The 144,179-nt window shown below is 38.6% G+C and overlaps 6 protein-coding genes, 1 long non-coding RNA gene and 1 pseudogene across 12 annotated transcripts; 3 read left to right on the plus strand and 5 right to left on the minus strand.

Moving 5' to 3' along the window:
- Positions 1 to 3,688: 3,688 nt before the first annotated feature.
- On the plus strand, positions 3,689 to 4,899 carry LOC148997409 (uncharacterized). The gene is made up of 5 exons (XM_089119029.1): positions 3,689 to 3,917; positions 4,018 to 4,079; positions 4,165 to 4,241; positions 4,344 to 4,462; positions 4,577 to 4,899. The coding sequence occupies exons 1-5, from the start codon at positions 3,720 to 3,722 to the stop codon at positions 4,664 to 4,666; spliced, it is 546 nt and encodes a 181-aa protein (XP_088975155.1). The 5' UTR covers positions 3,689 to 3,719; the 3' UTR covers positions 4,667 to 4,899.
- Positions 4,900 to 10,127: 5,228 nt separating this feature from the next.
- On the plus strand, positions 10,128 to 14,354 carry LOC148997410 (G2/M phase-specific E3 ubiquitin-protein ligase-like). The gene is made up of 2 exons (XM_089119967.1): positions 10,128 to 10,365; positions 13,372 to 14,354. The coding sequence occupies exons 1-2, from the start codon at positions 10,128 to 10,130 to the stop codon at positions 13,656 to 13,658; spliced, it is 525 nt and encodes a 174-aa protein (XP_088976093.1). The 3' UTR covers positions 13,659 to 14,354.
- A 3,683-nt stretch (positions 14,355 to 18,037) lies between these two features.
- LOC148997411 (uncharacterized) lies at positions 18,038 to 28,956 on the plus strand (annotated as a pseudogene).
- A 651-nt stretch (positions 28,957 to 29,607) lies between these two features.
- Positions 29,608 to 31,537, minus strand: LOC120488639 (G2/M phase-specific E3 ubiquitin-protein ligase-like). The gene is made up of 4 exons (XM_089119975.1): positions 31,247 to 31,537; positions 30,980 to 31,134; positions 29,912 to 30,185; positions 29,608 to 29,805 (listed from the first exon to the last, which is right to left on the minus strand). Exons 1-4 carry the CDS (start codon positions 31,505 to 31,507, stop codon positions 29,608 to 29,610), a joined length of 888 nt encoding a protein of 295 aa, XP_088976101.1. The 5' UTR covers positions 31,508 to 31,537.
- Positions 31,538 to 34,544: 3,007 nt separating this feature from the next.
- On the minus strand, positions 34,545 to 84,337 carry LOC120479934 (NACHT, LRR and PYD domains-containing protein 3-like). Of its 6 annotated transcripts, none has more exons than XM_089122496.1 (16): positions 84,168 to 84,337; positions 83,266 to 83,349; positions 78,345 to 78,449; positions 75,185 to 75,289; positions 64,174 to 64,258; positions 63,790 to 63,985; positions 61,799 to 63,695; positions 57,828 to 57,998; positions 51,463 to 51,636; positions 46,376 to 46,549; positions 40,180 to 40,353; positions 39,544 to 39,717; positions 38,421 to 38,594; positions 36,408 to 36,581; positions 36,008 to 36,169; positions 34,545 to 35,222 (listed from the first exon to the last, which is right to left on the minus strand). In XM_089122496.1, the coding sequence occupies exons 2-16, from the start codon at positions 83,322 to 83,324 to the stop codon at positions 35,213 to 35,215; spliced, it is 3,834 nt and encodes a 1,277-aa protein (XP_088978622.1). In that variant the 5' UTR covers positions 83,325 to 83,349; positions 84,168 to 84,337; the 3' UTR covers positions 34,545 to 35,212. The 6 variants fall into 6 exon arrangements, with proteins under 6 accessions (XP_088978622.1, XP_088978620.1, XP_088978621.1 ...); XM_089122494.1 differs by having other exon boundaries at positions 83,266 to 83,382; XM_089122495.1 differs by having other exon boundaries at positions 84,038 to 84,337.
- Positions 84,338 to 91,284: 6,947 nt separating this feature from the next.
- LOC120479935 (ribonuclease inhibitor) lies at positions 91,285 to 98,813 on the minus strand. The gene is made up of 4 exons (XM_089122712.1): positions 98,495 to 98,813; positions 92,824 to 92,997; positions 92,426 to 92,587; positions 91,285 to 91,641 (listed from the first exon to the last, which is right to left on the minus strand). Exons 2-4 carry the CDS (start codon positions 92,979 to 92,981, stop codon positions 91,626 to 91,628), a joined length of 336 nt encoding a protein of 111 aa, XP_088978838.1. The 5' UTR covers positions 92,982 to 92,997; positions 98,495 to 98,813; the 3' UTR covers positions 91,285 to 91,625.
- A 13,809-nt stretch (positions 98,814 to 112,622) lies between these two features.
- On the minus strand, positions 112,623 to 114,470 carry LOC120479932 (uncharacterized). The gene is made up of 3 exons (XR_005622995.2): positions 114,175 to 114,470; positions 113,002 to 113,114; positions 112,623 to 112,834 (listed from the first exon to the last, which is right to left on the minus strand). It is a non-coding gene; the product is annotated as an uncharacterized LOC120479932 (long non-coding RNA).
- Positions 114,471 to 124,124: 9,654 nt separating this feature from the next.
- Positions 124,125 to 139,566, minus strand: LOC120480112 (protein NLRC3). The gene is made up of 8 exons (XM_089122532.1): positions 139,303 to 139,566; positions 138,403 to 138,519; positions 135,234 to 135,338; positions 133,766 to 133,870; positions 133,515 to 133,599; positions 133,066 to 133,261; positions 131,078 to 132,971; positions 124,125 to 124,299 (listed from the first exon to the last, which is right to left on the minus strand). The coding sequence occupies exons 2-8, from the start codon at positions 138,459 to 138,461 to the stop codon at positions 124,125 to 124,127; spliced, it is 2,619 nt and encodes an 872-aa protein (XP_088978658.1). The 5' UTR covers positions 138,462 to 138,519; positions 139,303 to 139,566.
- Between the last annotated feature and the right edge of the window lie 4,613 nt (positions 139,567 to 144,179).

Genomic DNA, 144,179 nt, shown 5'->3' on the forward strand with positions numbered 1-144,179 from the left:
CAATCCTTCCAACCACTATAGATAAGATTCTCAAATAGCTTACCTGATCTATCTAAGCTGCTAAGTGAACCCAAACAAACAGATGAATTAGAGGAAATGAATAGCAGTTTAAGCACCATTCTTACTAGTACATTAGATATTGTTGCGCCAATTAGATTAAAAAAGGTTAGAGAGAAAATTAAAGCACCATGGTACAACAGTGCTACGCATGCTATCAAGAGAGAAACTCGCAACTTAGAGCGTAAATGGAAACAAACTAATTTAGAGGTCTTTAGAATCGCGTGGAAAGACAGTATGTCACGTTATAAAAAGACACTAAAAACAGCCAGGGCTGAGCATCTCCGCAAACTAATCGAAAATAACCAAAATAATCCAAGGTTTTTATTTAACACTGTGGCTAGACTAACAAATAAACAGACATCACCAGAGCAAAATAAACCGTTACAGTTTAGTAGTAATGATTTTATGAATTATTTCAATGAGAAAATAAAAAGCATCCGAAACACAATTATAAATGTACAATCCTCTATGGTGTCTTATGATTCAGCTTCAATTATGGCCCCTCTAGAACAACTAAACCGCTTTACAACGATAGGACAGGAGCTAAATAAACTTATCATTGCATCTAAACCAACAACTTGTTTATTAGATCCAATACCCACTAAACTACTGAAAGAACTATTACCTGTAGTGGAAGAGCCTCTCCTCAATATTATTAACTCGTCTTTATCTTTAGGTCATGTTCCAAAAATATTCAAGCTGGCAGTAATAAAACCTATCATTAAGAAACCGCAATTAGATACAAATAACTTGGCAAATTACAGACCCATTTCAAATCTTCCATTTATGTCCAAAATACTAGAAAAAGTTGTGTCCGCTCAATTGTGCTCTTTTCTGCAAGAAAATGATATCTATGAAAAATTCCAGTCAGGATTCAGACCGCATCATAGTACAGAAACTGCGCTAGTTAAAATTACAAATGATTTACTTTTAGCTTCTGACCAAGGCTGTCTCTCAATACTAGTCCTACTTGATCTTAGCGCTGCGTTAGACACTATAGATCATAAAATACTCTTGGATCGACTACAAAACTTCACTGGTGTCCAGGGACAGGCATTAAAGGAACACTCCGACTTTTTGGGACTTTAGCCTATTCACCTTACCCCCCAGAGTTAGATAAGTCCATACATACCTTTTTCATCTCCGTGCGTGCTATAAGTCTGTTTGACGCACCCACCGCTAGCCTAGCTTAGCACAAAGACTGGATGTGAATGGTTGCAGCTTTCATACTAATCCAAATGAGTGACAAAATAACGCAAACGTTTTCCTATTTACATGTTGTGATTTGTATAGTCACAGAGTGTGCAAATATCAAGGCCATATGAGACACAGACATCTTTTGACCGTATAAATACTATATTTTCTGAAGGCGAAGCACTGCTACTTGGGCAGAGTGATAACAATCACCTGAGACGCACCGTGACGAGGAGCAGAGAGTTCGCTTCGCTCAGCGTTGGAATAAAGAGTCAGCAATTACTAACGTTAGATAGAAAAGCATAGTTTATCATGGGTGTTTGCTTTATTGTATGAGCTGTGACAATAAACAGGGGAGACCAGGTAATACAGTACCATGTTTCATTGATTTCCAACCAAAAACGCACCCAGATTTATAAATATCACATGAATAAATAATTATTATTACAGGAATCAATATATTTTAAATGCAATTTATTAGCTGAACCAAATGTAGGCTATTTAGCCTATATAATATACAGTATTGCATTACTATAGGATAGAATAAGGGGAAAGTAATAGCACAAATTGTTTTTGCACAATGAACTCACAGCCTATCGTACCCTTTTGCACGCTCAAGTTCGTTATTTCCATGGTTATTTCAAATTTAGGCTACTAGGCGCGCCGCGCGCAGGGTGCAAGTTCAACGCGGTGAACGCGCTCGTTTATTTTCCCCAAGTGCGTCCGCACCGCATCAAGATAAAAACATATTCATACCCTAATCATATAATAGCAGGCACGTGCAGAGGGGGGGGCGTTGGGTGCTCGAGCACCTGCCCTTTTGCCCCTTGGTGCCCAAAGTGCCCTTTTGTCAAGACAAAATTTCCTCTCCTTTTTTTTGTATTTAAAGGCACTTTTGTGGATGCCTGCCCCATCTAACTAGTAGTAAAATTAATGAATAATAATTTAGCTGTAAATAAAATGACCCACATGATGACCTTTCACCTGATTCCTCACGCTGCACGCGCATTTTTTAATTTCGCGCGGCTACGCGCAATCGCGCATTCCCAGAGGATATCTTCAACTCTTGCGGCTGCTGGTAAGTTGTGTTCTATTCTCAGCGAAGTGATTTTGATGTTTGTTTACTTATTATAATTATTTTACTAGAACGACGTGAAGAGAGCATGCAGAGAGATGTTGTTTGTATTGCTGTGTGTAACGTTAGGCTGTAGAAGTAACGTTAGCTTGCTGTTTGAGGGAGAAAAGTTTCATGGGCGTGGAGTGGTGTTATTTGACTAAAAACTATTATTTGTACTTTAAACTATTATTATTATTACAGTATTTATTTAAAAAAATATTTTCACATAAAAATTATTATCACAACTCTGGTAAGTTATCACATAGGCTTACCAGTTAGTATCTTATGTTTTGTGTGCAGAAGCCTGTGTGAACATCTGCCCTGTTACGTTACTATTCTATTATTGTATTATTATACTATAGCAGCCTGGGTAGAATCTGTAGCTTTAGCAGGTCAGTGAACTAGTGAGCCAGTTCCAAACACTGTCAGCAATCTTTACATCTTGTCATGGTCACATAAAAATGGTTTAATCAGCTAATAACCTATATTTCTGTTTATTTTAATGTCTACAGTCTTAGATCAACTCCAGCAGTATCAGCAGCAGCAGTAACAACATCAACAGCAAAGGCAGCAAACTCACTTAAGGACTTAAGTAAGAATTAACCATAACAGGCATCACATTAATGTTAAAAATCTTGTAAAGTATTAATTGATGTTTCTGTTTGCTTTGTTTTTATTTTCATTGTATAAAATGTAACTCTTGTATTTTTGTAAATCCGTTTTTGCCATGAAAATAGCCACAGATGCTGATATGCCATTAAATAAAACTATACTGTACTGCACGAAACATGGGCCAGGTTGATTTTGTCCTATACAGTTCACTATAACAGCTGTTCTTTATTATTCTGTATAACAGAGAAGAAAAAGCCATCAGGTTGGGACAACTTAAGATACTTCAGTTTCTAATCCCAGAGTTATATATAAATATATAAATTATATATATATATATATATATATATATATATATATATATATATATAAATTATTTTTTTACATTTTAAACTTTAAAATTGTCTTTTCTGTTCTGTTTCTTTTTCAAAACTGCATCAATGCATTTGCTGCTGTATCGATGCAGAATCATCTGTATTGATATATTACTGTATTGATATTTTGAGCACAGCCCTATAAAGCCTTGTTTCCATGTGCCCCATTTTATACTTTGAGCACCTGCCCTTCCAGAGGTCTCTGCACGGCCCTGTATAATAGTGTCACTAACGTTACATTAGATCTGGCTAAAGGCACTGTTACAGTAGGTCATCTAAAAACATAACGGAACACTTACCTCAGCCGCAGGTGATCCACTTGCCCTGAGCAGAGTGGAGATGTTACTCCTTTACATAGGGACAATATGGCTCTTAAATCTCTGAGTCCAAACGAAAACAGACTGGTGTATATGGCAAATGAAAGTTTGAAGAGGATATTTGAAAAGCTGGAGATGATGGACATGAGGTTGGATAAGATGGAGGCTGACATCAATGAGCTCAAAGAGGCAAAAGAGGAGCCTGCTTCAAAGAAATTAAAGAGAGCTGGGAATAATTCTGTTGCGGTAAGTTATTTTCTGACCATCACAGTGTCTGCTTAACTTTGTGTGCTTTATTTATAAATCTATTCGAATTGAGCCCTCATACTATGTTGGATTTTTACAGGAAGCTGTATGGAGATTGCACAATGTGGAAAACAACATACACAAATATGACGCACAGACAAGGTATATCTTTAAAACTATGCTTTCATAACAGTCTTTTCTTCTAAATTATATTTTTAATCAACCTTCTTTAATTACTGCTTCACAGTCTATCCTCCCCCCACAACCTCGAGGTCATAATCTTTTTAATGGCTGTACCGGACATAGATCCTGCTGTTGTTAAAGGTAAGTCACAAGAGAATGTACCAAGGCTACAACTTTTTAACTGTATAGATTAGTTAGTTACAAATAAACATATTCTCCCCCTCTCTATCTCCATCTCTCTAGCATCCTGCAAGCCATATTTTGAAACTGTTAGAAGGGGTTACAGGATGGCCCAAGATGAGAACAAAGACAAGATGGAGGACAGCAGGATCATTATGCTCATGAGACAAAGAAAAAGAAGAGTAAGTATAAATACATATAAATCTGAGTAAAAGCCTCAGCCTGGGAGAGGCTCCCATCCCAACACATTTGATATTTTCATTGGTTTAATTACTTTTTTCCCTCCCATTTTGCAGCTACTGAGCTGCAGGACTGGGGTTCCCCAGACAGAGGAAGATGCAGCTATCTGGAAGACTGCAACAGTTGACCACATGTCTGAAGAGTAGGATGCCATATTGGATGGAAAGTCGGTGTGGGTTGTTCGGGTTATTATATTGTTTTACATATATTATACACAGGCCTTATACATTATATGGGGTTATTTATTGTATGACTAATAGTAAAATGTATTCTGTGCTAATGTTTTTTTTTATTATTTATAGAGTTTTGACTGTGTGTATATAAATATATATGTCATGTGCCCAGTGTCATTTACAAATAATAAAAATAACAAACTCAACTTTGTCTATCTGATTGTCTTGACATTATAACCATGAACACCAATGACAATGAATATTAATAATGAGTAATAATAAACCCAAATGAGGCCATAAACTGGACCAATAGTGTGGGGGTTTAGAGGAGGGACAAAGCATTGAGCACCCAATCCTATGTAAGATCTCTGACCAATTGAAGGAGGCCACTGCCTTGTGTCCCAAAGGTGTGAAATGCTAATGTTCCCTTGCATTGACCCCGACCTGGGGATTATTCACCATGGTAACTGATGGCCCTAGTGGCTCCCTGCTGTGCCCCAAACTTGGTACATATCCAGGAGTTTTCGGGATTGTGTGACGGGACAGCAAACTCCCGTATACACACGTTTATTTGTGGAGTACACAGGAGTACTCAGGAGTTTTACATGCCCGATTACAGCTCTTTTCACGCAGTGATCCAGTCTTTGTGCTAAGCTAGGCTAGCGGTGGGTGTGTCAAACAGACTTATAGCACGCACGGAGATGAAAAAGGTATGTATGGACTTATCTAACTCTGGGGGGTAAGGTGAATAGGCTAAAGTCCCAAAAAGTCGGAGTGTTCCTTTAGGCTGGTTTAGATCGTACTTATCGGACCGTTCTCATTTTGTCTGTTTAAATGGGAAAAAATCAAAGATAACGTCAGTAGACTATGGAGTACCGCAAGGATCGGTTTTAGGCCCTCTGCTATTCTCAATATATATGCTGCCACTTGGTAATATTATAAGAAAACATGGAATTAATTTCCACTGACGACACTCAATTATATATTTCATCACGACCAGATGAAAACACTAACTCATCTAAAATGACAGAGTGTCTCAAAGATATAAAATGCTGGATGACGCGTAATTTCCTACTATTAAATTCAGATAAAACGGAGGTATTACTTATTGGTCCAAAAAACTACTCACAAAACCTCTTACACTACAACTTTAATATAGACGGATGTCCTGTTACTTTATCCACTACAGTAAAAGACCTGGGTGTTATACTAGACCGCAACTTGTCTTTCGAAAATCATATTTCATATATTACAAGAACAGCCTTTTTCCACCTTAGAAACATTACTAAGCTACGTAACATGCTATCTGTTTCTGATGCAGAAAAATTAGTTCATGCATTCATGACCTCGAGACTAGATTACTGTAATGCTTTATTAGCCGGTTGTCCTGCATCCTCAATAAACAAGCTACAGTTAGTACAAAATGCAGCTGCTAGAGTTCTTACTAGGTCAAGAAAATATGATCATATAACACCGATTTTATCATCTCTACACTGGTTACCTATTAAGTTCCGCATCAACTACAAAATACTACTACTGACCTATAAAGCCCTAAATGGTTTAGCACCTATGTACTTAACGGACCTTCTTTCGCCCTACAATCCACCGCGTTCCTTAAGATCACTAAATTCAAGGCTTCTGGTCATTCCTAGGATATCGAAGTCCAGTAAAGGAGGGAGGGCGTTCTCGCATTTAGCTCCAAAACTCTGGAATGGCCTTCCCGATACGGTCCGAGGCTCTGACTCGCTGACACAGTTTAAAACTAGATTAAAGACGCATCTCTTTAGTCAAGCATTCACATAATGCTTACCTTCTAGTCGTCTGTTATGCCATACGGAACCGTTTGCCACTGAAACTGCTTAACGCACCAGTGGGGCTCGACAGCCTTTTAGACAAACGGGTCGGCGCGTATGGTTGGGTTGCGGAGAGTTCAGGTTACGGAGAGTTTGTGAGTTATAACGGAAATCATTATGAACATCAGCTATGCTAATTATTTCCCATCTGCCTTTCTGCTGTTATCTCGGGACGCTTGTCCCGAGAAAAATGGCGTTCGTCAGGTCCAGTTTTGTGTCCAGCCTCTCACGGGGATTTCGGATGCCCCAACGCCTGTGATGAGACGACTCAACGCCTGTGAAGAGACGACTCAACGCCTGCGATATGTTATGGCGCCGTTTGATTCATAAACAATAATTATATTTAATATTTATATTTAAACAATATGAATGTAAGCCAGAGGAGAACTGGCCCCCGACTGAGCCTGGGTTCTCCCAAGGTTTTTTCTCCATCCAATCTGATGGAGTTTGGTTCCTTGCCACTGTCGCCTTGCTTTTGGCTTGCTTTGAGCTTGCTCAGTTGGGGTTATTTAGTGTTTAGCAATGTTGTTGATCTGTGTTGTGTTACTTTCATGTTATCACTGTGAAGCTGCTTTGATACAATCTGTATTGTGAAAGCGCTATATAAATAAATGTGACTTGACTTAATGTATATTTTTCAAATAACAAACCTCTTTTAATTGGACCAGTTGCATTGCCTTTTTCTTCCAACAACAAGCCGTAATTGATAACATTAAATATGGTTAATTAGTTAGCCATACAATCGCATATTTATGCCAGCTTGGATTACATTGCTGTGATTACTTTGTTTTCCAGCCATGACTTGAAGGGATTGTTGCTTAATCTACAATCAGCAGCTGAACTTGCTGAGCCCAGCCCCATGTCCAATTGTGTTAATGTAGTGAGGTCCAGTGTTCTGGAGAGTGCCATGAGGACCTTCAGGAGGCGGGCCTTTAATCCATCAAAACGGTTGGATGTCGTTTTTGTTGATGCATGTGGATCTGGGGAGGGCTCAGTCGATAATGGTGGACCTAACAGGGAGTTCATAAGGCTTCTCATGAAAGCGGTTGTGGATTCACAGTACTTTGTGGGGCCCCAAAAATGCAAAAGCCTTGCTCTTGATTCTCTTGGTAGGTTCATCTGTTGTGTAATAAATAAGTATAATTTTTTGGACAGGCAATTGCCAGCATACTGAAAGTCCATATATATAGAGAGATTTCAAAGCTTTAGTTAGTTTCCACAAACCTTAAAACCACTTATTGCAAGACAGAGAAAAAATTCATGCCAATTGTTTTAGGCTTGTCCAGGGGAACTTACAAGGTGTTGGGCATGATGTTCTCTGTCTGCCTTGTCCATGGTGGGGTGGGACCCCGTGTGCTGTCCAGACGGCTATTTGCACAACTGTCAGGGCTCCCTGCTCCCCCAGTGGACATTACAGAGGTTGATGACCCAGAGCTGCAAGATCAACTGGACAAGGTAAGTTTCAAATCTGTCTTTGGTCTTGTTGAGGCAGAATGTAGAATCTGTAATGTCATCAAATGTCATAAATTTTGTGTTATGGTCTGATGAGTGGGTATTGATGAGGGGTTGCTAGTTTTGGCCACATATTGGAAAAAACACAAGTATAACAGCTTGACAATATTCAAACTCGCACAATGATAAAAAAAAATAGTCATTTTTATTGTTATTGTAATTATATTTATAGAATTATAATGTCTAAATATAAATCAAAATAAAAAACTTGAAAAGATGTATACCCATGAGAAAATGGCAAATGTGCTATTGAGTATTGTTTGGAAGCCATTAAGCCATTTTGGCTATAGTTGAAATGTCTTATTATTAAGTTGGTTTGAGAAAGGCAACTTACTGAAATCCTGTTAGTCTAGTAATTTTAAGCCAAAATGGGGGTCGACCTTGAACAAATTGCAAGAAAAGCAAACTCAACTGATTTTGTATCCTCAATATGTACAGAGTAAGGAAAAAAAGCCCTGAAGAATCCCATTAGGGGAAAGTTTCGAAAAAGACCCAAATATATCCTATTCATTCGCAGATTCATTCTTTTTCTCACATGAATTGGGTACAAATTTTAACCTTTAGATATCAACATGAAAATTACTGATTTTATTACTTACATAAAGACAAACAAAAAATGTATTAAAAGTTTTTTTAATTGTTTGTTAACATGGACAAACGGTGCATAATCAAATTACGTATGTGCTAATTTGTATAAAGTGCTTAAAATAGCATGAATAGACTATATGTGTTTGTTTTTTCTCTCCAAATTCAAATGGAGGTATGGCAGATGCCCCAGAATCAAACACAAGCACAACTATTCTTAATTTCTTTCTAACTAATCTTTCTTTTACTTTCTAACTAAGCTCTTTCTTTCTTTCCTTCATTCTTTCTTTCTTTATTTCTATCCATCTATCCAACTAAAACTATTTCAAACTAAAAACCTTTAAAAGCTCTTAAAACTACTTCAAGCCAACTTAATGTTTGCCAACAAACTTTTTTATCTAGTTTTAATTTTAGTGTTTGTTTCTCCAGTTGATGGCAGCAATCTTCCATTAAACCATGGCACATTTTCCATGTTATCTTAATGAATGAAAATGAGAAATGTGGATCTTTTATTATGTAAAGTGAATTTTACATTAAAAAGATGTTTTAAAAAAAACTTAAATCCCTCTAACACTGCATAAATATAAAGTTAAAACAAAGTGTTTAATATTAAATTTGTTTAAAAAATAATACAATTTCACAATTTTAAACACAATTTCTAGAAATAAGTCGATTTTTAAAAAGAAATAAATTGTTTTTATGTATTATTCAATTAAAATGGAATCCAGAAAACTTAAAACAGAAAACTGAATTTTAAAAAAATAAAATAAAGAGTATTATTTTTTATTGCCATATACTGTTCAAATTGACAGAAACAAAAGGGCTATAATCCTAATAAAACCTCTTATCTTACCAACTTCAACTTTTAGATCCAAAGGGCAGAGACCGTCGAAGAGGCCCGCACAGCCATGGTAGAGGCATCAAACAGCCTCCACATGCTTGGTTCATTGTGTAGGGTTTCGAACCTACAGGAAAGAGATGACCTGGTCCAGGCAGCTCTAACCTATTATGTGGAGGGATGGATAGAGATGCCCCTAAAACAGTAAGATTAACTGCTTGATCACTCATTCAGGATGAATACATATATTGACGTTAAAATTAAAGATAAAAAAAATTAACTCACTTTAGGGGTTGTCTATAAATTTGTTTTGCATGCCAAATATTGATATAACCCTACTGTTGATATTACACACATACAGTACATATATATATATATATATATATATATATATATGTGTGTGTGTGTGTGTGTGTGTGTGTGTGTGTGTGAAGAGTTCAGATGCAAAAGCCTCTAAGTGCCATTTGAAATTTTCTTCGAGAATGATAATTTTTATCAAGCTTGTATATTTTAGTTCAGTAAAATGGCAATGAAGATTACCTATTAATTGTCATTTAAGTGAAATTACTGAACTCTTCATATATATATATATATATATATATTACACATGTTATATATAAAACCCTACATGTTTGCATCTGAGAACATGTGTACTTATCTTACTGAAAGATTGAAAGAAGGACTGAAGACGCTAGGGGTCCTGAATGCTCTAGAGGTGCACTCTTCATCTATGGAGGAACTGTTTTGTGGTGGAGCACCCCCCTTGTTGGCTGCCTCCTTGCTTGACCTCTTCACAATTGAGTATTCTCAAAGAGGAAGCAGTAGGAGGGCTCTGGAGGAGGTCACAATTGGCTACTGGCGGGACTGGATAATTCAAGTTGAAGGTGAGTTCATATAATTATAAATTTGCTATATTATTTTGTTATTGAATATATTTACAAGTTATGCTATTCCTATGCTATAGGAATGTGCTGAAGCCCAAATATGAATATAACACATTCTACGAAGCAAATTATTTACAATATAATTACCCAAATGTATAATTGCAGAGAACGGGAAAGACATTGAAATATATTTTTTCCTCCCATCTCAATTTTTTTTCCATCATGTAGGCGCTCTGTAGAATGTTTAAAGGTATAGCGGAGGATTTTCTTTTTCCGGGTGGGTAGTCTATACTATTGGTCGATCTAAGTGTCAATCATTCTGGTGATATGTTTACGTAAGGCCGTCGTACGTGCTCGTCCCTATGTAGTTTTCACTTTCATGTGTATTATGTCGGAGTTACGGTTTCAGCCATTCCTTTAAAAATGGCTGAGGGTCGAAAGAGAAAAAAAATGTATACGAAGTGTATGATAAGAAGAGAAAGGCCGCAGAATATAGAAACAAGACCAGAGTGATTTTGGGTGAATATCACACGCTGGCGTGCGCTAAAAGCACAGGTTGGGCTTCTCACTGATGCCGCAGTCGCGAAGATTCTACCAGACAGGTAAAGTTTGTCACGCTATTTGGAGAAATCCATTTAAAATCACTAGTAAAAGTTAATGCAAGCTACTTAGCAATGCTAGCCCTGGCACAAGTCATGCACCGCATAGACACGGTAAACATCTCAATTTGTCTAAAGTAGCCTTTTGACCAAAATGGTAAATGGTATCACGCTGAAATATTCTAAAACCTTGCGTGTTCATGTGTTCATATTCTAAAACCTTGTGTGTTTATTATTACACAAATGCAACAAGCTACTTCTCCATACGCAACTATTAGGGGTGTAACGGTACACAAAAATCACGGTTCGGTACGTTTTCGATACAGCAAAAAGAAAGAAATGCCAGAGAAATTTCCTATTTGTTTAAAGAAAAAATATTTTTAAATAAGTGTGAGTTTTCCTAGATCTTGAAACTTTTAGGTTTATAAATGGGGGTCATCTTTGAAGGATGAACAAATAATGTTTTGGTCATCACATTAAAAATAACATTTAAATATATATTTATTTATATAATATTTGAATTTTGAAGAGCTGGAAAAAGATGTGTGAAGTACTTGAAAGCATTTCACCATTCCAGCCAAACTGGTTCCAGTTAGTGTTACTATATTAAATCCATGGTGAATGTTGCTGGTCTGTGGACGAAAGTATTACTAGTTCATTCACGGCACAATGTTTCTCCTGGTTTCCATGACAGCGCTGTTTGATCTAATAGAGATCTACGGTTAATAACGGAGAAATGTGAACGCTTCTCACTAGATCTCGCAGCGATGTTATTACCTCAGTGGCGAATTCAAATGTGTTCTTTACCGGATCTCTTAGCGCTGTGTAACAGTGTTGCTTGATCGAGATCGGCTCGCGCTGCACAGATGTTGCTGGTCCGAACTGATAAACGATCCGTGAAGCACATAACGAGTAGCGCAGTTTCGTTCTGCTTTCTTTACACTTGCCATTTGATGTTGCGCAACGTTGTGTTGGCCGCGTCAGCACGAATTTTGCCGGCAGGAAAAATGGTCCAAGCAATCGTTCGGTTTGTATGCGTACCGAACCGGAAGCCTCGAACCGAAACGGTTCAATACGAATACATGTACCGTTACACCCCTAGCAACTATGTATAAAAATAACTTATTAATACGTATTAACAATGAGAGATATTAGGTTAAGGACCAACGTAATAGCACTGCTTATATGTTGCTATGTAACGTAATTGCGATTTGCAAAATAGTTTCCTCAGAATGTATTTCGTGTGATACAGGGTTGGACATATCATGTCTTGAGTCCTCGGTCACTCAATCGATCAGTATAATAAGTAAATAAAACACGGAGGGACATTTGACATGTTGTCTTTTTTATGAATATTTTTGAGTTAGTTTACAATTTGCAACATAATTGTGCAAGGCGTAATAGTAGGCGTTCCCTCTCGGGAGTGTTGTGTTTGTGCATGTGCATTTTTTTTTTTTTTTATATTGGAGAGGCGGGTCTTCTCTAAAATTCGGAAAGATCCTCCGCTATACCTTTAGTTTTCTTTTCTGAACATGGTATTTGGGCTTCAGGTACATCCCAACTATTAAGTCAGTAACCTGGTATTGAGGTTTTAATTGTAAGTATCTAATGATACAAATCCAACTGTAACGGGAAACCGGACTCGGAGACAGAGAGATTTGTGAAGCAGACAGGTAATTTATTGCATAGAGTGAAGATGACAGCATGCAGGCATGTAATGCAATATTGGTAGTGAAATGTAATTATTTGGTGGAGCTATATGTAATGATGACATTTTATTTGTACCCTCACTCAATTTGGAAGAACTACAATGGTTGGGTTGTAGTTTCAATAAACACCATCATCTAATAACTGCACACCTGGGGTGCGTTTCCCGAAAGCATCGTTGGTAACTATGGTCGCAAGTTGGTCGCAATTTCCATTGAAGTCTATTGGTAACGACGGAACTTGCGACCATAGTTGGCTAACGATGCTTTCGGGAAAATCACCCCCCTGGTTGATTAACAAAAAATGTTTTGTTCATGTCAATTGATAAAAAAAAAACTTATGTTTTTTATTGTTCAGTCTCTTAGTTTTCAAACATTTGTTTTAAATAATTAAAGTGTATATCTATTAGACATGTCTGTCATTTGTTATTAAATTGCAATATTGTATAATATGCAAAAACAACCACAATAAAAAAGAATTGGCTCTTAAACATATTGACCAGTTCTCAAAATATTAATATATAGAATAAATGCTCATATTGTACAATAAGACATTACTGTTGTATCACAAATGTTGTCAAATAAAAATATGTGATAATGTGTTAAATGTCAGGTTGTAACTGTAGGTGTTAATGATTAGAATGTTTGTGTGTCAATCTGTTTTTTTTTTAAAGATTGTTTGTTTGCTTTGTATGTTACAGATGGAGATGCAGCAGTGGAGCTAGAAGGTGGAGAAAAAATTGAAATCACCCTAGAAGATGTGCTTGTGTTTATTGCTTCTGGGGCATCTGCCATACCTCCATTTGGATTTGTAGAGAATCCTACCATTACATTCCTTCACGAGGACCTGAATGGCAACCGGCGGATGTTCCCAGAAGCAAACACTTGTGCTATTACCCTGAAGTTGCCCATTGGGCATGAGTATGAAGACTTTTGTCATTTTATGACGTCTGGAATAATACAGTCTCCTGTGTTTGGGGTAGCCTAAAAAACCCACTCTGGCATGGCTGATCGTTCCCCAGCTGGCCCGATGTTGCTGTTGTTTTTATTATTATTTTTTTCTCTCCATTGTTTATACTTCTTTATATTGTGTATTGTTTGCTTATGCTAAAATTGTGTTCAAGTGTTCATTATTTGTAGATTAGATACTATAAATATTACATTGTATGCCCTAAACCTTGACTGGTTGTTTTTCTTTATACCTTATTTATTTAAGTATGATATGATAAATATAAATAATAATAATTAGTTATATAGCGCTTTTCTCTGCTCTCAAAGCGCTTTACTTTGAAGGGGGGAAGCCATAGTGCACCAGAACGCCCACCACACACCAGCTTACTGGTGATGAAGCCAATTGGTATATATGGGGATGATTAGGAGGCCATGATGGACAGAGGCCACTGGGCAAATTTGGCCAGGATGCCCGGGTTACACCCCTACTCTTTCAAAAGACGTCTTGGGATTTTTAATGACCACAGAGAGTCAGGACCTCAGTTTAACGTCTTATCCGAAGGATTGTGGTCTTTGACAGTATAGTATCCCCATTACTATACTGGGGCATTAGGACCAACACAGACCACAGGGTGAGCGCCCCCTGCTGGCCTCACTTATACCTCTTCCAGCAGCAACCTGGATTTCCAAGGAGTCTCCCATCCAGGTACTAACCAGGCTCAGCCCTGCTTAGCTTCAGTGAGCGACCAGTCTTGGGCTACAGGGTGAAATGGCTGCTATTGGATGATATTGGTTAATCATAAAAGTATTGTAAACATGATTGTTATGCCATAGCTGTAGTCAGAGTAGAGTTTACAATGTAACTACAGTGGCAAAGGTTGATTTGACTTCTAATTGATGTCTATCTGTTCTTACAAGAATTCCAGTGGTGACAGAAATTTATAACAATACAGATTGTGCAAATACATGGAGCAATATGGAATGAAAAACGTGTACTTTATTAACTGCGAAATAGTTAAGTGAATGTTTGTTTTTACTGTAATTCTTATATTTATGTAACAAATTTGTTTAATTCCCAGGATTTAAAGATTTAGTGTAGCATTTATGATTATTGTGTGTTTGTGTGTGCTTTCTTAAGAGCATAGTAAAGCTATGGGTATCATGTATAAATAGGTAGACATGAATAAGACCAGCATGCAGGCTAGACCATTATTGTTATTGAGATAATACAATTGATATAACAAAGTTTTCGTTTTTACAATTTTTCCATTTTTATTTTGATTCAGACTAAGTTACTTTTTAATTGATTGCACTTGAGCAAACGTCACCAAACCTATGCACCAAACCAACCCCACGTCAATCTGATCGTACACCTCCAGTGATTTCCAGACTCGGAATTGCTCACATGTGTAAAAACTCCTCACCAATACCTGTCATTTTGTTCATACAGGACATTATACAAACTGCAATGTGTTAACTTATATTTGTTTACACTCGCAATAAAACACAACATTGTGCTTTTGTCAAACAAATTCGTGCGTGTTTTGAGTGAGTTTCTTTCCTGTTTATGCTCGCCAGCCATAATCTCCGTCGTTGTTCGGACAAAAGCTTAGTCTTCTCACATCCATACGGCGTCTAATGACGGGTATAGTGTAAAATCCCGATTTAATTGAACATCCGGCACGATTTTATCATCCATTGACCCAGCAGGAGATGAGCATTTTCACTTTATAGCACGAAACTCATTTCACTTCAGGTAAAAGCTCCAGGTTTACACAGGCTATGAATGTTTGATTGTCGGCCTAGACAATTTATTTATTATCAGAGGAGTTTTCGCAGGAGTTCCATCAGTCGCTAAATAAAAAGAGAATACTTTGTTCTCTTTCTTTATAATATATTCACACTTTAAATAAAATAGTTTTGTTTGTCATAAACGAAAAAGTGAATCCAAACTGTTCTGTGGGTCAGTAATTTCCTATTTAGAAAGTGGAGATGGTCAAATAAATGCTGCTCTGCTGCCACATACTGATTAAAGTGTTCATCTCATCTTATTCTGTTTAAAGTGTTTGTTTTTCCTGCAGGTGAAAACTATGCAGCGTTTGCTCCTCTTACTGTATTTATATGGGCTGTCAACTGTTTTGCCTGACTTGGGCGAGATTTTTCTATGCTCTCAACGGTAGCAAAAAATGTGTAGTATGACTAGACGACATTTATAGGCTTTATAAAAACTTTAGTGTAGCTCTATTAAATAGTACATTTATGTTATTAAACATTTTTAATTTAAATGATTAATTACTTGTTCAGAATAAGAATAGCAGTAGCCTGATCCAAGCAATCACAGGCTAACTAATTTTAGTTTAAAATCCAACAAACTCTAAAATGGTTTCTGGTTAATTAATGCTGGATGCAGCATGAGTGAACTCGAGGCATGCAGACTGTTGCTGCAGAGCATTAACACATCTGAAACACACTAATATATAATGATAAGACTCAGTTTTTCTGAATTTTTTTTAGCCCATTTTATTTTTTTATCTCTGAAGATCGAATAATCAAAATACATGCCATAGACTTTTATTAAAAAGTTACATCTATCATTGGGATACCAAATGTATGGTACATTACCAGACATTCAGCATAATAAAAATAAGTGTATCATAGTCCTACATAAAATGTGCCAAAATAAGTCTTGTTTGTAAACTTAGATTGTGGCAGACGGGCAGACGTGCAGACGCGCAGACGTGCAGACGGGCAGACGTTCAGAGGCGCAGACGGGCAGACGGGCAGACGTGCAGACGTTCAGACGGGCAGACGTGCAGACGTTCAGACGGGCAGACGTAATCCACACGTTAAACTTAAACTTTTAACGTGACTCCGCCGTGACGTCTGCATAGATCAACAGCTACACGTTATTGACGCGTCTACGTGACGTGATATTTGCGTGTACGTCTCCATATAAAACAAATGGAGACGTACACGCACGTATTCACGTGTGTTATCTGTCTTGCTTGTCAGTCTCGTCGCCGAATGGAACATTCCGAGCGCCATAAAAGTACACGACTGTCGACTTCGGTAGGTTATCCGTGGCAGTATCCACTCGCCATATGCAGACGGGCAGACGTAATCCACACGTTAAACTTTTAACGTGACGCCGCCGTGACGTCTGCATAGATCAACAGCTACACGTTATTGACGTGTCTACGTGACGTGATATTTGCGTGTACGTCTCCATATAAAACAAATGGTATGGAAAGCCAAATGGTTCACATTTCGCCACTTTCCAAACGCGTTTTGTTAAATAAGCGCCGTAAAAAGCGCTTTTTACGCCGTCTAAAAGTGAAACGCCGTCAAAAACGCCGTGGAATACACCAATGACGACGTATTACACGGCGTTTTACTGTACATGGGAAGCGCCGCTTTTAATGCCGTTCATCTTGCCAAATGACGGGTAAAAAACGCTGTTTTGGTTAAACAGAGCGCACGTTATTTTACGACGTTTTGCTAATAGTATAATGAGCCACGCCCACTGTTTTACACAGCCAGTGAGTTTGAACTGTTCTCTCCCAATCAATGATGAACTGAGGCAGACCCAGTGGCGCAAAAAGTGGGTATGCGCTATATGCGGCGCATAGGGGCGCAGCACAATGAGGGGCGCCAAAGCGATGGTAAAAAAAAAACAAAAATTATATATTGGCTATATTGTATTTCTATATGTAGCTGCCGTTGTGCATTTCTAAATCATTTCTGCATTCCTTCAATGTTATATAAAATTGTAGAGGACTAACAGCCAGGCTAGAGTAGGCGCCCTCATGGAGAAGGGGGGCGGGTAATATCGCGAGCGGGCGGGGGCGCCGTGAGCGCTGAGCGAGCAGGTACAAGTAGTGAGTTGTCGTCGAAAAAGATGGATAAAACAAAATGCTGTGGGGCTAAAAATAGAAAAAGAAAGAGAGAAAAGGAGATGGCATGTCAATTGATGCGACAGCAGCTAAATAACTGCATGCATTGCTGAAAGCCAACAGGTAGGATTTAAAATGTGACATAGGCATGTAGGCTATCTACAGTATTGTCACAGTCCTCCGTCTGCACCAGTCTGTCTTGTCTTCAGCACTACACTTCCCAGGATCCTCTCGTCACCCTATCCCGTGTTCACTCCCTCATCAGCCACCTGTTCCTCGTCATCGTCATCTGTTTCACCTGTTCTCACCCCATTATGTTTGATTATTCTGTGTATTTAGTTCCCTCTGTTTTACTCAATGGTTGTCGGTCGTTGTTAATGTCACCCTGTGTTCCGCCTGCCTGTATCCTGTGATTTATGATTAAAACCTTTTGTATTGGAGCTTTCTGGACTCTGCCTGTTCGTTCCTTCTGCCTGAACCCGCACCCGTGACAGAACGACCGACCAACATTTAACTGAGAATTATGGACCTTCCAGCGGTAAGCCTCCTCTATCTGGACCAGGAAGACCACTCCCTGGAGTCCCATACCAGGGACTTTCTGGAGTTGGCGTTCCACACTCACTATTCGGACCGCTCGCTGTGTGTTTTCTACATCGCCAGCCTCAGCGAGCGGTCCCGGGCACGCCTCCCAGGGAGCGGTCCAGCAGATGATTTCCTCGCCTGTGTGGAGTGGGTGCTGGTGTGCTGTGAATCCCCATTCTACGTGGAAGAAGTCACCAGCACCACTCCAAACCCTGAACCCTCATCTTCTCTGGTCACCGTCAGCCCAGCCGAGTCCGCGCTCACCGTCAGCCCTGCCGAGCCCGCGCTCACCGTCAGCCCTGCCGAGCCCGCGCTCACCGTCAGCCCTGCCGAGCCCGCGCTCACCGTCAGCCCTGCCAGGCATGCGCGCACCGTCAGCCCTCCCGAGCCGAAACTCCCCTCACCGCTGGTTCCGCCCAGATCCTCAGAGACTTCACAGCTGGTTCCGCCCAGCTCTCCAGAGACTGAATGCTCTTCACCGCTGGGTCCGTCCAGCTCTCCAGAGACTCAATGCTCTCCACTGCTGGTTCCGTCCAGCCCACCCGAGACTGTAAGCTCTTCACTGCTGGTTCCGTCCAGCTCTCTAGAGACTGTATGCTCTTCACTGCTGGTTCCGTCCAGCTCACCAGAGAATGAATGCTCTTCACTGCTGGTTCCGTCCAGCCCACCAGAGAATGAATGCTCTTCACTGCTGGTTCCGTCCAGCTCACCAGAGAATGACTGCTCTTCACTGCTGGTTCCGTCCAGCCCACCAGAGACTGAATGCTTTTCACTGCTGGTTCCGTCCAGCCCTCCAGAGACTGTATGCTCTTCACTGCTGGTTCCGTCCAGCCCTCCAGAGACTGAAGGCTCTTCACTGCTGGTTCCGTCCAGCTCTCCAGAGACTGTATGCTCTTCACTGCTGGTTCCGTCCAGCTCACCAGAGAATGAATGCTCTTCACTGCTGGTTCCGTCCAGCTCACCAGAGAATGAATGCTCTTCACTGCTGGTTCCGTCCAGCCCACCAGAGACTGAATGCTCTTCACTGCTGGTTCCGTCCAGCTCACCAGAGAATGAATGCTCTTCACTGCTGGTTCCGTCCAGCTCACCAGAGAATGAATGCTCTTCACTGCTGGTTCCGTCCAGCCCACCAGAGACTGAATGCTCTTCACTGCTGGTTCCGTCCAGCCCTCCAGAGACGGTATGCTCTTCACTGCTGGTTCCGCCCAGCTCACCAGAGAATGAATGCTCTTCACTGCTGGTTCCGTCCAGCTCTCCAGAGACTGTATGCTCTTCACTGCTGGTTCCGTCCAGCTCACCAGAGAATGAATGCTCTTCACTGCTGGTTCCGTCCAGCTCACCAGAGAATGACTGCTCTTCACTGCTGGTTCCGTCCAGCCCACCAGAGACTGAATGCTTTTCACTGCTGGTTCCGTTCAGCCCTCCAGAGACTGTATGCTCTTCACTGCTGGTTCCGTCCAGCCCTCCAGAGACTGAAGGCTCTTCACTGCTGGTTCCGTCCAGCTCTCCAGAGACTGTATGCTCTTCACTGCTGGTTCCGTCCAGCTCACCAGAGAATGAATGCTCTTCACTGCTGGTTCTGTCCAGCCCTCCAGAGACTGAAGGCTCTTCACTGCTGGTTCCGTCCAGCTCTCCAGAGACTGTATGCTCTTCACTGCTGGTTCCGTCCAGCTCACCAGAGAATGAATGCTCTTCACTGCTGGTTCCGTCCAGCCCACCAGAGACTGAATGCTCTTCACTGCTGGTTCCGTCCAGCCCTCCAGAGACGGTATTCTCTTCACTGCTGGTTCCGCCCAGCTCACCAGAGAATGAATGCTCTTCACTGCTGGTTCCGTCCAGCCCACCAGAGACTGAATGCTCTTCACTGCTGGTTCCGTCCAGCCCTCCAGAGACTGTATGCTCTTCACTGCTGGTTCCGTCCAGCTCACCAGAGAATGAATGCTCTTCACTGCTGGTTCCGTCCAGCTCACCAGAGAATGAATGCTCTTCACTGCTGGTTCCGTCCAGCCCTCCAGAGACTGAAGGCTCTTCACTGCTGGTTCCGTCCAGCTCTCCAGAGACTGTATGCTCTTCACTGCTGGTTCCGTCCAGCTCACCAGAGAATGAATGCTCTTCACTGCTGGTTCCGTCCAGCTCACCAGAGAATGAATGCTCTTCACTGCTGGTTCCGTCCAGCCCACCAGAGAATGAATGCTCTTCACTGCTGGTTCCGTCCAGCCCTCCAGAGACTGTATGCTCTTCACTGCTGGTTCCGTCCAGCCCTCCAGAGACTGAAGGCTCTTCACTGCTGGTTCCGTCCAGCTCTCCAGAGACTGTATGCTCTTCACTGCTGGTTCCGTCCAGCTCACCAGAGAATGAATGCTCTTCACTGCTGGTTCCGTCCAGCTCACCAGAGAATGAATGCTCTTCACTGCTGGTTCCGTCCAGCCCACCAGAGAATGAATGCTCTTCACTGCTGGTTCCGTCCAGCCCTCCAGAGACTGTATGCTCTTCACTGCTGGTTCCGTCCAGCCCTCCAGAGACTGAAGGCTCTTCACTGCTGGTTCCGTCCAGCTCTCCAGAGACTGTATGCTCTTCACTGCTGGTTCCGTCCAGCCCACCAGAGAATGAATGCTCTTCACTGCTGGTTCCGTCCAGCCCACCAGAGACTGAATGCTCTTCACTGCTGGTTCCGTCCAGCTCACCAGAGAATGAATGCTCTTCACTGCTGGTTCCGTCCAGCCCACCAGAGACTGAATGCTCTTCACTGCTGGTTCCGTCCAGCCCTCCAGAGACAGTATGCTCTTCACTGCTGGTTCCGCCCAGCTCACCAGAGAATGAATGCTCTTCACTGCTGGTTCCGTCCAGCTCACCAGAGAATGAATGCTCTTCACTGCTGGTTCCGTCCAGCCCACCAGAGACTGAATGCTCTTCACTGCTGGTTCCGTCCAGCCCTCCAGAGACTGTATGCTCTTCACTGCTGGTTCCGTCCAGCCCTCCAGAGACTGAAGGCTCTTCACTGCTGGTTCCGTCCAGATCTCCAGAGACTGTATGCTCTTCACTGCTGGTTCCGTCCAGCTCACCAGAGAATGAATGCTCTTCACTGCTGGTTCCGTCCAGCTCACCAGAGAATGAATGCTCTTCACTGCTGGTTCCGTCCAGCCCACCAGAGAATGAATGCTCTTCACTGCTGGTTCCGTCCAGCCCACCAGAGACTGAATGCTCTTCACTGCTGGTTCCGTCCAGCTCACCAGAGAATGAATGCTCTTCACTGCTGGTTCCGTCCAGCCCTCCAGAGACTGTATGCTCTTCACTGCTGGTTCCGTCCAGCCCTCCAGAGACTGAAGGCTCTTCACTGCTGGTTCCGTCCAGCTCTCCAGAGACTGTATGCTCTTCACTGCTGGTTCCGTCCAGCTCACCAGAGAATGAATGCTCTTCACTGCTGGTTCCGTCCAGCTCACCAGAGAATGAATGCTCTTCACTGCTGATTCCGTCCAGCCCACCAGAGACTGAATGCTCTTCACTGCTGGTTCCGTCCAGCCCACCAGAGACTGTATGCTCTTCACTGCTGGTTCCGTCCAGCCCTCCAGAGACTGAATGCTCTTCACTGCTGGTTCCGTCCAGCCCTCCAGAGACTGTATGCTCTTCACTGCTGGTTCCGTCCAGCCCACCAGAGACTGTATGCTCTTCACTGCTGGTTCCGTCCAGCCCTCCAGAGAATGAATGCTCTTCACTGCTGGTTCCGTCCAGCCCACCAGAGACTGAATGCTCTTCACTGCTGGTTCCGTCCAGCCCTCCAGAGACTGTATGCTCTTCACTGCTGGTTCCGTCCAGCCCTCCAGAGACTGTATGCTCTTCACTGCTGGTTCCGTCCAGCCCACCAGAGACTGTATGCTCTTCACTGCTGGTTCCGTCCAGCCCTCCAGAGACTGTATGCTCTTCACTGCTGGTTCCGTCCAGCCCACCAGAGACTGTATGCTCTTCACTGCTGGTTCCGTCCAGCCCACCAGAGACTGTATGCTCTTCACTGCTGGTTCCGTCCAGCCCTCCAGAGACTGTATGCTCTTCACTGCTGGTTCCGTCCAGCCCACCAGAGACTGTATGCTCTTCACTGCTGGTTCCGTCCAGCCCTCCAGAGACTGTATGCTCTTCACTGCTGGTTCCGTCCAGCCCACCAGAGACTGTATGCTCTTCACTGCTGGTTCCGTCCAGCCCACCAGAGACTGAATGCTCTTCACTGCTGGTTCCGTCCAGCCCTCCAGAGACTGTATGCTCTTCACTGCTGGTTCCGTCCAGCCCACCAGAGACTGTATGCTCTTCACTGCTGGTTCCGTCCAGCCCTCCAGAGAATGAATGCTCTTCACTGCTGGTTCCGTCCAGCCCACCAGAGACTGAATGCTCTTCACTGCTGGTTCCGTCCAGCCCTCCAGAGACTGTATGCTCTTCACTGCTGGTTCCGTCCAGCCCACCAGAGACTGTATGCTCTTCACTGCTGGTTCCGTCTAGCCCTCCAGAGACTGAATGCTCTGCACTGCTGGTTCCGTCCAGCCCTCCAGAGACTGAATGCTCTTCCCTGCTGGTTCCGTCCAGCCCTCCAGAGACAGTATGCTCTTCACTGCTGGTTCCGTCCAGCACTCCAGAGGCTGAATGCTCTTTACTGCTGGTTCCGTCCAGCCCTCTAGAGACTGTATGCTCTTCACTGCTGGTACCGTCCAGCCCTCCAGAGACTGAACGCTCTTCTCTGCTGGTTCCGGCCAGCCCTCCAGAGACTGAATGCTCGGCACTGCTGGTTCCGTCCAGTCTCTCCGAGCCCGAGCGCTCTTCTTCGCCGGGCCCGACCAGCCCAGCCCCAGAGACCGCCCAGCCTGCTCCGCCCTGGTCTCGCCCTCAGCCTGCTCCGCCCTGGCCACGCCCTCAGCCTGCTCCGCCCTGGCCACGCCCTCAGTCTGCTTTGCCCTGGTCTCGCCCTCAGCCTGCTCCGCCCTGGCCACGCCCTCAGCCTGCTCCGCCCTGGCCACGCCCTCAGCCTGCTCCGCCCTGGCCACGCCCTCAGCCTGCTCCGCCCTGGCCACGCCCTCAGCCTGCTCCGTCCTGGCCACGCCCTCAGCCTGCTCCGCCCTGGTCTCGCCCTCAGCCTGCTCCGCCCTGGCCCCGCCCTCAGCCTGCTCCGCCCTGGTCTCGCCATCAGCCTGCTCCGCCCTGGCCACGCCCTCAGTCTGCTTTGCCCTGGTCTCGCCCTCAGCCTGCTCCGCCCTGGCCACGCCCTCAGCCTGCTCCGCCCTGGCCACGCCCTCAGCCTGCTCCGTCCTGGCCACGCCCTCAGCCTGCTCCGCCCTGGTCTCGCCCTCAGCCTGCTCCGCCCTGGCCCCGCCCTCAGCCTGCTCCGCCCTGGCCACGCCCTCAGCCTGCTCCGCCCTGGCCACGCCCTCAGCCTGCTCCGCCCTGGCCACGCCCTCAGCCTGCTCCGTCCTGGCCACGCCCTCAGCCTGCTCCGCCCTGGTCTCGCCCTCAGCCTGCTCCGCCCTGGCCACGCCCTCAGCCTGCTCCGCCCTGGCCACGCCCTCAGCCTGCTCCGCCCTGGCCACGCCCTCAGCCTGCTTTGCCCTGGTCTCGCCCTCAGCCTGCTCCGTCCTGGCCACGCCCTCAGCCTGCTCCGCCCTGGTCTCGCCCTCAGCCTGCTCCGCCCTGGCCCCGCCCTCAGCCTGCTCCGCCCTGGCCACGCCCTCAACCTGCTCCGCCCTGGCCACGCCCTCAGCCTGCTTCGCCCTGGTCTCGCCATCAGCCTGCTCCGCCCTGGCCACGCCCCTCTCAGGCCCCAGTTCGTCCCCCCTCCTTCCTCTGTTCAGCGGCGTGAGGTCACGCCTCCCGGGAGGGGGGAGTTCTGTCACAGTCCTCCGTCTGCACCAGTCTGTCTTGTCTTCAGCACTACACTTCCCAGGATCCTCTCGTCACCCTATCCCGTGTTCACTCCCTCATCAGCCACCTGTTCCTCGTCATCGTCATCTGTTTCACCTGTTCTCACCCCATTATGTTTGATTATTCTGTGTATTTAGTTCCCTCTGTTTTACTCAATGGTTGTCGGTCGTTGTTAATGTCACCCTGTGTTCCGCCTGCCTGTATCCTGTGATTTATGATTAAAACCTTTTGTATTGGAGCTTTCTGGACTCTGCCTGTTCGTTCCTTCTGCCTGAACCCGCACCCGTGACAAGTATATCTCTGTGGCCATCGGGACTACCGGGAGATTCCCGCTGGGCCGACGTGCTTTTCAGCCAATACATTTCATCCTTTTTTAATTTATTTGTCTTAACGGCCCAAAAAACTCATACATCGGCGGCCCATTTGTTTGTTGTTTGTTTTTTTGCTTAATTGGCGGCGCTGTGTTGGTGTAATGCATTGGTCAAAAAAAGTCAGCTTTAGTTTTTTTTTTCTGACACACTGGCCCATGAAACATGTCATTATGCGCTTATATCTTTCAAGTACAGAAATTAGTGCAAAACTAATTATGAAAGTTTCCTTTATTTTTCTGTGTATTTGTTTTACAATAGCCTTTATGGCTATTACTATCATGGGATTAGAGCCCGTTTGGGATTAATATTATAACTATTATTATGTAGTAGTGTAATGTAGACAGACACTAACTAAAAGAGGTTCAAATTTTTCTTTGTTTAATTTGCACCCTGAATATGGGTTGGAGCTTTTAATTTTGAACTCTCAAAGTGCACCAGACTGCTGAATTTAACATTACAGAACACAAAATTTTCTTACGGGGGAGCATGCCCCCCAACCCCCCTAGAGAAATAGAGGTCCACCTACCACAGTTTTACCAAAAATCCTGTGAGAAACACTGGTATTGCTGTTCCAATGGAGCTTATAATTTTCTGCAGGGGGGTTCATCAAGGTGGAGTAGCTATAGTTTAATTGTGTTAATAAACAACAATTTTGCACTTATTTTTTCTGTTAGCTCGCATTTCTTCCTACTCACTTATTACACAGCACACTTGCATTAAATTTATTTTTCCTTTTTTTTTTATTGGGGGGGGGGCACTAAAATTGTTGCTGCATACCCCTCTGAAACTGGGTAGTTGCGCCCCTGGTCAGACCAGACCAATTCAGCACGGATCATTCATCATTAACATAGGAGCTGGACCTAATGTGATTCAGTCAACTTTAGGTAAGGATTGCTTTCAAACATAAAGCAATTATTGTGTAAAATATCTTCCGCTGCTTATCAATGCCCATACTACGAGATTGGTGTGATTGGTGTACAGGTCATCATAGGTCTTCATCTAAACCAAAATGTATAACACACATTGTATATACCTATGCTTAGCCTATAACAGTGATTAAAGTTAGCGTGTGGCTTGGTAATGAACATATTATAATTATTTTGTGTAGGACCAGGCCTATGCACTTTTTAACAAAGCTCAGTTATGTTATTTATCGCATCTGAGTAGGCTACAAGTATAAAGTTGTTGAGAGAAATAAAATAAGAAAAAATCAAGATAAAGCGCTCTGGTGTGTTAGTTCCATATTACTTTTAAAATACCAGTAAAAACTAGTTACAAACATTATCAACATGTATTTTAGACTATTTCCTCAACAATTCATATTACATTTACCAGTATTTAATGCAAAACAAGAATGAAAACTATAAGTGTAAAGCAAACATAAATTAGTGCCATTCATTAACCCACAAACAACAATGGAAACAATGCAGAGAAGTTTGAAGAGTTTGCAGAGAAGGCTGATCAATGTGCCGGCAGCGGATCTTTTACTCCGTGACATGACGTTAGCAGAATATATTGCAGAAGTAAACGCATGTAGGCAGCATGAACAAGTACAACATTAAACATCTTTGCATTATTATTTAATAGAATGTATTTCATTATAGCCTAAGCCTACAATAAATTATTATCTTCAGTTAGGCCTACTGATATAATCTTTGTTTTATTTACATTTTTTTATGGAAGCTAAGTACTACGTTAAATAGTCTTCATTTTTTTATTTTTGTAGTAAAAATCACTAATCTACATAGTGGACAGACATGGTACAGTAACTGTTCTGACGAGACTTTCTTATCACATTAAAGAGCATTTCATGCATTTTAAATACATTACATTTAAAGTTTTATGGAAAACATAAAATTCCCCTTATTTTATGTTTCTATATCAACCACTTTGTGACTTGATCAGATTAAAATGTATTTATCCTTGTTGTTAATATTGTTGCAGCCAGTTCCAGTTATCAGGCTCCACTTACTTGTAGTGGAGGCAGACAAGCGCCCCATTAGAACCTCACCAGAGAGCAACTTCCTTTTCTTTCCTCGTGTGGTTTTTCTTAGTTCAATACCTGAGATTCTGCAAGTGACTTTGGCTACAGTCAAACAATGCATAAAGTAAGTTACATCAAGATGTAGGCAAATTTCGTTTTAAACTATTTGATGCACATGAAGTGAGCATTGTATTTACATTTATTCATTTGCATTTAACTCATGCATTTCTTTTTAATTCATGCATTCCCTGGGTATCAAACTTGCATTTCTGTAGTGCCATGCTCTACTACTTGAGCTACAAGAACATCTTTAGAATTATCTTGATAATAAACAAGTTATGTTTGAATTGTTTGTTTCAGGAAGTTCAATTTGAATTGGTCTGTGACATATTCTGATGTAACTGATGCCCTCGATGACATGATCAAAGACATTGTGGCTGGGAATGACCAGCTTGGGTCTGAGGCTGTCAGGGCACAGTTACGAGCAGGTGGAGTACGGGTGCAGAGACAGAGCGAGAAAGACTTTAATACCAATCAACCCCAGTGCTGCAGCTCTAAGAGCAATGTCACAAAGAGCACATTGGTGATTGTACAGTGTAGCTGGACCAAACTCCTTTTGGCACCTTGATGGCAACCACAAATTGATAAGGTAGATATACAGGTTACATGGTTCTGCTTTTTTGTATTATACATGTTACTTTTAATAAAGTGTGTAAATTATGTAAGGGTTAATGCCCGACGAGGTGTCCATTGTCAGGTTTTAATGGACGACGGCGAGGCGTAAACCAGCCGACGCACAGCGGAGGACGGTTGCCTCCGCCGAAGTCCATTAAAACCTGACAATGGACACCTCGGAGGGCATTAACCCGCTTATACCATGGTCACTTGCCAAATAAAACATTAGTTTATATTTTAATTAGGCTAAATCTAGTTTTTACAAATAATAACTTGCCTTGCCTGCCTGACTGTTTATTTAGCAACCGGAGATATATATAGTCCGCTTAGCTCGTATCCCTTCAGGTTCACAAATGCATTTTTTTTTTTTTCATGAAACACAAAGGTAGGCATAGTTTTTTTTTAGTTTTTTTTTATTACTCATAAAACAATTAATCAAACAACAATAAAAAAAACAATTAGCTCTGATCTCCAGCGATTTGCGCTTAACGTTATAGAGGGCAATAAATTAATCAGATCAAAGAGAGGGTAATTTGCCTCAGGCTCCTTAGGCTTGAAACGCTGTAACGTTCAGCCTTCTCCTGCCTTGGTTGTCTGGACAGCAGCGTAAAACTCCCGCAGGGTCTCATTCAGGGGTGCGTTTCCCGAAAGCATCGTTATCCAACTATGGTCGCAAGTTACGTCGTTACCAATAGAGTTCAATGGAGCAGAGCAGCAGCGGTGTAATTTTCTCCGTTTTATTTACATTTTTTCTTTCTTCAGCAGCATACCAGTCGTCAAAGTTGCCATATTCTCCATAAATGTTAAAAGAAATAGCACGAAGTCGCTCATTGTTGTATTAGGCTATAATATCTAACGTTAGATGATAGAGCATGTGAGTCTGTTGCTATGGTTACTCACAGCCGTTGTAGGCAGCGCATTTATTTATTAATTTCGAATGGTAAACAGGCAGTTTCACCAGAACTACTTTACTAGGTGTCCTCTATCACTTTTTAACGGACACCCTGCAGCCAATCAGAATCGAGTATTCACCCAGACCATGGTATAAAAAAAGTATTCATGAACTTCCCATTAAGAAAATATTTGAAATAGGAAGATGTAATGTATATATATATTTTTTGTTCTTAACGTATTGTATTATAATAGTGTTTCTCTGTTATGTTTTAGATGGAGAATTGTCATTCATGGTGGTATAAATGGATACAGTCGCCTCTGTCTTCCTCCATGCCTCAAACAACAACCGGAGCAGCACTGTAATGGATTGCTTTTTGAATGCTGTGGCCAGATATGGAGTGCCTTCCAGGGTCAGAACAGATCATGGTATCACAATAATGATGTCTGTGTGATGAACATTTTCAGGGGCTCAGACAGAGGCAGTGCCATCATAGGCAGGAGCACTCATAACCAGCGTATTGAGAGGCTCTGGGGCGACATGTGGCGGGGATTGACTAATGTCTATTATAACCTCTTCCACTTCCTTGAGAGTGAAGGTATAGTGGACATTGACAATGAAATGCATCATCATTATGTCTACTTAACACAGATAACAGGGACTTGACAGCATTCATTCAACAATGGAACAACCATGGCCTGAGAACTGAAAGACATCAGTCCCCAATACAGATTTTTGTCCGAGGCTGCCTGGGACAACAAGGACATAGAACCACAGTGATGCAAGAAATCAGTGGCAGAACAGCTGGGCCAGCAGATTTAATTGTTGTTCACGGACCATCTGAACAAGGAGAAACGACATCAAGAATGCAGGGGGCAGCAAATTTTGACTGGCCAGACGGAGTGCCAGTACCACAGAATCACTACACAGTGAATAACACAACCTTGGAGCAACTTGTTGCACAATTTAATCCACTTGGTGGAGCACAAGCAGAACTTGGATTAGACATAATTCGCAATGTTTTGTCTTTTTTGACATTTTAAAATCAATCGTAAGAAAAGGACGAGTTAATCCTAATAAAGAACTTAAGACTGCATGTTATGGTTGACTTTCATTCAATGGACAAAACAGCGCTAACCTTTTAAGTTTGATTAGATTATGGTCCAATATACATGTTTTCATCCTCTTTTATATTCGTATTCATGATTTATGCATTCTTGATACGAATCCGTGTTGACACCAAAAACATTATACAAAACATCCACCTTTTTTGTGTGTATGAAATTGTCACATTTTTACATTTCTATGGACCCAAATAATTGCTGCTCACGGCTGACTTTAATAGTCATTATTTAAGGTCATGTGACTTAATGTTAGTCTTCTGAAATAAAAGTGCCCAGTTCTCACACCAAGTGTGTTTTCTAATTTACTTAATCTTTGACCAAACAAATTTAGATCTTGACCCAAAATATTTACCAGAACTTTTATCATTTTTGTTTAAAGATTTAGATGTTTGCAAAACATTAGTCAAGCTTTTGTTGAATGACCATAAGCATTTATTACTGTAATACAATTACACCAGAATAAAACCCCTCTCAACAACAGTTACAACCCCTCTCTTTCATCTGACATCAGGATGAGTAAATTATCAGCAAACATTATGAAAGTAAACCGATCCTTTAGAAAGGTGACGCTTATACCTTCCCAAATCCGAGAGATCCTTTTATTGCAAGGAACATTAATTCCTTGAATTCCTCTTCTTCTAACACACCTCTTGGTAGGTAGAGAGTCAGCACAGGTTGAAGCATAAGGAATTCTTCTGGTTGGCTCCTCTTGGTCATAAAATTCCACTTGGCACTTTTGCTGAAACCCCAGTGGAGGGACAGAATCTGCTGCAGTTACAAACACTAGGAACTCCTCAAAGGATATGCCCACATCTTCTTCTGTTTAAGTTTGCAAAACAGAAAATGTAAAAGGCAAGAAGCAAAATCTAATTACATAACAAAACAGTGTGCAGTTAAAGAAACACTTACCTTGAATCAACATTAGCCAGCATTCCCAGAGGAAGACAGTCTCCTCTTCAAGGTCTCCCCTGTTGCTCCCTGGTGAACTCCAGACAATGTTGAAGAGGTCTCTGACTTCATTTCTTGTTAGGGCACCTCTAGTGTTGGTAAACAAGGGGAGGAAAGCTTTCCAATTATTAAGCACTACCTCCCACAACCGGCCACAGGAGTTCAGCCCAGAAGTGAACTGCTGGATAATACTTGCCACTCTGAACAGAAAAAAAGTAATAATAAGACTTACAAAATCACTGTTGTAAAGTCAACTATTATTTACAATACAAAGAGTCAAAGCAGCATCTCAGTAATAAACCTGATACCTTTAAATATTAAAAAAGGTGATGATCCTGATCTTAATAGGAGACCAGAGATAAACAGTACAAGGTGATACAAAAATATCTTCTTTTGTTTTTGTTAAAAGAAGCCGAAAATCCATTAACTCGAAGGCCGCCATAGTTATTTACATCTCAATGCATTCTGGTAGTAGTGACGTATATAGGTTGTAAATGGTTGTAGCAGCTTTGTTTGTTTTTTCAACGTACAGACTAGCTAGCTAAGTTGACAGTTGCAAAATGAGCACATCTACCGTTCAGCCTTTTTAGTTTGAACCCCGAGCGTAACGTAGGCTTAAATCAGGAGAATCACATGGAAGACAATAGGCCTGTTTTGATAATATTTAGATATTCAACAGGATGAGTAATCGCAAGGTATAATCATTAGTATATTATTAAATATAATATACTAATATGAAATAAATGCTTGTTAAAATAAGTCTTTTTCATTCAATGAAAGCATGTCAAATTTACAAAAAGACTATTGTTAAATGGAAAATCTCATCCACATTCACTACTTCCTAACATTTAGGGATTTAATGACCTGACATATGCATGTATGGAACAACATGTCCACTCTAAATATAGACATTACTTTACAATGGCAGAGACCCAACATCTTTTTAGGAGACATTTGAGGCAGCTAGAAGTTACTGTAAGTGTTATTTATTTACCTGTGATAGATGAAGTGGGTCACTAACTGCCCATAAATTGTGGGCAGATTACTCAAGGAGGCTGTGAAAATGTTGGGTACCCCACAGTCGCAAATCCAGTCCCCCAGGGAGTTTTTAAGCTCCGTCAGCTCCTCTGGAGAGCTGCACCCAACAACCTAAAATCATAGGAGCACATGTGGACTTGATGAATAGTGGTTAGTGAAAACATTGTTCTCCTTAAATGAGCACATAGCTACATTATGTGGCATGTAAAATTACTTAACTTACCTTTGCCAGCTTTTCTGCAAGGTCATTTTCCAGGAAATTAGTATGATCAAATGTGGTGAGGTCTGGTTTCTGGCCACACATAATCATGAAAAGCTCCTTGTTAATGCACTTAATGCCTGGTCCATTGTGAATTATGGACCAGGCCATTAGTCTTCCTGCTGTATAAAATTTATTTTCAGCTAGAGCCTTTTGATCGTAGCTGAAGAGCAGCAGTCCAGGTTTGCCCTCAAAAATCCCAAGGTTGCTTTGGAGCTCAATCATGAGGAGTCTAAGAAAAAAAAGGTTAAGATACTGTAGCCTAAAACAATGTTACAAAAGTCTGTGAACACCTTAGGCCTGGGATTTTGAAACAATCATAAAACCTTAACATTTCATGATAAGTTTGCGTTGATATAAAACAAATTAAATGAATTATCTAATACATTTACATAATTTTGTACGTAATGTTTTTCATTCAATACAATTATGTACCCATCAAATTTATATCACTGTATTCAAGATACCGGAAAAAATAGATATTTCTAAAGCATCTGAGCTGAAAGTGTTCCTGTAGCTCGATTAGTATTGCATTATCAGCACAAAGGTTCAATTGGGATAAATTTCAAAGGTAACACTAGCCTGACTTCGTCATACTCCTATTCTAGTCAGAATGTGAGTCTGATACTGCTCTATAGGGCTTTGATTATGAGGCGTGTCTTAACCGAACCAGAAAAAAAAAAAACAACAACTCTGCACTCAGTTGGATAGACCTACAACCAATCAGAGCAACGCAGTAAGTTGAGCCACGCATAATTGTCAACAGAACTCAACTTCACCAGAGCCTGTCTAACTGCAGGCACTCTGGAAAAAGCGTAAAAAGTATTAAAAAAATAATGAGTGTTAAAGATCTTTGCAGGTGTTGCAAAAATAATTTAATTAATTTGCAGAGTACTTGCAAACACGAAAAGCTTTTTTGAAAGAAATACGTTTGATGATGTGATAATACGCAATAATCTAACGTCAAAGCTGCCAAAGGGGCATGTCTAACTGTCACATATGTTAACATTATTATGTAATCAAAAAATTATTATTAATTTATTGCTGCTCTTTAATGTTGTTTAATGCATTTCCGGCAAGAACAAGTTCGGGCTTAAACTGATATTGTCCAGAAACACACTTTGAAACCTAGACATTTTCAAACTTTTGAAGGGCACTGTAGACATTACTGTATATACGTGTAATATCTAATGTACCTGAAAAATTCTCTCCTTGGACCACACTGTGTGAGGTTTTGGATGAAGTGTGTGTCGCCTCAGAGGAGGAGGAAGATCCCTCTGTCAAGAGATTCTCTGAAGACAGCCAGAAGAAATTTACCTCAGAGAAACATTTCTACATCTCAGAGCTCAGACCATCACAGCCTGGGGATTTATTGTTCTTTAATTGAGTTATTCCCCAAATAATCTCCTCAAGAGTTATGTCCTGACAGCAGATTTGATTATATTCATTACAGTCATTATTTAGCAATGTAATGGGTCTCTGCTGCCCTGCTGAAAATGTGGAGCAGAAACGCTTAATATCAGATAACGTCCATAATAATTGTACTTTGGGTTTGATTTATTTGACCGTTGTCATATTGTCAACATGGACGGCTACTTGAAGCAGAATAGTGGGTCATATATGTCTAATGCTTTAAAAAACTTAAGGTTTTCTTCTTCATAAAACGAGTCGGACATCATCACATTTTTGTATACATTTTTTTTTATTTACATTAGTAAGCTACATGACATCGTCTTTCAAAACATGACCTGTGCGAAAGAGAAAAAAAAATGAATGTGTCTCTGTCCCAGCACATTTCAGACCACACTGACGCCCATGGGTTCACATTCAGATTCACAGTGATTACTGACCCTCATCTTTGACAAAACTGGCCCTGATTTGTTTTAAGATAACTGGGACACATTTGCTGCAACATGTGGGTTATGTTTGGTTTACACCCAGATTAGTCATTGTCGATTGTGCCACATTTTTGCCATAGGTGGCCCAAATTTGGTGTGTGATATTTGGGCCATATTCATTATTTATCATATGAGCCACTTTAGGCCCACATTCAGATTACACATTGCCATGAGTGCCACATCTTTGCCTAAAAAGGCCCACATGTGATTTAAGATATTTGGGCCATATTTGTCATTTTACACGTGGGCCACTTCAGGCTCACACACATTTTGTCGGCCCATAAGAAGGCCTGCAGTGCCGCATCATCGCCTGAAGTGGCCCACATCCGTCTGCTATCTGAGGAGCGAGTGAAACGAGTAGTATGAAGCTGCAGACTCGGAGACCTGCATCTACAGTCCCCCTGCACCCAGAGTCCCGCATTCTCAGACCCCTCGTTTTTCGAGACAGCGCCTCCTATCAAATTGTATCGGATAAACATAAACGTGAGTAGGCTATCTTCAATTTTATTTAGCGAATCTAGCCTACTCGTTTGATTCATTTTTTTAATAAAACTAATTTAGCTCATCGATACAACATATGAATCCATTGAATATTTGTAAAGTTAGTTTGTAACAAGATTTGAGCCGTTAATGTAGGCTATGTTCCCCGAAAATATTTAGATAGCTAACGTTTATAATTTAGCTTTGAAATAATGCCTATGTTGTAGGCAGCAACATCATTTTAGGATTATGCAAAGCGACTTATAAATGAGTTTTTTAATGCAATTGAAGACGAAAAGTAAAGTCACGAACACATTTTTTCCTTCCTTTTTTCTTTACAGCAAGATGATGTTTAGGTGATCATTATCTTAAATAAAGTAGGAATTGTTTATTTTACTGGTGTTTTGTCTATTCTGATTTGTTTTGCTTCGCATTCAAAATATCAAAAACAGATTTTGTAATCTTAGCATCGTAATGTTAATTAGACCATTATAGGTTGAACTGAAAGAAAAATTGGAATTTGAATAAAAAAATATTTAAAAAAAACAATATAATATCACATACTATTTTTCTGAAGATAGTTCAATCTGTAATTGTATCCCTTCCATCAGTAACAATTAGTTTTTTTCTGCACATAGGGAACGCAAATATTTATTGGATAATTTATTTGGAGACCGTAATATTGCATCCTATTGTTTTTAATTGCATTTGGATAATCGTACGCTGTACTCTGTGTGTAGGTGTTATTCGACCTTTTGAACAGCAGGAGGCGCTGTGTTCGAAAAACGAGGGGTCTGAGAATGCGGGACTCTCGGTGGGGGACTGTAGATGCAGGCTCCGAGTCTGCAGCTTCATAATATTGAGTGAAACACACACAAATGCTGTTAACTGGGGAAAATGTTTAATCGGTCTGTAGAGGAGAAGAGACTTCATCCACAGAACAAACACAATATACTGTACATCTGTGCATCAGCAACACACACACACACACACACACACACACACACACACACACACACACACACCGCCACACACAACTAACTTCATATACAATAAAACAATAACAATAAACATATTCTGTGTATAAAATGTTAGAGATAATGTATGCAAACTTTATATCTTTTGAAACATTTATGTGCTATACTTGACAATCACGTTCATGATTAGAAATATCTGAATAATTCTGGATGAGTTTAGTCTAAACATTATTATATTTGCAGGCCTGATAGTGAAGATTTCTGCTGACACTCGTCTGAGCTTCTTCCTCTGTTCCACCTTTAATTACAACTAAACCATCATTTGGCTGAATAATAAACCAACATTAATCATTCAATATCACATGTTTCTAATACGCATGCTAACACACACGCTGCTTTATTTAATAGTGAAGTCTGAGTCTCTTCCACCTGTATGAAACACATTTACACATGTATTTCTCCTCATAGACAGCAGTGAGACTCTTCTGTGGATCACCTGATGGTTTCTGCTCCTCTCATCTCCGTTTCACAGATTTAAACCCTGATGGAAATCCACTGACGTTTTATGATCGATCTTAATATACTCTGTAAAGTGGAACAGAAGAGAAAACAATCAGTGTTCAGAGGAACAAAGTGCTGTTTTTCTTCAGTAAAAGTAAGTTAAATTGAATTCCTGTAATCAGATTAATTACTGACTTTACATGATCTTGGATACAGATATTTGTGTTTTTAAATATAATAGATGTAAAGCCTGAATCATGTTCATATGTGTGTCTGTGTGTGTCGGTGTGACTCCTATTGAGTCTCTGTAAAGGAGAAACTAATGAGTGTACGGCGTATGGAATAAACCACAGCGAGCAAATACTAATGTTATTTTGAGTTAAACACAAACCTTTAGTTAAAGCCGTTTGTCCTCTAGTTTAAACATGTTTGTAGGCTCTTAGTAAATAACTGAGAGTAAAGTAAGTGTCGAGTAGTGTGACGTGTTGCTTGTCACAGTAAAAACACACTAGAGACAGAGACATTGCTCATGTGAGCTGGACGCTGTGAGCTGAAGCTGGAACTGCACTGATTTTAGCAGGAGTGCAGCGTTTCCTACAATCTGACCAAGTCTGTTTCACACTCAAATGATTCACTTCTACTGACACAGTTCATAAAGCAGGTGTTGATGTATAAAGCTGTGACAGTGAGCTTTACTTCTCTTTCCTCCTTTGTGTTCAACATTTCAATAACTTCACATTATGTTCTCACACAAACTCTTTGTTGCAACAAATCTTAATGATAATTTCCTTTCACGAATGTTTGAAAGGATTGTTCACATATCAGAGGTAAATGAAGATCTCTTTAATATCTCAGTGATGTTTCCTCACCTCAGGACACAGTTTGAGTCTCGTAGCTCGTCTCTGAGCCGCTGCTTTGAGTCTCCGATCATATTGTCTCTCAGATCAAGCTCTTTTAAAAACTGCAGAGCTTTTGAGTTCGTCAAAGACTGAGTTAAAGAAGAAACATCTGTAATGCCACAGTCATATAGACTAGAGAGACACAAACAGAGAGGAAGAGAGATTATCTTACAAACAAATCATGAATGTGAAGAATTTTACACAGATATAATGTGAACTCAGAATCACTGTCAGATATTGAGAATAAAGTGTTTTAGTTTAATAAACCCAGAAAGTGCACTGCTATAACCAATGAAACACAAGCCCTGCTGTCTTCAAATAAATAAACTTCAGTCACACTGTAATTGCTGTACAGTATAATGACACTAACTGTAGTTTCTCCAGCTTGAATTGTGGGTTCATCAGTAGATCACTGAGGTTTTTCCCTCCAGAGTCTCCTAGTTCATTCCCGCTCAGGTTCAGATCTCTCAGGTGTGACGGGTTTGATTTCAGAGCTGAAGTCAGGATGAGACTCTGTTTCTCTGTAAAACTGCATCTATACAGACTGAAGACAGAGAAATAACAATAGTTCACATCTATGATGATCATCTTATTGAAGAGCTACAGCAGCATTTAGTTTCCAATAGTCTGTTTTAAAACCCAGTCACACTAGTTCTGTGCGCTGGAAGACACTGTTTCTTCTCTTTCATTTCTAACTATTTATTTGACGTCTCTCTTCTTTATTCTCTGTTGAAAAGGCAGATTTCTGTGTGTACACAATCAGTGCATTGTATCAGATGCTGGGAATTAAACAATCACTATCTGCACTCTAAAAAGTTTTATATGATTTACTACATTTTTTTGGTGAAAAATGTTCACACTCAAAAATATTGATTCCATTTTAAAGCAGTGAAATAAATTACAATACACTGTATAAACTATCTAGAAAAAAAAGCACACAAAACCCAGAAAGTGCACTGCTATAACCAATGAAACATAAGCCCTGCTGTCTTCAAATAAATAAACTTAAGTCACACTGTAATTCAGTGGTGGGTCATCAGGGTCAGCAAGTCCTTCTCTGCTGGCCTAAACACTATCAAGAATCACTGACTTGCACTTTAATATATTTTTTGCATGAATATTAAATTATTCCCAATAGTTCATTCTCTTAATTTCATAGCTTTTCTCTTGGTTGCGCTGCTTCCAGTATTGTGTTTTTATGTTAGAGATTGTATCCAATCATATTTCAGCCATCATGCGTTTCCAGGGTCAAATAAATCTGCCTGGAGGCCTTCAGAATCGACAGTGCAGGCGCCTGTAACTTAAAATGAAAGGCAATGAAACTGTTTCTTTAACCAATCAGATAATCCGTCAGATTTAATCAGCCAATCAGATTTCGCTTTGACTGCAGCGGGGCCATCTAGCAGGCGAATAATAACATCTGTATTTTCTCGTTCTTTGATTGGATGCGCGTACTATTACTGGTAGTATCCGCATCTGTAGCGAACTGTATAAACTAAAATATATTCCTGTAGATGTAATAGATTTCAACCCACAAATTAATGTTTCTTTCCCTCCTCGACCCCCAGCAGAAAAAAATCCCTTATTCAGCCTGAGCTAAACGCAGAGTAACGGGACTCTATTCGATCTCTCCAGGTAAAAACAGAACTGACTAATGTAAGTTATGGAACGAATGATTTTGAAGGCAAAAGTCCCGCTGATCTCGTTGATTTCGGTCAAACTCTGTGTGAGAGCATGGGGCAGCTGTACACATCGTCATGTTTTGCGGTGACTGTGTGCTTCTGTCGAACAGGCACTCTCAGCCATAAAGCAAATTAAAATTTATGCTAGAAATATGACGAGACAGACACGACATTATTGGAACTGAAACACAGTTAGAACCTGTACGACAGTAATTGAAGTCTTCTTGAGGAAAGAAATAAGGATGGATTTTGTGTAAAAAAAAAATAATCTGTAGTTTTGGTGAGTATATGCTTTTCCCCCCGTGGTGAATATGATTTTCTTCTTAATTTTTTGTATAAATTTATGATCGAAACTTAATTTTTTTCAAACATTCATACTATTGTAACGTCTGAAAAGGGACTATTGTAACCTTGAACGACAAGATAAGTGAGGCTCCGTTTCTGAACTTATAATCGGATTCGGAAGGCAAGAACCACTTTACAAACGCACCAGCCGAACTCACGCGCTCGTTTCTCTCTACCGGCCTCTCCCGAACTCACCGCATAACCCAATAACTGCCGGTGCAAAATAAAAACAATTATAGAGAGTCTTTACGCTGATACACTATTAAAAGTTATTAATTCAGGTAGGACAGACGGCCTAGGTGTGAAATGCACGGCCCACCACTGCTGTAATTACTGTACAGTATAATGACACTAACTGTAGTTTCTCCAGCTTGAATTGTGGGTTCATCAGTAGATCACTGAGGTTTTTCACTCCTGTGTTTCCTAGATAATTCCCGCTCAGGTCCAGCTCTCTCAGGTGTGACGGGTTTGATTTCAGAGCTGAAGTCAGGATGAGACTCTGTTTCTCTGTAATCCTGCATCCACTCAGACTGAAGACAGAGAAATAACAATAGTTCACATCTATGATGATCATCTTATTGAAGAGCTACAGCAGCATTTAGTTTCCAATAGTCTGTTTTAAAACCCAGTCACACTAGTTCTGTGCGCTGGAAGACACTGTTTCTTCTCTTTCATTTCTAACTATTTATTTGACGTCTCTCTTCTTTATTCTCTGTTGAAAAGGCAGATTTCTGTGTGTACACAATCAGTGCATTGTATCAGATGTTGGGAATTAAACAATTACTATCTACACTCTAAAAAGTTTTATATGATTTACTCATTTATTTTGGTGAAACAATCAAAAATATTGATTACATTTTAAAGCAGTGAAATCAATTACAATACACTGTATAAACTGAGCAAATGTAAGTAAAAAATTAAGTAGATCGGAGTAACTGCATCTGTACATTAACAAATAAAATTGTTTAAATCTGCTCAATCTTTCAAGAGTTTGTTAAATATATTTATGATATTGATTTGAATTAAGTAATATTTGTGGTTCTTGAAACAAATAAGTTTAATTCTCCAATCTCAAATATTTTGATAGAAATTTCACAATTATGTTAATTGTATTATACATAAATTATTGGTTAGTCAAATAATAAATTCTAATAGTGAAAAAAATAAATAAATATAACTGTACATTTTAGATGAAATTAACTGTTGGATTTTTAGTCAATTATTTTGGTACGTTTAGCTCAAACAATCAAGCAAATGATATTCAGAGATTTTATTAAGTTAATAAAGTTAAATATTACTGTGATATTTACTAAGCCACAGAATAATTACACACAGTGTAGATTAACAAAACATAAAAATGTGAGCAATAGGGAAACCCAGAAAGTGCACTGCTATAACCAATGAAACATAAGCCCTGCTGTCTTCAAATAAATAAACTTCAGTCACACTGTAATTACTGTACAGTATAATGACACTAACTGTAGTTTCTCCAGCTTGAATTGTGGGTTCATCAGTAGATCACTGAGGTTTTTCACTCCAGAGTCTCCTAGTTTATTCTCGCTCAGGTTCAGCTCTCTCAGGTGTGACGGGTTTGATTTCAGAGCTGAAGTCAGGATGAGACTCTGTTTCTCTGTAATCCTGCATCCATACAGACTGAAGACAGAGAAATAACAATAGTTCACATCTATGATGATCATCTTATTGAAGAGCTACAGCAGCATTTAGTTTCCAATAGTCTGTTTTAAAACCCAGTCACACTAGTTCTGTGCGCTGGAAGACACTGTTTCTTCTCTTTCATTTCTAACTATTTATTTGACGTCTCTCTTCTTTATTCTCTGTTGAAAAGGCAGATTTATGTGTGTACACAATCAGTGCATTGTATCAGATGCTGGGAATTAAAAAAATTAAAAACTACTACACTCTACTAACTAGATAAAAAACTGTGAAAAGATAAAGAACTGTAAAAAAATGTGAGCAATAATAAACCCCCAAAAAGTTTTAGTTTAATAAACCCAGAAAGTGCACTGCTATAACCAATGAAACATAAGCCCTGCTGTCCTCAAATAAATAAACTTCAGTCACACTGTAATTGCTGTACAGTATAATGACACTAACTGTAGTTTCTCCAGCTTGAATTGTGGGTTCATCAGTAGATCACTGAGGTTTTTCACTCCAGAGTCTCCTAGATTATTCCAGCTCAGGTCCAGCTCTCTCAGGTGTGACGGGTTTGATTTCAGAGCTGAAGTCACATCAGAACAACCTTCATCTGTCATATAACACCAGCGTAACCTACATTAGCAGAGAGAGAGAGAGAGAGAGAGAGAGAGAATTTTGACAATCCTTTATTACACAAATACGACAATCAAAAACATTCACAAAAAAAGGTCACATATTTTTCACATCGAAAAAAAAACTCACATCAACACTTCTGAAATTATCAGTTCATTATCAACTAATGAACACAGCACATTATTACGGCACCACTCAATTTCAAAAATACTCAATGTACTCATTAATTTATAAAAATTAAACTCAATTACAAGTCGAGATTTTACCATTTTTTTGAAAGCTGGTATAAGTTTTTGTTCTCCTTTCTGTTCAATTGTATTTCTCCTAGTTATATAAATAGCTAATTTTGCAATACCAACAATAAAATTAAGCAATTGACATTTGTATTTTTTCTTAATTTCTCAAAAAGCCTGGCCTTGACCATTTAAACATGGACAATAACAGACCAATATCAAATCTAACATTCTTAAGCAAAATCCTTGAAAAAGTTGTTGCTTCACAATTACGATCTTATTTGGATATGAATGGTCTTTTTGAACCTTTTCAGTCAAGTTTTCGCCCATCTCACAGCACTGAAACTGCTCTTCTGCGTGTGGTTAACGACATTCTCTCATCGATGGATTCAGGGTTAATAAACATCTTGATGCTTCTTGATCTAAGCACTGCTTTCGACACGGTATGCCATGAACTGCTTATTTCTCGGCTTTCTGATATTGGTGTCACTGGTTCCGCTCTTTCCTGGCTTATTTCCTATATCACTGACAGAAAGTATTATACCACCATACAAGGTCATAATTCTGCCACCAATTTACTTACACGGGGCGTTCCTCAAGGTTCGGTTCTTGGTCCACTTTTGTTCATCATCTATATACACCCACTTGGTAACATCATACGCAGGCATGGACTTCAATTCCATTGCTATGCAGATGACATCCAAATTTACTTCACCACCAGCTCTGATAGACCATCCCTGCCTGACTCACTCACTGCATGCATCAGGGACATCAAGCATTGGATGTCCCTTAACTTCCTCAAATTAAATGATAATAAAACTGAGATATTAGTGATTGGCTCTCCAGCCTCAGTCAAACGGATGGACCAGTCCTTCTATATTGATGGTGTCCATATTAAGCCCTCATCACTGACTCGTAACCTTGGTGTCTTATTTGACTCAACTCTATCTTTTGGCTCTCATATTTCTTCCATTGTGAAAAACTCTTTCTTTCATCTTCGAAATATTGCTCGTCTAAGACCATCTCTCACTTCGCCTGACGCCGAACTCTTAATTCATGCACTAATCACATCACGTCTGGACTATTGCAATGCTTTATTTATTGGGCTTCCCAAAAAACTTATTGCTAGACTACAGCACGTCCAAAACTCAGCAACAAGAGTTCTCACCTCCACCAGGCGTTCTGCTCACATTACTCCGGTGCTTCATGACCTTCACTGGTTACCCGTTGCATCTCGTATCCACTTTAAGGTATTGCTTTTAACATATAAGGCATTAAACGGTCTTGCACCCCCATATTTGTCTGATCTACTTTTCACCTACCGTCCTGCACGCTCTCTCAGATCAACTGAACTTGGTTTATTGTCCATCCCCCGCTATCGATTATCTACAGTAGGTGGAAGGTCATTTAGTGTTAATGCGCCAACATTATGGAATTCACTGCCCCTTTCACTTCGAAATATTTCATCAATGACTGCTTTCAAGACACAGCTAAAAACATATCTATTCAACATGTACTTCGTTTAAATGTGACTATTTTGTATCCTCTGTGACTGTTAGCTGTGTGTCAGTGTTTAAATGTATTGTTCATGTACCATGTAAAGCGACCTTGAGCTTTGGAAAGGCGCTATATAAATAAAACTTCTTCTTCTTCTTCTTCTTCTTATTGCCTAAGAACACACCAAGATATTTTAACCCATCTTTTTGCCATAATAGGCCTCCTGGTAGAGTAGGATTACCTCCTTCCCATTTTCCAATCAATAAAGCAACACTTTTCCCCTAATTTACAGTTGCTGAAGAAATCTCCTTAAAGTCATTAACAACTTCTTTTAACATTTCAACATCATTGCTATCATTTATAAAAACAATAACGTCATCAGCATATGCAGATAAATAAAAAGCATTATTACACTGTGGCAATGTTAGACCCTTTAACTTATTCCGTAACATAAAAAGCAATGGTTCTATTATAGCCAGCACATATAATAACCCAGACATGGCACAGCCTTGTCTAACCCCTCTCTGTACAGTAAAGGGGGCACACAAACTACCATTAATTTTGATCACACTCTCAATTTCACAATACATTGTTCTGATCATATCAATAAAGCTTGAATTGAACCCAAAAGCTTGCAAAGTATTCCACAAATACAGGTGTTCAACCCGATCAAAGGCCTTCTCTTGATCCAAAGAAATAAGGCCAATATTTATACCAAACAACTTTGAAACTTCCAAAACATCTCTGATTAGAGTAATATTATCACAAATTGATCTGTTTGGTACACAATATGTTTGATCGTAGTGTATCACCTTCCCTTTAATTTTACTCAATCTTGTAGCCAAAGTTTTAGACAGGATTTTGTACTCTGAGCACAAGAGAGATACAGGCCTCCAATTTTTTATATTTTGAAGATCACCTTTTTTGGGAAATAGAGTGATGACTGCCCTTCTGCAACTGAGAGGGAGAAACCCATTAATAAAACTTTCATCAAACACTAGTAAGAGATCTTCTCTTAAAATGGGCCAGAAAGTTTTATAAAATTCAAATGGGTAACCCGTCGATCCCGGGGGATTTCCCATTCGCCATATCATTGCTGTGTAAAGTTCTTGCTCTGTCAAAGGTTTTTGCAAACTTTCATTGCTCTCTTCATCAAGCTTTGGCAGACCTTCAAAAAAACTATTAATATTCATCTTTTCATTTATCAAATCAGCTGTATATAATTTTTTATAAAACTGTACAGCAACTTCTCTTAACTCAGAAGCTTCAGTTAATTCCTGTCCTGTATCAGAGACCAAAGAATGAATTATTCTGCTTTGACTGTTTTTTTTTTTCTCCATACTGAAGAAAAATTTGGAAGGTGCATCTATTTGTGTGACTTTCTGGAAACGTGAGCGAACCAGCGCTCCCTGTGCCTTAATGTCCAACATGTTTGCAAATAAAGTTTTCTTTGATGTCAGAGCTTCCATATGTTCTTTTTTGCCTGTAGATTCAGACAAACTGTACAAATCAAGTATCTCAGTCTCTAAAATCTTCAACGATCTAGTTATTTCTTTTGTAACATTAAGAGTGTATTGCTGACAAAAGTTTTTAATTTGTATTTTACCACAATCCCACCATTGCTGTACAGAGCTATATAAGTGCTTTTGTTGTTTAAAAACATCCCAGAAAAAAGTAAAAAAATCTTTAAAATGTTTGTCATCAAGCAAAGACGTATTTAAATGCCAATAGGCACTTCTTGACTTCACATGACTAACTAGGACAGAACAAAGAACCGCACTGTGGTCTGAAAAACCTACAGGATTAATTTGACAAGATTTAAAAATATTGAGCTGGTGCTTAAAGCTATAAAACCGATCAAGACGTGCCAAAGACAAAGAATTATCTTTACAATGAACCCATGTGTATTGTCTTAATTGTTTATGCATACTTCTCCAAATATCACAAAAATCAAAAGTTTGAATGATTTGCTTGAGAACTCTTTGAGATGCAACATGTGGTTCTAAATAATTTTGATCTATTTTATCACTCTCGGTACAGTTAAAATCTCCACCTAAAACTAAAAAATCATCTGTATTTAGGCCTTTCAGAGTAGTGTTGATTAAATTTAAAAACAAAACTCTTTCCACTCCATTATTAGGAGCATAAATATTTAAAAAAAAAAAACATAACAATTTTTTCAAATTTAACAATAACTTTTAAAAAACGACCTTTTTCAATTTCAATAGATTCATAAGATACTGGAGTCATATTTTTACTAAATAAAATTGCAACACCTTCACTAATAGAGGATTTATGACTAAGAAAAAGTTGACCTCCCCACTCTCTTTTCCAATCCACCTCATTTCTTTGATCACTGTGCGTTTCTTGTATAAACATGACATCAACAGACTTCTGGTTAATAAATTCATACATCATCCTCTTACGAACTTCTCTAGCTCCATTTAAATTGAGAGTTCAGATTTTTAGCTGACTCATAGCTTTATTTAGATTCAACAAGAAACTAAGATGGGAAAAAACAGAGAGTGTGCATAAGGTCAAAAAAAACAAGCTTAGAGATTTAAACCATGGCATTCTTATCATCTCTACTATTTTTTTTTTTTTAACTTGTTTACAAACTTCCGTAAACGATACACTTCAAGATCTGAGAAAGCCCCTTCCTTTATCAGATATCTTGTGTCTTTCACAAATTGGGCACGATTAGGAAAATAATCCTCAATCTGCACACATTTTAGCCCCTTCGTTTCCTGCAGAAAAACACTAATATCTTCAGCTTTGTACAGAACATTCCCTGCTTCATTTTGGGAACAGACAGAAACCTCTGAACACACAGAAACATTAGAATCAGAATCATCATCATCATCATCCGAAGCATCTTCAGCAGCGTCACTTTTTTTGACCTGTTTACTGTTTTTATCATTTCGACTCTTTCTTCTTTTAATTGGAGTTTTGAAAGTAGATTCAACTTCCATATCCAATTCACAGTCATTCAATCTCAGATTTTCCTGTATAATCTCTCTATTTTGTTCTACAAACGCCGATAATGTACTCAACCCCACCGCGTTCAGAGACTCCGCCACAACACCTCCATCATCAACAGGAGAAAACACCCGCACCTCCGCGCTGCTCGCTCCCTCCAGCGGCTCGATCGCTGTACTCGCGGGAATCGCCGACACGCTACTCTCATCCACAGCGCTCCCCGCTTTAGCTGCATCAATCAGCTCTGTGTTTTTATTCACCTTATCAGGGCAATTACGACTGAGATGCCCGATTTTCATACAACCAAAACATTTGATCGTCGTGTCAGATGATGCGAAAACAGTATAATCAAAGCCTTCTATTTTAAATTTAAAGACCAGGTCAAGTTCATCCTCACCATCCTTCAGAATCATAAACACCTGTCTCGTAAAAGACACGAGATGTTTTACTAGAGGAGATTTACATCCGAGTGGAATTTTTTTTGATGGGGGAAACTATCTTTCCATGACAGGACAATTCTTGCACAATCATCTCATCTTTCACAAAAGGAGGAATGTTTAAAATCATTATTTTCTTGGCGGGAGTACTCAGAGGAAACACCGGCGTGAATGAACCTTTGATTACAACACCTTTTTGCACTAATTCGTTCGCCTTCTCAATAGTGCTAAAAAAAAGCACAAACGCACTATTCATTCACGAAGCGGACACGATATGTTCATGACCCACAACGTCTCCCGCAGCCAAACACACATCTTCCACGTTAACATTTGAACCAATCTTCACTCCATGACGCCGAGTTAAATTTTCAAAAGCCATCGTGTTTGGAGTCGCCATGCTTTCCAGCAAAATGCTGGAAGCAGACTATCCTCACAAAACAAAAACAAAAAAACCTCTACAACAACAAAAAACACAAACATAAACACTTACAAAGAAAAAAGAAAAAGTTTGAAAAGAGCACTCTTACCAGCCACAATCGGCTACCACTCACATCCACACACTCCGCCCACTCACTCCCAGCATGCACTCGAGAGAGAGAGAGAGAGAGAGAGAGAGAGAGAGAGAGAGAGAGAGAGAGAGAGAGAGAGAGAGAGAGAGAGAGAGAGAATGAAGAAAATAAGAGACTCTTTATTCTGTAAAGTCACATCATCTTCATCAGCAAATAAAACAGAGGAAGAGAGATCTTCATCTTTATTTCACCAGATGACAAAATAATAAGGTGAAAATGTTTCTACAAATATAATGTTAATGTGTTTTAGTTTAAACGGTTGAAGTGATTTTAAGCATTTTGATTCTTGTATGTGAATGTGACTGACCTCAATCTCTCCAGTTTACAGTGTGAATCCTTCAGTACGGCACATAACTGCTTCACTCCTGTGTTTCCTAGTTTATTCCCGCTCAGGTCCAGCTCTCTCAGGTGTGACGGGTTTGATTTCAGAGCTGAAGTCAGGATGAGACTCTGTTTCTCTGTAATCCTGCATCTATACAGACTGAAGACAGAGAAATAACAATAGTTCACATCTATGATGATCATCTTATTGAAGAGCTACAGCAGCATTTAGTTTCCAATAGTCTGTTTTAAAACCCAGTCACACTAGTTCTGTGCGCTGGAAGACACTGTTTCTTCTCTTTCATTTCTAACTATTTATTTGACGTCTCTCTTCTTTATTCTCTGTTGAAAAGGCAGATTTCTGTGAGTACACAATCAGTGCATTGTATCAGATGCTAGGAATTAAAAAAATTACAAACTACACTCTACTACAGGCATGTGATCGGCTAAGGACAAAAAAGCAGGAAATACCCCCCCCCCCCTCCGATCAATATATATCCCAATATCTTTTCCGCAAAGGGAGAGTAAATGTTCAATCAAAGTCAAATATAGTCTTCACTGTATAAATTATACATTGATTCTTATTAAAGCTACTATTAAAGTTCTCAGTCAAGAGCAGTGAGTGATTTCCTCTGTGTTTAGTTGTTTAATTAACATTAATAGTTCTCCCAAAAATTGTAATTGTCATCATTTACTCTCTCAAGTTGTTTTAAACCTGAATAAGTTTCTTTCTTCTGTTTAAGTTATTTGGAAGAATGTGGGTAACCAAACAGTTGATGTACCCCAGTGATCTCCATAGTAAATTTTTCCCTATGGAAGTCAATGGGGACCAGCAACTATCTGGTTACCCACATTCATCAAAATATATATATATATTTTTTTTTTGTTCAGCACAAGAAATAAATTAATACAGGTTTGGAACAACATTACAGTGAATAAATAATGACAGAATTTATATTTTGAAGTCAACTATCCCTTTAAGAACAAGCGGCTGCGTTTTTATTATTAGGGCTACTGTCACTTTAAGACCTGTACGCGGCACGTCTAATATACACGGAGCATTTGACAAGCAGATTTCTCTCAATTTTCTCGGTTTGCTTTGAGTTTAGACATAACCAAATGTTCTTATGTAAACCTTGTGTGTATTTGAGAGTATTAGCGAAATAATACTCGAAAGATAACTTAGTCCAGCAACCAGGCGCTGTTAGACAAGCTTTTAGTGCATGTGCGCGTCGGGTGTTCGCGCTCAGAACAGCGCATCAGCAGTGAATGACATGTTTTACCGGCAAGGCTTTAAAGCACATGCAAATTAACTTTTGTGAACTCGCTGAACTGATGTAGCCGTTCCTCTGCGTTAATATTGCGAGTATTTGTCGAGTTGTACACTAATGCTGTTGAGACGGAGGTGTCAGAACTGCAACTGACAGAATGCACGATATAGCTGCTACATATTTCTACAAAAGCAGTCAGCAGCTTGCTTGGAGCAATGGATCATAGCGCAAATTTGAAAAATATCGATATATCGCCCAGCCCTGGTGACATAACTGTGATGTTCTCGTCAACTGACAACGATACCAGCGCGAGAGCGACTGATACAAAATTGAGCAGGTGAACAAGCTGAACCAATTAGACATTCTCTGGCTGAACGCAAATACATCCTTGTTGACAGTAAGTTAGCGGTTCTAGGCACGGGCGAACCGGGCAGTCGCCCGGGGCGGCATCTCTTCATGTCACATGGGGGGCGGCACGAGCAGTTAAAAAAAAAAAAAAAAAAAAAAAATCGGTAACACTTTACAATAAGGTTCATTAGTTAACATTAGTTAATGTATTTACTAACATGCACTAACCATGAGCAATACATTTGTTACTGCATTTGTTCATCTTTGTTAATGTTAGTTCATGAAAATACAGCTGTTCATTGTTTGTTCATGTTAGTTCACGGTGCATTAACTAATGTAAACAAGATTTTAATCAAGTATTAGTAAATGTTGAAAATAACATTAACTAAGATTAACAAATGCTGTATATGTGCTATTCATTATTAGTTCATATTAACTAATGTAGTTAACTAATGTTAACTAACGAACCTTATTGTAAAGTGTTGCCAAAAAATCCTCTGTGCCGCGAAGGTTTTCTATTTTTTATCATTTCGATTCAGTTTGGCAATGACGCCCCTGCTTGCTGAGAAGGTGCCTTGCGCAGAACAGAAGCGATGTCAAGGGGGTCTCTTGATTAGTTCACGTATCGCGTCTTTTGCGCGCTCGAGGTCGTTATTTCAAATAGGCGATTAAGCGCACGGGAAGCGCGCTCATTATGCGCTCGCGGGAGGCGCGCTCATAAACTTTTCAGTATGGGAGTGCATGTGCACTCAAACACTTGGGTGGTTTTTCTCTTCTCCGTAAATAAATCTTTTAGCAGAGCTTCAGCAAGCGTTTTTCTGTGGTGGAAATACATTAGCTACTAAAACTTCTTTGTCATTGTGGAGAGCGCAGTGCATGGATGTATAGCAACGACAGCCATGGGAAAATCGGACCGAATTTTACTATTAATAATAAAAGATAAGCTACTGTGCATTATATATGTCAGGAATGTATCTTTATTGACTCATTCTTTTTATAGAGATGATTGAATGCTGAAATATGAGGTTTATATTTTTATAAAGTCTTTTTTAGGGTTAACCTTTTTTTAAGTTTAGTAGGTAAGATAAAAGACACTCCTTTAAAACAAATCTTTAATGTTATTAACTTGGTGAATTGATTTCATTGTGTATTAGGCTTTTTTGAATAAGATTCTGTGTATGTGATCATGTTGGTCACTATTCATGAAATGAAAATAATTGACATAATGATCAACTTTATGTGTTTTTACAGTAGCCTATAATATGCAAAGTACAATTTTCTATTTTCTAAATAATCTCTGATTCTGTCCTTTTCTCTGACATTTTAAGAGTGACATAGGCAGGGGCGGCTCGCCCATAGAGGGCGCTGGGGCGCCACCCTCCCTCTGACCTGTCTGTCTGTTTTTTTAATATATATTATAATTTATCATTTTGAAAAATAATCTGTGTTAATTATATGCTAATAATGGTTTTACTTTGAAAAGTGTTTTGAACTCACCAGAATGATATTTGCATTCACTTTCGTTACGTTTATCATGTTGGTGTAGTAGTATAGCCAATAGGCTGTCTTCTCAGGGCGCCAGTTCGCTCAGCCCCACAGTGCTGGAATTTAAGCCAATGGTTCCCCGGTTGCTATGCAAAAAAGTTTATATTTCGCCAATCAGAACCGTCAAATTTTATGGTTTGGGGGCGCTGAAAATATCGCCCACAGTATCAGATTAGGGGAGTGCACCGTGCACGCGCACCACGGGACATTTTTTTACCTCAGATGAGAGCAGAATGGCAGCGCCAGTGACGTCGAGTGGAAATAATGTAAAGTTAGTCGTGGGAATTGACCTGTCTGTCTCTGTCACTCACTCACTCACACACACACACATAAACACTGTTTCACACACATTTGATATTAAAATAGTTATAGGAATATTAATACCTGTGTGTTTGCTTTGTTTTTTGATGTTTTTAAGTTCTGAGCTAGATTACTGTGTTTCATACTAGTTAAAATCAACTTTCTTCTCATACTTGGGTGTTACCCTCAAGAATGTTGTCCCACCCTCTCTTTCACAGCCTTTTCTCTCTCTCTTTCTCTAGTATCAACACGTCATTGTTATCCATTATCCAATTGTCAATTTGTCAAAAATATGTAGTCTACAGCTGGGGATTGATTAAACTAGATTGTTGTATTACCTATTATTTTTTGTATTACCTATATTATAATTTATCAATATTATGCGTTTGCACTTTTTCTGTCAGCACACAGAGCATAATAAACATGCAACTTGTTCATTATCATTAACTGTCAAACTGTTATTATTATTATTGTATTATTTGACCATTGGTATTGACTGTGTTAAGTTATTTTATTGGTATAGGTAAGGGCATGGCCTAAGGCCTAAAATGCACCAGAATGCAGGAAATCACATCTACTAAATTCAAAATTTTCTGGGGGGGAAGCCCCAGACCCCACCTCTTATTTAGCCCCCCCTACAAATAATTTTCACCAGCCGCCACTGGACATAGGGCTACAAAAGCTATTTTAGGTCTATAACAGTTTGGATAGTTGTTAATATGAGAGCTGTTCAAAATGATTTACTAAATAGGCCTAAGTATCTCTCTGACCCTTTTACTTTTAAAAACTCCATTTCATGACAAAGTACACACGTCAGCCAGTTATGGGTTATGTCCTCATATTCTCTCCTTTTCACTCCGGCAGCCGACACCCGTCCCCCTCTTTTTTTTTTTTTTTTTTTACAGATGGGGGGGAGGGGGATCATTGCCGGGGATCTTTTTTGACCCTGCCTCTTAAAAGAATCGGAATTGAGAATCGTTAGGAACCGGAATCGAAACAAGGAATCGGAATCAGAATCGTTCAAATTCAAACGATACCCAACCCTATAAAGAAAACTTTAAAAATCTTGTTGATTTGGTTGAAGATAATATTTTAACAGGGCAAAAGTGGTACACGTTTCATGATCCTAATAACGAAGATGTGACGCAAAGACAAGTGGTTGTTTATGCGAAGTTCTAACTGTTTACAATGAAATAAAGGCAATTAAATATGATTGTATTGTTTAACTGTTTTTTCTTGGGTTAAAAATAAATATGTTTTTTAGCATGTTTGTTTTGTCCATATGTGCTACCATGTAGGTCAGCTGCTACAATTAATTTTTTTTTTTGCCCCCCCCTGGCTCGAATGTCAAACTCCGCTTATGGATTCACGTAGGTCACATTTTCAGGTCGGAAAATCCGGAATTCCGGAATAATCCGGAAAAATCACATCCCTGCTACTAACTAGATAAAAAACTGTGTGAAAAGATAAAGAACTATAAAAAAAATGTGAGCAATAAGTAAACCCCCAGAAAGTGCACTGCTATAACCAATGAAACATAAGCCCTGCTGTCTTCAAATAAATAAACTTCAGTCACACTGTAATTGCTGTACAGTATAATGACACTAACTGTAGTTTCTCCAGCTTGAATTGTGGGTTCATCAGTAGATCACTGAGGTTTTTCACTCCAGAGTCTCCTAGATTATTCCAGCTCAGGTCCAGCTCTCTCAGGTGTGACGGGTTTGATTTCAGAGCTGAAGTCACATCAGAACAACCTTCATCTGTCATACCACAGTATCTTAACCTACATTAGCAGAGAGAGAGAGAGAGAGAGAGAGAGAGAATGAAGAAAATTAGAGACTCTTTATTCTGTAAAGTCACATCATCTTCATCAGCAAGTAAAACAGAGGAAGAGAGATCTTCATCTTCATCAGATCACAAAATACTAAAGTGAAAATGTTTGCAGAAATTTATTGTGAAATTAGACTCTGTGAGATATTGCGTATAAATATATACTGATATATTGAGTGAATAAATGAATATTGAGTGTTTTAGTTTAAACTTTTGATTCTTGTATGCATGTATCTACATACAATATCTGAGGTAGAAGTGTGCCTTCGGAGTGTGTGATTGGCTGAATGTGTGGTAGAACCGTGCCTTCGGAGCGTGTGGAGCGTGCAAAAAAAAAAAGCATTGTGTTAACCCTGCTTGCATTTTAATCCATTGTATTTTTAAGGCTTACATTTTTATGGGCTGAAATTCAACATATTTAAGCTGTGAATATTTCAATTAAAAACATTTTTCATGATTAAAAATTCAATAATCCATATTCACCTTTCATATTTCACTTCCAAAACTGTTTAAAAATACAACCTATAATATTCAACAGGCAATTTTCGGTCCATTTTATTTCGCCTTGAAAATTCGCTTCCACAAATTCAGTGGTTCAAATTCGACAGTAAATTCAACGGTGACATCCAGAAACTGCAGGAAAAGCAGTAGATTACTGAGCATACTCTCTATCTGCTGTTAGACGGCTTTACCAGCAGGGGGTGCACGCGCATGTTGAAAAGCACCAAAGCAACAGGAGAGGCCTTCACAAAACATCATTTGCTGAAATGGACAGAGCGATGAGTATGAGTTATAATTTATATGTGTGTGGGAAAGATTGATTAAGACACAAAACACACGAGCCTTTACTCAAGTGAGACTTAATTTTGATTTGTCCACGGCAAAACTAAATTCTCTCGCCGTTGGCATTGATAGTAAAACAACTGTAATACACTGAGACAGAATTGTTTGTTATAGTCACTATGACGGAATACTAAATGTATTTATTTTTTTAAACTTTAATGATGGAATAAATTGCTTTAAGTGTCAAAAACAGTCTCTCTCTCTCTCTCTCTCTCTCACACACACACTAACACACTCTCATCTCTCTCTCACACACACACACACACTAACACACTCTCTCACACTAACACATTCTCTCTCTCTCTCACACTAACACACTCTCCTCTCTCTTTCTCTCACACACACACTAACACACTCTCTCACACTAACACACACACACTCTCTCTCTCTCTCTCTCTCTCTCTCTCTCTCTCTCTCTCTCACACACACACACACACTAACGATTATCTTTGCCTCTTATCCCGCGATTGTCATACAGTATTGTAAAAGTATGGAAGCAAATGAGAGACATAACTATTTGAAATTTAACAGCCACTGAATACTTTTACTAGTTTTGAATACTAGTTTTGTATTCAATTTTATTTTGAAAAACATTTGTCTGAATTTATTTGCTCGGAATTCACCCCTTATAAATTATTTTACTTTGGAAACCATGCGTCTGAATTTATTTGTTTCGAATTTACCTCTGAAATTTAAAGGTGCAATGTACAATGTCAAAAAGTTGAGTATCTATTAGTTTTTCTCGATTGTTTACACACATTTCCTGCAAGTATGCCTCATACTCTCAGAACTCTACACACTAATCTAAAAACACACACACAACCGGCAAAACCCCTCAATTCTAGTGCAAAATGAAACTTTATAATTGTAAAACTGTGTGACGTGTGTTTGTCCATGTGACGAGTCAGTGTGAATATTTGAGTTTGTTCCTCGTGAAAACAAGAGATTTTCTGCATGAAAATTGTGCCAAATGCAGAGAATTGTGTGTAGTGTTTTGAAAAAAGTGTGTTTTAGAGCTGCAGTTTGAGTGTAAAGCAGGAATTGTGCTTGTAGTTCATCACAATTGGTTCAGGGGGTTGGCGAATGAGTTACATGTTGTGGCCATTGTGTCTCAAGTACCAGAATTTGTGTGCAAACAATTGAGAAAAACTGTAACAGAAATGCAATATGACATCCATAACTATGTTCTCAGTGGTGTATAAAGAACTTACTTAATAAACCGTAATGTTTTTATTACCTTAGAATGAGACATTTATATCTCCATAACCGCGGGAATCCCCTTCTATGAAGGTCGCCATATCGTGACGTCATCTTTCTACCGTAGCCGAACGTGAACAAACAGTGCTACAGAACGCGTTTCGCCACTACCTTGAAAGAGAAGCAGCAGAAAGCTAGAAACTAGCCATAAACTCTGTGAGTAGTGACTTTTCCCTTGTGAGTAGTGTAAAATATGTAGTTGGGATTGTTTCATGTAACTTAGTTCTCCCTCGCTGTGTTATGGGTTTGTTATGTGGGGATAAATGTGCTGTTATGTTCATAAGACAGCTGATTAGTACTCATGTCATTGATCTAGGGCTGCAACTAACGATTATTTTGATAATCGGTTAATCGGACGATTATTTTTTCGATTAATCGATTAATCGGATAAAAAATTATATTTCATTTTTTTTGTTTATTGTAACTTAATAAAACCCTAAAACCCTAAAAACCACTCTTTTGTGTGTTAAACAATCTACTTAATACAGACAACTTCATTATAAAGAAAAACAACAAATAAAAAAAATATATATGAACATAACCTATGACAAAAATGCTATTGTAAACTAGATTAGTGGATAACTCAGCAAAACTTAGCCTAGAAATATCACAAGTGCACAATAATTTTATAAAATCTGAACATTTAGTGAAAAAAAAAACATTCCTTAGTGGGGAACAAATAAGAGACAATAAGTGTAGCACTAACTCTGGTAAAACGTACACATTGCTCTTTGTATTGTTGTTATACATTCATGAAAAACATCTTAAAAATCAGATGCACAGCTGTTTTAAATGTAAAGCACAGCTGTTTAGTGAAGAAGCAAAATATAATAGATAGGACAGAACAAGAAAGGCTATTAATAAGCTTTCATTGCACAAAAGTATTATGACATGATCATGAAAGAGCTACACAAAGTGCTTATGCGCACCGCAAGCGCTAAATGATGCGCTTGAAGCAACACGGAGTCACAGGGCGGCCGGCGCGCAGCTCTTCAGTGTCCGCCGCATTAAAGTTAAAAGCACCAAGACTGTGTATTATACAGCATCTATGCAATAGTTTATTAAGCCTTTTCTTTTAACAGTTTTAAATTTCGAGGTTAGGCTACTGTGCACATGAAGAACAATTATACTGCGCCGAGTCTACTCTAGTGTTGTGAGCTAACAGACACTCAGTAGAAAGTGATTAAATTACAATAAAAGTCTAGCAAGATAGAATTAGAAACCATCATAGACCTTTATCTACGGATCAATTATAATAATAACACTGAATCATCTTGGAAAGAGTTTCATCATGTTAACTGTTGTAACGCGACGCGAATGGAGAATGACTGACAGCCGCAGTGGAGGGAAAAGCTTAGGTTAACTTGAATTTAATGACTTAAATATACATTTGTATCTCACATTACACTATAGTATGGCTTCATAAAGTATACACGATTAACATAGGTCACCTATTTTGGTTTCAAAACGGCGAATTTGCCGAAAGGTGAATGATTTTCGTGTATGCTGCATATTGATAGCGGTTTCCTGATGCCCGCAAATTAGTTCAAACTCACGGAATCAAGAGCGCGCATGCGAGACAAAAGCTAATGTGCTCCAAACCGTCCGTGTTGCGCGCGAGGCGGGGTAGAGCGGCGAGGGAGAGAGACTGCGTGTGTGCCTCATGAAGACGCATGTAAGAAGCACATGTAGCATGTAAACAATCCCCGTGACGTTATCAGACCAACTAATCGATAATGACATTCGTTGACAACAATTTTCATAATCGATTATAATCGATTTTATCGATTAGTTGTTGCAGCCCTACATTGATCGTAAAACAGTATGTTACAGGAACACTAACCCGTCGATCTTGTAAGAGATCCAAGTCGATTGCGAAGAGTTTTCAAAATCAGAGAAAAAGCCTATTGTGTGTAGTTTATGGTGTCTATGGGATGCGGAAATGCACACGCTGTTACAATCATGTCATTTTTGCCGCGCGCACCTTTGGGCTCATGCGGACGCGTCGAGTGTAAACAAGGCTTTATGCTTTAACCAGTTCAGCCACAGTAACAGCTCATATTAGCCAGCTAAACTTTTACTACCCTGTTACAAAAAATATATAGCTGCATAGTTTCATGTGGTTCTTCTCTCTCGCTGTATTATGGGTTTGCTATGTGGGGGGAAATGTGCTGCTGGTTACGTTTGTGAGACAATCAGCTGATCACTATTATTATATTAAATTATATATTAAAACCCTTGATCCTCACCTGACTATGGCTTTGTAAACTGTATCCATGATGTGATTTATGGATTGTGGTACAGAAACAATGACAATGTTACACACTCTTGTCTTACTCTGGCTATTCTCTGCTGTCTCAGCCGACGAGATGTTTGTCCCGTTTTAGCAACCGTAGCTTCTTCGAAAGGGAGGGGTGAGCAGTGGGCTAAGCCCTTAGTGCAAACCTGGTGCAAACTCACAACCGAACCGCTAGATGTCGCTAAAAATCCCACACTGCACCTTTAAACAGGCCTATGAAAATTTCCATTTTAAAAACCTGAATTTCGATGAATATTTTTCAATGCTCACAAATTCAGATACAAAAAAAATAAAATAAATCAACGTACAGAATTTCAGATAAAATAGATTCAGGTTAAATTATGAATTATGGGCGTGCTTCTCAGAGTAGTAGCCATCAGCTTTAAAAAAACAATTTCTGGGTTATTTGGCTTGTTTGCTGTACTCCTTGTCTCACAACAGCTTTTAAACATTGTTTTGTTTTTTGTTATAAGTCATAAATGACAAGGAGGCAGCCTCTCGCAATGCAAATCAATGGAGACGGTTGGATTGTTTTTCTCCCCTGGTGGGGGCGTGAGCAGCCGGTAACAAGAAGTAGTCGAAGGAGAACGTCCTCATCTCAGTTCTCGTGCATGTGCCCATAAGGAAGTAATGGAATAGACGAATAAAGTCGTTATTTATGTTTTTTTCGCACAAAAAGTAGTCTCGTCGCTTGATAAACTTATAATTGAGCCGCTGTAGGCACATGGAATATTTAAACCTTTTCTTTAATGACTTTATGGGCCGCCAAGAGCCAGTCCCTTAGGCAGTCTATGTAGGACTGATCCAGCTCTCAGATTTAATCAAAAATATCTTCATTTGTGTTCCGAAGATGAACGGAGGTCTTACAGGGTTGGTACAGGATGGGGGTGAGTAATTAAAGACTTAATTTTCATTTTTGGGTGAACTAACCCTTTAAAGTCTTGTGCTGTTTTATAAAGGCACAAAGCCATATCATGGTTTCGATTTTAGTTTGTTGGCAAAATATAGCGCTAGAGACCTTTATGTTAGGGTATACATTTTACATCTCATATGTGTAGGGAAAAGGGAGAAGAGAGAGTTCAGAAAAAGACGGTTTCGAACTCGGGTCGAGAGCATCAAAAGCTTCAAGCCCTACGACCTGCGCCACCGTAGCTATTTCGTGACAAGCTTCTTTTGCTAAAAAGACAGACACTTAGTGCAAATATACGCTCCGTTATCTAAAAAGTAAAAAAAAAATTCTTCCCCTCGCTTGGGCCCCAAGTGCGCATGGCCAACTTGCAATAAATAAATTTGATCAGATCGGCCCTCGCGGCCTCGAAACACAACCGGCCCACAGGGGAAACTCCCGACTCTCCCGATTGCCACTCCGCCCCTGGTGCCCAGGGCCCCTTAGATGTCATGGGCCCCTGAGGCAAGAGCCCAGTTGCCCTAATGGTTAATCCAGCCCTGGTGGTCTGTGAGTGGTGTGTGCATCTGGCCCCTCCTAAACGGGCACCCTTTACTGTTCTGATCGGACAATCTTTGGTGGTTGCCACCGGGTATTAATTAGCCCTAAGAGCATAATAATCCTTTATACACAACAACAATAAAATAGCACAATGACAGGATTAATATGGTATACCCACGTTGTAACAAATAAATAAAAGATCTTTTTCACAAAAGTTATCTTGCGCTTTTGCCTCCGGCATCGTCCTGTCAGTCATCGCACCTCACTCTAGTCATGTGACTCCTGTGGCTCAACTTACCTCAGTATCTCCAATTTACACTTTATATTCTTCAGTCCAGTGCAGAGCAGCTTCACTCCTGAATCCTGCAGTTTATTATTGTTCATGTTCAGCTCTTTCAGATTGGTGTCTGATCCAAGAACTGCAGCCAGAGATGAACAGCTTTTGTCTGTTAAGTTACAATCATTTAACCTACAATAAAGTCACAACACAGAATTAGATTGTACACATACAATACATTTTCTATATACTAATATGAATGAAATTTTCCACTTATTTAATACATAAACAGCATATACAGCAAAGAGGCCGAGTTAAACTAACATTTACCTTTAAAAACTACAATTTCCTGAACAATAGTGTTTTTTATACAGAGACAAATTTCCAAGACAAAATGAAGCATGTTTGAAAAAATATTTGTGTAAAGCTGTTATATCTATAGTATATTTTCTCTATTTATGTCACCTGATAGAGTTTAGGTTCTTGCCAGTGTTGCCTCTGTCTTTCTTAATTGGGGACACTTAATATTAGGGGTGTGCACAAAAATTGATTCACATTTGTATTGCAATTCGCTTTATGCCCAGCGGCACTACTTCCTGAACTTCAGCCAGCTCCTTAGCCGTTTCTCAATATGCGTACTTGTCTGTACTTGTGTTCTTGTGGACTTGTGAAACGTCATCAGTCGCTGCCGAAGTACTGTTCCAATTCAAAGTTCACATCTAGCCAAGTCCACTTCAAATCCCCGGATGTGTTCTTGATCCGCCCCGTTTACAGAGGATGCATCGAGAGGTGACTTGTGTGGACTTGAGATAGCCAGGTAACCCAGAATGCACCTCGCACCAACCAAAAAGCGTCAATAGGAGAGGAGAAAATCCGCGAAATATCAAAATACTACTGTTATTGAGTCATGAAATGTAATTTTAAGAGTGTTTCAGGCGAGAATGTGGTTGTTTAAATCTCAAATCTGTAGTTTATTTATAAAGATAGTGCCTATCTGAAAAATGCATCAGACGTTTTCAGACTCGGAGTTCTGACATCCAAGCCTTCAGCGGACACTCAGCGAGATCAACCCCGACTGGAACAGCTTATCCTCGGCTAGTGCTTCTGATGTTTGCCGCCGGCTCTGATCTCTCTATAGTGGATAAACCTTATAATTTGTCTTGTGTATAAGTCTATCTTTGGTCTAATTAAACTATAGTTTGTTCCATAGTTTTGGAGGTTTCATAACGTTATGGCTATTTAACTTTAACAACATTTTTTTTTATATATTATCTTCATTATATGAGCAATAAAATAAAATTACATAACCCTGTCTCTGTTTGATAAATGTCAATAAAAATCAATGTTTCATATTTTTAAAATGAGAACAAAAAGATCATGTTCATTTTGTTATAAATATATGCAGTGAAGAGAATCGCGTTGCCTGAACCACATGGCCATTAGGCTAATGTTGTTTTTTTGTTAATGAAAAGAGTCAGAGTGGTGTTTTATAACATATTTCGTTTTATTGTTGACGAAAAGATGCAGAGTTGTTGCAAATTTCGTTTTATTGTTGCCTAAAATATAGGCTATATAAAGAGATGACCAGAGTAGCCAGAGCGTGCTGAGTGACGCGATCAAGTACGCTCTGTTCCATTTGCAGAAGAACCGGACTTGCGTCCTCGCATCCTCGGGAGTTCGTTCTCCTGAGTCGAACTTGGCAAGTCTGAACTACCAAGGACGCAAGTCCGAAGTCTGCGTACTTGGTATTGAGAAACGCCTACTGTGTAGGACAGTCGATTGGCAGGAGCAGGGTTGGGCACACCTGGTCTATATCAAGCAGGGTCACCTTTGAGTGCATTTTATTTTGTGATTTCATTGGAAAGAATAAAGAGTTTCCACAACGACGATAGATTGAAGACGTGCGTCCGAGTGAAGACTGTGCGCGCACCACAAGAGTATGAAGTACCAGGTTGACTGGTGGTTAAGTACTTCATTTAGCATGATTGTTTGATCTGACTACAGCACTTTAAAGCTAAATATAAAAGCTTTTTATTTCAGTTTTAATTTAAACTTAAATTAAATGTATTTGAAAGCTGGCCAAAGTTTTTATTTTTGTATGAAGATATAATGTAATAGCAAAATACATTTAATTTGTTGTGTTTCTTTTCTTTTAAATTGTATGTCTACTGCAATACTGTTTTTGCAAAAACTACAATAAAACCTGTTGGAAAGCATCTTTTGCAGTGATTTTTGTGTGAGCATATCAGTGAACACCCCAGACCCCTCGATGAGTTTCACGTCTTAGTAAACTAAAGTTTAATGCGTTTTATGAATGATTGTTCCAGTGCACATAGACAACCATTGTGTAGGTGGAGGGTGCTAACACACAAACCTAAAATTCTCGGGACAGCAGCATTTGTCCAAATTTCAATCTTAACCGTTCTATTTCATCAGAAACGATCTTAAAACAGGGCTTTAAGTGTAAAACACCGAACTAACCCTTTAAACTACAGAAGTACTCATAGAAATAAGCATTTAAATATATAATTACTGGGAGAAACTGAGGGACAACTAGTATATGATGTGGTGAGATGTAGGTATTTTATTTTAGTATCAAATTACAATATTTCCCCCCAGTTTGGGTAATTTGGGTAATGGATTTTTTTCTTCCTCAAGTATAAGTAGGTGATAGCATATATAATTATATACGAGTCATACAAGTCTGGTGTATCATATGATACAAAACAAACATCCAAACAATTTTATATGGTATTTTATATTTTGTATTAAAGGTTCTCTAAGCGATCCTGGGTGTTGACGTTCGGAATATTTTCAAACAAATCGGAGGCTAGCTAGACCCTTCCTCCTCCGCATCTCATCTCCTCCCCCTCCCTTCCGTCCTTCCTGAAATAATTGTGAACGTGCATAGTTCTAGCTAATTATATCCTTGTGTGGGTTTGGGGAACATAAGCGTCAATTTAGAAGAAAAAAAACAATTTAACGTTACCCACCTGTCCAGCAAAAACAGAGCAACCTGAATGTCGGACTGGAAGCCCTTCTGCCGCCGGAGTTCTCGCCATCGTTCAAAAGCTTTGCTACCGATGTAAATTCGGAACTTCGCACGTTCTTTATCCGACTCCTTCTTCTTTTTAATTTGTTCTTCAGAACGACGTCTCTTTGGGCGTGTTTCAGCCATTATTCAAACTTCCCTCTGATGCTTCTCTGAGTCTCTCCTTCACACACACACACACACCCTTCATGTGCACGCACACTAACCCCCCAGACCCACCCTCAAATACTTCTTGCTAGTGATTGGCTGGAACACTGTTTGTTAGGTTTCGTGGTCCGGGTAAGACATGATTGTTTTTGTTGCCGTTTGTAGAGCCTGTGGTGTCTACAGAGACCGCGTTTTTTTACAGTGTGTTTAGGGGACAGGCAGCTAGCCGATAGTGAGGAGACGTTTGATGTATGTGACAAAAAATGTTTTGGCCCCACATCGCTTAGAGAACCTTTAAGTTGTGATAAACTGTCTCCACACACACACAACGCCAGTAAAGAGACGACTCAAAGCCTGCGATATGTTATGGCGCCGTTTTATACATAAACAATATTTATATTTAAAATGTATATATAAACAATATGAATGTAAGCCAGAGGAGAACTGGCCCCCGACTGAGCCTGGGTTCTCCCAAGGTTTTTTCTCCATCCAATCTGATGGAGTTTTGGTTCCTTGCCACTGTCGTCTTGCTTTTGGCTTGCTTAGTCGGGGTTACTTAATATTTAATATTTAACAATATTATTGATCTGTGTTGTACTACTTTCATGTTATCACTGTGAAGCTGCTTCGAGACAATCTGTATTGTGAAAAGCGCTATATAAATAAATGTAACTTGACTTGACTTGACACACACACACACACAAACAGCTTTAAAGCTATAGCTTCATGTTTATAGGGATAAATGCATTTTTCAGATGAGAGCTAAACATAACAAAATATATAAAAGACTTACAGAGCTCTTCTGGATGTTTTGATGACTGCCGATAATCTGATGAGACACTCGTCTGATTTCTTGAATTTCTGAAGCTCAAACTCCTCCAGCTCTTTCTCTGATGTCAACAACACAAAGGCCAAAGCAGACCACTGGGCAGGTGAAAGGTGACCAGATGAGAGACTTCCTTTGCTAAGGTGGGTCTGAATCTCATTCACCAGAGTTTGGTCGTTCAGTTCATTCAGACAGTAGAACAGATTGATGGATCTCTCTGCAGGAAGATTATCTTCTAATTTCTGCTTGATGTACTGAACTATTTCCTTGTTGCTCTGGTCAGTGTCGTCTCTCTTTGTCAACAGACCTCGTAAGAGTCGTCGAACTGTCCCCTCGTTGCTCTGGTCAGTGCCGTCTCGCTGTGTCAACAGACCTCGTAAGAGTCGTCGATTGGACTGGAGTGACAGACCGAGGACGAAGCGAAGGAAAAGGTCCAGGTGTCCATTGTCACTCTCCAGCGCCTTGTCCACTGCAGTCTTGAGAAAATCAATCATGGTTTCATTTCTGTTTTCCTGTTCTGTAGACTCATGATCAAACACACTTGTCTTGTTGATGTCTAGAAACAGATGTGCATAAAGGGCTGCAATAAACTCTTGAATGCTCAAGTGAACAAAGCAGTACATGGTACCAAGAACGATCCCTGTTTCCTCCTTAAAGATCTGGGTACACATGCCTGAGTACACTGATGCCTTATAGACGTCAAGACCACAGGCTTCCAGGTCTGTGTCATAGAAGATCAGGTTGTTTCTTTCCAGATGATGAAATGCCAGTTTCCCCAGTGAAAGGATGGCGTCTTTATCCCAGGAAACATCTGGTGTGTATTCTCCATCATATTTCCGGCGGCTCTGCTGGATCTGAAAGCGGAGAAAGTGTGTGTACATTTGTGTCAGAGTCTTGGGAGTGTCTTCAGTGTTTGATTCCTGCAGTGTTTTAGAGATCTCATCAGCCTGAGTGTTTCTCACATCATTATTTCTCTTCTCCTCCAGAATGTTCTGGAGAACAGTGGCTGAAATCCAGCAGAAGACTGGGATGTGGCACATGATGAAGAGAGTCTTTGATTGTTTAACATGATCTATGATTGTGTTGGCTTGACCTTCATCCTTGAATCTTTTTTTGAAGTACTCTTGCTTTTGTGCGTCGCTGAATCCTCGTATCTCTGTCAGCCGGTCGATACAGTCAGGAGGAATCTTACTGGCCGCTGCTGGTCTGCTGGTGATCCAGACGAGAGCAGAAGGAAGCAGATTTCCCTTCATGAGGTTCGTTAGGAGAACATCCAGAGAGGCTGGTGACGATACATCACGCCACGTCTCATTATAATCAAACTTCAGAGGAAGACGACATTCGTCCAGTCCATCAAGGATGAACAGCACTTTGAACTGATTCCTTCTTGTAAGGTTCAGTCCTTTTGTCTCTGGGAAAAACTGAGTTATAAGGTCCATCAAACTTAGTTTTTCTTTCTCCTTTAAGTTCATCTCTCTGAATGGAAGAGGAAATATGAATCTGATATCTTGATTTTCTTTTCCTTCAGCCCAGTCCAGAACAAACTTTTGCACAGAGACTGATTTCCCGATGCCAGCGACTCCTTTTGTCAGTACAGTTCGAATCTCCTCGTCTTGTTCAGGCGCTTCAAACAAATGTGTGCATTTAACCTGTATCTCTTGTGCTTCATGACGTCTGGAAGCAACTTCAATCTGTCTGACCTCATGTTCAGTATTGACCTGTTCACTGCCACCCTGAGTGATGTAGAGATCTGTGTAGATGTTATTCAGGAGTGTGGAGTCACCTTGCTTCGCCATTCCTTCAAACACACATTGATACTTCTTCTTTAGGCCACATTTCAGCTGATGAATGAAGAACAGCTCATCTAAACACAGGAACAGAACATATATAGGTTTAGTCTTCATTTTCTCTCCTACATTTATAAGAGACAATCAGACAGATGATGATGAGTCTCTTGCCTTCTAGAGCATCAGCAGCTTCATCTTGCTTCATCTCTCTCAGGTAATGTAGTGTGAGATCAAGAGCTGCTGATTTGATACTGGATCTGTTCTCATTAAAGTCCTTCACAAAGTGTTGTGGGTTCTCATGTTGTAATATTTTCTTTAACTTCTCCAGCTCATTCTTCAGAAATGTGAATATTTTCCTCTCAAGATCCTACAAACAAAAGTTAAGAGACAAACAGTAACATGCTAACCAAGTTGTACTAAAATGTGTTTAAAAGGAAAAATAAGTGATCAAGAAAAATGTAATTAAATTTCTTTGTTCAATAACATATTTGTTTTTTAGAAATATTAAACTTATATAACTTATAATATTAAATTTCTAAAAACGTATTTTCCTACCTGGAAGATCCCAAGAAGGTTGTCTTTGAAATTCTTGTGTTTCCTGTGAGTCTGAAGGTCTGAGTCTAATGTCTCATATTGAAGCCTGTAATCACATTAGTAAATTAAAATACTAACTGATATTTTACAGAAAGAGAAATAAGCATTAGCTGTGAATACTCTGACAAATATTTGATCTAAATATTGTAAAGCCTATGGAATGCCAAAGCTGACTTAATTAAAAATAAATATATACATAAATAAATATACGAAGAAATGTAAAAAAGCAAAAATACAAAAATAAATACATAAATAAATATACGAAGAAATTTAAAAACCAAAAATAAAAAAATAAATACATAAATAAATATACAAAGAAATGTAAAAAAGTACAAATAAATGAGTATTTATACTTTTATTTCCATATTTATGTATAATTGTATTTTTTCACACATTTATTTATGTATTTCTACATTTATTCATTTCCACTTTTATTTATTTCCACATTCATTTATGTATTTATGTTTTTATGTCTACATTTATTTATTTTAACATTTATTTATTTATACATTTATTTATTCCAACATTTCTTTCTCCGTATGTTAATGAGGGGGGCGTGTTTTAACTCAGACCTCAGCAATCGAGCTCAGAATGGCAGTGCTGAAGCTTTGAGGCCACAGTGACACCTTGTGGTGTGTGACCAAACGAAACGCAAGAGCTGTGCAGGCAATATCACATTTTAAGTCATGTGTTTCACCCTAACTGTAGCCTATGTAGGGTAGGCTATATAGGGTGGTTAACACACATAGCACACATGAACAGAAACTGCACTTCAACGGGTCTGATAGGAGATACTTGGACATGAAAGCGTGTGAAAGTATCCGCTATTAATAAAATTGTAAATGCGGTGGATAGGGCTGATAGCTTGCGTTTGGCTTGCGTTTATTGTCGATGAGACTCGCACACAAAACACGACTCAAAACGCGGTTTACATTCGTTTCCTCATTTCGTATGCATAACTGCGTAAGGAAACGCAAATGTAAACCGCGCATTGAGTCGCGTTTGTGTGTGAGATGCTGCTCTTAGACACTGATAAATCACAAGGCACCAATTTTGAATTATTCTTAAATTAAAGGTGCTGTATGCGATTTTTAGCGACCTCTAACGGTGATGTTTCAGAATGCAACAAGAGCGCTCGTGCTCGTGATCAATCTCAAGAGCGAGCAATCACTACCAGCCACACGGAGACTTTCAACGTAACGGCGAAACTAATGTAAACTCCCACTGCAGGTACAATAATAGCCCAACTTACTTTTATCAGCTTGACATTGAACTAATGCTCTGTGCTCGTACCATGATAATATTACAATAAACTAGTGGTGCACGATATATCGGCCGCCGATAGAACATAGGCCGATTTGGTCAATTTTTTACACATCGGTATCGTTCCGATGTCAAAGTAGGGCCGATGTGAATAGGCCGATGATCATCCCTGTGTATTTGACGTGCGTGTAGGTGTGAGTGTGGGGGCGGGGATGTTTATTTTTGCACAAGCGTATTAAAAGCGCGAGTGCGTTTAAACATCAAGCGCACGAAGACTGGAACTGGTGAGCTGTTTTCTGCCAGCCTTCCTAATGCGTATTTTTGTCCCGCCAAAGCCATATTTGACCGGTAAGTGATGTAGATGAGTGACTGCTGCGCTTGTTTAACTGAGGGAACAAGAGAGAGTGAAAGCACCGGTCACGCGCGCCGTCTTCAAAATGTCTTGCTCTCTCTCTCTTCCTCCCGCATGTTTATGAATTGAGTTGACTGAATATCTTTGAGAATACACGATGGTAAAAGGTCGGAAGACCGAAGTTTTTTCTTCTGAACTACTGGTTGTGAATTGTGAAACCACACTTTCAATAAACCAAAAAAAATCTATCTGTTGATGAAATGTTTTGTGTCGACTGTCGAGACCATAGACTGTAAAAATAGGTAGAGAAAAATCTCGTGCGATGTTCTAAACTGCCTGGATAATCACAACGTGTGCCGTGGTTCCGTTAATGACACGTCCAATTCGCGAACTAATGACTCCTTTGAACCGATTCACTTTAATGAATGGTTAAAACAACTGATCTGTCCAACACTAAGCTCAAGAGACATAAATCAGAAACACTTTACAATAAGGTTCCATTTATTAAAGTGTACATTTATAAATAGAACCTTATTGTAAAGTGTAAGGTTAATAGATTAATAAAATGTTAACAAATTTTGTTAACATTCTATTAATATTAGTTTCTGCGGATTTACTCCATGACAAAACTACCCCAGTCATTCTAGAATGATTCATTCTTTCCAAATAGAGCAATTCAAGTAATCTGGTGAAATTGTTTTTATATCACAATATATATCGCAGAAAAATAAAATATCACAATGTCATTTTTTACCAATATCGTGCAGCCCTAATTTTCGCTATGTGTTTTCTAAACAGGGATATAGACAGGGGCGGCTTGCCGGGGCGCCGCCCTCCCTCCGACCTGTCTGTCTGTTTTTTTAATATATATTGTAATTTATCATTTTGAAAAATAATCTGTGTTAATTATATGCTAATAATGGTTTTACTTTGAAAAGTGTTTTGAACTCACCAGAATGATATTTGCATTCACTTTCGTTACGTTTATCATGTTGGTGTAGTAGTATAGCCAATAGGCTGTCTTCTCAGGGCGCCAGTTCGCTCAGCCCCACAGTGCTGGAATTTAAGCCAATGGTTCCCCGGTTGCTATGCAAAAAAGTTTATATTTCGCCAATCAGAACCGTCAAATTTTATGGTTTGGGGGCGCTGAAAATATCGCCCACAGTATCAGATTAGGGGAGTGCACCGTGCACGCGCACCACGGGACATTTTTTTACCTCAGATGAGAGCAGAATGGCAGCGCCAGTGACGTCGAGTGGAAATAATGTAAAGTTAGTCATGGGAATTGACCTGTCTGTCTCTGTCACTCACTCACTCACACATAAACACTGCACACACATTTGATATTAAAATAGTTATAGGAATATTAATACCTGTGTGTTTGCTTTGTTTTTTGATGTTTTTAAGTTCTGAGCTAGATTACTGTGTTTCATACTAGTTAAAATCAACTTTCTTCTCATACTTGGGTGTTACCCTCAAGAATGTTGTCCCACCCTCTCTTTCACAGCCTTTTCTCTCTCTCTTTCTCTAGTATCAACACGTCATTGTTATCCATTATCCAATTGTCAATTTGTCAAAAATATGTAGTCTACAGCTGGGGATTGATTAAACTAGATTGTTGTATTACCTATTATTTTTTGTATTACCTATATTATAATTTATCAATATTATGCGTTTGCACTTTTTCTGTCAGCACACAGAGCATAATAAACATGCAACTTGTTCATTATCATTAACTGTCAAACTGTTATTATTATTATTGTATTATTTGACCATTGGTATTGACTGTGTTAAGTTATTTTATTGGTATAGGTAAGGGCATGGCCTAAGGCCTAAAATGCACCAGAATGCAGGAAATCACATCTACTAAATTCAAAATTTTCTGGGGGGGAAGCCCCAGACCCCACCTCTTATTCAGCCCCCCCTACAAATAATTTTCACCAGCCGCCACTGGATATCGACATCGGTAAATATCGGTATTGGCCATAACAGCAATGTTAATATCGGTTATCGGTATCGGCCACAAATTTTCACATCGGTGCATCACTACAATAAACTACATTTAGCCGACATGTGATGTCATATGGCATAAGCCATTTCTCTAACTATTCGTGTATCTTTCACATTCAGCAATGTCAACATATGTGAATGTATAATATGATAACGAAAAAGGTTAGTGAACTAAACTGAACAGTTTCAGTGTATCAGTAAGATCGTTGGAAGTAACAATACTGTACTGAACGTGTCTGGAAATGTATAAACAATATGATAGTGGGATGAGTGACGTTAGTCAGTAGATCTAGTAAATAAAATAAGTTACATACTAAATGTTATACTAATGTTATCCTGGAACATTATTTTGTATTCATGTCATGTTTCATGTAGTTTACCTTGCTATTTCACTTGAGTTTACTATGTTGATCCGCGTTTTCAACCGGAGTCACGAGCTTGAGCAGATAAATCTTTTTTTTGTTTTTTATATTTATGTGGAGTTTGTGTTGGAGTCTGTGTTGTGCTGGAGGCAGGAAGTTTTGGGGTGTTATCAGACTCGATGTCGTCAGCTGAAGTGCCGTTGATCGCATGATAGACTGTAGGATAGAGAGGCTCGGGAGCGCGCATGCACGTCACATCTGATGGATTTCGCAGGAAATCCGACCCGGAGACCTCGCATATAAATAAGAATATTGGCCTTCAGAGGTAATGGCAAAACCCGAAAAGTGGATTGTTGCAATGTGTGATTACAACCCCTTCAAACACAGGCAATAAAAAAAGGATTCATTTTATAAAAAAATAGTTACATATAGAACCTTTAAACAATGGGGCATGTAATCGCAGTGAGCCTCGCATCCCACGCCATGCATTCTGTATTAAGATTTTGACTTTTAATGACTTATTGACTTTTGTTCATTTTATTTTACTGATAACAGCCATAGTGCCTTATTATAAAACAGAGTAGTTTATCGATTAATATTAAGAACTTGACATATGATGATGTATAGCTATAAGCCTACCTATTTAATAAGGTTTGGGGAGATATAATATCAATTAAAGCTGCAAGCAGCGATGGGCGGGCCCTCGCACCTGTAGCGCATTGGGGTGTGAGGTGGCCGCGTTGCATATTCTGCGGCTCAGCCGTTGCGGCTGTGAATTTGGTTCGCTGCTTCATTAAAGGTCACTTCCTGTTGCCAGGAGGTGGCGCTATGACTGTGGGTGAATGTCGGCATGTAGATTTGTTCAGGAAGGGACTCTTGTCAAACGTGTTAAATTTCGTGCGGATCTGGGCATTTACAGCCAAGTTACTACAACTTCCTGTTTCATGGCGAATCATCGACGCCACGGACACACCCATAGACGAAAACGCGCAGATAGCACAACTTTACATCGTCAATGCCTTTAGAAGGTACAGCAGAAATTTGAAGTTGATCCGACTAAATCCCTAGGAGGAGTTCGTTAAAGTACGGAGTGTGTAAATCTTCCCAAATGGGTGGCCAAATTCAAAATGGCGGACTTCCTGTCGAGTTTAGGGTATGGGTTCTTGAGGCTTTTTTGTGCGTCTGGTCATGGTAGATGCACCACAGAAATTTCGTACATGTCGGTCAAACAAGCGGCGGGGGCTGCTTCATTAAAGGTCACTTCCTGTTGCCAGCAGATGGCGCTATGACTGTGGGTGAATATCGGCATGTAGATTTGTTCAGGGCGGGACTCTTGTCAAATGTGTAAAATTTCGTGCAGATCTGAGCATTTACAGCCAAGTTACTACAGCTTCCTGTTTCATGGCGAATCATCGACGCCACGGTCACACCCATCGACGAAAACGCGCAGATAGCACAACTTTACATCGTCAATGCCTTTAGAAGGTACAGCAGAAATTTGAAGTTGATCCTACTAAATCCCTAGGAGGAGTTCGTTAAAGTACGGAGTGTGTAAATCGTCCCAAATCGGTCACCGAATTCAAAATGGCGGACTTCCTGTCGAGTTTAGGGTATGGGTTCTTGAGGCTTTTTTGTGCGTCTGGTCATGGTAGATGTACCACAGAAATTTCGTACATATCGGTCAAACAAGCGGCAGGGGCTGCTTCGTTAAAGTTCACTTCCTGTTGCCAGCAGGTGGCGCTATGACTGTGGGTGAATGTCGACATGTAGATTTGTTCAGGACGGGACTCTTGTCAAATGTGTAAAATTTCGTGCAGATCTGGGCATTTACAGCCAAGTTACTACAACTTCCTATTTCATTGCGAATCTTCGACGTCACGGACACGCCCATCGACGAAAAAGCGCAGATAGCACAACTTTACATCGTCAATGCCTTTAGAAGGCACAGCAGAAATTTGAAGTCGATCCGACTAAATCCCTAGGAGGAGTTCGTTAAAGTAGGTAATGAGTAAATCATCCAAAAATGGCGGTAAAATTAGAAATGGCCGACTTCCTGTTGAACTTAGGGCATCGCTCCAAGAGACTTTTCAGTGCGTCTGGACATGGTAGATATACCAGAGAAATTTCGTACATGTCGGTCAAACATCCGGCGGGGGCTGCTTCGTTAAAGTTCACTTCCTGTTGCCAGCAGGTGGCGCTATGACTTAGGGTGAATGTCGGCATGTAGATTTGTTCACGGCGGGACTCTTGTCAAATGTGTAAAATTTCGTGCAGATCTGGGCATTTACAGCCAAGTTAGTACAACTTCCTGTTTCATGGCGAATCTTCGACGCCACGGACACGCCCATCGACGAAAACGCGCAGATAGCACAACTTTACATCGTCAATGCCTTTAGAAGGCACAGCAGAAATTTTAAGTCGATCCGACTAAATCCCTAGGAGGAGTTCGTTAAAGTACGGAGTCTGTAAATCGTCAAAAAATGGCCGCCAAATTCAAAATGGCGGACCTCCTGTCGAGTTTAGGGTATGGGTTCTTGAGGCTTTTTTGTGCGTCTTGATATGATACACGTCCCCACCAAATTTCGTGCATGTAGGTTGAACGTGGACGAGGGGCTAATTTTTTCCAATTTTCTAGGTGGCGCTAGCGTGCCATTTTGCCCCGCCCATCTGCGAAACCCACAAAATACGAAATTTTTCACCAGTCCTGACATGCGTGCCAAATTTGGTGAGTTTTTGAGCATGTTGCGGCCCCGAAAATGGCACTTACTTTGCAGAAAAAAGAAAAAAAAAAAAAATAACCCTAACAGTTTCAATAGGGTCCTCGCACTGTTAGTGCTCGGGCCCTAATTATAGGGGGAAATATCACCACGACCACGGGCACGACCGGTGCTGTTTGAATGGGCATATGATTCTTCTGTGCTCCATGGCGTGAGATGTGGCTCACTGCGTTTACATGAGCCCCTTTTGTTTGATTTAAGAATAATTCAAAATTGATGACTTGTGATTAATCAGTAGCTATCTAAGAGCAGCATCCATGTTATATGGGTTGCGTTTTAAACATTTGAATTGTCACCTGTTCTGCATACAAAATGAAAAGCTATCAGCCCAAACGCAAGCTATCAGCCCTATCCACCGCATGTTATTAATAATGGATATACTTTCACACGCTTTCATGTCCAATGTCCAAGTATCTGCTATCAGACCCGTTGAAGACAGTTTCTGTTCATGTGCGCTATGTTAATTAACCCTATATAGCAGAGGTATTCAATTAAAATTCTAAGAGGTCCAGTTAGAGAAAATTCCATCAAGCAAAGGTCCACAACATCACAATGACTAACTTTATCTAATGACTAAGCGTTATCATTCAGTGCCCCAGCCTAGTAACATTAGTTGTATGAAAATATGTAAGAAGTCTAGTCAACAGACGACTGTCAAATAAAATAAAAGTCCAATTCAATAATATTTCAACAATATTTATTGTCAGTTTATATATTGAACTGTAGGGATCATAAATAATAAGTACTCTAATAATAAATTATCAATAATAAATGTTATATTATAAATGAAATAAAGGCTGCATTTAAAAATAAAGTATAAATAAATAAAACACAACAGAGATCTTTTGAAAAATGTGCATCTCAAAATAAAGTGCTTAAATTTAGAAAAATAAAATAAAAAGTACAGCTTGAGTTTCCCTTTTAGTTTTTAGTTAACTCCCTTTCACATCTTAAGTTTAAATTAATTTTAACTTAATTTGAACATTTTATAATGACCAATCTGGTCCCACTTTGTGGCTTTAAGTACTATGTACTTACATTTAAAAATAAGTACAATGTCCTTATTGTGCTCATGTTGTATTGTAAATCACTTTTGCTGCTATTGAGGTGTGATATGGGTAAGGTTAGGGACAGGTGTGGTGGTATGGGTAGTTTTAAGGGTGGGTTTAAGTGTAAGGGATGGGTCAGCTATGTAATTACAGATGTACTTACATAAATTAATTACATCTGTAATTACATGCTGGTATTTTTAAAATATTAGTACAATGTAAAAACATGTATGTACACAAAAAGTTTATTGTATCAAATTATTAATTTCAATGCAAGTACATGGTACTTAAAGCCACTTAATATAAAGTGGGACCCACAATCACATAACAATCAGCTTGTCAACAAAGTCAACAAAAGAAGACACCTCTCTCTCACCCTGAACCTGTTCCTTCACAGTTGGGAAGTGTGCACAGTCTCCCTGCAGGTCTTCCCTAAACAGCACAAGTTTCCTCTGAAAGGAGCGCACAGCTGTCATGAGCTCACAAACTGAATTGTCCTTGCCCTGTAGCTTTAAATTCAGTTCATTCAGGTGTGAAGTGATATCAACCAAAAAAGCCACAATATCCATCTTCTTGTCATCCTCCAAAAAGAGAGAAAATGTTGTTGCCTTCTGGCTCTTCAGCTGTGCCAAGAAAGCTGCGATTTCCCCTCGGATAGACCAAAAGCGCTCCAACACCCTACCTTTGCTGAGCCATCTTACATTGTTGTGTAACAGGAGATCATCAGCATTTGCATCAACTTCTCTGAGGAATTCCCTGAGCATGCGATGCTGATGGGAAGAGGAAGCTCTGAGAAAGTTTATCATTCTCATCATTGTGTTCATCACCTCAGCATACTCATCTGACAGGGTGGAGCACAGGACTGACTGATGAATTATGCAGTGATAAGAGATGAGTTGAGGATTGTCCTCTTTCAGTCTTGCCACAGCTCCTCTCTCTCTCCCTACCATGGCAGGGGCTCCATCTGTGGTTATTGAAACCACTTGTTTCATCTCTATTGCTCTCTTCTTTAACATCTCCTTTAAAGCCAGGTGGATGTCCTCTCCTCTTGTTCTGGTCTGAAGGGGTGTGACACCGAACAGGTCTTCACAGAACTTTTCCTTGTCCATGTTAAAGAACCTCACAAAAACTAACAGCTGAGCATTGTCAGACACATCGGTGGACTCATCTACAGCTAAGCCTATGCATGGTGCCTTGTGAATTGCTTCATCCAGCTGAGCTAGCACATCCTGGGTTAATATTTCTGTTTTCTTTGTGGCTGATGATGCTGACATAGGTATTTGCTTGATTTTTACACACATGTCTTCTTTTTGTTTTCCCTCAAGTACGGTTTCAGCCACCGCACTCATGCACTCCTTGACAACCCCTGCATCAGTAAATGTTTTTTTATGTTGGCCCAAAATCCAAGCAACTTTAAGGGAACATTCGTTAGCACGTTGTTGGGCAGTGAATGAATGTGTTAAGATTCTGCTGGATCGATCATATTGGGCTTTTAGATCGTTTATTTTCTGTGCCCTCAGTACGGATTTAAGCGGGTATGTTTGGTCAAACGATTTGTGCTTTGTCTCATAGTGGCGCTTCACATTGCCGCTCTTAATAATCGCGACAGTCTCTGAACATATGAGACATACCGGTTTTGAACTGCCCGTGGGAAGAATGAACATGAAAAAATCTGTCCATTCTTGATTGAAAGCTCTGCTTTCGCTGTCCACTTTCCTTTTTTTAGAGCATGCCATGTGAAACGTTGTCTCTCTTTCGTCTCGTCTCTCCCTGTGTGTGTGTGTGTGTGCCTCTCGCGCTGCCGCTGACTCGAGTAGCATCACATGACGATTCACAACGAAATGTCCACCATGAAAGAAAACAGTTAATCAACTCAACCCTTCTAAAAATGGCTTCAGGTCAAAACCTGCGATCTGAGAACCACGCACATTTACCCAAAGTAATCATTAACTTAAAACAGTGGATATGGACACACTCAAAGCTAGGTTGATTAAAGCGTTTGCTGATTCTAGTCGGAAATAGCTTGCCCCCTCATTCAAGTACGCTTAAAATGGTATCGGATATTTAGCCATCGCTAATCTGACGCGAAAGATGTGGAAATATTCGAATCCGATGATCCAGGAAAAAACAATCGTTCACTCAGAATAAAATCAAACGTTTACAATTTATTGAACAGGTAATGATGCAATAATTCAAAATCCAATTCAAAAGGATAAAATCGTCAGTTAAGCGTTTCATAACAATAATTCCGAAATCATAGAATTTGTAGAAATTATTACCTGTCAATAGAGTTACACACAGCGATTGTGCGGGCAGTCAACCTACAGACTCACCCTGAACCTTTCTGTTCCCTTTCCTTATAAACCCAGATAAATAAATTATTACCAAATGGTGATGTCTGTCTTTATTAGATTTTGGTTGTGTATTCAGGAGCTCACACTGTGAGGTCTGCCTGATTTTACATACTGGAGGTAGTTTGAATTAAGGGACACATCACTTCTCACATTTCATAACTTCTTTTAGCTTTTTATCATAGTTGGGGGAATGAGACCATTTTACCAGGCGCATCATTTTTGTTATAGATTATTTGTTTTGGTTGTTTAAAAACACACATAAACTAATTATCCGATTACTCGATTAATCGGCCGATTAAGTGCTAGATTAATCGATTACAAAAAGAATCGATAGCTGCAGCCCTACACACATGCAACTCTCGCCCGTAAAGGTAATGGGCGTAAAGTATCCGGACAACGTGAGCTACCGTTTAGCCAATCACAACACACCGGCCCAAACTAACCAATCTGAGCCAGTCTTTCAAATGACAGAGGAGAGCACGGCTTACAATAAAGGTGAAATTTATGAAAAAATAAGACTTTTTAAAAAGGAAAAACACGAATACATGTTATATTGCACCCCATAAACACATTCATGCAAAAGAAAAAAAGCATTAGCCTGAACCACCCCTTTTAAAATCCAACAATGTGATTTCCTGGATTTTTTTCTCATTTTGTCTCTCATAGTTGAAGTGTACCAATGATGAAAATTACAGACTAATTAAGTAGGAGAACTTGCACAATCAGTGGCTGACTAAATACTTTTTGGCTGTACTGTACAACTTTTAAAACTGTCAATGCATGACATTTTTTTGACACAAAATACCTTTTATTAGATGATGGTGTTTTCTCACTGAAGTTTGGTGGAGGATCTTTAGACCAATCACTCTTCAGAGACACAGAGCTGGACACATGTGAGCCTGATCTTACTCTGATGACACAAAGAACATTGGAAAAGGTATAATGTTGTAAATAGTAATTAAATGCAGTATAGCTGTGCATTTGTTCATTATAACTACGGTTGGATGGATGAACATGTTTAGTTGCATGATTTATTTTGAATTTATGCCTCCTTGTGTCTGCCTGTGTAACTCTGGTATGTGACTGGCTAAGGACAAATAGTACATTTTTCCCTATGGAAGTCAATCGGGACCAGCAACTGTCTGGTTACCCACATTCTTCAAAATATCTTCTTTTTTGTTCAGCACAAGAAATAAATTAATACAGGTTTGGAACAACATTACAGTGAATAAATAATGACAGAATTTTTATTTTAAACCCTTTAAGAACAAGCGGCTGCAGTTTTATTATTAGGGCTACTGTCACTTTAAGACCTGTACGGGACACGTCTAATATACACGGAGCACTTGACAAGCAGATTTCTCTCAATTTTCTCGGTTTGCTTTGAGTTTAGACGTAACCAAATGTTCTTATGTAAACCTTGTGTGTATTTGAGAGTATTAGCGAAATAATACTCGAAAGATAACTTAGTCCAGCAACCAGGCGCTGTTAGACAAGCTTTTAGTGCATGTGCGCGTCGGGTGTTCGCGCTCAGAACAGCGCATCAGCAGTGAATGACATGTTTAACCGGCAAGGCTTTAAAGCACATGCAAATTAACTTTTGTGAACTCGCTGAACTGATGTAGCCGTTCCTCTGCGTTAATATTGCGAGTATTTGTCTAGTTGTACACTAATGCTGTTGAGACGGAGGTGTCAGAACTGCAACTGACAGAATGCACGATATAGCTGCTACATATTTCTACAAAAGCAGTCAGCAGCTTGCTTGGAGCAAGGATCATAGCGCAAATTTGAAATATATATCGCCCAGCCCTGGTGACCTAACTGTGATGTTCTCGTCAACTGACAACGATACCAGCGCGAGAGCGAGATAAAAAAAATTGAGCAGGTGAACAAGCTGAACCAATTAGACATTCTCTGGCTGAATGCAAATGCGTCCTTGTTGATACTTTGAAAGGAACTTTCTGTACGCACGTCAGCAGGGCCGGATTGGGACTCATTTTCAGCCCTGGAGTTTCATGCCTTAGACCGGCCCACTTTAGTTAACGACTATATTAAAATAATGTAATTAAAACCTCAGTATATAGGCTAAGCAATAGTGCACTGTTCTGTACAGCATTGTAATTCTTTGTATTTTTCAAAAAATATTATTTTCTATTCAGTGCAATAGCCGGGTATGCTCCCCCGGGATTTTTTTTTTGAAAAATAAACCATTAAATGCACTTTCTGGAGAGTTTTGTGCAAAGAAATATAGAATAAAAGTAGGTCTAGCAAAGTCTTATATTTCGGTAAGTCACACAGAATAAACACAAATATGGCTGAATAGATTGCTAGCTGAGAAACACTGCTTTAATTACTGTATTTATGATGACTTTGTGAAATGTTAACTAAACAGCATGAGCCTCTTCAGCTGGCCAGTAAGGTTATTTGGCAAATTTCATTCTGTAACATACAGATCTGTATAATGCTATTGTTTTGATAGTGTTAGCCTACATTTCTTACAGAAAATCACGATGATCATTGCGTTTGTCTTACCGAATGTGGTAGCTTTATGCAATTACAGTTTGTCTATAAGCTTTTTATTTTATTTTTGATTAACGCTGACAGTAAAGTGTTGCCAGATATTGCTGCGAAAAACAAGCAAAACAAAACAAAATAATAATAATCCGAAATTAGTTAATAGTTTGTGTTTTGGAAATAAGATTAATATATCACTAACCCTAACATGCAACTTTCCACTTTAATAACTTTTTAAAGTGTCACATTAAATCAGAAAAACAGGTCCAGGAGATTCCTGCACCTTTCCATTACGTGGATCTGGCAACACGGATGCCGGACTCGCGCTCTCATTCACAACGTGCTGTTCACTGCGCTATAGCTTCTCACAGCAACATGAATTGGAAACACTCATGTGAGGTGGTTTAAACATGTTATCATTAATTAATCATCCAAAGAGCATGACATTTTATTTTCGAATGTAAAAAAATGACAGAGGTCCAAACCTCGGTGACCTCACATCTGTGTTGAATCCATTGTAATAAAGTTATTCTCATTCTGGGCACAGTAATAGGCAATTGCTCTTCCTGTTTCTCCTTCTCTCTTCTTCTCTCAGTCTCTTTATCTTTACCTAAATCTCCCCTTCCCGAAGCTGAGCTTTGATTGATAGTCTTTGCAATCTGATTATTTATGTCGGTCGTTTAAAACTTCTATCGTAAAACAGCTGTTTAGTTTAGCCTTGCATCTTATTATCTTGGGAAGCGTCGCGTTGGGATTCGTGGTGCGTGGCTCGCGCTTCTGTGGAAATAAATCCTGCTTTGTTCGGTCATCTCAAACATTTTGCCATTGCCAACGAGCAGCGTTTGAGTGCTGATGTTGAGGTTGGTTCTCGTTGCGTTAAGGTGGTGGGTACGGCCCTGACTCGTAAGCGCTACTATTGTCCATGTTTCGTATCTCTTTTTTTTTTTTTGTTCGCACATCTCTAGCAACTGACTTTTTTTGTGGGGCTGCGAGAAAATAATAATAAAAATAGTGGGGCTGCGCTGTGACTGGAGCCTATTTAACATATTCACCCAGTGCCGTGACAACGCCGGCCCTCCTAGCCAATAAAACAGACCGGCCCACCGGGAATTCTCCCGGTGCTCCCGATTAGCCAATCCGGGCCTGCACGTCAGCCAGTTATGGGTTATGTCCTCATATTCTCTCCTTTTCACTCCGGCTGCCGACACCCGTCCCCCTCTTTTTTTTTCTTTTTTTTTTTTTTTTTTTTTTACAGATCTGCATGATTCACGTAGGTCACATTTTCAGGTCGGAAAATACAGAATTCCGGATTAATCCGGAAAAATCACATCCCTGGTAACTGTGTTACTGGAGTGAGTTTCATAAATCCCCTTACACAGTCAAGTTCAATCACACACACCACTGTGGACAAATAATACAACCCTATAATGTAATGTAAACACACAAAATACCTTTTATTAGATGATGGTGTTTTCTCACTGAAGTTTGGTGGAGGATCTTTAGACCAATCACTCTTCAGAGACACAGAGCTGGACACATGTGAGCCTGATCTTACACTGATGACACAAAGAACAGAGAGAGAGAGAAAACACTTTAGTAAAGGAGGATCAACTGTGTCTGAAACACATCTGTGTCTTCATCTTATCCTCCACAGAAACACACACACTCACACAATTTACAGTTTTATACTAGGGTTGGGCGATATATCGCACGATATTGTTATGCGCATCTAATCAGTAAAGCCGGTTCCTTGATTAGCAGTAAATCACCTTCACATGCTTTCAAATGGACGATAGGAGTGTTAAAGTTAATGAGATAATTAAGTGATTAATTTAGTGATGATTGAGCATTATTGAAGACACCTGATGATCACAAGCAGAATCGCTGAAGGACAAAATCACAAATTGTAAGCCACCGTTATGGAGATCAGTGTCTGCTTTAGTTGGGCTCTTGACCCTTATACTTTCACTTTAAATTTTGTGTGTCTGCTTTATTATTGATTTATAGCAGTCAAATAAGACATATTTGATCTTATAGTGTTGGTTATGTTTTGACATAATCATGCTGTGATCTGTAAAATGAAACTTTTCAGATGATTTGGCTTAACTTGTTAGCAAGATTTTAGTGATTGTACAGCATATCTGTATTTTTTTTCTTTTAATATAAATTTATTAATAAATATTATTCTGCTTATTATACTTTCATGCTTATTTAGAAACACAGAGATCAATAATCAGTCTGTCTATCTCAACTGTGGTGGCGAAATTAATCCTTGTTGCCACCAATCACAACTCATTAATGGCTCCCATCATACATTGCGGTTTGAATATATTATGATCTGAATTGTCTATGTAATTTACTTTTCCTACTTGAATATTCTACTCGTCACCGTTGTTGAGAAGCATTGACTGAATCTTGAGGTCTGTGTGTGCCTAAAGGAAAGGTTTTTTTCTTTTAAGCAACTTTTGAGAAAACTGTCTATTATATTTAACATTCTGGACATTTATTCAGAATCTAAGTCATACACTAAGCAACAGAATAAATTATATGTTATAAATTTTATAAATAAACTTTATTATAAATGTTGTGTATATATATATATATATTATATTTATATATATAATTACATAAATTTCAAATGACAAACGTCATTATATGACCAAAATCATTTTATTATTGTTTATTTTTGTTCATCTGATAGATATAACTCAGATGCAACAGCAAATTAAAGTATAAAGTTAATAATATAAGGGTCAAGAGCCCAACTAAAGCAAACACTCACCTCCATAACGGTGGCTTAAAATTTGAGATTTTTTCCTTGTGATTCTGCTTTAGGTGTTTTCAATAATGCTCAATCATCACTCATTTAATCACTTAATTATCTCATTAACTTTAACACTCTTGAGTGTGGACTCATATACACTCCCAGGTGTGTTAGTTTAACACGGGAGATTTTGTCGTGACGAAGAGCCGTAGTTCACTGACCAGCTGAGCCATATCGCATTAAATATCGATATCGATATGTCCTCGATATTAACGCGATTTGGCTCAGCTTGTCAGTGATCTACGGCTCTTTGTAGTGAATGCCGCTCCATCTGAAAGCAGGTGAAGGTGATTTACTGCTAATCAAGGAACCGGCTTTACTGATTAGATGCGCATAACAATATCGTGCGATATATCGCCCAACCCTATTTTATACTTAACCATCACTATATTTACTGGCTCACATTAGTTTAACAATTTCTTTAATATACATGGGAGAGATTAAACATGTTAAAAAATACTTCAATTTAAAAGAACATGTCAAGTTTTTGTTTATTGACAGAAATGGAGAGCAGAAATGTCTGTGCGATAGTTTCGCTCGATAAGACCCTTATTCATCGTCTGGTGTGGTTTAAAGCCCTTTGAACAGTTTGCACTGAAACCAGGCCCGGTTCGATTCTAGAACCAAATCACTGAGGGTGCTTTTGAAAATAATGAGGGTGCTCAAAAGAGGGCCGAGTGATACTTGTCTATGACAATATTGTTGTTATGTTAAATGATATGCGATATCCATGATCGAGTAGCCATGTCCCTGTATGAGTTTTTGTCCTTTACACTTATCATATGATATAAATGTCACACACAGAGTGCTTTTTTCCCCAAATATCAATAGTATTGCAAATGTGTGAAGTAGGCCTATAGAAATTTGAAGTATATGAAGTATTTTATTCTGTAGTTGAATAAAGAAGTTAATATAACCACTTTTGGAGGCACGGATGTACCTACTACAAATAAAACATCTCCAGTTAACTAGCAGAGCATTCATTTAGTTGCTATTAAATTAGAGATCCAGGCATCTAGCGCTTAAATTTGATGTTTTTGAGATCAAGCTGAGCGCTTGATGCCACGCTGCTGTCAGTTGCATGGATACATTGTTCTCTTGTGGCTCGCGCAGTCTTCACTCAGACGTGCGCTTCAATCTATCGCCGTTGCGGGGACTCTCTATTCGTTCCGGTGAATGGACAATTACATTTTTTGGCTATCTAAAGGCAGCCCCGTCTCTAACGAATTTCCTGAGCGGGACGCACACACGCAAACAAAGTGGGCAATCAAAGAGTCAGCGTCACAGTTTGCGCATTGCGAAAGGACACAACAATCCAATGCATTAAACATGAAAGCATAATGAAATAATTTCTGATTTGAAAAATCACGTTAATGGATTTAGTTTGTGTAACATATTATATGTATGAGTGTGAAATCTGTCTGTGTTTCTTTTTTCAGCAAAATCTCGTTTACATGTGTGCTAATAAAAATTTAATCTGAGGGTGCTTTCACTTTTGTTTGAGGGTGCTTAACACCCTCAAGCACCCCCGTAGAACCGGGCCTGACTGAAACGGTCTTTTGGACCTTGAACCGTTTGGTTCCTATTGAAGTCCATTATATGGAAAAAAATCCTGGAATGTTTTCATCAAAAATCTTAATTTCTTTTCGACTGAAGAAAGAAAGACATGGACATCTTGGATGACATGGGAGTGAGAAAATTATCAGCAAACGTTTTTTTTTTAAAGTTAACTACTCCTTTAAAGGGGGGGGGGGGGGGGTTGATTGCGATTTCACTTTTTTCATTTTAAATAGTGTGTAATGTTGCTGTTGGTGCATGAACAGTATCTGCAAAGTTGCAGCGCTGAAAGTTCAGTGTAAGCAGAGATATCGTCTTTTAAAAATCAGGAAGTATAATTGCCTACAAAAACGACTCGATTGGGACTACAGCTGGGTTATGGTACGTCACTAACCCACACATTTGCATCAACCACTCCCTCAGAATATGCAGAAAATGGCTTGAGGCACGTCGACTCGTTGAGTGTGATGTTCACGCAGCTGTCAGGTCTTCTGTGTTCGGGCTTCCCACGGACGCTGTACTTCGACAACAATGGATACAATGGGCTATATGCACGCATAAGTTCCGCATTTGACGCAAGGATGCTCGTCTGTTTCCGGTTGTGTAGATTTAAGCGGAGGCGAACCGAGGAAAACGGGATGATGGCAGAGTCTTCAAAATTTACTGTCCTCCCGTCTTTGAAATGAAACGTACATACGTTTAGATGCAATTTTATATATAGTTAAGTTTATTTAATATAATTTTAAAAAGAAGCATAAACACAACGAGGGGTGTCTGTTTTATCTGTTTATGTGACTAATGTTTCTTTACTATAACCATGGGGTATAAAATTCAATATAAATTCTCGGTATTGCATTGGACTCTACGATCGGCGGAAGTTATTGAGCATCCTTACACCTTCACTGGAAATACCGCCGTGCATAGAGCCCATTTATGTTTGATTATGTCCCTGAAAATGACGATCATAATCTAGCTCTCTGTGCAGCGCATTTTACAGAAGACAGCTTCCACGAATTCAACAAGAAACTGTTAATGAAGCAGTTTCAACTTTAAAACCAGAGGCAGCAGTTGTTGGGCCACAACCTGTAAGTAGGCTAAGACTTAATCATTTTAAATGTATTTGTATGTATAATTCCAGACGTAGCCTTGTGTTTTATTTTTTTCAAATGCCAGCGCTGGCTTTATAGCCACTAGGCTACGAGTTATGCTATTTTGTGTCTACGACAAACGCTTACAAACATTATGGACCTGAATTTTGTATAAGTACTAATGTTATAAATGTATTTTTCATGTATATGTTTTATGACGTTTTTTTCGATTTGATCAAGAACGTAAACCAATGCCAACGCTGTTTGTGTTTAACATTAGTAGCCAGTCAGTTGCTATTGTTGCCAGTCAGATGCTATTGTGTTAAACAAACGTGTATAAAGTTAAAAAAATTTAGCAAATTATCATTCAGAAACGTTTATTAAGAGCCGTGTGTGGTGAGGTTATGTTTGATTCTGCCTCAAACTGATACTGCAGTTTGACACATATTTACATCTGGACCGGAGCTCATGACATAAATGTTTCACCCGTAAAGGTAATGGGGGTTAACCTTCCGAACAACGCGAGCGACAGTTTAGCCAATCACAACACACCGGGCCAAACCAATCTGAGCCCACTGCCTGTTTCTGAGGGAGTGGTTTCATAGACTCAGGAAGTCAACCGCTCGTTCGAGGACAGAGGAGAGCGCGGCTGACAATAAAGGTGAAGTTTATGAAAATTAAGACTTTTAAAAAAAGAAAAACCACGAATACATGTTATAATCCACCCCATAAACACAATCATGCAAAGAAAAAAAGCAGTCAACCCCCCTTTTGGAAAGTTAAAATTGAAGTTGTTCAAAGCATTTGCAAATATAGAGCAATGCTTAAAGTTGTGTTATAGACAGAGAAACACAAAGTCCAGTGGAGTTTAAAGTGAGAGTGTGAAAACAGACGCAGTCTCACCTGTGTTTCTCTGAGAGACTCATCTGAGAGAGAGAGTCCTTTCCTCTTTCCTCTGACATACTGCAGCTAAACTGACCCTGAAAACTGATCAGAAAACACTCAATCCTTCAGCATCACCTGCAAATCACAACATTTACACACATCAACAACATCTCATTGAAGAATAAAGAGTTATCATCAACAACAGCAAAAACAATCTATCAAATAAAGTGAGTTACAAACAAATATATTGCCATGTAAAATAACCGAATGCTCTTAATCATTTCTGATTGTTTCATGAGTTTAACGGACTCTAAATATTAATTCATTGGGGAACATAAATGTACACTGTGCTGGAAAACTGAACCCAATTTGTTTATATTGTCTATTACAGTTTAACATCAATTTTATAATCATATTTACCCAATCTTTAATAATTGTTGAATCGTTTGCTATTCAATCATTACTTAAAGTTCACAATAACTGATTGAGTAAAAGCAGAAAATAGACATAATATTACTAATCATAATTGCTATATATGAACTGAAATATTGAGTTTAATAACAGCAGATTGTTGTTGATTGACGTTAGGCTTCATCTGTCTGTCTACTGTAAAAATGTCTACTTCAAAAATACTTTCGATTTCTCATCACAAAAACAACAGCCTAACACGGGAGAGGAAATGGGAGAACACTTTTTAGAAACATATTCGTGTTGAATAAACCTTTCTCAATAAAACATTTTGTACTAAATGTTTTATGTTTAAATGTATTAAACATGTATTAAAACTTACTTGCAGTCTTGTCCACTAGTGATGTTACATATATGACACTGAATCTTCAAAGCGCGAGTCGAGTAGGCCTACTTACGCAGCGAAATTTCTCATGAGCTTTAAAAAGTAGGCGGCTGAAAAAAGCCCTTACTGTCTATGGTGAAGCCGGACAGATCTCGATCTCGGTTCTTGCAGTGGATCAGACACCTGTGAGATCAAACTAGGCTTGTTTGAGATGGGCAAAATCTGCGCAGAATCGATCACTGGTGATCAGCGCGAGACAATAGGGTCTGGCTGCAGACTACGGGGCGAGTGGAGCTCCACTCAAAAGCGGAAGTACGTCACCTCCACTGCGCCGGAGCGCATATATATACGTCATCTCCACTGCGACCGAGCGCATATACGTCTCCTCTTTTTTTTTATTTTTTTATTTTTTATTTTATTTTTTTTTTTTTATTAAATGCTCGTAAAGGAAAACATCACAACAACAAACAAACAAAAAAAAAACATATACCACAATTATTGTCATAACATAAAAACCATTGAGTCCTTCAATCCAGATTAAGCTCCTTCTGTCTTTTTACTCCAGGTTAAGTGCCAAGTCCTTAAACGCAGCCACTGTTCTTATAGCTTTTAAGTTTTTAGAGAACTCTATAGATTCAAAGTACATTTTCATTTCAAGTTTAAATCTTACAAAAAGAGGACTGCAATTAGAAAATTTACATTTGTGAATGTGAAATTTAGCTAACAGAAAAATAAGATTTATAAAATAAATATCCCTTTTCTTTTCACATTCATGAAAACCAAAAATTACATTTCTATATGTAAAATCAAAGTTAGGATTCACATAATATTTTATAAAATCACAAATGTCATACCAGAAAGTCATTGTGAGAGAGCAGTTCCAAAATAAATGTAAAGAAGTCTCAGGTTTCTCTGAACAGAAAGAACAGAGGGTATTAATATCATTCTTGAGCCTTTTGAGAAAACACTTATCTGGATAAACCCTATGAATTAACTTAAAGGTAATTTCTCTTATTTTGTTAGTTATCAGGTATTTGTGAGGTAATGTCCAAACTTTTTTCCAGGGAATGTCACTTACAAAACCATTCCAGTAAGAAATTACACATGGCACAGAAACAGACTCCTCCTGAAACAAGACTCGAATTTTCTTATTATTTTTTGATTTAGAAGAAGAAAAGCACTGTTTACCTACAAATGTCTTACACAGATCCACTGAGCGGTAAAGAGATGAAGAAGGAAATCCTTTAAAAAGCATGAGAACCCCTTGTGGCACTGCATCAGCCACAATTGCAAACTCTTTAGGAGTGACAGGAATTCCATGCTTTACCAAGAACTCTGAATAATTACAGATCAAACCATTTTGATTGAAAAGTTGATATACAAAAATAATTCCGTTTTTAAACCAATTATCAAAGAAAATAGATTTATGTTTATATAGTAGGTTCTTGTTATTCCAAATTGTATAAGAGTGAGGTGTAAAATTGTGTTTAAAAATGAGGGACCAAGCTAATAACATTTGCCTGTGAAAAAGGGATAATTTGATAGGGATTTTCATTATGTTATAATTACAGGTTAATAAGAATTTTAAACCCCCTAGTTTAGAAAAAATAGCATTAGGGATCAGATTCCAGATAGAAGCGGGCTTATTAATAAAGTTCTTTATCCAGTTTATTTTAAAGGTATTGTTTAAGGTGGTAAAATCGAGAAAGTTTAAACCCCCCTTCTCAATGGTGTTCATAAGTACAGATTTTCTGATAAAATGAGTTTTATTCTTCCAGACAAAGTTGAGGAGCATTGTATCAATTTTTTTAAGAATGGCGGTGTCGACACTTAAAGAAAGAGCAGCGTATGTTAACCTTGACAAGCCCTCAGCTTTGGCTAATAAAATTCTTCCCTTTAATGACAGATCTCGCTGGAGCCACATATAAAGTCTCTTCTGTGTACTCTCAATTAGCGGATTAAAATTTACAGAGCATCTTTCTAATTCATTTTTTGTTATAATAATACCTAAATATGACACCTGATCTTTAATTTGAATATTACAAATTTGAGACAAATTACACTCTTTGATGGACATCAATTCACATTTCGAAAGGTTCAATACTAAGCCCGAGGCTTTAGAGAATTGCTGGATATGCTCTAGTCTGCTGCTGTCTAACACATTAGTTGTGTTAAACGTAACACAAAATGTGTAATCCTTATAAACACAGAGATGTGTAAAGAAACGACACAGGTTGTGTGTTAAATTTGACACAACATGTGTTGTCCTTGAGCAAACACACTACATGTGTTAAAATCTACAAAACGGGTTAAAATCTACACAACATGTGTTAAAATCTACACAAAATGTGTTGTCCCTGAGCACACACACTACATGTGTTAAAATCTACACAACATGTGTTAAAATCTACACAAAATGTGTTGTCCCTAAGCACACACACTTTATGTGTTAAAATCTACACAGCATGTGTCATTTTTAACATCTCTTTTTACAGGTTGTGTTATTTACAAAATCATTTTATAAGAGTGCACCAGTGTAAATAAAACTTATAAACACAATATTTTGTCAGTTGCTACATTTTAATCTAATTCAAAGTGCAAACTTAGTGAAATCACACTCCCTGTGTTAAGAACAATAACACACTGGTTGAGTTAAAAGTAACACAAAATGTGTTGTCCTTAACTAGACACACAGGTGTGTTAAGATATAACACAGGTTGTGTTGTTTTTAACACATCCATTTTAAGAGTGAACTTTGATAGCATCCATTTTACTCGTTCATTACTAACTTCTTGCACATCAACAAACACCTGGCTCCAAATATTTAATTTCATTGGCTGGATCGTACAAGACCGCCGAGCTTCTCATCGATGGTTGGCCAGTTTACATGTCAGTCAGAAGCACTAGCCTGAGTGGGCGGTTCTTGTCGGTTGTGAATGACAATGCGTATGTTGACGGACGCTGTGATGCGAGAGTCGAGAAATATACATTTAATTAATTAAATTCTCTCAGTGATGGTGTGTACAATGCAAGGAAATAAAAACATTCGGGGCTTTACTGAAAACAGCCCCCTTAGCCCACCCCTAGCGCCGCCCCTGTCTGCGATATTCTGTTGAAAATGGAGTTTAATCGCCCTCCTGTGGTGAACTGTGTGAATTACACTGCTGAACCGTATTCAGAGCGCCAGAGGAAAACTGCACTAAACTCTGCACTTACTTTGCATTTATTTCACATTGTTTGATACATTATTAATTTAAAGCAACATAGTAAAAAAAATCTAGAAAAGTTCGCTTTTGTTTAATGGAAATATATTCTTATATCTGTAATATCAATTTAAAGACTCTAAACGTCTAAACGCCCTCCTGTGGTGAATTGTGTGCATTACACTGCTGTTAATTATCTCATTTCTGTTAACCTTCAGGGATGGGCAGTATTTCAGATACATGTATTTAAAATATGTATTTGAAATACAAAATACTATTTTGTATTTTAAAGCCTTTGGAAAAAATCAAATGTAATTTGTATTTAAATACATTTAGGATGAGAATTTTTGTATTTTCAAAATACTCAAAATACTTTGAGCCAGAATCCTAGAAGATCAGACGAAGGATTTGGACATCTTGAACCAGTATCCACTTATTAGACAGCTGTTTGTGAGGTTCAACACAATCATTCCCTCTTCAGCTCCTGTAGAGCGCTTGTTTTCCTTTGCGGGTCTAATCGGTACATTTTATTTGAAGGGGTGTGCATAAGACTGACATGACACTGTCATAAACATGACATAACACCTGTCATGAACATGAAGGAGTCTTTATGAATGTTTATGACTTTTGTCATTAAGTGTCATTCGGTAAATTATGACAATTTTAATGCAAAGTTGACATTGTTTAAAATGTCTTTGTTATGACAACTTGACATTAACCAAGAAATCATAACCTGTCAACCTGCCATGTTTATACCTAGTCCAACGTGTTCCACTTTACTTGAGGTAAGGGGAAATATTAATGACACTGTTGTTAAAACATTTGACAGTGTAATAACCCTTAATGACATCTTTATAACTAGTACAATGTGTTCCACTTTACTTGAGGACAAGTAAAATATTCATGTCACAGTTATAATGGTGTCATGACGGCCAAAGTCAAAACCAACCACATATGACAGTAATGTAATGTTAACGCAAAGCTAAATAACTTCTTTAAGTTTGATAATTAGACCTGTTATGACATTTGTGACAGGCTATGATTTCTTGGTTAATGTCAAGTTGTCATAATCAAGACATTTTTGTCTTGGTTAATGTCAAGTTTTCATAACAAAGACATTTTAAACAATGTCAACTTTGCATTAAAAGTGTCATGTTTATGACAGTGTCATTTCAGTCTTATGCACACCCCTTCAAATAAAGTGTTACCGTTTAATCAATAGGCCACACAGACGACGTCTTAAACCCAAACTTTTTGAAAAGCTGGTGGTGCTAAAGGGAATCGAATAGATAGATGTCTGAAACACACATAGGTACACCACCTGGAGGAGCAGTAGAATATCATGTTTAAAGCAGTTTTTCCAAAGATGAAGTTTGGATCAATGTTCCAGAAACTGTTTGGATTTTCCACAAATCTTTTAATCCAGTTGATTTTTAATATCTCATTGAAAAGTGAGAAGTCAATGACCGATAAACCCGCCTCCTCAATTTTATTAGTCAAGATGTTTTTCCTGATTTCATGAGGCTTCTTCCTCCATATAAAGTTATATAATAGTTTGTCTAGATTGGCACATTGTAACTTATGAATTTCTATTGATGTAAATAAATCTGCTGCTCGTGAGACCTTCTGCTTTAGAAAGAAGAACCCGCCATACGTAGATATATCTCTTGATCCGAGAGTCAAACTTTAATGAATAGTCGTGTAGTAAAGAAATATTACTCTCTGTCATCAACTTTTTTTTAGGACTGATTTTATTCCATTATAAGTTACTAAATTCTTTATATTTATGCCACATATTTGACCCAAATGTTTATTTTTTAACAGAAAACTGCTCACATTTTGAAAGATTCAGATTCAAGCCTGAGCTTTCAGAAAATTGGTTTACAACATTTAGTGCAACTCCTATTTGGGATTCATTTTTTAGAAACAGGGTTGTGTCATCAGCCAGCGGTCAGATTTGTATTTCTCTTTCATTTAATGTAATTCCTTTGAATGAACTCTTGTGAATTAAATGACAGAGTTTGAGCTTCAATCCCCAATAGAAGAGGCGAGGTGGGGCAGTCTTGGCGGAGACCTTTGTGTGTGTGAAATCTAGATGAATTTCCATTAGCCGATCTAACACAACTGTTTCCTCATGTACAGAGTTTATACAGCATTAATACAATTCTTACCAAAACTAAAACAGTTTAAGGTTTCAATAATAAACTTGTGGCTTACCGTGTCTAAGAATAAAATAAGGTGTTGTTCATCATCTAGAAAGTCTTTGTCTTCAATCAGATCCAAATAAGTGAATGTTATTGGCTATGTGACGATCTTTCATGAAACCAGATCGGCATTCATCAATAAAAGTGTGTAATTTAGATTTGAGACGTTTAAGATAGATGCTAGAATCTCACGGTCATTATTTAGCAGTGTTTGGGTCGCCGATTGTCAATGAACAGCGAGTGTGTGTGAGGTTTTGGATGAAGTGTGTGTCGCCTCAGAGGAGGAGGAAGATCCCTCTGTCAAGAGATTCTCTGAAGACAGCCAGAAGAAATTTACCTCAGAGAAACATTTCTACATCTCAGAGCTCAGACCATCACAGCCTGGGGATTTATTGTTCTTTAATTGAGTTATTCCCCAAATAATCTCCTCAAGAGTTATGTCCTGACAGCAGATTTGATTATATTCATTACAGTCATTATTTAGCAATGTAATGGGTCTCCGCTGCCCTGCTGAAAATGTGAAGCAGAAACGCTTAATATCAGATAACGTCCATAATAATTGTACTTTGGGTTTGATTTTTTTTCACTGTTGTCATATTGTCAACATGGCCGGCTACTTGAAGCAGAATAGTGGGCCATATATGTCTAATGCTTTTAAAAACTTAAGGCTTTCTTCTTCATAGAACAATACATTTTAATTTATTTACATTAGTAAGATACAGGACATCGTCTTTCAAAACATGACCTGCATGAAAGAGAAAAATAAATTAATGTGTCTCTGTCCCCAGCACATTTCAGACCACACTGACACCCATGGGTTCACATTCAGATTCACAGTGATTACTGTCCCTCATCTTTGATAAAACTGGCCCTGATTTGTTTTAAGATAACTGGGACACATTTGCTGCAACATGTGGGTTATGTTTGGTTTACACCCAGATTAGTCATTGTCGATTGTGCCACATTTTTGCCATAGGTGGCCCACATTTGGTTTGTGATATTTGGGCCATATTCATTATTTATCATATGAGCCACTTTAGGCCCACATTCAGATTACACATTGCCATGAGTGCCGCATCTTTGCCTAAAAAGGCCCACATGTGATTTAAGATATTTGGGCCATATTTGCCATTTTACACGTGGGCCACTTCAGGCTCACACACATTTTGTCGGGCCATAAGAAGGCCTGCAGTGCCGCATCATCGCCTGAAGTGGCCCACATCCGTCTGCTATCTGAGGAGCGAGTGAAACACACACAAATGCTGTAAACTGGGGAAAATGTTTAGTCGGTCTGTAGAGGAGAAGTAGAGTGACCATTTTGATTACCAAAAACCAGGACACTCGGCCCAGCAAACTCATGGGCCAACTCAAATGATCCTCAAAGTTTACTCAAAGATACCTTATTAATTTCAATACATTTAAAGTAGGTTATGACTCCTCTGTATGGATAGAAAATTGTTATATTGTTATATGAAAACAGGACAGTTGGTCACCCTAAGAGACTTCATCCACTGAACAAAGACAATATACTGTACATCTGTGCATCAGCAACACACACACACACACACACACACACACACACACACACACACACACACACACACACACACACACACACACACACACACACACACACACACACACACACACACACACACACACACACAAACTTCATATACAATAAAACAATAACAATAAAGATATTCTGTGTATAAGATAAAGTGTTCAAAAGTTACATGTAATCTTTATATCTTTTGAAACATTTATGTGCTATACTTGACAATCACGTTCATGATTAAAAATATTTGAATAATTCTGGATGAGTTTAGTCTAAACATTATTATATTTGCAGGCCTGATAGTGAAGATTTCTGCTGACACTCATCTGAGCTTCTTCCTCTGTTCCACCTTTAATTACAACTAAACCATCATTTGGCTGAATAATAAACCAACATTAATCATTCAATATCACATGTTTCTAATACGCATGCTAACACACACGCTGCTTTATTTAATAGTGAAGTCTGAGTCTCTTCCACCTGTATGAAACACATTTACACATGTATTTCTCCTCATAGACAGCAGTGAGACTCTTCTGTGGATCACCTGATGGTTTCTGCTCCTCTCATCTCCGTTTCACAGATTTAAACCTTGATGGAAATCCACTGACGTTTGGTGATCAATCTTCATCTACTCTGTAAAGTGGAACAGAAGAGAAAACAATCAGTGTTCAGAGGAACAAAGTGCTGTTTTTCTTTAGTAAAAGTAAGTTCAATTGAATTCCTGTAATCAGATTAATGACTGACTTTACATGATCTTGGATAGAGATATTTGTGTTTTTAAATATAATAGATGTAAAGCCTGAATCATGTTCATATGTGTGTCTGTGTGTGTCGGTGTGACTCCTATTGAGTCTCTGTAAAGGAGAAACTAATGAGTGTACGGCGTATGGAATAAACCACAGCGAGCAAATACTAATGTTATTTTGAGTTAAACACAAACCTTTAGTTAAAGCCGTTTGTCCTCTAGTTTAAACATGTTTGTAGGCTCTTAGTAAATAACTGAGAGTAAAGTAAGTGTCGAGTAGTGTGACGTGTTGCTTGTCACAGTAAAAACACACTAGAGACAGAGACATTGCTCATGTGAGCTGGACGCTGTGAGCTGAAGCTGGAACTGCACTGATTTTAGCAGGAGTGCAGCGTTTCCTACAATCTGACCAAGTCTGTTTCACACTCAAATGATTCACTTCTACTGACACAGTTCATAAAGCAGGTGTTGATGTATAAAGCTGTGACAGTGAGCTTTACTTCTCTTTCCTCCTTTGTGTTCAACATTTCAATAACTTCACATTATGTTCTCACAAAAACGTTTGATACAATAAAGCTTAATGATAATTTCCTTTCATGAATGTTTGAAAGGATTGTTCACATATCAGAGGTAAATGAAGATGTCTTTAATATCTCAGTGATGTTTCCTCACCTCAGGACACAGTTTGAGTCTCGTAGCTCGTCTCTGAGCCGCTGCTTTGAGTCTCCGATCTCATTGTAACTCAGATTAAGCTCTTTTAAAAACTGCAGAGCTTTTGAGTTCGTCAAAGACTGAGTTAGAGAAGAAACATCTGTAATGTCACAGTACTGTAGACTAGAGAGACACAAACAGAGGAAGAGAGATTATCTTACAAACAAATCATGAATGTGAAGAATTTTACACAGATATAATGTGAACTCAGACTCACTGTCAGATATTGATAATAACGTGTTTTAGTTTAATAAACCCAGAAAGTGAACTGCTATAACCAATGAAACATAAGCCCTGCTGTCTTCAAATAAATAAACTTCAGTCACACTGTAATTGCTGTACAGTATAATGACACTAACTGTAGTTTCTCCAGCTTGAATTGTGGGTTCATCAGTAGATCACTGAGGTTTTTCACTCCAGAGTCTCCTAGATTATTCCTGCTCAGGTCCAGCTCTCTCAGGTGTGACGGGTTTGATTTCAGAGCTGAAGACACATCAGAACAACCTTCATCTGTCATATAACAGCAGCTTAACCTACATTAGCAGAGAGAGAGAGAAAGAGAGAGAGAGAGAGAGAGAGAGAGAGAGAGAGAGAGAGAGAGATAATTTGAATTTTGAAAAAACTTTAATTACAATTTTCAACAATAACTCTTCACAATAAATATTAACAAAAACTCTTCACCATATTTACCACTTTTAAAAAGAAAAACAAATCAGAAAGAAAAAACCAAATCACCTTCATAAACTGTACATAAAGCACCATGACTGCACCATACCAGATCAAAAGTTGAGAGATCACTCATAGTTTTGTAAAACCTAAAATCAATCAAAACTCTTGATTTGACCAAATTTACAAAACAAACATTTACATCATCGCTACCCTCTTGTTCCACTCTATTTTTCCTGCTAATATAAATAGCCATTTTTGCTTGCCCTAAGATGAAATTCAACAATTGACAAGTGAAACGATTTTTCTGAAAGTACTTAACACCCAAAATGAAGGTCTCCATACAAAAGGTTTCATCAAGCCTACAAAACAATTCTCCTAGTCTCACAAACAAAGGTTCTAGTCTAAAACAATCCATAAAAGCATGAAAAACAGTCTCCTTTTGAGGACAGAAAGGGCAAGCAGGATTAACTTCAGGATTCAACTTTGAAATAAAAGAATTGACAGCAATGGCACCATGGAGAATTCTCCATTGTAGATCACCAAACCTTTTAGACAATGGTGGCTTATATAAAGATCTCCATTCAGGTTTTACATCATTCTTCAGCTTAAAAACAGAACACCATGGTGTATTAGTTCTCTTTTCTAACATTTTCTTGTTAAAAACCAACACACAGGCTCTATACAATTTTTTTCCTTCACTAGACAAAAAATCTAAAAGCAAAGTTTCACCTGGTTTCAGCAAAAAACCTGTACCCTCTTCAAGATTGGGTTGAATAATCAAACATGGAAAGGGGTCATCAACATCAGGAGTACAAACCCCTTTAAAAAAATCTTTTAACAAAAGTTCTTCTTCACCTGTAAGACAGTCTTTAAGTTTGACCAAAAAACGTGTTAATAAACGAACAGATCTGATTCCTAATTGTTCAGAAACGGCGTCCACATTCTCAAATTGAGGCCCGGTTAAAGCCACCAAATGTCCCAACGTAAAGATCTTGGCTTGCAAAAAAATGTTGCAGAACCCCGGCAAATGATATTGAGTGGCAATGTCCAAACGGGCCCCAAGTATCAATGGCTCCTGCAATAGCCAGTGGAGAGAAAATAAGTTCTCAGTCTTATAAACACGAAAAAAGCTCCATACCTTGAAGAGATTTCGATAGAAGGCAGGTAGTTCCGATAAATCCAGTTTAGTTGGATCCATTAAAAAGAGGGATCGGTCCAGTCCAAACCCCCCTATAGTGTGCAAAATAGTACAACTCACAGCACGCCAACTGAAATCTTTAGAACCATCAAGTAGCCTTTTTAAAAACTGTAATCGAAAGGCAGCCAATCTACTTTGTAAGTGAATCAAACCTTGCCCACCTTCATCTTTGGGGAGGTATAAAACACTCTGTGGGAGCCAATGTAGTTTATCCCAAAAAAAGTTCACCAGAGCAGCTTGAGCTTCCATTAAAAACTGTGGAGAAGGGTCTACACATGCCAACTTATGCCAAAGTGAAGATGCCACTAAATTGTTGACAATGAGAGTTCGCCCCCTATAAGACATATTCGGCAATAACCATTTCCACTTTTCCAAACGCCCTTTAATTTTTTCCATCAACCCCTCCCAATTTTTTTGTAACACACCGTCATCCCCTAGATAAACTCCAAGATATTTTATACCTCCATTTTCCCAAACCATCCCATCCGGAAGGCAAGGTTTTCCATCAGCCCATTGTCCCAATATTAAAGCATAACTTTTTTTCCAATTAACCTTTGCAGAAGACAACAGTCTAAATTCTTCCAATAAATTATATAAAATTTGCACATCACTTTGTCTGTTAATCATCACCACAATATCATCGGCATAGGCTGACAAACAAAACTTTTTATTACAAACTGGTAAAAACAACCCACTTAATTGGCTCCTTATCTGCTGTAGCAATGGCTCAATAGCCAAGGAATACAACATTCCAGACAAGGAACAACCTTGTCTGATACCCCTGAGAACCTGAAAGGGAGCACATAAGCCACCATTTATTTTCAGCATACTCTCAACGTCACAATAGAGTGCTCTAATCATGTCTATAAAAGTTTTACTAAAACCAAAAGCTGTTAGCGTACTCCACAAATATAAGTGCTCCACTCGGTCAAAAGCCTTCTCCTGATCCAAGGATATCAAGCCACAGTCTAAATTTAACAACTTTGAGACATGAAAAATATCTCGAATTAAAGAAATATTATCAACTATTGATCTACTAGGGACACAGTACGTCTGATCTGGATGGATAACCCATCCCAATACTCCAGCCAGTCTGGTACTCAATGCCTTAGAAAGAATTTTATAATCACTGCAGAGAAGCGAGACAGGGCGCCAGTTCTTAATATCAGTCAGGTCCCCCTTTTTTGGAATTAGAGTGATCACCGCTCTTCGGCAACTCAATGGCAACCCACCCTTCGAAAAGCTGTCCTTGAGTACCTCCAGCAGATCTACACCCATTTCCAACCAAAAAACCTTATAGAAGTCAACTGGGATGCCATCCATTCCTGGGGCACTCCCAGACTTCATGGTTTGCAGGGCCTTATATAGCTCTTCCAGGGTCAGCACACCTTCGAGCTCATCATTGACTTCCTCTGACAGCTTTGGTAAATTGTCAAGGAAAACGTTGTCAACGCCACACTCTGACTTAAGCTCGCTCCTATACAAATTTTGAAAAAAATTAACTGCTCTTCCCCGAATACTGGCCAGATCTGTCAATAACACTCCATCTTCGGAGCGCAAACCATGAATAAACCTTTTCTGACCATTCTTTTTTTCCAAATTGAAAAAATATTGGGACGGTGCATCCATCTGATCAATGCTCTGAAAACGTGAACGGACCAGAGCCCCCTGTATCTTATGCCCCAGCAGATCAGCTAACTGAGCTTTCTTCCTTGAACAGGCCTCCAAATAGTCTTCCTTGCCTGTAGAATTTGCCAAATTTTGAGATTCAATTATCTCTCCCTCCAAAAGCTGTAATGAACGAGTCAACTCCTTAGTAACGTTGTGAGTATACTGTTGTGTAAACGGTCTTATTTGTATCTTACCAACATCCCACCACTGTTGCAATGAATAAAAAGAAGACTTCTTTTTCCTGTAAACATCCCAGAAGTACTTAAATGACTCCTTAAAAAAACTATCACTTAACAAATTGGTATTAAAATGCCAATATGCACTTTTTGGTTTTATTGAGCTCAAAATAAGCTTACAGTGCACCATACTGTGATCCGAAAAACTTACTGGTGTTATATAACATTTGTTGAAAATACTAAGATGGTGATTAAAACTGTAAAATCTGTCCAACCTAGCTAAAGACATAGCCCTATCACGCGTGTGTACCCAAGTGTACTGTCTTTCATTTCCATTTAAAGATCTTTAAATATCACATAAATCATACTTTTTCATAATATGAATTAAGCATTTACGTGAAGCCAAGTGAGGCTCAATGTGATTCCGATCTAGATTATTCTCCGTACAATTGAAATCACCACCAAGGAACAAGAAGTCTTCAGAACAACAGTTATGTAGAGTTGAGCCTAATATGTCTAAAAAAGCCATTCTTTCGACAGGTGTAGTTGGAACATATACACAAATAAAAATAAACACACAACTTTCAATAACAGCTCTAACTTTTAAAAGCCTTCCTTTTATTATCTCATCAACATCATAAGATATGGGACTAAAATTCTTTGCAAATAAAATGGCTACTCCCCCACTTAATGAAGTGTTATGGCTTAACACAGTGATGCCATCAAACTCCCTTTTCCAGTTAACAGCATTTTTTTAATCGCTATGAGTTTCTTGTAATAAAACAACATCAATATTTTTTGCCTAATTACTTCATATATTGTAGCTCTTTTTCCAGAGTCTCTTGCCCCATTAACATTCAAAGTTGCTACATGCACTTCACTCATAAAAAATAATAAGGAAAAGAAACCCCACCCAACAAGCCACAACACATCAGCCATTTTATTTTTACATTTAACTGACATCATTGATTAAAGCAGTATTAAGATTCCTCACAATTTTCTTAAGTCTATAGACTTCTTTATTTGTAAAGCAACTCTCTGCCATTAATGTTTTTGCCTTTTCGGCGAACTGTTTAACATCAGGAAAATATTCCTTCACACTCACTCCTCTTTTATTTTTTGTTGATCTGAGGAATAATTTAATATCCTCAAGTCCATATTCCCGACCACTAAACTCCCCCTGAGAAAGTGTCACACTGGAGTCAGAAGACCCATCATCGCTTTCTGTATCTTGATCCATGCTTTCTTGCATTTCACTCGTTTTACTTATTTTGGCATCAACCATTTTTTCAATTATTTTCCTTTTGTTGGACGGCATTTTAAACAAATGTTCTTTCTCCACACAATCCTTTACACATTCGTTTTGCAAAATCCCCAAGTTACTCTCACTTCCTGTTTGCGCAACATGATTATTTTCAGAACTCGGTGCCACACTCGGCACATCCTCAACATTAGCCTCTACACACATTTTGATGGGCACCGTGCCCGACTCCGAGTGCTCACAGCGCAGTGAAGTAGACGCAACAACACTCGCACCGGGAACACCCTCAGCCGCCGCCTCCCCAACTAAAGCAGTGTTAGCAACCCCATCCACGTTACCATCACCTTCAATACTCCCATTCACTGCGTTTACTTCCTTTTCTGCAACTTTGTCAGGACAATTACGAATTAAATGTCCAGATTTACCGCAACCAAAACACTTTGATTTCGCGGTAGTCACAAAAATAACATAATCAAAGTTGTCAATTCGAAAATTAAGTGTCATGTCTAACTCTGTATCGTCCTGAATAATCATATAAACGAAACGCCTGAACGAAACAATGTGTTTCAACAAGGGAGAATCGCTATTAATTGGGATCTTCTTGATCGGCGATACCAATTTTCCATAACGAGATAAAGACTGTGTCAAAATTTCATCGCTTACAAACGGTGGAACATTGGACAAAGTTACTCTCTTGGCGGTAATGAAAGGGGAAGAACAGAGACAAAATCACCGCCAATTATTATACCATGTTCAACTACTTCATTGACTTTATCTACGCTACTGAGAAAAACTACCACAGCACTATTCATTCTGGAGGCGGATAGTACGCTCCCATGCCCTACCACCTCACCAATAGCAAGGCAACATTCCTCCACACTCACCGCGGCGGCTACTTTAACCGCATTACGCCGCGTGATTGTGTTCAAAACCTGCACGCGTGGGTCCGACATGCTTCCCAACAGAGTGGAAAGCAAGCGGCCCAACAATTTAATCAATAGAAAAGTCCAGAAAACCCAGCAAGGGGAAAGATAGAAAAAGACAAAATCACTCACAAGCTCTCCAGTCACGCTTCACTTGATCACCTCGCACCCAGACACACCGGAAGTGAGAGAGAGAGAGAGAGAGAGAGAGAGAGAGAGAGAGAGAGAGAGAGAGAGAGAGAGAAAATGAGGAACATAAGAGACTCTTTATTCTGTAAAGTCACATCATCTTCATCAGCAAATAAAACAGACAGAGGAAGAGAGATCTTCATCTTTATTTCACCAGATCACAAAATAATAAGGTGAAAATGTTTGTACAAATATAATGTTAATGTGTTTTAGTTTAAACAGTTGAAGTGATTTTAAGCATTTTGATTCTTGTATGTGAATGTGACTGACCTCAATCTCTCCAGTTTACAGTGTGAATCCTTCAGTACGGCACATAAGTGCTTCACTCCTGTGTTTCCTAGATAATTCCCGCTCAGGTCCAGCTCTCTCAGGTGTGACGGGTTTGATTTCAGAGCTGAAGTCAGGATGAGACTCTGTTTCTCTGTAATACTGCATCTATTCAGACTGAAGACAGAGAAATAACAATAGTTCACATCTATGATGATCATCTTATTTAAGAGCTACAGCAGCATTTAGTTTCCAATAGTCTGTTTTAAAACCCAGTCACACTAGTTCTGTGCGCTGGAAGACACTGTTTCTTCTCTTTCATTTCTAACTATTTATTTGTCGTCTCTCTTCTTTATTCTCTGTTGTAAAGGCAGATTTCTGTGTGTACACAATCAGTGCATTGTATCATATATTGGGAATTAAACAATTACTATCTGCACTCTAAAAAGTTTTATATAATTTACTACATTTTTTTGGTGAAAAATGTTCACACTCAAAAATATTGATTCAATTTTAAAGCAGTGAAATCAATTACAATACACTGTATAAACTAACTAGAAAAAAGCACACAAAACCCAGAAAGTGCACTGCTATAACCAATGAAACATAAGCCCTGCTGTCTTCAAATAAATAAACTTCAGTCACACTGTAATTCAGTGGTGGGCCGTCAGGGCCAGCAAGGCCTTCTCTGCTGGCCTAAACACTATCAGAATCACTGACTTGCACTTTAATATATTTTTTTGCATGAATATTAAATTATTCCCAATAGTTCATTCTCTTAATTTCATAGCTTTTCTCTTGGTTGCGCTTCTTCCAGTATTGTGTTTTTATGTTAGAGATTGTATCCAATCATATTTCAGCCATCATGTGTTTCCGGGTCAAATAAATCTGCCTGGAGGCCTTCAGAATCGACAGTGCAGGCGCCTGTAGCTTAAAATGAAAGGCAATGAAACTGTTTCTTTAACCAATCAGATAATCCGTCAGATTTAATCAGCCAATCAGATTTCGCTTTGACTGCAGTGGGGCCATCTAGCAGGCGAATAATAACATCTGTATTTTCTCGTTCTTTGATTGGATGCGCGTACTATTACTGGTAGTATCCGCATCTGTAGCGAACTGCATAAACTAAAATATATTCCTGTAGATGTAATAGATTTCAACCCACAAATTAATGTTTCTTTCCCTCCTCGACCCCCAGCAGAAAACAATCCCTTATTCAGCCTGAGCTAAACGCAGAGTAACGGGACTCTATTCGATCTCTCCGGGTAAAAACAGAACAGATTAATGTAAGTTATGAAACGAATGATTTTGAAGGCAAAAGTCCCGCTGATCTCGTTGATTTCGGTCAAAACTCTGTGTGAGAGCATGGGGCAGCTGTACACATCGTCATGTTTTGCGATGACTGTGTGCTTCTGTCGAACAGGCACTCTCAGCCATAAAGCGAATTAAAACTTATGCTAGAAATAAGACGAGACAGACACGACATTATTGGAACTGAAACACAGTTAGAACCTGTACGACAGTAATTGAAGTCTTCTTGAGGAAAGAAATAAGGATGGATTTTGTGCAAAAAATAATCTGTAGTTTTGGTGAGTATATGCTTTCCCCCCCGTGGTGAATATGATTTTCTTCTTAATTTTTTCTATAAATTTATGATCGAAACTTAATTTTTTTAAAACATTCATACTATTGTAACATCTGAAAAGGGACTATTGTAACCCTTGAACGACAAGATAAGTGAGGCTCCATTTCTGAACTTATAATCGGATTCGGAACGCAAGAACCACTTTACAAACGCACCAGCCGAACTCACGCGCTCATTTCTCTCTACCGGCCTCTCCCGAACTCACCGCATAACCCAATAACTGCCGGTGCAAAATAAAAACAATTATAGAGAGTCTTTATGCTGATACACTATTAAAAGTTATTATACCATGGTCTGGGTGAATACTCGATTCTGATTGGCTGCAGGGTGTCCGTTAAAAAGTGATAGAGGACACCTAGTAAAGTAGTTCTGGTGAAACTGCCTGTTTACCATTCGAAATTAATAAATAAATGCGCTGCCTACAACGGCTGTGAGTAACCATAGCAACAGGCAGTCACATGCTCTATCATCTAACGTTAGATATTATTGCCTAATACAACAATGAGCGACTTCGTGCTATTTCTTTTAACATTTATGGAGAATATGGCAACTTTGACGACTGGTATGCTGCTGAAGAAAGAAAAAATGTAAATAAAACGGAGAAAATTACACCGCTGCTGCTCTGCTCCATTGAACTCTATTGGTAACGACGTAACTTGCGACCATAGTTGGATAACGATGCTTTCGGGAAACGCACCCCTGAATGAGACCCTGCGGGAGAGAGCTAATTGCAGAGCTAATTGTTTTTTTTTATTGTTGTTTGATTAATTGTTTTATGAGTAATAAAAAAAAAACTATGCCTACCTTTGTGTTTCATGAAAAAAAAATGAACCCATTTGTGAACCTGAAGGGATACGAGCTAAGCGGACTATATATCTCCGGTTGCTAAACAGTCAGGCAGGCAAGGCAAGTTATTATTTGTAAAAACTAGATTTAGCCTAATTAAAATATAAACTAATGTTTTATTTGGCAAGTAACCATGGTATAAGCGGGTTAATGCCCTCCGAGGTGTCCATTGTCAGGTTTTAATGGACTTCGGCGGAGGCAACCGTCCTCCGCTGCGCGTCGGCCGGTTTACGCCTCGCCGTCGTCCATTAAAACCTGACAATGGACACCTCGTCGGGCATTAACCCTTACTTAATTCAGGTAGGACAGAAGGCCTAGGTGTGAAATGCACGGCCCGCCACTGCTGTAATTGCTGTACAGTATAATGACACTAACTGTAGTTTCTCCAGCTTGAATTGTGGGTTCATCAGTAGATCACTGAGGTTTTTCACTCCAGAGTCTCCTAGATTATTCCTGCTCAGGTCCAGCTCTCTCAGGTGTGACGGGTTTGATTTCAGAGCTGAAGTCACATCAGAACAACCTTCATCTGTCATATCACAGCAGCTTAACCTACATTAGCAGAGAGAGAGAGAGAGAGAGAGACTTTGACTTTTAACACCTCTTTATTTACCAAGATTAATAAAAAAGTGTTCCTTAAAAAAGTATTTCCAAACAAATAGACATAATTTGGCCTCAACACATATAACATGAGTTCATTAACATCAAATGCGTACATTCACAAAAAAATCACATCATTCAAAAAAAAAAAAAAAAAAAAAAAAAAAACACCTTACAAATTGAAGAATAAACATTCCTCTTGATCAACCACACACAATGCTTCTGCCTGTCCCCAAAACTCACTGAATGCTACCACATTTTTTGTTAATTTAAAAAAAGCAAATTCTGCTTTAATCCTTGCAGATACGAAAGCCTTTAAAATAAGTTCAGGTTCAGTCGTTCCCCTCTCTTTCCGCTTATTTTTCCTTGTAATCCATATTGCCAACTTAGCTTCACCAATTAAAAAATTAATTAGAGAAATTCTTTTTCTTTCTGCTGCAACATATTTTGGGCCAAATACAAACATTTTCTCATCTATATCTTCTCCAAGTTTTCTAAGCCAACTCTTTAAAATCTGAAACAGGCCTTTAAGCCTAGAACAATCTAAAAACAGATGCTTCAAAGTTTCTTCTTGACCACAAAAAACACACTCCTTCCCCACAGTGGGATCAACACGTGCCAGATATCTATTAGTTGCAATTGCAGAATGCACAATCCTCCATCGGAGATCTGCGGTGCGTTTCTCTATCGGTGATTTATAAAAGGACCTCCAACATCTCCTCGGAGATGAGTCCTGGCCAAACTCCTCCAGCCATCTCGATTCTCTACAGTTCTTCAGCTCAGATTGATGAGTGACTTTCACACATGATAAGTACAAGGCTTTCTTTGAAATGTCTTCGAACAAATTCAGTTCGGGTATACCGAAAACAAGAATTGATTCTTTTTCGGGATTTTCATCTATTATCATTGACACCTGAAGTTTTGGAAAACTTTCTGTCATTTCACCCTCTTGTTCACCACAGCAATTTATACTTTGTCTGTGAGTAGAAGGAAGAGCTGAAAAAATATCTTTCATTACTTTCTCCATAAATCTCACAGAAGTAATGCCCATCAAACTACACAGTTCTTGAGGACTTCTCCACTTGTTTCCATTCCTTAGATTAGACAAACATGTGCACTCTGCTCTCGCCATTGATGTTTGCAAACTTCTCAGTTTTAGCACGTCTGCTTGTATTAGGGGATTGTTAAAGAGTGGTTCATTTCCTATCCAACCCTCAAGGCTTGAATCTCGCCTTACTTGAAAGACAGACTTCCACACTTTCAAAACTGCTTTATAAAACGGAGAAGAATCAGTCAATTCTATATCTTTCAGACTGATTAAAAACAAATTAAAATCATATTTAAACATGTTCATACTGCGTAATAAGGAGCAAGCTGTGTCAGTCCAACAGATCTGTCCAGAATACAGCAACTTCTGTGCTGTCTGCAGTCTGAAAGCCTTGATTCTGCTTTTGATATCAATCAAGCCTTGTCCACCTTCACTGACTGGTAAATATAAAACAGCAGATTTTACCCAGTGCTGACCAGACCAAAAGAAATCATTTATTTTCTTTTGTAATAACTGAACTACTTCATCAGGTGGATTCAACACATTTAGTTTATGCCAGAGTGCTGAGGCCGCCAGATTGTTTGCGACCAAGACTCTTCCCCTGAACGACAGCTGAGGAAGGATCCATGTCCACCGAGACAGCCGCTCACACATTTTATCATACATTCCTTCCCAGTTCTTCTTAATATAATTGTCACTTCCTAAATAAATACCTAATATTTTCAGGCCTTCTTTACCCCATTTCACACCTCCTGGTAAGACTGGTGGCTCTTCTTCAGACCAGTTCCCCAAAATAAAACCTTTACTTTTTTCCCAGTTTACCTTTGCTAAAGAGGCATTTTCATATTTCTTTAAGACATCTTCTAAAACAATCACATCTCTTTTGTTTTTGATAAACACGGTAATGTCGTCAGCATAGGCAGAAAACCTAGGCTTAACTTTTTGATTTTCAATTAACAAGCCATCAAATTTTTTTCCCAATTGACGAAGCAAAGGTTCAATGGCTAAGGAATATAACATCCCTGACAAAGGGCAACCTTGTCGAATCCCTCTGCGTACTGACACTGGTTTGCTTAACCCTCCTCCAACCTTCAACATTGTAGATACATCAGAGTACAGCAGTTTGATCCATGAAATAAAAAGATCACCAAAGCCAAAAGCTTTAAGGGAACTAAACAAATAAAAGTGACTGACTCGATCAAATGCCTTTTCTTGATCAATTGCAATTATTCCAATGTTATCACCACCTCTTTTTGCAATATCAATGACATCACGAACAAGAAAAATGTTATCCATTATAGTTCTGTTAGGAATACAATAAGATTGATAATCATTTACTATATGTTCTAAATACATTTTCAATCTATTTGAAAGACATTTCGCTAAAATTTTATAGTCAGTACACAAAATTGCCACTGGTCTCCAGTTCTTTAAAAGACCCAGATCACCTTTCTTTGGTAACAATGACAATATGGCTCTTTTACAGCTTGTTGGCAATTCTTTTCTCTTATAAGATGATTTAAAAACATCAAACAAATCATCCTTTAATAAGTCCCAAAACTGTTTGTAAAATTCAGACGGAAGTCCATCGATTCCCGGCACACGTCCACTGGATAGCTGATTAACAGCCTGTGTTATTTCATCAATGTCTATTTCAAAGTCCATTTGATTCCTCTGCGCATCAGTCAACTTTGGTAACTCTTTAAAAAGGTCCTCCATACAACCAATGTCACATGGACCATCCGAAAAAAGCTCTGTATAGAAATCAATAGCCATTGTTCTCATTTCTTTAGGATTAGTTGTCACAGTTCCATCTGATTTCTTTAGGTGTAGCATTGACTTCCGCGCTCCTTCTCGTTTCTCAAAACTAAAAAAGAAAGAGCTTGGCGCATCCATCTCTCTCAGAGAGAGGAAACGAGCTCGTATTAGTGCTCCTTTAGCTCGCTCATGAAAAAGTGAGGCCAAAGCTTTCTTTTTTCCATTCAATCTTTCAGATGATTCACCATTTTGGTTAAATAGACTTCTTTCAATTGATTTGATTTCATTCTCCAATTCTACAACAGATTTTTTAAAACAATGGCTTGCATTAGCTGTATAATTTTGACAAAAAATCCTGATGTGTGCCTTTCCTACATCCCACCAATGCACAACATCATCAAAATCAGTTTTTCGTTCTCTCCATTTTCCCCAAAAAAGATGAAATTTTTCACAAAATAGAGCATCTTGCAACAATTTAACATTAAAATGCCAATAATAACTATGACATCTTGTCTTTTGTAAGTTAAAAACAATCATACATAAATGATGATCTGAAAAACCACTGGGGCAAATACAGGCCTTTAAAATTCTATTACACCAATCTCTTTTAATATAAAAACGATCTAATCTGGCAAAACTAATGTGGTCAGCTGAAGACTTGGTCCAAGTATATTGTTTATCTACCGGATGTTGTAATCTCCAAACATCACATAAATCCAAATTGTTTATCATATCATTTAAACAGGTAGCAGAAAGAGGGTGTGGTTCCTCTCCATTCCGGTCCAAAATAAAATTTGATGTACAATTCCAGTCTCCGCCCAAAACTACACAAGCACTTTGATCATAATTCCCCATTATATTTTGGCAATTCTTAAACACCTTTATCCTTTCTGCACCATTATTAGGTGCATAGACATTAACAAAGACAAATGAAAACCCCATCAACTTAGCATGAACAGCCAAAATACGACCCTTCTCTATTTCATCACTTGATTCAAAGGTTATATCAATCGTCTTAGAAAACAAAATAGCAACACCACCCTTAGTATTAGTGCCATGACTTAAGAAAATATGGCCTCCCCACCACTTTTTCCATTCTGTCTCATTAGCTATGTCACTATGTGTCTCTTGTAAGAAAATTATATCCATATCCTTATTTTCAATATATTCTTTCAACACTGCTCTTCTTCCACCATCCCTTCCTCCATTAATATTAATTGTTCCCATCTTAATACCTCCCATCAATAGATAAGAAAGATCAAGAAAGAAAAAAAGAAGGGTTAGCAAAGAAAAAAACAGAGAAAACACCCCAAGTGATTTCATCATTAAGGCGACGTTAGACCTTTTTCAAGGGACATCTTTCTTCTCAATTTAGTAACAATTTTTTTCAATCTAAATCTTTTTCTTCTACTCAATTCATCATAACTGGCTGTTTGTTGAATTTTCACAGCTGATTGCAAGAATTTTTTTGCGTCAGGAAAAAATTCACTTATCTCTATTGTTTTCCCAAAGGTCGCATCCAGGAAATCATTGACCTCAGTTACAGTGTACAGTTGGTCTTCACTGAATTGAGAAGGAATATCAGATGCCTCTGAAAACCTATCATCATCTTCCATGTCATCTTGCTCCTCAGCATCAGTTAACTGGGACAAACAAATCTGCCCAGTATTCTGTGCATCATTAATAGCAACCTTTGGTAATTTAGAACGAAGACTCTCTTCATCTTCATGATCACCATCATTAATATCTACACATGGATTGTCTCTCTTTTCAGAAACAACTCCACTGACAGTTGAGTTTCTTTTCCTTTGCTTACTTGTTCCTTCATCTGCATTTTTGTTTTCTTTATTCTCATCAATTTTTGTTTTGTTTGGTTCCTCGCTGGCCTCTACATTTTCACCAATCTGTACGCTAGAAATAACTTCAATATCAGTTGCTACATTATTTTCTAGCTGCGTTTTGTTATGTGGGCAAGCGATCTTTTTATGTCCAACGTCTCCGCATTCAAAACATTTCATGTTGCCGGTGCTCGCGTAAATCATGTAAGATTTCCCCTCATGTTTGATTCGGAAAGAAATGTCCAGCGTTTGTTGATCAAGAAACATAAACACCTGACGCCTAAACGACAGAACGTGTTTCAGTGCTTCACATCTCAACGGAATCATTTTCACTTCACTGGCCATTTTTCCAAACCTCAACAACTCCTTTTCAATGTCACTGTTTAATATAAACGGCGGCACATTAGAGATCGTTACTCTAACAGATTGCGACACAAGCGGAGACACAACAGTAAACGCTCCATTTACCCAAACGCTGGTTTCAATTAGTTTACTCACCAAACTTTCATCTTTAAGGAAAACCACCACTGCTTTATTCATCCTTGACGCTGAAATTATATTGTCAAATCCAATCTGTTCACCAACAGCGACAAGCACGTCTTCCACATTAGAGTCCGCGTCAGGTACACACCTGACCCCATGGCGGAGCGAGAGTGAGGCTACACCCCCACTCGGGTGAGCCTCCATCTCAGGCCTCCGCCACGAAGCCGAAAACCCTCAACAACAGAAGTGTGTATGAAGATTAAGTTTACCAATCTATGCACAAAACAAGAGAAGAAAAAAACATAAAAGAAGAAAAATAGAAAACCACAAAAAAACAAAACAAATAGAAACTAGAAAAAAAACGGAAAAAAACAAATCGCTCTTCTCACCCGTTTGTTGCTCCCATAGCCCAAACCCCCAGCATGCAAAGCAAGAGAGAGAGAGAGAGAGAGAGAGAGAGAGTGAGAGGGAGGGAGAGAATGAAGAAAATAAGAGACTCTTTATTCTGTAAAGTCACATCATCTTCATCAGCAAATAAAAGAGACAGAGGAAGAGAGATCTTCATCTTTATTTCACCAGATCACAAAATAATAAGGTGAAAATGTTTGTACAAATATAATGTTAATGTGTTTTAGTTTGAACAGTTGAAGTGATTTTAAGCATTTTGATTCTTGTATGTGAATGTGACTGACCTCAATCTCTCCAGTTTACAGTGTGAATCCTTCAGTACGGCACATAAGTGCTTCACTCCTGTGTTTCCTAGATAATTCCCGCTCAGGTCCAGCTCTCTCAGGTGTGACGGGTTTGATTTCAGAGCTGAAGTCAGGATGAGACTCTGTTTCTCTGTAATACTGCATCCATACAGACTGAAGACAGAGAAATAACAATAGTTCACATCTATGATGATCATCTTATTGAAGAGCTACAGCAGCATTTAGTTTCCAATAGTCTGTTTTAAAACCCAGTCACACTAGTTCTGTGCGCTGGAAGACACTGTTTCTTCTCTTTCATTTCTAACTATTTATTTGTCGTCTCTCTTCTTTATTCTCTGTTGAAAAGGCAGATTTCTGTGTGTACACAATCAGTGCATTGTATCAGATGCTGGGAATTAAAAAAAATACAAACTACACTCTACTAACTAGATAAAAAACTGTGAAAAGATAAAGAACTATAAAAAAAAAATGTGAGCAATAAGTACACCCCCATAAAGTGCACTGCTATAACCAATGAAACATAAGCCCTGCTGTCCTCAAATAAATAAAGTTCAATCACACTGTAATTGCTGTACAGTATAATGACACTAACTGTAGTTTCTCCAGCTTGAATTGTGGGTTCATCAGTAGATCACTGAGGTTTTTCACTCCAGAGTCTCCTAGTTTATTCCCGCTCAGGTCCAGCTCTCTCAGGTGTGACGGGTTTGATTTCAGAGCTGAAGTCACATCAGAACAACCTTCATCTGTCATATAACAGCAGCTTAACCTACATTAGCAGAGAGAGAGATTTTACAAATACTTTATTAAAACAGTTGTAAAAAACAACACTCAAGTAAAATCACATTAAATCAACACACTCTTGAAAATTAGCTTATTCTCTACAATAGAGCAGAGCACATCTTTGTGACACCAAATATTGGCAAATTTTCCAAGATCATTAAACTATAATAGTTAAAATCTATTCTTATACGTGATTTCAACATTTTAATAAATACAAAAACAGCATCATCATCTGTAGATCCTTCAACCTTATTTCGTCTACTCATATACACTGCCATCTTTGCTCTTCCCAAAATAAAATTAAAGAGCTGACAAATCTTTTGAGCAGAGAGAGAGAGAGAGAGAGAGAGAGAGAGAGAGAGAGAGAGAGAGAGAGAGAGAGAGAATGAAGAAAATAAGAGACTCTTTATTCTGTAAAGTCACAAATAAAACAGAGGAGAGATCTTCATCTTCATCAGATCACAAAATACTAAAGTGAAAATGTTTGTAGAAATTTATTGTGAAATTAGACTCTGTGAGATATTGCGTTTATTGCGATATTGTGTTTTAGTTTAATCTTTTGATTCTTGTATGCATGATATACAATATCTGAGGTGGAAGTGTGCCTTCGGAGCGTGTGATTGGCTGAATGTGCAGTAGAAGTGTGCCTTCGGAGCGTGATTGGCTGAATGTGAGGTGGAAGTGTATGGAAGTAAAATAATGTCTAATGTTTTTGAAACAAAAAGCATGTTGAATTGCACCAATTCAAAAAAAAAGCTTTGTGTTAACCCTGCTTGCATTTTAATCCATTGTATTTTTAAGGCTTACATTTTTATGGGCTGAAATTCAACATGGCTGAATATTTAAGCTGTGAATATTTCAATTAAAAACATTTTTCATTATTAAAAATTCAATAATCCATATTCACCTTTCATATTTCACTTCCAAAATTTTCAAACTGTTAAAAAAATACAACCTATAATATTCAACAGGCAATTTTCGGTCCATTTTATTCCACCTTGAAAATTCGCTTCCACAAATTCAGTGGTTCAAATTCGACAGTAAATTCAACGGTGACATCCAGAAACTGCAGGAAAAGCAGTAGATTACTGAGCATACTCTCTATCTGCTGTTAGACGGCTTTACCAGCAGGGGGTGCACACACATGTTGAAAAGCACCAAAGCAACAGGAGAGGCCTTCACAAAACGTCATTTGCTGAAATGGACAGAGCGATGAGTACGAGTTATAATTTATATGTGTGTGGGAAAGATTGATTAAGACACAAAACACACGAGCCTTTACTCAAGTGTCTTATGAGACTTAATTTTGATTTGTCCACAGCAAAACTAAATTCTCTCGCCGTTGGCATTGATAGTAAAACAACTGTAATACACTGAGACAGAGTGAATGGTTTGTTATAGTCACTATGACTGAATAATACATTTATTTATTTTTTTAAACTTTAATGATGGAATAAATTGCTTTAAGTGTCAAAAACAGTCTCTCTCTCTCTCTCTCTCTCTCTCTCTCACACACACACACACTAACACACTCTCTCACACTAACACTCTCTCTCTCTCTCTCTCTCTCTCTCTCACACACATACACACACACACACACACACACACACTAACGATTATCTTTGCCTCTTATCCCGCGATCGTCATACAGTATTGTAAAAGTATGGAAGCAAATGAGAGACATAACTATTTGAAATTTAACAGCCACTGAATACTTTTACTAGTTTTGAATACTAGTTTTGTATTCAATTTTATTTTGAAAAACATTTGTCTGAATTTATTTGTTTCGAATTTACCTCTGAAATTTAAAGGTGCAATGTGCAATGTCAAAAAGTTGAGTATCTATTAATTTTTCTCGATTGTTTACACACATTTCCTGCAAGTATGCCTCATACTGTCAGAACTCTACACACAAATCTAAAAACACACACACAATCGGCAAAACCCCTCAATTCTAGTGCAAAATGAAACTTTACATTCAAAATAATGTTATATATTCTCAAAATGTTATTTGTTTTCAAATGACACACACAAACCATCATATGAATAGACATTTATAAGAGCTAGTTAAACACTGATGTGCTCAATGTAAAACACTATGATCAATGTAAAACACTTCTTCTCCATTCATCATAATGACTTAGGCCTTTTTTGTTCAGGGTTACACTTACTACAGACATTACATACATAAGTGTGTTGTAAAATATTTGAGAATATTGTTTTTATATCCAGAAATACACGGTAACAAATATATTTTACTGTATTTTTCCCACAAAAACAATGGGAAATAGATTGCACATTTCATACACCCCAATCAACACAAAGTTGCACATACAGTGGTCTACACACAAAACAACAGAAAAAAATGTTTATGCTGTTACAGTAAAAATCTATGCTGCATCCTCTCTTCAGTTTTGGTATTTTATGCTAAAGCTCTGATTGCTAATTGTAAAACTGTGTGACATGTGTTTGCCCGTGTGACGAGTCAGTGTGAATATTTGAATGGCAGTGTGTTCCTCGTGAAAAGAAGAGATTTTCTGCATGAAAATTGTGCCAAATGCAGAGAATGTGTGTGTAGTGTTTTGAAAAAAGTGTGTTTTAAAGCTGCAATTTGAGTGTAAAGCAGGAATTGTGCTTGTAGTTTAGCAGAATTGGTTCAGGGGGTTGGTGAATGAGTTACATGTTGTGGTCATTGAGTCTCAAGTACCAGAAAATGTGTGTAAACAATTGAGAAAAACTGTAACAGAAATGCAATATGACATCCATAACTATGTTTTCAGTGGTGTATAAAGAACTTACTTAATAAACCATCCCAGGTGAAAAGGAAATATATTTAAATTGTACTTATTTTGATATACTTAATGTATTTTAAGTATACCGTATTAAATATGTATTAAATGTGCTAAATTGAAACAACTTCAAGTATATTAAGTGTACTTTAATATGTATTTAAGTTCAATTTTAAGGTAATAGTAATATATTTTATTATACTAAATTGTGCTAAAATGGAACCATTTTAAGTACATTTAATGTAATATAATAGCACTTATTTAAAGTGTATTTTAATACACTTTAAATAGACTTTAGAAATACAGCATTAGTATATTTTTAGCTTCACATTAATGCGTTCTAAGTATATTTTAAATATAATTTCAGCTTATTAATAATGTATTAGTAGAACACTATAGGACCCACTATTAACATATTAAAAATATATTTTTCCAAAAACCATTTAATATAAAAATAATATATTTTAATGTATTAAAAATACATTTAAACATTTGAATGCAACAAAACCCAGTAAAAAAATATTTCTACAAAACACACAAACACTCTTTGAAAGATAAACTTTAATGCACTACATCAGTAAAGCATTATGAAAACTAAACAAAATACATTAACATAAAATGCATTGATTTGCAGAGGTATTAAACAGAACAAAAATAAATAAATAAATAAACTAACTGAAAGGAGTAGTTCACTTTTGAAAAAACTTTTGGTGATAATTTACTCACCCCCATGTCTTCCAAGATGTCCATGTCTTTCTTTCTTCAGTCGAAAAGAAATTAAGGTTTTTGATGAAAACATTCCAGGATTTTCACCATATAATGGACTTCACTGGGAACCAAACGGTTCAGGGTCCAATGGCTAACAGTCAATTTGTCGTGAAAGCATGAGAATTGGCTCAATTGCGAGAGTCTTGTGCTGAATGCTTGAGAGTTGGCAGCCCTGACAAATCTTTTTTCGAGTCAATTCATTCATTTCGTTCATTGAATGAACCTAATGACTCGGAAAAATATTTGTTAATTTTGATGAACGAGTTCAAATAGGAGAGTCATGAACATGCATAACAGAACAGAGCAAGGCGACCATTTGAGCTTATAAAACTTAAACTTTTTTTTTTTTAAATGACCGATCGTTTCGCTTGATAAGACCCTTATTCATCGTCTGGATGGAATCGTTTAAAGCCCTTTGAACAGTTCGCATAGAAACTGTCTTTTGGACCTTGAACCGTTTGGTCCCCAATGAAGTCCATTATATGGAGAAAATCCTGGAATGTTTTCATCAAAAACCTTAATTTCTTTTCAACTGAAGAAAGAATGACATGGATATCTTGGCATGGGGGCGAGTAAGTTATCAGCAAAAGGTTTTTTTTTTTTTTTTAAAGTGAACTAATCCTTTAAGTCAAACAAAGTGAAATACAATAGCAAAAAGTAAAGTGGCCAAATCTTGAGTAAAAAGAGAAGTTCGTGACTTTTTCAGTCTGCCATAGACTCTTTTGGGGACATCAGAACCACCGAGGGAAATCTGGAAAGAATAAAAAAAACAAGCATTAGTATAAACTTGTTCATTTAATAAAAAGCTGTCACTTTGTTACTTAATTCAGAACACTTACTGAAGTATTAATGCACAAAAAGTCAGATATAATTATTATAACAAATAGGATTTTTCTTTATCATAAAGAATTTTCTAACCATTTCTGAGGTTTCAGGAAGACACAGCTCAGATGATCTTGGGCTTGAGCTGAATGAACCTCGTTTCATGGACTCCAGGGCCTCTTTGAGAGATGATAATATCCCTGGAAGCTCTACAAGAAAAAATAAAGTCGCATGTTATACAAAGTTAGGGCAGAACAAACACTAGTTTGTGTTCTTCATATATAATTTGTCTTTTGTTTAAATGGTGAAACATATTTAATGAACCATTACTGTAACTTCCACGCTATTATTAATTATTCATTATTAATAAAGACAGAACATTCTATTGAAAGTTACAAGTTGGTGACAGCTGATAACGACTTGATTAAATGTAAAAAAGCTGAATACCACACATAAAATCATAAAAATCAGTCCCTCGAGAAAAACACGATTATGTGATTGCATAATTCAATGCATAATCAGGCAAAATACATATTCATTTTTCAAATACGTGTTAATATATAATAGGTCACTTAGCTACTTAGCTGCTACATGACACACTATTGCCTTTTTTGTTGTTTTTCACCAACAAAAAGTTACAAATCAAGAGGATCAACTACTACTTACTCGACTTGACCTCATCTACTCACGGTTAGGTTTAATAAAAAAATGTCTTTGCAATGTGCAAATTCCTTGGTTAGGCTAAATATTAAATATAAAATCTCTCATTTCATTATTTAACATCATTTTAATTTCTCAGTGCAAGATATTTAATAATTGGTTTTGTGAAAGCTTATAGTTGGTGATTACAACTTAATTTATTTATCGAATTGACATGAAAACTGACAGCCTACTAATAATTAATTAGATTTTACTATGAATTAAATATCACAAATGTGTAAGTTTTATTAGAGTTTAAAATATATTATAATATTTAAAACACAAGAAGTTACTTAGGGACAATCAAGCCTGTTGTGTAATCACCATTAATAACCTTTTTTTCTGCAAACACAGTGTGCAATGTTTTTATAGTTGTTTTCACTGTCTAACTGTTAGATCTATAACATTAAGTTGATAGACGTCAATGGATAAACGTTAACTCGCTTTAGTGTCAAATCAACAGAAACGCCAGTAATCCACAGAACATCGTCATCAACTTCTGAAAATATTTTCTAAACCCAAAGTGAGAATAAAGCCAATTATACTAATCACTTAAACTAATAAACTTACCATCAAGAAGTAAGATCTTTTCTGGCAGTATCTTGCTCTGTCCATGTCGTGGCGGCGCACCTCTGCGTTGTCCTCTTCACTGCTAAATTGTTCGCGGGAGCTGACGACCTGGTAATCTGCTCGTGTGTTCTCTCAATATTAGATCGGTGCTATCCACATAGGTCAGAGTCAGTGAAATAACAAAGCAAAATTTGGAAAATACATGATTTCTGTTGAAATATCCGAAGCTATAATGGAATACCACAGACAGTCAGTATCCGTTGTCCGCGCCCCGCCCAACATGTAAGTTCAAATGGCAGTGTGTGATTGGACAATTGCCGGCAAGCTTGTTTTGAAAAGATTGGCAAAAGAATAAAGACATCTTTCTACCAGTGACACTCAAAATCTGGGGATACAACAAAATAAAGTATCTCGAGCCTGCACTGATTCGCCAGCAAAATATGTAGCATGGTTTGAAGAAACACTTTAATCAGCCGGTGCTTGTTAACTAGTTATTAAAGTGTTTCTTCAAACCATGCTACATATTTTGCTGGCGAATCAGTGCAGGCTCGAGATACTTTATTTTGTTGTATCCCCAGATTTTGAGTGTCACTGGTAGAAAGATGTCTTTATTCTTTGTTTTGCTGTATTTTTACAAACATTGATAGATCTACATAGATGTTTTACACAAAAAAAAATATTTCAGAGATTCTTGTGCGGTATTCTATATTCGCATAAAGGGTTAAAATATAAAATATACATTTAAGCGCTATTTAAAAACTAGGATGGTAATAATATAATGCGGTTTAGACCGTCATTTATTAGGCTAAATCATGCCATTTCATGTGAATACTGTCGTATATGAACAAAGAGAAGACCTAGAATTCACTAACTGGAAGTGTAAAGAAAAGAACATCCAAAATACGATCAGTGTTATAATAGCGTTGTTAAAAATGAACTCTTGTGTCAAAGTTATCGGTGTACACATCCCACCTTTCGCATAAAAATATCGCTTATCAACGGTAATTCATTAGCTTAACTGTTGTTTAACCACATATGCAAAATAACTGTGTATCTAAGACTGTGCTGTAAAATGGGCAATAGCTAGACGAGTTTGAAAGTATAATAGTTTCATAGGCAGAGGCGGACATAGTACACAGCTTTATTACTTGAGTAAAAGCACAAATAACCCTTGCTAAATTTACTCAAGTTCAAGTAAAAGTACTACAGTCAGATGTCTACTTGAGTAAAAGTACTGAAGTACTTGTTTTTAAAAGTACTACATATTGCATTACTACTGCCACAGTACTAACATTTATGGACAGAAACCTCCTACATTGAGTTATAAAAATGTTAATGTCAATACCTTAGAGAAAGTAAATTGTTGCTTTATTTAACATTAAAGAAAAAACAATACAAAGTACAATTTTTCCCTCTCAAATCTACCCATGAGTACTCCCCAAGAATGATACTCGAGTAAATTACAGATCCCTCAAAATTGTACTTAAGTACTGTACTCAAGTAAATGTACTCCGTTACTGTCCGGCTCTGTTCATGGGTAACAGAAATACGGCAATACTCATCTTGCATGTCGATGTTTCGTAGACATAGCTGAAAGATGTTCTAAAAGAAATATCTCATGTAGAAATATCTGTTCATGTTTTCATAAATTCCTATAAGATTGACCACGCTCGGAGATTATAGTTTTTCCCAACTGTTCAAAAACAAAAGAAGCCTGATGTTAACTGCGTAATCGACTAGTATATAAAATGTCAATTACAAACATACAAAACTGATCACAAGTGGCTTTTCTGTATGGCTCATGTTGTATTTACTTTTTAGCATGTTGATCACTAGAATTTACTTTGTGCAATGTTATCTGCCGATTTTACTGAACTTTGTTTAACAGCCTCACGCTTTAATGAATAGGCATCTCTCAAAGCAATAGTTTAATTGTGAAGCAGCATGCGCTTACTTTTCGTAATTAATACTTATAAGTAATTGGTAAGTAACTTAAGTAAACAATACTTACTTATTAACAGCATGTTAATAGTTTGTGTGATTCCACAAAGAGGGTAAGTTGCACTAAACACAGTATCAATTTAGTCTAACTTTCTCAGAAAGACTATCGCTTAAAATCGTAATGGTCATTTATTCCTATAAAGACTGAATGTTGACAGCTATCAAAGAAATAATTTTTTTTTTTACCTAAAACCAACATACAAAATGTGAAACAGTGACTTCTGAATAGTAATAGTAATAAAACCATAATTTGCAAACTTTTGTCTATTTATTATAAACACTGCTTTTCACAGCTTTTCTTTCGAATTACTGTATAAAGATTATGTTTTAAAGTTATTCCACAGGCTAGAGTACTTTGCATCGCTATGGTGTGACAAAATATGTTGCCGTATAAAAATACACCCAAAGATTTAAGCACTACTATTTACACACATAATTTGCAGGAGACTATCTCACTGTAGCTTGTGAACACCCCATTATCTGATTATTTGGGGTCAGACAACACCATTAGCACACTCATCTCTTTAATTTTGTGGTGGATATTGAAGTGTTAGTTCAAAATAAAGGTATTAATTAACAACAAACAAACAAACACAACATGAACCCATGATATTAATAAATATAAATAAATGTACTACAGTTTGAAAATTACTTCCATAATATTTTCCTTAAGTGAAGCTATGACCGTATCACCCACCACAAAGTTTTGCATTTGTGGTTGAGACTGCGCAGAGATTACACCAATATTAGGGTTCTCAAACATTGCCTGTTTGCACAATGCCTGGAACTTGTATCAACATGCATTTCTGTAGGTCTGTCAAAAAATAAATAAATAAATAAATAAATAATTCATGGTTTAGTCAAATCAGATGTATTTGGCGGCATGATTATCTTGTTTTGTTGTGTATTTAAGAGACTAGAACAAAACAGGTATGAGGATATATTTTTGTTCTTTGAAAAAGTGGTAAATCATTTAGAGTATTTGATTTTGGGTGGTACGTCGCAAGCTAGTGTCATTAAACTCCATCTTTGAAGTTTTAAAGAAAATTAAATATTCTCAGGAACCCCTGAAGTTATGACTTCTGAAGATTTCTCATGTGTAGATTCCCTCAGTTGAAAATGCTGTTTTGTAATTTACACATCTGAAACACATCTGAAACTACTGGTACAGTAGTTTTTTAAAAAGTATTTTAATAGCTAAAATCAATGTCTTTATTCAAAAATATGATCTCATTGGTGTAAAATTAGCTCTGCCAATGTTCTGACTTTTCCCTGTAAGCGAAAAAAAATTCTCTCCTTTATTTACATGGTACGGGTAAGTCCATGGATGCCTTCATGTCGTTCCGCCATCTTGAAAAACTATAATAGCAGAGAGGGACAAAACGCACTAGCCTGCCTTTTCGTTCAGAGCTGACTGACTGAAACCAGCTGAAGCGGCCAGGGAGGTCAGCGAGAGGCGCTTGTCCCTGCCCCGGCATATCTGAAAGGCTGCACTGCCCGGTATACTTCATAATGCAATCCTCCTCATAGCCAAAAAAAAAAAAAAGCATAAATGTTTTATTTAAAGGGAAATGTGGCCGACAAATTCAAAATGAGGGTAAATATCGGGATTGCTTTTCCCAGGTGGATAGTGCTAATGAATGACGAAGACTTTGGTGGGGACGCCGAAGTTGCCCGCTTTCTTCTTGACCTATAACGTCAATGTTATGGCCTAAATTACAAGCTTTTTCTTTCCGTGGTTGTGTAATTCATTATATAGACAGTATAACTGTAAAACATGTATATCGTTAAACTCGATGAAGTAAAATGAAAAAGTGAGGCGCTAGAGAGTACTGTTCGTTTGAAAATACAATTAGATGGGAGAAATTCCTAGCCAGTGTACCTTTAAGGACTAACTTGTATGGTCTTTAACAAATAGCCTCCAAAATGGAGGAGGTCAAAAGGCAGGTTTCCTGCAATATAGTATTATCAGCTCTCCCGCCAAAGTCAGTTCATGTTACAGACAGAGCATCAACAAATGAAAACATTTTCAAATTCTACATATATTCTGAGTAGATAACCGATCTAGTATATTCTCTGTGAAGAGTTTCACCCTGTGTTCCCACAATTAAAGAGGATAGTTTGGGGAATACAAGAAATCTTTTTTTACCAATTCAAGTGAATACAATATATGTATACATAAAATAGATCATAGCTACCGTAGAAAAAGTAAGATCATGCTTTGAATGAAGATGAGTAAAATTAAATATTCACTCAGGACAAACTTTACTTATGCTGCGTCATGGGCCACAGAGGTACAATATTAATACAATATTGATACAACTTAAACGTACAGTATGCGATTTTTGGCCACCAGGGGTCACTCGTTTAAAATAATAACAAAAGACGTACTTTGATGACGTCGGGAAAGAGCGTGGGCTCACGGGAGTTGTTGTCGCTGTCAATGACAACCAGCTCAGCTCATGACATGACATCATCGTTTCACAAAATATACGGATATACGGCATCTCTCTGTAGATTTAGCTTGTCGAGAAGCTTTAAATGCAACCCCAATGTTTACCTGTGTCATGCTTCTCCTGTCCCAAACCCTTCTCGGGTCATATTTTTCAGGTACGTTTGAGCTTTAGCTAATGAGCTGGCTGTAGCAGCAGAACGTGCAGGCAAAGCGTAATCGTGGTCCATAACTATTTAATACAGACGAATATAAATATTAATATTACGCTACTTCGATGAATGACCTATTTGAGAACATGTTTCATATATAGAGCGCACCGGATTATAAAGCACATAAGATACTGCAGTCAAACGTTTGACTGGGTTTGCGTTATTCATCCACTATGTGCTAAAGGCTAAACTAAGAGGTTTTTTTTGCTGTTTAGCTGTTTTGAATGAGACGACACGGTTACTGTGAACGGGGAGCGCTTTATGCGCGAGCAGCACCGGGGACAGTGTGTCTGTTAAGAGTGAGCGCTCGTGAGCGGGCACGTGATTTACACACATAAAAATACGTACTACTTTTTTTTTCTTCGTCATTTTCTTTGCTTTATTGACGGTAGTCCAGTGTTCCCCTTTGTGTTTGGCGGTTTCGCCGGGTTCCGCAAAGGTTATATGACGCCATAGACGGGCGACGAAACGGAAATAAAGAAACGTCCCGTGTCTTCGAATTAAACTATAAATTTCTCCGTATTTGAAATTTGGTGGAAACTGTCGGGATAATGTAAGTACACATCTAACAGAAATATATAACATAGATACAATTATTTGTGCTATTTTTAATGCAGAAAAAAGACATATTGTGGCTTTAATCTAAATAAGAGAAATGTAGAGTCCTGGGATTTCTTTAAAACAACAACAACAAAAACATTGGGTCAAATTCTGACAACATGTTTCATGTCACATGGACAAAAATACTGTTTGAAATAAGATCCAAGACGCAAAAGCACAGTTCTTGATTTATAACATTTTATTTTATTTTGAATAAACGCCGTTTAGTAAAAACAGTACCTTAGGTTAAGTTAATGCATATCATACAGAAGTATTCTAAGAAGGTAAATTTAAGATACGATTTTAATAAAATCTTTAAAAACTTAATGTAAACAGTCTTTTAATTTTAAAATATTCTATTTAAACTTGTATTATTACGCTTTTAATTGAATTTAGTATGAATAAAACTCCAAATAAAATAAAGCAGACTAGCTTTACTGTGACATTATCCCGCAGAGGCTCATCTAGCCTGTATCGCCTCTGTCTCTGTGTGGAGGATGTGAAGCTTCATCTCACACTGTATATTATCCCAACTTAAACTTGGTTTGTGATAATTTTTTTTTGATAGTTTATTTATCAATACTAATGAACTATTTCTTCAGCTCTATGTGTTATATATATATATATATAGCTAAAAACTATGTTTTAGTAACAAGTTATAAACTTTATTTATAATCATTTCATTTAAAAATAGAGACTAGTTAGGTTTATGGAACCGACTTAGTGTTAGTTTGTGGATGCAAAACAGCTTAGAAATTATATTAAATTATTTATTTATTTTAATTTTTTTTTATTTTGGGAATATGAATGGCAGTTTTCTGTGACGGTCATGTTTTAGGTGTACAGGATAGAATGCTGTTACAGTACAAAAATCATTATGGCTATGGCTATATTGATAAAAATTATACTTTAGGTCACATTAAAAAAAAAATCATAAGTTTATCTTCTGAAAGATAAATAGAAGATACAAATGTGTTAAAACCTTTCATTTTAAAATATCATATTTAAACTTTTATGATTATGCTTTGAAATAAATTTAGTACGAACAAAAAGCTCTGGAAAGGCGTTCGCAGACTAACACTACACGATGCACAGAGGCTCATCTGCTCTGTCACCCTATATCCTGAAGCTATCATAAATGATTGTTAAGTAACTTCTTTCTCACAAGATGCCCTGGCGAACGGAAGGGCCTTATAAGCAGCCTATATCAATGGGGTCGGCCTGAGGCATCACAGACTCTAAATGTCTTCTTTGTCCCCCTCTCTCTGAAGATAGACAGGTCTATATGGTAAATTTCTTACAGATAAAACTTAAGTATATATTGAACATGTATATTCACATGTGTGTGATGACGTATGAGATGACCAAATTTCAAAGTTCTTCAAAGTTCTTTACATGCACCCTGATAAATAAAAGATATACTTTTAGTTCAAGTCAAGTTTTTACACAGACCCCCGAAAACAACCTGCTATTTCACATTGATGTTAGAGGTCTATTGTATATTTTAACAAATTAGATTTTCAGGGTAAATTAACATCATTAACATCGTGCTGCCTATCTCTTGCGATAAAAATACGTTGTATCTGCAGGCGTTGGAAATGTAACAATGACTAATTCACGGATCACAGTCACATGATTTTTTATGCTTTTTACTACGATATGGAATTAACACTATTCGATGGCTTACAATGGATGAGTCTAATCACTGACCGCACACGCCGACACACACGCACACAGACACACACATAAGCATCTTAAACGGGAGTGTGTGTGAGGAACGCTTGAGGAGAACTCTCACGATCTTTTGTATCACATTCACAATATTAAACACAACCCATTCATGAATTGTATTTGGACATCTGTGTGTTAGGAGCTACTTCTTCAAATCTCTAAAACATGTAAGATGAGTTTGTTTATTGCTTAATTAATTGGTTCAGTAAGATATTTATCGTATATCGTTTATTTTATAAGGATTTCAGTTATATACTCTTTCACATTGGGGATATTTTGTATTGCAACTTATTTTGCACACCCATTCATGGACGTATGCATGTATTGCATATGAAAATGTAAGATGAGTTTATTTTTGTTTAAAATAATTGGATCTGTAGACGTTTAGAAAGACATTAGATATTTTCAAACCATTTAATTCATATCATAGAATGGTTTTCAACTTCAGTGTGGAATAGTATATTTATACCATTTTAAAGAATGTTTTTCAAATCTAGTTAGTATAAAATATCTGTAACTGACTAAATGTAAAATAATCATTTCATTTATACAATTTTAAAGAATGTTTTTAAACTTTAGTGTAACGCATTTGATATTCTCACTTTCTCCTTCCCCACCAATCCCCCTCTCCTCTGGAATGTGGTGGGACGAGCCCGTTCAAACATAAAACCTTACATCATATCAACGATTCCCTTATAATCACAAGGACAAGAGATCCCCTTCGAACATAAATCTTACATCGTATCAATGATTCCCTTATAATCACGAGGTCTGACGCATGACACACCTATTATTCAATTACACACCAGGTCATACGACACAAGGTCACCACAGGTCAAGGTCACCCAAGGACACAGGGAGGAGGGGCCGGGTCAAACACAGGGCACGGGGAGGGGGCGGGTCAAAGGTTAATGGGTTAATTAAAAACCCATTAATCATTTTGACACATAGTCCATCATATCACTACTTGTATCCATGATGTGATTTATGGATTGTGGTACAGAAACAATGACAATGTTACACACTCTTGTCTTACTCTGGCTATTCTCTGCTGTCTCAGCCGACGAGATGTTTGTCCCGTTTTAGCAACCGTAGCTTCTTCGAAAGGGAGGGGTGAGCAGTGGGCTGAGCCCTTAGTGCAAACCTGGTGCAAACTCACAACCGAACCGCTAGATGTCGCTAAAAATCCCACACTGCACCTTTAAACAGGCCTATGAAAATTTCCATTTTAAAAACCTGAATTTCGATGAATATTTTTCAATGCCCACAAATTCAGATACAAAAAAAATAAAATAAATCAACGTACAGAATTTCAGATAAAATAGATTCAGGTTAAATTATGAATTATGGGCGTGCTTCTCAGAGTAGTAGCCATCAGCTTTAAAAAAACAATTTCTGCATTATTTGGCTTGTTTGCTGTACTCCTTGTCTCACAACAGCTTTTAAACATTGTTTTGTTTTTTGTTATAAGTCATAAATGACAAGGAGGCAGCCTCTCGCAATGCAAATCAATGGAGACGGTTGGATTGTTTTTCTCCCCTGGTGGGGGCGTGAGCAGCCGGTAACAAGAAGTAATCGAAGGAGAACGTCCTCGTCTCAGTTCTCGCGCATGTGCCCATAAGGAAGTAATGGAATAGTCGAATAAAGTCGTTATTTATGTTTTTTTCGCAGAAAAAGTAGTCTCGTCGCTTGATAAACTTATAATTGAGCCGCTGTAGGCACATGGAATATTTAAACCTTTTCTTTAATGACTTTATGGGCCGTCAAGAGCCAGTCCCTTAGGCCAGTGTTTCCCAACCCTGTTCCTGGCGGCACACCAACACTGCGTGTATTTTTTGTCTCCCTTATCAAACACACCTGATTCAACTCATCAGCTCATAATCAGATGGGTTAATGAGCTGATGAGTTGAATCAGGTGTGTTTTAGATTAGGGAGACAAAGAAAACACGCAGTGTTGGTGTGCCGCCAGGAACAGGGTTGGGAAACACTGCCTTAGGCAGTCTATGTAGGACTGATCCAGCTCTCAGATTCAATCAAAAATATCTTTATTTGTGTTCCGAAGATGAACGAAGGTCTTACAGGGTTGGTACAGGATGGGGGTGAGTAATTAAAGACTTAATTTTCATTTTTGGGTGAACTAACCCTTTAAAGTCTTGTGCTGTTTTATAAAGGCACAAAGCCATATCATGGTTTCGATTTTAGTTTGTTGGCAAAATATAGCGCTAGAGACCTTTCTGTTAGGGTATACATTTTACATCTCATATGTGTTGGGAAAAGGTAGAAGAGAGAGTTCAGAAAAAGACGGTTTCGAACTCGGGTCGAGAGCATCAAAAGCTTCAAGCCCTACGACCTGCGCCACCGTAGCTATTTCGTGACAAGCTTCTTTTGCTAAAAAGACAGACACTTAGTGCAAATATACGCTCCGTTATCTAAAAAGTAAAAAAAAAAATTCTTCCCCTCGCTTGGGCCCCAAGTGCGCATGGCCAACTTGCAATAAATAAATTTGATCAGATCGGCCCTCGCGGCCTCGAAACACAACCGGCCCACAGGGGAAACTCCCGACTCTCCCGATTGCCACTCCGCCCCTGGTGCCCAGGACCCCTTAGATGTCATGGGCCCCTGAGGCAAGAGCCCAGTTGCCCTAATGGTTAATCCAGCCCTGGTGGTCTGTGAGTGGTGTGTGCATCTGGCCCCTCCTAAACGGGCACCCTTTACTGTTTTGATCGGACAATCTTTGGTGGTTGCCACCGGGTATTAATTAGCCCTAAGAGCATAATAATCCTTTATACACAACAACAATAAAATAGCACAATGACAGGATTAATATGGTATACCCACGTTGTAACAAATAAATAAAAGATCTTTTTCACAAAAGTTATCTTGCGCTTTTGCCTCCGGCATCGTCCTGTCAGTCATCGCACCTCACTCTAGTCATGTGACTCCTGTGGCTCAACTTACCTCAGTATCTCCAATTTACACTTTATATTCTTCAGTCCAGTGCAGAGCAGCTTCACTCCTGAATCCTGCAGTTTATTATTGTTCATGTTCAGCTCTTTCAGATTGGTGTCTGATCCAAGAACTGCAGCCAGAGATGAACAGCTTTTGTCTGTTAAGTTACAATTATTTAACCTACAATAAAGTCACAACACAGAATTAGATTGTACACATACAATACATTTTCTATATACTAATATGAATGAAATTTTCCACTTATTTAATACATAAACAGCATATACAGCAAAGAGGCCGAGTTAAACTAACATTTACCTTTAAAAACTACAATTTCCTGAACAATAGTGTTTTTTATACAGAGACAAATTTCCAAGACAAAATGAAGCATGTTTGAAAAAATATTTGTGTAAAGCTGTTATATCTATAGTATATTTTCTCTATTTATGTCACCTGATAGAGTTTAGGTTCTTGCCAGTGTTGCCTCTGTCTTTCTTAATTGGGGACACTTAATATTAGGGGTGTGCACAAAATCGCAATTCAAGCTTTACCGATTGAAAATCGATTAATAGAATTCCAAAAAAAAGATTCATATATATATATATATATATATATATATATATATTAGGCATAACATTTTTTGAAAAAAGTTTGGTTACGGTTGGTTGTCAGTTGAGGTCATGGGTTGGTAGGTTTTTTTGTTTTTTTTTCTCCAGTGGCAGCAAGGAATAGAAAGGAAATTATTATTATTATTATTATTTTTTTTTTTTTACATTACAGTAGCGATGGATAGGCGACTCTGTTTTTCAATAACATAGCCAGTGTTGGGTGTAACTAATTACTGAGTAATTAGTTACTGTAATTTAATTACTTTTCCCTTGAAAATGTAAAGTAAGGGATTACTCTTAATTTATCTGTAATTTAATTACAGTTACTTCTGATGTAATTGAGGTAAATACTGTGTATAGATCAATCCGATCTCACAGTAATTCGTATGCATTTTATGAAGTGTCTAAATCGTACGACCGCACTCGTACAAATTCGTATGAATTATTGTAAAAAATGTATGAAAAAAGTGATAAATGTCATGAGATCAGACATAAAACAATAGTGGGTTTAACATCAAAATGTATTGTCTGATGCTAAAAAGTATGTTTTTATAATGTAACCTTCTCCACCTTGGTCTGTTTAAGGATAATTCATGCAATTTTATAGTTTTTATTTGAAAGAATTAAAACAGATTCATGTCTATCCTTGTATGGAGATTGAGATTGATATAGGATTTGGAAAGTAATTAAAAGTAATTAAATACTTTTTAGAGAGAGTAATTAGTGCAGTAATCTAATTACACTGTTGAAGAGGTAATTAGTAACTAGTAATTAATTACTTTTTTAGAGTAACTTACCCAACACTGAACATAGCCTACTTGTACATGTACTCTACCACCTTGTGTGTCCCAGCATGTTACACACACACAAGCTGATTTTAAATGTGTATTATTTCTTCCCCAAGCTCATAAAATAAATTTGGGTCGCACATAAATTGACAGGGTCGGTCGGAGACTGGAACCGAACATTTTTTTTTTTTATGCCTTAGTGGTGGGCATGGATTTTTTTTATTTTTTTTATCAAGATTAATCTCACGGTAATCTTGGAATTAATCTAGATTAAAATGGCTCATTTGAATTCATGAAGGCATTCAGGCATTGAAGGCATTCAGAATATGTATGCTACCCAAATAAATAACCTTGCAGGTAGTTTGTAAGATGAGCAGAGGCGGAGCTAGACTCTTTATCATGGGGCTCTCTGCTACCATATGTAATAAAGTGTCACTTGTTGAGCCAAGTAAGCTCACGTTTGTCACGGGGCGGGTCAAGGAAGACGAGGAGGAAGATAGAATAAACACTGATTTTAATAAATGACACTCAGGAACAGGCAGACAGGAATACAGCGTGTAAAACACAAACAATACCGGACAAGGGAGTGAAGGCAGGCAGGAACTAAATACACAGTGAAGATGATTAACAAATGACAGTCAGCTGTGCGGGAGGTGATTAGTGTCCATGGTAACAGATGAGGGCGGAGAACTCAGACGAGGGGAACACGTGGTGAATCAAAACACACGGATAGTCCAAGGGTGGTGACAATGTTAATAAAACATAAAGACTATCTCGTTCTTTTCCTTTTAATGCGCCCGATTTATATTTTCTCTCCATTTTCGTAATTATTCTCTACATTATACAGTCGCACCTCATAGCACCCATTGTACTCCTGAGGCAAGTAGGCCTGCCTTATGCGCTGTGTTTCGGTTCATTTATGACTCACAAGACGAGCTTCAGTTCACACGCTGACGCCTCTGTGTCGTGATTATCTATTGTCTGCTATATTTAGTTCTTATTTATTAAATCCAGGCAATTGGTTGATGAAACATTGATTAAAATTAACATAAAATTAATACAAAGCGAAATTCAACTTAATGAAAGGCTTTGTGCTTTATGTTTAATGTGAAAGTTTTAAAGCAGTCTTTCAGTGCCGCTTTCAGAGTGGTCAAGTCCGTAACGGGGAACTGTCACATAACATTGTTTTTCCCCTCATAAATGCGTACATAAAAAATAATACAAAATTAATATTTTATGTTCCGTGGAGAGCCAACCTTTCTTCAACTGATGGGTATTATTACTTTTTGTTCACCTAAAGGTTTTTTTTTTTTTTTGTGTCACGTCCGTTACAGATGTGTATTTCCCTCATATTAAATATAAAATGCATTGACTGATATTTTCCTAATGTCTGGATAAACAGATTGGTATTAAATGCCCCTTGCCCCTTAGTGCAATACGGCTAGGTATACATCTGCGCTATATATCAAGGTAAAAGTCATCAAAGCTTGTATAGTATAGACCCAGCTCCCAAGCCAACTTTGAGAATAGATTAACGGCAATATTTTTTTACCGCTCAATAAGAGTCTCACTTTAACGCAGCAAGTTAACGCCGATAACGGCCCACCATCAGTGGCGGTTCTACTTTGAATTACACCCAGGGCGAGACCCCCTTCGAGCGGGGAAAAGTATTAGATAATATGGTGACCAAAATGATCACATACACAGAATCTTGTTCAAAAAGCCCAATACACAGTTAAATCAATTCACCAAGGTAATAACATTAAAGATTTGTTTTAAAGGAGTGTCTTTCATCTTACCTACTAAACTTAAAAAAAGGTTAACACAAAAAAAAGGTTTTTATATAAAGATAAACCTCATATTTCAGCATTTAAATCATCTCTATAAAAAGAATGAGTCAATAAAGATACATTCCTGAAATTTATAGTGCACAGTAGCTTATCTTTTATTATTAATAGTAAAATTCGTACAGATTTTCCCATGGCTGTCGTTGCTATAGAACCATGCACTTATTACACTGCGCTCTCCACAACGACAAAGGAGTTTTAGTAGCTAATGTATTTCCACCACAGAAAAACGCTTGCTGTAGCTCTGCTAAAATATTTATTTACGGAGAAGAGAAAAACACCCAAGTGTTTGGGTGCACGTGCTGAAAAGTTTATGAGCGAGCTTCCCGTACGCCTATTTGAAACATAGAGGATTTGAAACATCGACCTCGAGAGCGCAAAAGACGCGATACGTGAACTAATCAGGAGATCCCCTTGACATCGTTTCTGCGCACGGCACCTTCTCAGCAAGCAGGGCGCCATTGCCAATAATTGAATCGAAATGATAAAAAATAGAAAAACTTCGCGGCACAGAGTATTTTTTTAACTGCTCGTGCCGCCCCCCATGTGACATGAAGAAATGCCGCCCCGGGCGACTGCCCGGTTCGCCCGTGCCTAGAACCGCTACTGCCCACCATATTATATTTTGTAATGGCGTGCAGGGGCGGAGTGGCAATCGGGAGAGTCGTAGAGTTTCGAGGCCGCGAGAGCCGGTCTGATAATAGTGATAAATTGTAAGTTCTTAGCAACAGCATCCGGCGGACTGGTGTACGGCCGCTGCCCGCTGGTCAAACTGTGCAGCCTCTCTGCTCAACCCGTAAGTAAATGCGTCGATCCGCATATTTTGTTTGAGTTCTTAAATGGTCTACTGTTAGATCTTTTGCCAAGCGCGTCAGAAGTTGCAGGTTATAATTCACACTCATATAGTTTTTTCCTCTCTCATCAAAACCGAATATGTTCATCAGTGGTTACAGTCTATATCAAGCAGGGCCACATTTATGTGCATTTTATTTGGTGATATCATCGGCGATAGATTGAAGAGTGCGTCCGAGTGAAGACACAAGAGTATGAAGTACCAGGTTGACTGGTGGTTAAGTACTTCATTTAGCATGATTGATTGTTTGATCTGACTAGAGCACTTTAAAGCTAAATATAAAAGCTGTTTATTTAAGTTTTATTTTAAACTTAAATTAAATGTATTTGAAAGCTGGCCAAAGCTTGGCATTTTGAACTTTTTAGTTGCAAAAGTTTTTATTTTTGTATGAAGATATAATGTAATAGCAAAATACATTTAATTTGTTGTGTTTCTTTTCTTTTAAATTGTATGTCTACTGCAATACTGTTTTTGCAAAAACTACAATAAAACCAGTTGGAAAGCATCTTTTGCAGTGATTTTTGTGTGAGCATATCAGTGAACACCCCAGACCCCACGGTGAGTTTCACGTCTTAGTAAACTAAAGTTTAATGTGTTTTATGAATGATTGTTCCAGTGCACATAGACAACCATTGTGTAGGTGGAGGCTGCTAACACACAAACCTAAAATTCTCGGGACAGCAGCATTTGTCCAAATTTCAATCTTAACCGTTCTATTTCATCAGAAACTATCTTAAAACAGGGCTTTAAGTGTAAAATACCGAACTAACCCTTTAAACTACAGAAGTACTCATAGAAATAAGCATTTAAATATATAATTACTGGGAGAAACTGAGGGACAACTAGTATATGATGTGGTGAGATGTAGGTATTTTACAAACCCAATTCCATAAAAGTTGGGACACTGTACAAATTGTGAATAAAAACAGAATGCAATGATGTGGAAGTTTCAAATTTCAATATTATATTTAGAATACAACATAGATGACATATCAAATGTTTTAACTGAGAAAATGCATAATTTTAAGGGGAAAATAAGTTGATTTTAAATTTCATGGCATCAACACATCTCAAAAAAGTTGGGACAAGGCCATTTTTACCACTGTGTGGCATCCCCTCTTCTTTTAATAACAGTCTCAAGTTTAGGAATAGGAATGTTGTCCCATTCTTGTCTAATAAAGGCTTCTAGCTGCTCAACTGTCTTAGGTCTTCTTTGTTGCATCTTCCTCTTTATGATGCGCCAAATGTTTTCTATGGGTGAAAGATCTGGACTGCAGGCTGGCCATTTCAGTACCCGGATCCTTCTTCTACGCAGCCATGATGTTGTAATTGATGCAGTATGTGGTTTGGCATTGTCATTGTCTTGTTGGAAAATACAAGGTCTTCCCTGAAAGAGACGATGTCTGGATGGGAGCATATGTTGTTCTAGAACTTGGATATACCTTTCAGCATTGATGGTGCCTTTCCAGATGTGTAAGCTGCCCATGCCACACGCACTCATGCAACCCCATACCATCAGAGATGCAGGCTTCTGAACTGAGCGCTGATAACAACTTGGGTTGTCCTTGTCCTCTTTAGTCCGGATGACATGGCGTCCCAGTTTTCCAAAAAGAACGTCAAATTTTGATTCGTCTGACCACAGAACAGTTTTCCACTTTGCTAGAGTCCACTTTAAATGAGCCTTGGCCCAGAGAAAACGCCTGCGCTTCTGGTTCCCGTTTAGATATGGCTTCTTTTTTGACCTATAGAGTTTTAGCCGGCAACGGTGAATGGCACGGTGGATTGTGTTCACTGATAATGTTTTCTGGAAGTATTCTTGAGCCCATGTTGTGATTTCCATTACAGTAGCATCCCTGTGTGTGATGCAGTGCCGTCTAAGGGCCTGAAGATCACGGGCATTCAGTATGGTTTTCCGGCCTTGACCCTTATGCACAGAGATTGTTCCAGATTCTCTGAATCTTTGGATGATATTATGCACTGTAGATGATGATAACTTCAAACTCTTTGCAATTTTTCTCTGAGAAACTCCTTTCTGATATTGCTCCACTATTTTTTGCCTTAACATTGGGGGAATTGGTGATCCGCTGCCCATCTTGACTTCTGAGAGACACTGCCACTCTGAGAGGCTCTTTTTATACTCAATCATGTTGCCAATTGACCTAATAAGTTGCAAATTGGTCCTCCAGCTATTCCTTATATGTACATTTAACTTTTCTGGCCTCTTATTGCTACCTGTCCCAACTTTTTTGGAATTTGTAGCTCTCATGAAATCCAAAAGGAGCCAATATTTGGCATGGCAATTCAAAATGTCTCACTTTCAACATTTGATATGTCATTTATATTCTATTGTGAATAAAATATAAGTTTATGAGATTTCTAAATTATTCCATTCTTTTTTTACTCACAATTTGTACAGTGTCCCAACTTTTTTGGAATCGGGTTTATATTTTAGTAGCCTGTTTTATAAAAATCTCAATGTTTTATCTATAACCTTTCAAAATTTCATATTACGTTTTGGCAATATAAATAACATCTATTCTGTACCAAATTACATTATTTCCCCCCAGTTTGGGTATATGAATAAAATATGCCTTTTTTTCTACCTCAAGTATGAGTATGTGATAATATAATTCTATATAACAAGTCATACAAGTCTGGTGTATCATATGATACAAAACAATCATGCAAACATTTTTACAAGATATTTAATATTTTGTCTTAAATTGTGATAAACTGTCTACACACACACACACACACACACACACGCAGGTATAGCTTCATGTTTATGATGGGGAATAACTATTGAGATAAATGCATTTTTCAGATGAGAGTAAAACATGACAAAATATATAAAAGACTTACAGAGCTCTTCTGGAGGTTTTAATGACTGCCGATAATCTAATGAGACACTCGTCTGATTTCTTGAATTTCTGAAGCTCAAACTCCTCCAGCTCTTCCTCTGATGTCAACAACACAAAGGCTAAAGCAGACCACTGGGCAGGTGAAAGGTCACCAGATGAGAGACTTCCTTTGCTAAGGTGGGTCTGAATCTCGTTCACCAGAGTTTGGTCGTTCAGTTCATTCAGACAGTAGAAGAGATTGATGGATCTCTCTGCAGGAAGATTAGCTGCTAATTTCTGCTTGATGTACTGAACTATTTCCTTGTTCCTCCGGTCAGTGTCGTCTTTCTTTGTTAACAGACCTCGTAAGAGTCGAACTATCCCCTCGTTGCTCTGGTCAGTGCCGTCTCGCTGTGTCAACAGACCTCGTAAGAGTCGTCGATTGGACTGGAGTGACAGACCGAGGAGGAAGCGAAGGAAAAGGTCCAGGTGTCCATTGTCACTCTCCAGCGCCTTGTCCACTGCAGTCTTGAGAAAATCAATCATGGTTTCATTTCTGTTTTTCTGTTCTGTAGACTCATGATCAAACACACTTGTCTTGTTGATGTCTAGAAACAGATGTGCATAAAGGGCTGCAATAAACTCTTGAATGCTCAAGTGAACAAAGCAGTACATGGTACCAAGAACGATCCCCGTTTCCTCCTTAAAGATCTGGGTACACATGCCTGAGTACACTGATGCCTTATAGACGTCAAGACCACAGGCTTCCAGGTCTGTGTCATAGAAGATCAGGTTGTTTCTTTCCAGCTGATGAAATGCCAGTTTCCCCAGTGAAAGGATGGCGTCTTTATCCCAGGAAACATCTGGTGTGTATTCTCCATCATATTTCCGGCGGCTCTGCTGGATCTGAAAGCGGAGAAAGTGTGTGTACATTTGTGTCAGAGTCTTGGGAGTGTCTTCAGTGTTTGATTCCTGCAGTGTTTTAGAGATCTCATCAGCCTGAGTGTTTCTCACATCATTATTTCTCTTCTCCTCCAGAATGTTCTGGAGAACAGTGGCTGAAATCCAGCAGAAGACTGGGATGTGGCACATGATAAAGAGACTCTTTGATTGTTTAACATGATCTATGATTGTGTCGGCTTGAATATCATCCTTGAATCTTTTTCTGAAGTACTCTTGCTTTTGTGCGTCGCTGAATCCTCGTATCTCTGTCAGCCGGTCGATACAGTCTGGAGGAATCTTACTGGCAGCTGCTGGTCTGCTGGTGATCCAGACGAGAGCAGAAGGAAGCAGATTTCCCTTCATGAGGTTCGTTAGGAGAACATCCAGAGAGGCTGGTGACGATACATCACGCCACGTCTCATTACAATCAAACTTCAGAGGAAGGCGACATTCGTCCAGTCCATCAAGGATGAACAGCACTTTGAACTGATTCCTTCTTGTAAGGTTCAGTCCTTTTGTCTCTGGGAAAAACTGAGTTATAAGGTCCATCAAACTTAGTTTTTCTTTCTCCTTTAAGTTCATCTCTCTGAATGGAAGAGGAAATATGAAGCTGATATCTTGATTTTCTTTTCCTTCAGCCCAGTCCAGAACAAACTTTTGCACAGAGACTGATTTCCCGATGCCAGCGACTCCTTTTGTCAGTACAGTTCGGATCTCCTCGTCTTGTTCAGGCGCTTCAAACAAATGTGTGCATTTAACCTGTATCTCTTGTGCTTCATGACGTCTGGAAGCAACTTCAATCTGTCTGACCTCATGTTCAGTATTGACCTGTTCACTGCCACCCTGAGTGATGTAGAGATCTGTGTAGATGTTATTCAGGAGTGTGGAGTCACCTTGCTTCGCCATTCCTTCAAACACACATTGATACTTCTTCTTTAGGCCACATTTCAGCTGATGAATGAAGAACAGCTCATCTAAACACAGGAACAGAAAATAGATAGTTTTAGTCTTCATTTTCTCTCCTACATTTATAAGAGACAATCAGACAGATGATGACGAGTCTCTTGCCTTCTAGAGCATCAGCAGCTTCATCTTGCTTCATCTCTCTCAGGTAATGTAGTGTGAGATCAAGAGCTGCTGATTTGATACTGGATCTGTTCTCATTAAAGTCCTTCACAAAGTGTTGTGTGTTCTCATGTTGTAATATTTTCTTTAACTTCTCCAGTTCATTCTTCAGAAATGTGAATATTTTCCTCTCAAGATCCTACAAAAAAAAAGTAAAAGAAAAGGCAGAATACACAACTTAAGCCAAATTGTACATCTACATTTGGTATCAACAATTTATTCAATAATTATGATCCATGTATATAAAAAATCCAGTTAAAAGAATAACATGCTAACCAAGTTGTGCCAAAATGTGTTTAAAAGGGGGGAAAAAAAGATTAATTAAATTTCTTTGGTCAATAACATATTTGTTTGTTATAAATATTAAACATTTATAAAATGTGTTTTCCTACCTGGAAGATCCCAAGAAGATTGTCTTTAAAATTCTCGTGGTTCCTGTGAGTCTGAAGGTCTGAGTCTAATGTCTCATATCGAAGCCTGTAATCACATTAATAAAACACTAACTGATATTTTACAGAAAGAGAAATAAGCATTAGCTGTGAATACTCTGACAAATATTTCACCAAAACATGTTTCATGATTGGTATTCACTGATACAACTTTTAAAGAATCAACGTGTGACAAAATGAGTAACACAAAATACCTTTTATTAGATGATGGTGTTTTCTCACTGAAGTCTGGTGGATGATCATTAGACTGATCACTCTTCAGAGACACAGAGCTGGACACATGTGAGTCTGATCTTACACTGATGACACAAAGAACATTTGAAAAGGTTTAATATTGCAAATAGTAATTAAATGCAGTATAGCTGTGCATTTGTTCATTTATAACTACGGTTTGTAAGGCCTGCTAAATCGATCCAATGGCGGTATTCGATTAGAGGTGAAGGTTTCATCCGTGTTCGTCTCTTCCCATGGCAAAGGGATTTTTTATTAAATGCAATACATTTTATCTTATGTATTAACTCGCTTCATCTGACTCCATAAAATGAAAAGGTTTTTCAATGATATCTGTGCATCATTAAATACATGTTAATGTTTGACTATTCCTTTTAACTCTAATGAAAATAAAGTCAAAATCTGTTTATTTTGACAATTTATTATGTCAGGTAAATGTATAATGTCAATTTCACAATCAGTTCAAAGATCATCAATCCAAATAATCAAATGGTCCAGAATAAGAGGAAAAGATGTGAACCCAACATTGTATGCTACGTGAGTCACGAGACCCTCAACCACACGGGCTAATCTGAGTACAGAAAAGAGCCCTGAGCTCTCCGTTGCATATCTTTATATATCCAGACCTCCTTTAATATGTAGAACATGAGTTTACAGTGGGAAAGTTACTGCGCTCAGACATGAGTGTGTGTGTGTGACCATCTCTCACTCCACACACATGTAAAGCGTCTGCTGTTGTGTGGTCAGACACGTGTGTGTGTGTGTGTGTGTGTGTGTGACCATCTCTCACTCCCCACACATGTGAAGCATCGGCCAGATTTACTGGGGGTAGAAATTACTGGGCTGACCATTTGAAAAGGAACAGTGGAAATTAGCATTCACGAGTTTTGCATTCACCTTTTGGAAGTCGAGACCACATTCCTTTGAGTGCCAGTTATTCCTAAACTCTTAAAAATCGTATTACCTTTTGTTTTACTTATTTGGAAATAGAACACTTGTACCATTCACACTGAGACATTTCAACTAATACTAAACATATGTATAAAACTTTATAATATTGTTCAAATTAAACCATAATTTAATAATTCTTATGTAATTCTTAAAACGTAATTCTTATGTGAGTTTGGATGATCTCTGCAAGAGTGGGGTGAGAGTTCAAATGTTGTTTTGCAAGCAAGGTCCTTTGTCTTATAGACCTGTGTTGAGGTTGATTTCTTCAACCAGTTCTTCCAGTCTTACAGGTTGGATGGATGGACATGTTTAGTTGCATGATTTATTTTCCATTGTGAATTTATGCCTCCTTGTGTCTGCCTGTGTAACTGTGTTACTGGAGTGAGTTTCATAAATCCCCTTACACAGTCAAGTTCAATCACACACACCACTGTGGACAAATAATACAACCCTATAATGTAATATAAACACACAAAATACCTTTTATAAGATGATGGTGTTTTCTCACTGAAGTTTGGTGGAAGATCATTAGACTGATCACTCTTCAGAGACACAGATCTGGACACATGTGAGCCTGATCTTACACTGATGACACAAAGAACAGAGAGAGAGAGAAAACACTTTAGTAAAGGAGGATTAACTGTGTCTGAAACACATCTGTGTCTTTATCTAATCCTCCACAGAAACACACACACTCGCACTTTAAGAGTATAATTTAAGAGAATATTTCAAGTTTTTATTTATTGACAGAATAGAGAGCAGAAATGTCTGTATGACAGTTTTGTTAGCATACTTGAATTAAATTAAGTGTATAGTGTGTTTTCTAATGTCTGTAAATACTTTTATAATCATAATACTAAAGTAATTTATTTGGATTAATTCAGCGTCTAGAAGGTTATTGTGACGATCAGCAGCCGTGGTGCCCTCGAGAGCCACTAGAGGGCACTCTCTCCCCATGTTATGTTTCCCCTTGGACTCTTTGTGTTGCATTATGTTCAGCTGTGTTTCATTATTGGTTATTGAGTTCCTTATTTTAGCCTGAGTTTTCCCTGTGTCCCTTGCGAAGTCTTGTTACCCTGTAAGCGTACAATTCCGAGCGTTATTCCCTGTTCTGTGTCTCCGTGTTTCCCTGGACTCTTGACCCTTGCCTGTTTCCTGGACTGTTCACGAACCTGTGCTGCCTGCCTCGACCATTGCCTTTTTAGACCACGAGTTTCTGGATTGCCCCTTTGTTTAAGTGTTTGCCTGTGTTCATGTCTGCTTGCTTTAATAAAGTGCTGCACATGGATCCGACCGTCTCTGTCCGTACGTTACAGAAGACTTCGCCAAACGAGGATCCAGCAGACTTTCAGCATCTATCTGCCGTGGTCAAGACCCGAGCTTCAATGCTAGCCTCTCATAGTTCTCAGCTGGCGAGACTAACTTCTCTCCTCGAGGAACTAGCAAGCTCCGTGCAGTCATGGTCTCCGCAGAGCACAAGCACTAATCAAGCCCAAGCTCCCGCTGCACCTGTTCCACCGCAACCCTGTGTGAGTACCGCATGCAGTAATTCCAGTACGCCGTTTCCCGAGAAGTTTAATGGCTCACCTGAAGCGTGTGAAGGATTTCTTCAGCAGTGCAGGTTATATTTGAAACATCAGCCCCAGTTATACGCCTCGGATACCGACCGCGTTTCTTTCATCTGCTCACTGTTGACTGGAAAGGCTCTGGAGTGGGCAGGCACGTTTTGGGAACCAGGTCGGATGTCGTTTCCTCCTTTCGACGTGTTTACCGCCCTGTTCAGAAAGGCTTTTGAACTCCCCGCAGAAAAGGAGGGTCTCGAGGAACTGCTCTTTTCCCTGCGCCGGGGAGGTTCGTATGCGGCGGATTTCTCTCACTCACTCCGCACGCCGCATAAGCCTCAGCTCGCTAAACTGTTTGATCCTCCCTTAAGGACCGTCAGAGGAGCTTCTAAGCATATCGTTCCTGCCAAAACCACTCATCATGTCGGACCCCTCGAGCCCGTATCCCGCACTGGCCCTGTTAAAAGTGCTGTTTCTAAGACAGCGGAGGTGTCGCGGGTCGAACCGGAGTTTGAGCGCGTGCCAGCCGACTCGAGTGAGTCAAGTGCCGAGCTGAGTGAATCAAGTGAGTCAAATACCGAGCTGAGTGAATCGAGTGCCGAGTCAAGTGAGTCAAGTGCTGAGTCGAGTGAATCAAGTGTGTCCAGTGTTGAATTTAGTCTGTCCAGTGAGTCTTCAGTTCAAGTGGGCGAGTCTCCTGTTGAAGTGAGTGAATCTTCAGTTCAAGTGAGCGCTGAATCTCCTCTTCAAGTGAGCGCTGAATCTCCTCTTCAAGTGAGCGCTGCATCTCCAGTTCAGGTGAGCGCCAGCCCTGTGACGCGCCGCCGCAGGAGGAGGAGAAGGAGGACTCGTTCGGTTCGCCAGGCCCCGGTGAGCGTGCCCAGACTCCTCGCTCTGCCGGCCCCGCCTCTGCGCCTCGCTCTGCCGGCCCCGCCTCTGCGCCTCGCTCTGCCAGCCCCGCCTCTGCGCCTCGCCCTGCCGGCCCCGCCTCTGCGCCTCGCCCTGCCGGCCCCGCCTCTGCGCATCACCTTGACTGCGCCCTTCAAGCTCCGGGAGACCTTTCCTGAACCCGTTTACCACCCAGAGGTTCCTCCCGTGAATTTCCCCAAGTATTTTTGGGGGGGGGGCACTAGGTACTCTGCGGGGACCTTGGAGGCGACACTGACATGGACCGCACCTGAGCCTGCTCCGCCCTCGTCTCTGCCTGAGCCTGCTCCGCCCTGGCCGCCATCAAGTCCTGCTCCGCCCTGGCCGCCTTCACGTCCTGCTCTGCCCTGGCCGCCTTCACGTCCTGCTCCGCCCTGGCCGCCTTCACGTCCTGCTCCGCCCTGGTCACCCACGCTCCACGGCCCAGGCCCGCCTTGCCTGTGTTCTGGTCCCGTTCCCCTGCACGGGCCTGGCCCTCCGTCCCTCCCCCGGGATCGCCTTCACTCTGCCCCCTGCCTGGATTGTTCGAGGAGCGTCTGGAAGCCGCTCCTTAGAGGGGGGGTTATGTGACGATCAGCAGCCGTGGTGCCCTCGAGAGCCACTAGAGGGCACTCTCTCCCCATGTTATGTTTCCCCTTGGACTCTTTGTGTTGCATTATGTTCAGCTGTGTTTCATTATTGGTTATTGAGTTCCTTATTTAAGCCTGAGTTTTCCCTGTGTCCCTTGCGAAGTCTTGTTACCCTGTAAGCGTACAATTCCGAGCGTTATTCCCTGTTCTGTGTCTCCGTGTTTCCCTGGACTCTTGACCCTTGCCTGTTTCCTGGACTGTTCACGAACCTGTGCTGCCTGCCTCGACCATTGCCTGTTTAGACCACGAGTTTCTGGATTGCCCCTTTGTTTAAGTGTTTGCCTGTGTTCATGTCTGCTTGCTTTAATAAAGTGCTGCACATGGATCCGACCGTCTCTGTCCGTACGTTACAGTTATTAACAAATTATTAACTGTGATATTTTCTATAGAGCAAACAGGGCTTTATAAACACTGGCAGAGTTACTTTAAGATTTGCAAATACAGCGCAATGCTTAAAGTTGTGTTATTGACAGGGAAACACAAAGTCCAGTGGAGTTTAAAGTGAGAGTGTGAAAACAGACGCAGTCTCACCTGTGTTTCTCTGAGAGACTCATCTGAGAGAGAGAGTCCTTTCCTCTTTCCTCTGACATACTGCAGCTAAACTGACCCTGAAAACTGATCAGAAAACACTCAATCCTTCAGCATCACCTGCAAATCACAACATTTACACACATCAACAACATCTTATTGAAGAATAAAGACTTATCATCAACAACAGCAACAGCAAAAACAATCTATCAAATAAAGTGAGTTACAAACAAATATATTGCCATGTAAAATAACTGAATGCTCTTAATCATTTCTGATTGTTTAATGAGTTTAACTGACTCTAAATATTAATTCATTGGGGAACAGAAATGTACACTATGCTGGAAAACTGAACGCAATTAGTTATATTCTCTATTACAGTAAAATATCATTTTATAATCATATTTACCCAATCTTTATACATTGTTGAATCGTTTGCCATTCAATCATTAGTTCAAGTTTACAATGACTGATTAAGTAAAAGTAACCTAAATTATAAGAGACATATTGTAATACTACTAATCATAATTGCTATATACGAACTGAAATATTGAGTTTAATAACAGCAGATTGTTGTTGATTGACGTTAGGCTTCATCTGTCTGTCTACTGTAAATGTCTGCTTCAAAAATACTTTCGATTTCACATAAAAAAAAAAACAGCCTAACACGGAAGAGGAAATGGGAGAAAACGTTTTAGAAACATATTCGTGTTGAACAAACGTTTCTCAATAAAACTTTTTGTGTTTTTACTTCAAAAGATTGTAATTTCTGGCAGATTCTTCTTTTGTTCGGGGTAGCAGAAGAACAGCCTTCTGTAACTTCACATTTAAATATCGCTTAATATACAATATGAAGTTCCTAATAATAACAAATGACTGTAATGGAGAATGTAATAAACTTACTTGCAGTCTTGTCCACTAAGAAGAGAATTTATCAGTATTTTAAACTCAGTAACGCTTGTTGTCAGTCCGCGCGCGTCGTTCTCCAGAATCTCTTGCTGGTCTCGATGGATTGTGGATTAAACACATAAATGTCCGCGAGTGTTATTAGATTTGGTAGGCATTGTGCTAAATCGACATCTGTAGACAGGTTTTCTGAACCATAGATGAAATCAAATCCAGTGAGCGACAGGTTTAGTTGTCAGCAGTTGTTACTTTCGTTTTCGTTTTCTTCTTCTTTGGTGTATTGGCGGTTGGCAACCTATCTCATTGGTTCATTACCGCCACCAACTGGAATGGAATATGGATCAAGCATGGGATCAAGCTATGTACTTTAATACAAAATATAAATAAAACATAAAAACCAAGCAAAACAAATAAACAAACTGAAAATAAACCATAACAAATAAAAAAAAAAAACAGAACAAAAAACGCTATAATAATATGTTTTTTGATGTTTTTTTCAGACATTGCAAAATAAATTGTCATTTCCACAACCGAACAAAAACATGTGTTTTCAACCAAATATGTTGAAATATTTGTAGATATAAATATATTGGGTTACACATCACACTTGCATGTTTCCAAATTGTAAATTCATTTATTTCTCTGAAATGCAACGGTTAAGATTTTACAAAGTTAACAACAAAAAAACGCTGAACACTAAGCCACTGAAATCTTTCATTCATATTTCTGAATTTTATTATATTTTCAAATCTGATATTTTTCAACTCATATACATATACTGTACCCTTAACTGCTAAATAATCAACACCACCACCATCATTACCTTATTTTTTTTTTATGTTTTACCTAAAAATATTTGTGGTTGTGGAAATGACAAGGGAAAGGCGGGTTATGGTAAAAATAACATTTCAGATATAGAACCTGTAGTAGAATCATAAATGCATTATGGAAATGCAAAAGTGAGTCATGACCTCAATGTGTAGGACAAAATGAATCACAAATTCAAGTTTGAAGTTTATTCTTATTTTAATTTCAAACAGGGATAGTGTATTGATGAACAACTGGCCTAACAGCACTTAATAAAAAAGATAACTTGAAACAAAAACAATATCATAAACACTATCATCCTTGTGTTTTCATAAAAAATCCAAATAAAAATTTCTATGAAAATGTGACGTTTCACCACTCCCTGATCCAGAGCAGTTTATGGCCCAAGGTTCACAGATGAACACAGGTGAACCCAATGTTCAACATGTTTAAAATATGCCAAATTGAAAAGAAATACAAGAAACTATATATTTTATATTTGATTGATTTGGGCTATAATTCATTCTTTCTGTTTGAATTTAAAATCACCCATTTTTTTATCCAAGGTTCACTCGCAGTCAATTTCGGTGAATATTTCTCTCACACTAATGGATCCAACATCACGTGATGTTTCGTACAACAATAAAATATCTAAATTTAAAACATTCTCATGACATTATATGTAAAGTTTGTGTTTATGTTTTAGTGTTTTAGTACTATAGGCAAACTACTTAGCTTTTAAAGCACATACAATGTCCTTGCCAAGCCAACTGTCTTTATCACTTCCATGGAGACAGATGTGGAAAAGTGACAGTTGTGGAAATTACATCCCCCCCCCTTTCCCTCTAATGTTTGACTAGCCTGTTAGTGCTAGTTTTAGAGTTAGCATTAAATAATCTCAAATTTCACCTGATGAAATTGTAAAAATCCTGAAATGTTTCTGTCGGAATGAATTATGAGCGGTTCAGAAATGACATACAATAAACATACTCGCAGTATTTCTCATATTTACCTTGATATATATCCAATTTATTAACCTCTGCTGGGACCATTCTTTCATTCAGCCATGTGGGTTCCTCTGGAGTGTCAGCTAACATGGTTACTGAGTGTACAAATCTAGAACACTGAGCCTGGGATTGCATTTAATGCAGAGGGGTGGAAATGACATCAGTGAACCCAAGGGACAAGTGTTCAATAAGTTGAAAATATGTCAAATTGAAAATAAATATATATAAAATTATTAGATTTGAATGAATTTGGTTATAATGCATACTTTCTGTTTGGATTTAAAATTATATCAGTATTAGATTTTAAGTGAGATAAGGTTGAAGACCCAAAGTCTGGCCTAGGGACAGAGGCAAAATAAAAAATGCATATAAAATGCCTCCTATTTTATATAAAACAACAGAATTAAACATTGTTTTTTTTGTTTTTTTATAAATATATAGGTTCCCCTTCACATGTAGTAAGTGTGAAAAAAAAAGTGGAAATGTTTTTTAGTTTTTTTAATATCTGTCAAGGACAGAAAATTACCATAGTTGGAGAATCACCCAATGGATTAATACATGCTCATTAATACATACATTGTTATAGTCTGTTTCTTAGTGTATATATTCCCAAGTTGGGTGTTTTCCAATTTTATATAAATAGTGTACTGTTAAGTCCAGTATGACCTATTCTCATCCGAGTTATTACACTTCCTTCTCTTCGATTCCTGCTCTCCCTTCTCCCAGCACCAAATTGTTTTTAGTATTATATAATGTCTACCTGTTTCATTGTCATCCCAATATACCTGCCATACTGATTGTGCATATGCTCTTGAGTAGTTTAGCTTCTGCTTAATGGAACTTGAAAATCTACTTGCTTTTGTTTTAAAGTTTGTTTAGCCATAATGTCCACCTTCTCATATCCTTTCACACCAACATGAGCAAGAACCCTGAAATGTGGAGAGATACCCAAAACTTTCATATTATGTATTTTACAGAATCTCATTGACACTATCCATCCTAATAATGACCTAGATCGTATAATTTCAACTTCAAGCGATGAGTAGCTATCCGATGCAATGACAGTATTTTTTATTTTCTTCTCCTCTATCCACTGCAGTGCCAGTAATATTGCCAACATTTCTGTTGCATATACTGACAATTGATTGGTTACTCTTTTCGTAATATAACAATCTCTCATTGGAAATATAAACTGCTGCACCTGCAAATCCTGTTTCAGGATCTCTGGATCCATCTGTAAATAAAAACACTGATTCTGGATAATCTTCCTAAAATAATTCTATAAACCATGTTGGAAGTTGTACCAAATTATCTTTCAGTTCCTGCTGTATAAAGTCAACATTTGGTAGAGGAAATAACCAAGGAGGAATGGAAGAAATCGAAACTGTACTGTAATTGATGTAATCCTATATTTCTTGTCTTTGCAACTGTCAAAAATAATCGAGATTAAAAGACTCAGAAAAAAAAGGTACGAAAGCTGTCACTGGGGCGGTACCTTTTCAAAAGGTACACTTTTGTAACTAAAGGGTGCACATTGGTACCTTCATGGTACACTTTTGTACCTAAAGGGTGCACATTGGTACCTTCATGGTACACTTTTGTAACTAAAGGGTGCATATTGGTACCTTCATGGTACACTTTTGTAACTAAAGGGTGCATATTGGTACCTTCATGGTACACTTTTGTACCTAAAGGGTGCATATTGGTACCTTCATGGTACACTTTTGTAACTAAAGGGTGCATATTGGTACCTTCATGGTACACTTTTGTAACTAAAGGGTGCATATTGGTACCTTCATGGTACACTTTTGTAACTAAAGGGTGCATATTGGTACCTTCATGGTACACTTTTGTAACTAAAGGGTGCACATTGGTACCTTCATGGTACACTTTTGTAACTAAAGGGTGCATATTGGTACCTTCATGGTACACTTTTGTACCTAAAGGGTGCATATTGGTACCTTCATGGTACACTTTTGTAACTAAAGGGTGCATATTGGTACCTTCATGGTACACTTTTGTAACTAAAGGGTGCATATTGGTACCTTCATGGTACACTTTTGTAACTAAAGGGTGCATATTGGTACCTTCATGGTACACTTTTGTAACTAAAGGGTGCACATTGGTACCTTCATGGTACACTTTTGTAACTAAAGGGTGCACATTGGTACCTTCATGGTACACTTTTGTAACTAAAGGGTGCATATTGGTACCTTCATGGTACACTTTTGTAACTAAAGGGTGCACATTGGTACCTTCATGGTACACTTTTGTAACTAAAGGGTGCACATTGGTACCTTCATGGTACACTTTTGTACCTAAAGGGTGCATATTGGTACCTTCATGGTACACTTTTGTAACTAAAGGGTGCATATTGGTACCTTCATGGTACACTTTTGTAACTAAAGGGTGCATATTGGTACCTTCATGGTACACTTTTGTACCTAAAGGGTGCATATTGGTACCTTCATGGTACACTTTTGTAACTAAAGGGTGCATATTGGTACCTTCATGGTACACTTTTGTAACTAAAGGGTGCATATTGGTACCTTCATGGTACACTTTTGTAACTAAAGGGTGCATATTGGTACCTTCATGGTACACTTTTGTAACTAAAGGGTGCACATTGGTACCTTCATGGTACACTTTTGTAACTAAAGGGTGCACATTGGTACCTTCATGGTACACTTTTGTAACTAAAGGGTGCATATTGGTACCTTCATGGTACACTTTTGTAACTAAAGGGTGCACATTGGTACCTTCATGGTACACTTTTGTAACTAAAGGGTGCACATTGGTACCTTCATGGTACACTTTTGTAACTAAAGGGTGCATATTGGTACCTTCATGGTACACTTTTGTAACTAAAGGGTGCACATTGGTACCTTCATGGTACACTTTTGTAACTAAAGGGTGCATATTGGTACCTTCATGGTACAATATGCACCCTTTTGGTACAAAAGTGCACCTTTTTGAAAAGGTACCGCCCCAGTGACAGCTTTCGTACCTTTTTTTCTGACAATGCAAGACTGTTAATTGGTTAACAGAAAGTTTCCATAC

This window comes from Pimephales promelas, chromosome 2 (assembly GCF_988280905.1).
Source record: "Pimephales promelas chromosome 2, fPimPro1.hap1.1, whole genome shotgun sequence".
Classification (NCBI taxonomy): domain Eukaryota; kingdom Metazoa; phylum Chordata; class Actinopteri; order Cypriniformes; family Leuciscidae; genus Pimephales; species Pimephales promelas.

Coding starts and splice junctions, on each gene's coding strand:
- LOC120479934 (XM_089122496.1), bottom strand. CDS start 83,324: ATGTCAGAGGAAAGAGGAAAGGACTCTCTCTCTCAGATGAGTCTCTCA. Junction 75,290..78,344: donor ACACCATCATCTAATAAAAG/GTATTTTGTGTG, acceptor TTGTGTCATCAG/AGTAAGATCAGGCTCACATG. Junction 57,999..61,798: donor AAAACATCCAGAAGAGCTCT/GTAAGTCTTTTA, acceptor ACTTTATTGTAG/GTTAAATGATTGTAACTTAA.
- LOC120480112 (XM_089122532.1), bottom strand. CDS start 138,461: ATGTCAGAGGAAAGAGGAAAGGACTCTCTCTCTCAGATGAGTCTCTCA. Junction 133,262..133,514: donor ATCTTCTTGGGATCTTCCAG/GTAGGAAAACAC, acceptor TTTTTTTTGTAG/GATCTTGAGAGGAAAATATT. Junction 132,972..133,065: donor AGCTGCTGATGCTCTAGAAG/GCAAGAGACTCG, acceptor TCCTGTGTTTAG/ATGAGCTGTTCTTCATTCAT.
- LOC120479935 (XM_089122712.1), bottom strand. CDS start 92,981: ATGACAGATGAAGGTTGTTCTGATGTGTCTTCAGCTCTGAAATCAAAC. Junction 92,588..92,823: donor TTCAAGCTGGAGAAACTACA/GTTAGTGTCATT, acceptor GTGTCTCTCTAG/TCTACAGTACTGTGACATTA.
- LOC148997410 (XM_089119967.1), top strand. CDS start 10,128: ATGTGTACTTATCTTACTGAAAGATTGAAAGAAGGACTGAAGACGCTA. Junction 10,366..13,371: donor CTGGATAATTCAAGTTGAAG/GTGAGTTCATAT, acceptor TGTATGTTACAG/ATGGAGATGCAGCAGTGGAG.
- LOC120488639 (XM_089119975.1), bottom strand. CDS start 31,507: ATGATTGAGCTCCAAAGCAACCTTGGGATTTTTGAGGGCAAACCTGGA. Junction 31,135..31,246: donor TTGCAGAAAAGCTGGCAAAG/GTAAGTTAAGTA, acceptor CTATGATTTTAG/GTTGTTGGGTGCAGCTCTCC. Junction 29,806..29,911: donor ACTGCACACTGTTTTGTTAT/GTAATTAGATTT, acceptor TTGTAACTGCAG/CAGATTCTGTCCCTCCACTG.
- LOC148997409 (XM_089119029.1), top strand. CDS start 3,720: ATGGCTCTTAAATCTCTGAGTCCAAACGAAAACAGACTGGTGTATATG. Junction 4,242..4,343: donor AGATCCTGCTGTTGTTAAAG/GTAAGTCACAAG, acceptor CCATCTCTCTAG/CATCCTGCAAGCCATATTTT. Junction 4,463..4,576: donor TGAGACAAAGAAAAAGAAGA/GTAAGTATAAAT, acceptor CCCATTTTGCAG/CTACTGAGCTGCAGGACTGG.